The following is a 118,299-nucleotide window of genomic DNA, read 5'->3' as shown; positions in this document are numbered from 1 at the left end:
TTCAGATCGTACTACCACATTCAAAAACAGCAAGCGGTAATGAGCTCCTTGGTGTTCGCGAAAATTCGCATACGGGAAAATCAAGAAGCCCATAGCTATCAAGTCAAAGAGATTAGCATTAAGTCCACGGCGTTAGGTCACGTGCTATTAAACCCACACACATTGCAGCAAGGAAGGATGTGAAATGTCTTTTCCTGCTTCATGAGTAACTAGAAATGATATATCAGGGAAATTTGAGGTTAGGAAAACAATGCGTATCGCAATAAACCGGAAAAAACAGCCGTAAAAAAATCTCATACTGATAATCATTTCCCAGCGAGTATGCCAATTAATATTGCATCCAGAACTGTTATCTTTGCTCGGTTTTCCTCAAGGGCGTACCCAGGATCAAAACTAGGGAGGGAGAGGGGAGAAGCCATTTTTGTTCAAGTTGTAGGTAAAATTTAAGCGTGGAAAAGGTGAATGAAATCAACATTTTAAGGAAACTGTAACAGCTCTGAATTAGTTTTGAAAATTATTTGCTTGAAAAAATATGATTTTCCTTAAAGACATTTGCAATTTTTGCTTCTAGGGGGGGGGGGGGGTAGTATGGTCTGCTGCCCCCTCCTTTCCCCTCCTTATGTACGCCCATGGTTTCCCTACAAAACTTTCCCATCGATGAAGGCAGCCCGCATACCACACAAGCTGTCCCCTAAGAAAATTTCTGGCGCCAGTTTCCTTGGGGTGGGTTTTCACCTAAATTAGATGTATTACGTGTTCAGTGTGCAAATAAAGACTTGGGCAACACATCCACGGGAAGGCTTCCACTAATTATTCATCCCATCGTTCAACACGTTTATTTGCTGACAAAGCTCTTATCTATTGCGAAATTAGTGATCACTCTGACTTTATCATTCTACCATCGGATTAAAACAAAGTTTATACTTGGAGCCAAGTGTGGGGACTATAACTCAAAATGAGCGCTAGATTTCTTGTGGAGGTCCTCCTACTATCTCCATGTATGTGTCTTGTCTGCTGTTAACAGAAAGGCGTCAGATGAAGAGAAGCTTCTGAGAATAGGGTAGTTTCCTTCATCAAAGAAAACGAAAGGCATTGATTACGATTCGTTACCCACCATTAGCGTATTCGTAATATACAAATTATTTGGTTTTAGAAATACCGGTTTAGACGAATGGCAATGGTCAATTTTATCCTCATTTGAAAAAGGCCAGATTGGCGCCCATGCGATGCCACTCCGCGTGACGTCACAGGGACCTAGTTTCTATACGAGTAGATAGGAGTTTTACATCGTCTGAGATTTCCAATGCATGCATGAGGCACAGAGCTCAGGGAAACATGTCTTAATAATCACCTATTAAAACTGCCTAAGGTCGGAAAGTTTCCTTTGTTTGATAAGGTATTAATAATCCATAATTAAGCCAAGCGCTATCTGCTAGCAGGGTACTCTGCTACCTGCTAGCAGCCTGCATTGCCACGGCACAGACAAATTCGTCCCAAGGTCACCTCACAATGCGGCAACGGGAACCAGACTGACGTCACATGAGCTTTTCCTAGCATTCATATTTACCCGTCGTGTTTTCCCATGCTTGAAAATTCCCACTTGTCATTTCATCGCTAAAAATAGATATCGTCATATAAAAATCTAAAAGCATGAAATACGTACTCCAGGAGTAATAATCTTTCGATTTAGGCAATAAAAAAATAATAGGAAACCACCCTATTGTGATAACTTCTAACTATCGTGGGGAACACACATAAGGAATGTTGGTGGCTGAGCACTAAAGAAGTTAAGATTCGTCATGCGTGTTGTGGGAGGATTTTCAGATGAGAAAGTAAAAGAAAAGTGCTATTTCACAGTCTTCCGACCGCACCTTGATTATGCAGCGAGCGTATGGGATCCGGTGCAGAAAGACTTAATCCGTGAACTGAAAAAAATACAAAGGAAGGCGGCGCGGTTCGTCAAAAATGTTACGGGAGTACGGACAGCATTACCCAGATGTTAAGCGAATTATGCAGGGAACTGCTGGAGACTAGGAGGCTGCGCGCTAGGATTAGATTGCTTGAACAATTGAGAATGGATATCTTTAAGAGCGACACGGAGAACATAATATTAAACCCCTACTATATTTATAGGTCCGATAGAAACAATAAATTAAGAGAGATATTATGCCGAACGTATAGAAATAGGAATTCGTTTTTCCCTAGAACAGGGGTCTTCAGCCTTTTTCAATGCAAGGGCCCAGAATCGATTTCAAACCGTGCGGAGGGCCAAATAGAAATTCTATGCATCACGTCACTTTACCACCACATCAATCTTCTATATTATTTCTACTGTATAGATACTTTTTTCTCAACTTATACGCAACCAAACTCTACAAATGAGGTACCAAAATGCACAGAATTTATCAGAGAACATGCGACGGCATATCTTACTTCCTAAATATTGCTATTGTTTTCTAAAATTGGTTTTTAAATAATAAAAAAAACCGGTAAATATTCCTGACGTTAACGGCGCACAAACTGATTCATTTGTTCATTTACAACAATATCTTGCATTCTTTAAATAACAATTTTTAAAAATGCGGCTGATTCCACATTCAAGTCCCCTGTTGATACGTAAATATGAGTCATCATGTGCGTTTAACAGAGGATAGTGTAATTACTTCCAATGTTGTGTTTAAAGAGGTCATCTGACCTCAATTTGTACATGAACACTCCAATTAAATTTGTACATAAGACCCTGCCTTTTTTCTACATTTTAAGATTAGAAACGCGCCTATCCCTCTGTGGACCTGCATCGAAAAGAGCGGGGGAAGCCCGCTGGGAGCGGGCGCAGCACGCTCGTAAAATATAAAAAAAAAAACAGCGTGGCGCAACTAGGAATATGCTTTGGGGGGATTGAGGGGCACGGAAAGGGAAGTTGACGTTATTTGTTATTTACGTGTGTCGATACTCTCCCAAAATTAGTCTCCTAAGAACTACAGCGGAAGGTAATATTTGCGGAACAAAAGTACGCTGCTGAGTACAGTGGCGCAGCGAGGGGGGGTTTTGGGTGATAAAATCCCCCCCAGAGCTCAGAGAAATTTTTAAGTTTAATCCATTTTACTTATTTGGATCGGTATTACTTATAAAATAGTGTTAGGATCAGGGTTGGGCACGAATCACCTAATATTGATTCGAGTCACGAATCACGAATCATGGAAGAAATTAGATTCGAAGCACGAATCACGATTCACGTCTGGAAATTTGATTCAAATCTCGAATCATGAATCATGTGATTTTTTCCTTAAAATATGATTCGTGCGGTTCACGAATCACGAATGATATTTTAAGGAAAATCAGTATGCCATTTCAGAATGACAATAACACTAAGTAATGGTCACACTATGAATATTGCTCCCATAATTGGGAACCTATACCAATTTTTTCGCCTATTAATTAAAACTGGTGTATATGCAGTGTGAATCAACGGGATATCATAAATTACCAGAATTTCTGTACATCAACAAGGTGTGTGGTCGGGGGTGAATTCTCACCAAACATGCACTACATATCATGCATGAAAAAGAGTTGGCAATAATGTACTAGTCTAAACCGCACTATTAAATAAATAAATATAGCAAAGTAAGAATGCAAAAATATGCCGTTAGTTGGGTTACCTTCACGTCCTTAAACCAACACGGAGCTACCTATGATATACATTGATTCACTCGTATCCCAGTAAACACGTATGACTCATGCATGAGGTCATAAAGAAGTCTGACGAATTTGTAGGACTCCTACAAAAGAGTCCCAAATGGCCTCATAATGATGTCTCCGTGAGGTCATATGCACTCGTATAGGAATTCTTTTCGCGGTCTCACACGACTCTGAAGGAGCTCATACAAGAGGTCTTAGAGGACTCCTATAACAGTTCCAATATGATATAGGCGCAAATGTGGTGAAAGAATAGAAATTCAATTGATACAGCCACTGCCTCTCCACTCTCTCCAAGGCGACACTACTTGCTGATGTCGGGTTCCATTTCATAACAGAGGCTGAAAAAAAAACATTGAACTTAAGTTTGTTGAGAGTTATAATTGATAACATGATAACATCAAATAAACCAGATAAAGACTATTTATCTCATTAGCAGTCCCTAAATACTCCCAGGGCCGGTTTTAGCACCGAAGATGACCGTTTTAACTTGGTTAATTTTAGGAGTTACCGAATTAGTGAACTACTTTTGATTAACTCTTACACTTAATTACATTCCTATTGCATTAGAATGCACTTAGAAGTTAACTTAAATACATGGTGAACATTATTTCCATGCTTTATCGTTCCATAAGTTACATTACGAAGTGAAATCAAGCAAATTATAAATCGGTTAGCACTTTTGTTTGTTTACGCCATGATTTTGAGAACTGAGAAGTTTATAAACTTCAATGATCTTAGGGAAAACTGTTTTATGAACCCGAGATAATAATAACACTGCTTGAACACATACCAGATATGATCGAGATAGTGTCGTATATTAGCGGAAATAATTTAAAATGCGATAATAGCAAATTTATAAGGATACGATGAATGAATGAAATGAAACATGAACAACAACAAAGGTACGTTACAAAACGTGTTCCACCTAATATTTTACATGAATATTTACCGGTACTCAATGATAAGCATGAACTTAACCAGCTTGGAAAATAGTATAATTAATGGATTTTCTCATTAACAAGTGGATAAAGAATCGTACACATAAAATCATTGAAACCTACCTTCCAAGTCTCCGTGCACGTAACACATCATGATGTCCACAAGGTTCGTGCCGATCTCAGATCCGATGGAATCCTGATTTACGTTCGTAGACACAAGGAAAAACACGAGCAAGAACTAGGCCATGGAGTACACACGATATTAATCATAAACTAGACGTCTGAGCTCAAGGCAGTAGAATAACACGACAACACAATGGCGGAACTAGCGGAAAGTGGAAGTGTCAGCTTATTTAATAGAATCGGAGGGAGAAGTTTACGAACCCATCTCTTAATATAAAGAGTTAATTGAAGGAAGAAAAAATATTATACACGCAGAAATATATAATTACGATTGAAATTATAATTCATTAACATATACATGACTTGATTTTTCAGGCCTCGTGTGTGAGATCTTGAAGACCCCATGAAGTGTGAGGTCTTCAAGATTTCATGAAGTATGCGGTCTTTAAGACATCATTCATGTGACCTCAGGAAGTGTGAGGTCTTAAAGGCCCTTTCATGTCTCTTAATGTGGAATCTTAAAGGAGTCCAACGTATGAGTTCATATAAGACCTCATTACGAATACTGTGTTGACTGGGATTGGACATATTAACCTCTATTCATATCCCTAATTGTAAGAGGAAAAAAGGAATTTAGAATCATAGGTTGGCAATCAATTCATCTATTTTTTATTATGGTCAGTCTTCGATAGAAATTCGGGGGCTGTAAAATATTTTTAATATCATCACTGAAAATATGATCTTGGAATTTACTTCGGAGATGAAGTCTACAAATCAATTTGCAATCTGACAATGATTCCCACTTTCATTCATTTAATAGGCTGGTTACGCTAAAATAGTTATAGTACTGTCCCTTCAAAAACCTTGCCGATCTTCACTGCGCAAGTTCGAGTTCATTATTTATACGTATTTTCTAGGGATCCCATACACTGGCAGCATATTCCAAATGAGATCTAACCAGGGAAAAGTAGCTGATTTCTCGTACATGGTCGTCACATTTACCCAGTACTCTTTTTGATGAATCCCAGTTTACGATTAGCTTGACCCATTATTTCACATACGTGTTTACCCCAGGAAAGATCATGTGTCAGTCTTATTCCAAGATATTTAATGGATTCCATGTTTGCTTATTCATTATTACTTATTTGGTAAGTGCTAAGGGGAGAACAATTCTTTTCCGAAAAATTAATTACTGCACATTTTTAAACATTTAATTCTAACTACCATGTATAACACCATTTTTCAATTGCTTGTAGGCCACCATTTACATGTTCTGAATCATTTGGGCATAGAATTTCTCTGTAGTCTACTGCGTCATCGGAAATAGTTGAAGCTTACTTTTGACAACATTATTGATATCATTTACGTACAGATGGAACAGGAGTGAGCCTATCACACTACCTTGTAAGACACCTGATGTGACTTCAATTGCTGGGGAGGTAATACTGTCAAAAACAGCTCTTTGAATCCGATCATGCAGGAAATGATTTATCCATGATATACTATTAATGTCTAACTCATACGATTTTAATTTCAAAATTAGCTTGCTATGAGACACCTTATCAAAAGCTTTCTTGAAATCAAGGAATATAAAATCCACTGGAATATTATTTTTGCCACTAACTAAAGTATCGTGGGAAGAGAGAGTAAGTCAAGTTTCACATGATTCATTCATTTGAAAGCCATGCTGAACATTGGAATGTTATGTTCATTCACCTTTCTTGAAATGTCCTAATGTAGTATCAATGATTTTTTTCTACACCAGTAGTATTTTAGTAACAATGACAGATGATAAGGAAAATATTGAACACTTTAATTGTACTTTCAAGTTCTTTCAGATTAAATACAGCACTAGATTACATATGGTTAAAAAGTTGCTGTAAAAATGTATGTAAACAAAACAAAACTTGGATGAATATTTCTCGGGTTTCCAGCCGAGTGAAAAAATTCGTGGCTAAAGTTTCAATTTTTTACATTCAACAAAGATTATAATATTGCAATCCAAATGGCCAATGATATGTTTAGCAGGGCTAGTGAATGGTTCAAATACAATGAACTATACTTAAATGAGAGTAAAACCTTAAAATTCACCTTCGCACTAAAAGAAACACACAATGAAATAGATTCAGACAACGTCCTGGGATTCGACCTAGACCAGAGGCTGTCTTGGGATACCCATATTGATAAATTATGTAATAAAACCAGTAGAGTTCTGTATCTTCTCAGAAAACTAAAACTTATTGTATCAAAGGCAGTATTGATGAATGTGCATTATGCATTTTTTCAAAGTCATATCTGTTACAGTATTATACTGTGGGATAATGCTCCCAAGGCAATTAAGGAGCAGCCAGCGTTTCCAGCAGTGAAATTAATTCGTGATTCGTCAGTGAATCGTGAGCTGCATCACAAATATTCGGCTCACGAATCACCTCAACTAGTAAAAAAAGAGTCGACTCACGATTCACGAATCATGCAAAAAAAATGATCCGAATCACGAATCACAAATCACAGTTTGTGATTCGCGAATCATGATTCGTGATTCATGAAGACGAATCATGCCCATCCCTGGTTAGGATATATCAAATATCCCTCAGAAAGCCGTAAAACTCGCCATTGTGAAGCATTATTCTTTAATTTTTGCTGGAGGAGGGCCCCCGTAACTCCTGCTTTTGATGCAATGCACCCACACCCGTAAGTATTAGTTGCGCCTAAACCCCCCCCCCCAGCCTTAATTCCTAGCTGCGCCCCTGGCTGAGTATATAGCAATCTACCAAAACTTGAATGCATTCGGAGCAAAAAGAATTCCTAAAAATGCTACTCCACCCTGTCCTATCATTAGACCGATTAGATTTCGTCCTCACGCGGCAAATTGACTCTTTGTCACCTCCGTAGCGGCCTCATCTATCGCATGCAGGGTAAAAGACTGCCGAAAAGGCTTAAGCTATTTACCCATCGGGAAAATACAACCATAGCTATACCCCAGGCAACGGGGGTTTCAGGAAAATTTTTGAAAATTGACACGCCTGGAAATACATTTTACATAATTTTGGCACTTAAAATTTAACTTTTAGCATAATTATGTCAAAACTAGAGAAAAGTTTTAAAAATTTTCCTTATTTCTCTGAAGCTTTGGGGGGATCTATCTCCTCATCTCCCCCCACTCCCTTGCCCTAGAACAATAAATGACTACAACAAATGCTTGGCAGAACTTCGTATGGGCATTTCCTTTCTATTTTTTAGCGGCCGTTGCCCTAGCAACCCCCGCCACACCCCTATTGAGGCGGCCAGCGGAGTACTGTGTAGATGTATTTGAACACAAAAAACTGAAGTCTATAGAAACGTAAAATACTCGCTCAAAGATCCTCTCCGTCGCTTTCCCTAGATTCACCCGCACATTCCACGAATTCTGTGCATCTAGAGAGGAAGCGAGGTATCGGGAGGACTGAACCGATAGCCAGTGTCCGATCGTCTGACGCTCGAAGCCCAGATGGCGGAGGTGGATTCGCTTTTGCGGAAGAATCGAATGGGTCACGCGATCCACGTGAAATGGCATCCAGGCATGATGCACTGCCGCCACAGGTAAGTCGCTTCCCTAAAGCTTGATTATACCTCCATCGTGGGAGTAGCGGATACAGAAATAACTCGAGGAGGGAGCGGAAAAAATATCTTGAACTACCTTTACTTTTATCGTAATGAAAAATTAAGGTGAGTGTTTAAGGCTCTTAGTTAAAACGTTTAGTCACAAGTTTAAGAAAATTTTATTTAGACTGATTATACATATATGAAAGAGTATGCCATCTTATGTATAAAACAGTTACTAGTTGATAGTGGTTCTGCAATTTTTGGCTATGCGGGCGGCCCTACAAGTTGGGGGCCCCCCATGTATCTGCCACTGATCGTGGTCGTAAATGTTTAGAGGGCGGTGCGCAGTGTAGGATAGATTTATAAGCTACACTAGTAGCGATGGAGCACACGATTTTGATTAACCCTGGAACACTAAACATCCATAATTTTTATGGCGCACCAAATTAAAATTCCAAAGCTTTGGAAACTGCGTTCTGTGATAAAAAATTACGTATTTTATGGTATTTTAAACATTTTCTCCCTGAACCTTACATCAAAATTTTTGCTATAAATTATAGAAAAATATTATATTTCGTTGTTCAATGAAATACATGTGGCTTAAACTTTAAATATAAAGTAACAAAGATAAAACCTAAAAGATTGGTTTAAAGCACAAAATAATCTGATTGTAAGGTAAAAAAGTGCGTCGTAAAAATGACGAACGTTTAGTGATTTCGTGACTTTGAGCCAGGCTTGGTAATCTAGGGTTAAAATCGATTATCGAATTTAAATAATCAAAGATCGTGTAGATCGAACCATGATCATCGAGTTTCGATCCAAACTATACTTTTCAACTTCGATCTGGAACATTTCGTTTGATCTCAGCAGCATTACTACCGGCCTTTGATAACGTCATCTGTTCTATGTGGTATACTTTTCTCTAGGGCCGGTAAAATTGGAAAGGTACGCCATCCATCATCAAGAAAGCATCTCCATAAATTGATCTCTCTAAACACATTTGAGGTGCCGTGATCACAACACTCATATGTGCGTGTATATTGCAATTTTTACTGATAAAAATTCCAAGCATTCATTCCAAGCATTTTCTGGGCATTTTTTCTCGTGCTAAGATGTGCATTTTGAGTGTGTTTCGAATGCAGTGGCGTAACTATGGGGGGATAGATCCCAACCAAAGCCTCAAAAAATTAAAAATAATATTTTAAACTATTTTCTAGTTTTGACGTATAACAACTGCATCCGCTTAAAGTTAAATTTTAAGCGCCAAAATGATGTACCTACTTAAATTGTATTTCCAGGCCTGTCATTTTTCAAAAACTTTTTCGGACATCCGTTGCTTGGGGGGGAGGGGGTCGCTACCCCAGGCCATTCTCTCCCCCCACCAAAGCATATTCCTAGTTACGCCTCTGTACGAATGCATATCAAACGTATTTTCATAAATCCTGTATTTTTTCAAAAATATCCCTCGATATTTTCGATTAATCGATATTTTGGTTTAAATTTCGATTTTTGCAGATAAGTCTAGCTTTTAATTTCGATTAAAAATCGATCGATGCATAAATAGATTTTTACTGAAAAATTTCATCAATATATTCAAGCTAAAGCCCTTACTTCGGCACCCAAAATAAGTGTGCATAGAAATTGACGAAATACGCATTTCATCATTTGATAATGCCATTAGTGATTTTGCTCTGGAAAGGACAAGAAAGACAATCATTTCCTAAAAATGAGCTTTTTATATTCGTAATCGTATTGGATTTAGGATGGAAATCGTGCAAAATTTTGTCAAAATTCCAGCATGACATCCTTACCATTGTGTTACATATAATCTGGTTAGCTACTGATGGCTGTACACTTTTTCAAGCAAACTTCCTCAAAGAAAAATAATTAACGAAGGGAAAGTCTTCTCAAAGGGAAAGTTCTCAATGATTCAATTAAAAAATCATTCCCACAAAACGGCTGAGGACTACACGAAAATTTAAACGGAATATCACAACGACCGTCCACTTTTCAAAATTTTAATTCGACATTTAGCGTTGTTATCTTGGAATACACTTCTTCCGACATATATGCGCATCCTCTGTAGCATCAAGATATTTTCAGAATTACACGAGCAACTGCGCAAAAAATTACCAGCTAATTTCCTTGTGATAAGCGTCTATCACGCTCGTCCGCCCGATATATTTTTTTAATCGCCATCTCCGTCTCATGGGTTTTGCTTAGTTCCTTTAATTTATCAGTGTGAGTCCACTGCCTCGGTCTAAAGGGGATTCACTATCTCAGGAAGTGGCGCTGTAGCAATCCATCACTATAATTCACCAAAACAATTTTTAGCTCTGCGCCGGCGTTGGAGAAATTTTAATTTCAATGCGTCGTAAAACTAGTGGCGCCGACTCCATGGGGCATGAGCCCCCTAAAAAATTCGTTATGGGTGTGAGGAAAAAATGTGTTAGGCTTGTCGATTTTCCCCGGAGTGTCCAGATATCGAGATTCGAGTTATCGAGGTTCGAATGTTGATCATATAACTCTTGTAAAATGCTTTAAAAAAAAACTTAAAACTCCCTACTTATAAAATTTCCTGGGGCAAGATCCCTGGTTTTGGCCCCCCAATATATTTTGTATATCGAATTTAAGTCGTAATACAACCAGTGGAAGATTTAGAGGGGTTCACAGGGGTCATGACCCCCTCCAATTTTATCAATTAAAAAAAATTATTACTTTAATGGTTTTTGTATCTTCGTAATTGAGTTAAGGGAGTGCACTATGGGACTGCATCAAGGAGGCTCAATTCCATTCCATATACGGCCGATATCTGTTGCCACTTCGGTAGCATTTTAATCGCTCTTCAAAAATGTGCGCTGCGCGCAGATGAGTGCAACTCGATCTACTTTTTTCCAATATTTTGGAATATATTGTTTGATATTGCAAGGAATATCATTGAAAAGTTATGAATTTGATAGATAATATCATTACGTGCATAAATTTCTGTTATTACCCCTAATTATAACTTATTTCCCGCGAAACTAAAATCAATTTGTCCGTCAGCGACGCGAGTGGCGAGTTCTGTAAACCCATTTAAATTCGCGGTGGGTGACAACACATTTAGAGGCCGACTTGATGATACTCTTTTGTAATATTCGAGGGAGTGCACGTGCAAATGCTTAAAAACAAATTCTTGGCTCCACAATGTCTAAAAAATGTTTTTTATATTATTTTGACACGGGAGAACGCCCCTCTCTCCCAAGGGGACTTCCACGCTCTCTGGACCTAGGTCATGCTGCTCTCTAAATTTGATGCTGACTCCGCCCCTGATTGCAACCCGCTCTCTCACAGTTAAACTCTCAAAAAATAAAAATATCAAGTAAAAGCAGCAGGGGTGAATTTCGGGGGAGGACCTCAGCCCAAAATGAGGATAGTAAAGCAAAAATAGAAAAATACAATGGCTGAAATCTTGGGGAAAGGAAAGTATTGTATATTTACCCAGCCATTCGTCAATTTAACCTCTCGAGCGACGCAGCATATGTGTCCTCCCTATTCCGTTTCTGTACACTTCTTTAATCGTAGAATGCTTTAATTTAAAGGCACTGAAGATTTTTGCAGACCTTAAGTAAAGTAATTTTAGCATTGTAATCAGTGGCGTAGCCAAGGGCCAAGGGGGGGGGGGCACCCCAAAATATAAAAACACATCCATTTTTTTTATAAAAGAAAACAAAATATTTAGAAATCATGGATTAAAAAAAATATTTCTTCAACAAATGAAGTTTTTTCGATTATGAAGTGTTAAAATTAGTTCAAAACCCCCTACTTAGTAACCCGATTTTTTTTTTTTTTTTCCCCCTGGTTTTGGACCCCCCCCCCCCCAAACGAAATTCCCGGCTATGCCAATGAACGTAATGGCTCTCTTTTACTTTCAATTAACAATTGTTTGAACTTTATAATTATAAATACTTACCCACTTGCAATTTTTACAGCCGTTTACTTTTGCCTGCTCCTGGTATCAGGTGGTTAGTAGTTGACCGGTCTGTGGTGTTGCTCAAAACATGGTCCGAGTCAGATTGAGGGAATTTTTGAATCTGTATTTGGTCTCCTTTCTCTTTCCGGTTTTTGTGCTCACTACACGCTTCCAACCTTAAAAGATTCAGTTAGTGGGTTTTTTGCTGAACAAAATGCCATACCTACATTCAAGTACCTACATTCCATATCCTTTGTGCTGTTCTAAATTCTGTATGTGATACTTTGCTATGATTTTGTACTCAAATATTCACTGACAAAATTTTATACGGTTTAGAATCCCTTTGTACAACTTCCTCACTGGTGTTATCTACAAAACTGAGAAATATGGTGAGCAATGAAAACCTTTCCTCGCTCATCACATTGAGAAAATAATGGAATTTCTAAGACATGTTTTCTACTAAAATACATTCTAAGAATTGGTTTTTGAATTATACCCATAAACATATCTCTACTACTACTCCTTAGAACTACCCTCATTTCCCCCACAGTTGTGGGTACCAACTTTTGAAAATGTGATTATTTTTGCTGCGTAATTTTTTTCCTTCTCATGACCAAGAAACTGTGCCGCATAGCTGTTTGTCTCAGTCACTATAATTCGAATTATCTCATCATCAAAATATAACTCAAAATTTTCCAAGGGATTGAGTGCACATGGAACAGACGACATTTGTTTTTCAATAAGATCACATGCAAAATGTAGAGGAGGCTCAGCATTGCTGATCTCAGTTACTGCTTCAAAAATTCCACATTAATTTGATTGGAGTGTTTCCTTAACATACAAATTATTTTTTATTTATTTTCAACTGAATTTTCCTCATATTTTGCCACCCCTCGCAACAAAGTTTTCATGCAGGTTTTCACTTTCAATTAAATATTGAGTTACTGCTTTCAGAATTTGAAGTAATTTCAAATGGAATTTTTGCAATTTATTAAAATAGAGCAATGATTTTTTGGTGAATCCTGAAACCAGATTTTTTTCTACCTTCTAAAGAGGAGTTTTTCATTTTAAATAATATAAAGATAAAATTTGTTTTTTATAAACTTCAAGCAAAAAACAAAGTTAATGATACACAAAAGAATAACTTGGTAAAACCCTTGCTATCTCTATCCCTTGCATCCTAATTTGCCCAATTACAAACTTGACTTATATAGTGCAACTCTTAATTTTTTGAAAGTTTAATACGTACAATAGAAACACACCAGTGAAAAATAATGGCAGTCGTTGAGTTCACAAAAATTCATACTCCACCCCCATTAGCAACAGGGGTGGATTCAACATCAAATTTCGGGGGGAGGGGTTATTACTTGGGTCTGGGGAGCAGTGGCGCAGCAAGGATTTGGGGGAATAAACCCCCTCCCCCCCCCCCCCCCAGAGCTTAGAGAAATTTTTAAGTTTATAACCCGTTTTACTTAATAGGATTAGTATTACTTATAGAATAGTGTTAGAATTAATCAAAAATATCCCTCTGAAAGCCGTAAAACTTGCCATTTTGAACAATTTATCATAAAATTTCTCTGGAGTATACCCCCACACCCCCAAGTATTAGTTGTGCCGAAACCCCCCTAGGCACAATTCTTAGCTGCGCCCCTGCTGGGGAGAATGAATCACACCCCAGGAGAGGGACGGACATTGTCCCGTGTAATATTTTTTGAAATAGGTACTTACCCATCTTTTCAAAAAATTTTGAGCCTAAAATTTAATTTTTATTCTTAAAAACTGATGAAATTGAACAATTACATAAAATTTAGAATTTCAACAAAGAAGAATAAATAAACAGCGGACTGGAATTTTTAAAATAATGTAAAATGTTAATGATTCATTCAACAAAAAAATCTGAAAATAATTCATTGGAAAAGGTTTACAATGATTTACGTTGTGAATCTGAAATCTATTTGTTGTAAAATTTTTAATCTCTCTAACTCATCGTATATTTGCTCTAAAGCACGCCCTGGTTAAATTACCACCAGCTGCCACTGGACCTAGGCATAATGTTAGTATTCATGGTGACGCAAAAACCCAGTACTGTTTCACAAACTTTTATTTGCTGTCGACCAGTTTCGATGGCTATAGCGTCATTATCAATCAAAGCCATGTAAATCTGTTTGTGGACCAGAACTGGGTTTTTGCTTCACCATGAGTATCTCATCGTTCCACCAATTCACGCCAAAATCAGTTGATTTCATTATGTAACTACATCATCTTCAAGGTACAAAATAGTTGCAACTTTTTTGTACCATGAAGATTATGAAGTAATATCTTTAGTAGAAGTATTTTTTTTCAGTAATATAAGACTTTCTTAAAAATATAAGTGAGTTGTATAGACTAGACAATGACGTCTGAGAAAAAGAAACCTGAATTTTATATCTCAAGCTTGATAGAGAACAATATTCGAGCCCTATTTAAAAAAAAAAAAATTTCCATAAGTCTTGCTGTCCATGGCCTCTTTAATTTCATATTAACAGGGGTTATTGAACAATGTTCACTGAACACTCAATTCATCTCCATTTTGAAAATATAACATTTACTTGGTACTTTTTGACACTTTGCCAACAGATTTCAATGGCTTTGTGGTATCATCAGAAAAAAAGGCATGCACCGAATGTCCCAGACCATATGACACTTTGTTTTACTCACCAAGTTTAAAACGGTAAAATTAGAGTACAGAGCTTAAGAGTTGCACCATTTCTGTGGCAGTAATGCCATCCAAAAATTACAAATTAACCTTATAAGGCTCATTTGCCACGTAAATCTAGGCTGCCCAGTATGGCAGTACAATAGGAAAACCACCTGGAAAAAAGTGACATTTTAAAAACAAATCCTTTCATCCTTTTTTTGGCTGATTCTAGTACTTTTTATAACATTTAACCTGAAAAAACAGTGCGTCTAATGTGCACTCTTCACAGTCTAATCACAGTGATATGGCTCCAGATAGTCTTCACCGAGAAGGAAGACAATTTAAAATCTACTTGCCCATAAAGGACATATCAAAATTGACTGTAAAATAAATCCCTTGGGGATGACACCATGTATTTTTGAAACAAAAGCCTGCTCATAAAATTCAATATGATGGAAGCGATGTGATTGTGTAAAAGTAAAAGAAGTAAAAGTAAGGATAAAGTAAAGTAAGAATTTAAAAAAATCAAAATTATTGATTCACGGTTTTTAAATTGCTCATCTTTTTGGATTGATCTTTTGAACTGGAATCTGAAGCACTCAACTGAAGTGATCGCACTCCAGAAATTCATCCTGATTTAACTTATACGTGCATACACGAATATGCTCATTCTGTGGTACCAGTGCAATAGATGCCAGGTGAAGAATTCCAGACAAATATCAAGCAGGAAAAAACACTCATTTAATTGGGTAGTAGTGTAAATTGAAAAGCTCTTCACAAAAATACAGCGATGTCTTCTTTTGAAATAATTTCCTTGTTCAGTGGTATAAGTCTTGTTTTTATTATTTTCATCTGGTTTGCCTTATTGCGAACCTGATCAAATGGTTCACTGGCATCCTTACATTAAACAAAAGTGACCACTGAAACTTGCTGCTGTCAGGCCAATGACACTATGGCAATATAAAACATAAATTTAAAAATAAAGAAAAATGAATGTGTCAACTTAGGGATATTCAAAAAGCATTAATTTTGTTCAAGAAATAATTCCATGACTGTCAGCACAATGTCATACCTAAAAGTTTTAGAGCATAAGCTTCAAGCTCTTAAATAACTTGTCCAAAAATCTCATTCATCATTTATATAATTGCTGTCTGTAGTTTTTTCCCCTAAATGTGGCAAGGTTGAAAAAAAACATAGTCTTGGGGTAACCAGCATTTACTGGTTAATATATATACACATAACATCTATATCATTTCTCACAGAGAAAAAAACACTGGTATGTGCAGCATGAAATTCCGCTGCACTTACGACAATTTAATAAAACTCATACTTCTGAGTCGATTTGGAGTGGTGAGCACTGGTCAGCTATTCCGTTAGCCTCCTAACAAGGGGCAAGGAAAAATACATCAGCCAATCTGAAAAAGACAAATTTTGCATCATTGACATGAGGAGACATGGCGGAAAGTAGATGGGTTTCAGTTTTAAAAAATGTCATGATAAGGGTTTATGTTAAAGGACCAAAAGGTTTCTCAAGAAATAGAGTGATTACACAAACATGTATCTCTCCACTTTCCACAAGACATACATTTCAAAAAAGTTTCGCGATAAGTGCATATAAAAACCCCATAAGAAACCTTGTTATCCACATATAACATTGGCAAAAAATAATATAAACTTTTAACGTGGAGGTTGCGATTTGGAGGAAGCGTTGCCCAGGCAAATTAATTGCTTTTTCTTTAATACATAAGATTTGAAAAGTAAATATACTAATTTATACATTTATTTTAGGAAATAACCACAGACTAGACTCAGTCATGCCTTTACATAGTCATCGACTTGTGCATAAATAGGGTCAAAATTCCACAAATATAAAATCAACTGCCTTCCTCCTGGTATAAGGAATTGATCACTGGGAAATTTTCATGCATTAGACAGGAGAAGCTACCGAGCAAAATTCATGTGTGTAACTGTATTAATTTCCACTGTGGAAATGAGACTTATGAATAATATACAATAAGAGAACGAGCTAAAATTCAAACGAAAGCAATTTTGGAGCCATGCCATTAGTTGAGGAAGTTTATAGACACATTTTATATATAATGCAGGAGTATACTCACATTTAGTTTCAATGTAATCTCACGATAAAGCCTCAAAAGTCCCAGCCTATTCAAGTGGATGTGATCAACTCTCTTCTTGTCTCCATAACCCATATGACTGAAACAAAAAAGGTGCAAGGATCATAAGGATGACAACTTAACTTAATGCTTGTACATTGTTAAAAAGAAGGGTCAGGGAACCGAAAAATATTATGCAGGGTTATGTTAAACTTTTAAAGAATGTTACAAGAAAATTCTAGTTTTAATCTAAGATATTAAATACCTCCCATCAATATTCACAAAAAATCATGGTGTCAAAAGAATGTTTTGAGTACATAATGAGCCCAATCAAGAATAAGTATTGCAAATAATGTACATCTTTAGAAATAAAAGAAGGTCGCAATGAATACCTACAAAAAAGGTAAAAGGACGATAAAAATCTGGGGGATGCTTATACACAGTCTTAATCGTGACATTAAAGAGCCGACGCACAAATTTTAAACAATCGTGCAAAATAATACTATATGATTGGAAGAAAAAGAAAAGTAGCATGAAAAACCTTACCTTTCAAAGGCCCTCATGTCTGGCTTCCTGGGTTCAAGCAAGAATAAATGACTCACATCTATCACCTTCACTGTCTTCCCTAAGGACATGAAAGAACAGGAGATACATTTTTAGAACAGTATATATGTAACTGAACCCAAACAAATTTTGAAAAGAGCACTTATTCTTAAGGTTGACATCATATTTATTTAAAAATAGATACACTTTTAGAATGGTATATATGTAACTGAACCCAAAAAATTTTGAAAAGAGCACTATTTCTTAAGGTTGACATCATATGTATTTAAAAATAGAGACCCAGCACTTGGTAGTCCCCATTTTCTTTCCTGAAGTCAAATCCTCAAACGTTGGGGACAGGGGCTCAGCTAGGAATTAAGGCTGGGGGGGGGGGGGGGGGGGGGCAAGGTGCAACTAATACCGGGGTGTATGGGAGTATGGAATACCCACCAGGATAAGCAGTAGGTGCGAGATTAGTAAATTGCGGAATTTTCAGATAAATGGTTCAAAATGGTGAATTTTACAGCTTTCTGAGGGATATGTTATTAATCCTTACACTATTCTATTAGTAATATCTATCCAATCAAGTAAAATGGATTAAACTTAAAAATTTCTCTGAGCTCTGGGGGGGGGGGGGGGGGGGTTTATCCCCTAAAAGGGAAGGGGGGTCCAAAACCAGGGGGGAAAATTTTTTGAAAAACAGGGTACTGACGTAAGTAGAGGGTTTCAAACGAATTTTAACAATTTTCATAATCGAAAAAACTTCATTTTTCGAGGAAATCTTTTGTAACTTCATGATTATTCAATGTTTGGTTTTATTTTGTGATGCAAAGTAAGTTTGTTTTTATATTTCCGGGGGATGGGGGGGAGGTCCGGGGCGTTTGGACCCCCCCGCCCTCGCTACGCCACTGGAAATAACAGACCTACTACATGGCAAACCGTGAACAGTATAATAGTATTTAGAAATAAGGACCACTGTCTAATATCGACACCAATTCGTTAGGTCTCGAAAATAACGAAAATTACGACATCCTTTCCATCACTAGTTCCAGCGATAACTTTCTCGGGACCAAAAAAAGAGAATACTCGACCCATAACTTTTTGAAAAACACGGTCATTCCGCCGTTGCTTGTCCCATCATTTCCTCCGTCGCTCACCGTATTTCCAGCTGTCATTCCATGAAAAGCCAAACGTGCCGTAAAATTCGCTGTCAGCGGCCGAGCGTTTTGATGGCCTGAAACACGAATTTTACGAAAGAGAATCTTCAAGACTGCCTCCATAAGTGTTGTCACCCACCGCGCATTTAAATGGGTTTACAAAAGTCGCCACTCGCGTCGCTGACGGACAAATTGATCCCAGTTTCACGGGGAAAATAAGGTATACCGCGCTGCGGACATAAAAAAAAACAGATTAAAATGCTACCTTAGTGGCAACAGAAATCGGTCCAGTATGGGATGTAATTGCCTCAATGCAATCCCCTTGGCCTGAAAGACGATGTCAGAGAAGGTTTGAGCGACGGAAAAAGGTACGCGCGGAGTGAGTTTGGAAAAAGGGATGGGATTCCCATCTCTGTAACCATCCCGGGAAATGATCGCGTGAAACGGTAATTTTTTCCGCGATCATCGGAGCGATCGCTAGAAAGGGACGGAAAAAAATGATTGCGTGATTCAGGATTAAAGCATAAAAATTTTACGTACGAGAAAATACTCCGGCGAAATCAAACAAATGAAAATCACGAAATTGCTTACTAGGATCTCACCATCATCAAAAGTCAACAATCCTAAGATTGGTTTGACGCAGTTCTCCATTCCTCTCCTATCCGCTAACCTTTTCATATCGACATACTTCTTCTCTTTTATATAATTATAACCTGCCCTATGTAACTCATTCGGGGACATCCCTTGCCTTTCTTTCCTTCCACCTGTCCTTCTACGATTGTTTTCATCAGGCCATCATGTCCCATAATGTAGCCAAATTACAATTAGTCTCATTACTTCTCCTCAAGGTTTTTGGAAGACTTCTCTTTTCTCCCACTCTTCCTAGCAATTCCGCATTACATACTCGGCTGATCCATTTTATTTTTACCATTCTTCGGTGACCTTCATGACCTTCTTTATGTTTCCACTCTCAACTTTTCTACTGCTGTCAGCGTCCAAGCCTCTCTCCTCGGATCTACTCTATCCTATCAAAGTATGTCGAGAGGATTCCGTGATATGTAAGAAAGTTATACGTTACGGAAAAAGATCAGTGATTAGGTGGTGAAGCGTCTTCTTACGCGAGCAATAACTAAACTTACATTAATGCAACCGACCGGGGTTATTCCGACGTCGATTTCATCGACTGATTGAGACATGTTACCTCTAGACGAAGAGGGTAAAATCTCGAGAAAGCACCCGGGTATTCCCGAGAACGCAAAGAAAAATCCGCAACTGTTGTTAAGGGTGCCTTATCTTCACAAAGCCACGACTCGCCGGAGGGTATACGCACGCAATTCAGTAAACAAAAGAGAACGGATGGAGAAAGTCAGAAAGCCCTGCGCAGGTAGGAAAAGCCGACTCCGGTAATCCCCGAGGCCATTGCACCCGAAAAAAGCCTTTGGCAAAGGGTCATAAAGCATTCTTCCTCGATGTATGGGTACATGTATTCCGTTAGTAGACCCTACCTACAGATGGAGCAAATGCAAGGAAAAGTCATTGCCTCACGAATAGGGTCGGGAAAAGGGTTTTAGGGAATCTTCCATAGTTGTGAAGTCCTTGAGGGAGGAGCCAACAGCTTCCCACCCAGTGCGCATAAACACTTTCGTGATTTCGTCGTCACGATACGAACCGTGAATTTTATAATGTACACTCTAAGTACATTATAAAATTCACGGTTTTTTCCAGGTTTTCACGGTCATCAAATGTGTCATCAAATTCATGGTTTGTGGATAAGACATTTTAGGCAGAAATATTGATCACGTAACAATCATCGGGCGCACATTAACTACAAATGTAACAAACGCAAAAGATGCCTTGAATGCAAACGCAGCAATGAAAGTGCTATCCGTCATGACGTCACCTGTAGATAGCAAAATTAAGGTCCGGCTAGAGGGCGTGAGTGGAAAAATGGAGGGAGTAGGGTGGCAGGGAAGTGAAGAAGTGCCTGATTTTTTGCCAGGGTTAATGCCTTCCGATCGCAGGCTTAAGGTCAATGTGCTGTCATGGCACGCCGACTAATAATTGCGCTTCGAATACACGTGTGCAGAAAAATGCGTGGACAGTATCTGCACGTTACAAGGGATTGAAACATGATCGAAACATCAATTTTTCTTTTAACCCGTCCATCGTTGTTCTACAATCAAGTTTGAGAGATTAAGGTTTTATGGCGAAATTCACGGCTATTTCCAGGTTTTTTTCACGGTAGACGAAATTCACGGCTTATTCACGGTTTTAAGGTTTTCACGGTTGAGCGGGAACCCTACGATATTGCGTAGGCCAAGGGAGCACCTTCGAACGGTTAGTAACTACTCCCAATTTTCAATTTAAAGTAGATTTCGGTGAATTGGGGCATATCGGGACTTGTGCACTTTGCCCCAATTAGGCGGACTATCCTTTATATGGCCATAGACAAACGTTGAAATAATAGAGAGAAGACTAAAAAATGTTTATAATGCAACATAAGTTTATTAAACTATTAATTTGATTAATAAATCAGCGAGTTTAGTTACTTTATTATAATTTTAAAGAATTATAACAATTTAGTTAAAAATATTTTTCACAGCCTCGAGCATCGCTGAATGAATGTCTTTTACTAAGTCCTATCAAAAAAAGTGCTATCCTCTTGCAGATAGTATAACAACAAGAGCTTTCAAAATAGGGCAAGAATAGGAAAATTTGTGAAAAATAAGAGTCAATCAAAGGAGAAAAATATAGTAAAATAGTATTCTGAAAACACAAAATTTTAATTTCGTCGCGAGAAAAGAGTCTATGTCGCCGACTCATGGCCCAATAAAGCGGCATGCCGTCCCAATTAAGTGGAGAATACTCAGGGATATTCCTCTATTGGGTTCTGTTCTTCAAGATCCGTCCCAATTAAGCGGCTGCCCCAAGTAACCGGTGGACCCATTAAACGGAATCTACTGTATTTGATTATTCCCCGATTTCCAGTCCGAGCATTTTAAAGTTTACCAACTTTAGATCCATGGCAAAGAAGTAGCAGCTCGGTAGTCTCGGAAAAATTAGGCAATTGTGAAATTAAAACAATCAGAAATCGTATCGGTAGTTGATCCCATTCTGCCAGCCAGGAATGCAATGACATTTATTTATTTCCATTACCCCATAAACAGCACATTTACGGCATTTACTATGGGGAATTATCAATTAACAATGAAGGACATTCTCACACCCCCATGCCCTCGATAAGGGTAACTTACCCAGGTGGGACTCAAACCCACGACCTTCAGTTTGGCAGTCGAGGACTTTACACCGTTGCCACCAAGGACGGCAAAGACTTGTCACCTTTCCCCTCGTAGGCAACAATACACCCCAACTTCAACCAGATTTTCATCTCTTTGGCGCTCCAATGGAGTTTTTCCCTGACTATAAACTAGTGATGGGTCGGTCAGGAACGATCGAATCATGTGACCAGGGTCATCTCCGAGATTGATCGATGAGCGGGATCATTCACATGACCGAGAGGGTCATTTCCTCCCGTCGGTCATTCGTGACCGTGGACGTTCTCCATCAGTCGCGATCGTCGGTCATTCATGATTGTTCTAGACGCAGGTCATTCGTGATCGTGGTCATTCTCCGTCAATCGCCAGCCATTAGGTCATTCGTGATTGTTCAATGCATAGGTCATTCTCAAACACAGTCTAATTGCTATCATTCTTTGAAGATGTCGCGACTGATGAACGTTACTCGCGACCTGAATTGACCGTTTTTGACTGCTCTTTCGCTCGTGGTGATGAATGGCATGGCATTGCAATCACTTTTAGGGGCAATGTTCGTAATAATTGTAAAGTTTTCTATAATCGACATTTCATGGTACCTATGGCCTTCATATCTCAGGTGATATGGCGAAAATCTTGAGAGAGCCCAGTTTTCTCTCATGCCTTTCAATCAGTTCCATTATTTATATTGACTTTCCATAATAAAATATTGATCACTAACCCTATGCGTCACGAATGATTGGAAATTATCGTTGATTCTGTATCTTGAAAAACAATAAAAAGGAGTGTAAAAAACAACATTTAAGGTACATTCTGTATTTGTAAATGTTTTGGAAGTAATTTAGATAAAAATTAACTAGTTTCTGGTTTTATCAAATGAAAAAACTTTATAGATTAATAATAATAACCACTCATCTTTGGTTTAACAAGCTACATAGATATTGCCCTTCAGAAGAAAGCCATAAGCGGGTCATGATTGACCACAGGGTAGTGATTGCCCCCTCGGTCGTGATTGCCTACTTGGTCGTGATTGTCGTCCACTTTCCACAATCATGACCCATTCAATCATGACCTCTCGTTAATGACAGAGTCACTGAAATGAATGGTCACCGTGATTAGGATCACGAGAATGACCGACTAAGTCTATCACTACTATAAACTAATATCCCAGACATTCCTGATATGATTTCACCGACTGGTATGGACCCCACCATGGGCTCACACTATCTGGGACAACACTTATGCTTTTGAGCCCACTTAAAATCCACATCTACATATAAACCCTGCAAACCACCTACAGCGGTTTTTGAGAGGGGAATGGAACCATAACCAACATGGACCAGAGGATTAAAATTTACTTCCACGAACTTGCACAAAGCAAAATGTACGCTAAATATGAAAATAATCTAATAAAACAAAAAAAGTTAAAGGTGGGGAATGAAATGTCTATCCAAGGCATCTGAGGATATCTGGATCTTTTTTGTGTAAGGTGATTTAAATCAGATTTCAATTGTTTATTTTAAATAAAAATAAATTTTCACTTCACGACAATTCAAATAAATATCACTACCACTACAACCACCAATTTCTTTCTCTAGAGAAGTAACCCCACTATATTACCTATAAATGTATTGATAGCTGTTGATTGTGATAGCAGTAAGAATTAGTTTTTAGGGCCATTGAAAACAAGTCGTTCACCCAGGATATATATATTTAACATATTTTCTTCAAAACTTCTAAAACTTATTGTCAGACTACTGTTACAAGTAACATTTACTATAACAAAAGTACTAAACTCACCATTGTCCAAGTTTTTCAGCCACTTATTGTAACTTTCCCATTGGTGCCAAAAATCTGGATTATTTTCAAGACGTGGAATAGGTGGCACAGTTAAGATGACCACTTTTTCTGCTGTGTATTCCAAAAAATCCAGCAACCTCCTCATATCATTGGTCATATTCTGAACCCTCGCTCTCTGGAATAGAATTCAATAATTGTATACGTTTTTCATACATAACACCCAAAATGGAAGGTGGCAGAAACAAAAACAAGTTTACTTTAGCAAATTAAAAATTAAATTCAATAACTTTATGATGGGCATAACAGGAAAAAACTACTTGAAAATACAAGGATGAGTACATTGGGGTTATTTGGAAAAGCCACTTTTGTAGAGAACAATATCACTTTCAGACTGATTCGCTACGTGTCCACAGTGTAGTGCTGAATAATTGCTCACGCAACATGAACAGAGAGGGATCTTGCCTGGGTGCGAGGTAAGTAAGTGAGAACAATGAGTATAGGAGGTTTAATTAATTTTTCCAAGACAACTAGAATGCGCACAGACAGACACTGATAACACAAAGCACACAAATATTTATGTACCAACAGATTGGCTAAAGAGCTATGCAGGTATATTGAGAGAGCTCAGGGAATATATAAATGTTTTAAATACGTCTTGATGACCAGCTGGGAGAACACAGTGGTGGGGAGGCTGGAAAATGGAGAAGCTGGAGTATAGCAAATGCAAAGTGAAGCAATGCGACATGAGTGACAACTGAGTATAATAAAAACCCAGAGAAAGGAATAATGGCAAAAACCAACTACATAATTAACCGAGAAGTGAATGAGTCTTTTCCTTCTATGATTTGCATTGGACTATAATAGATGCTCGTGATGGAAAAAAATGAAAGGCATTCACAAGGTCATACCTCCTTTACCCTATTGAGTCATAGTAGAATCTCTGTCTTTCCAAGAATTAATAGGAATGAGCACTTCTGAGCTTAAGTACTGTGGTAAAGTGCTTTGGAGGTCAATAGTTCATTTACTTGTTTTTTTAAGGATAAGTGATGAGTGGTAGTTTCTAAATTTGTCAGATTGATTTGGAAGAGAGTTCTACATGCCTCTGAGGTCGATGGCATTCTTCTAAGAGGGGCTAACAGGTATTGGCATGAGTATATGAGTCGGAATAATATAAATGAAGTCTCCCCCTCTCTCATATAATGAATGAACATGTGGATTTCTGTAAATGCATGAATTGAATAATCCTGCACAAAACAGATTGAACCAATGAATCATTTGTATAAAAAAATGAGCTTGTCAACAAACAAGTACATATGTACTTTTATATTAAGGCTCAGACCATCAGTTAAGGCTCATAAAGGAATATTAACAAGTTTGTAAATTATTGATTAACAAAAGAAGCTTTTCTCATTTAACTAACTGGGCCAAAAAGTGTTTTTTCTACTTTTGAAAAATCTAATCAAAGCTAAACAATTCCTATTGCTTTATTTTGTAGATACATGGACCAAAATTAGTTGATTTCGGCAAATCAACAAATTTTTAGCTCTAAAAAACTATCACACTGACAACTGATGAAACTAAAAAGAAAATTATGAAGCAGGAAGCTTGTAATTACTCAGCGAAGTGATAAATGAGTTCACTATTTACTTTTGTGCCCTTCGTTGTTCTCTTTCACTAATTACATCTATATTTAAATTTGCTCGTTTACTAAACTACCATTTTTAAATACCACTTGAAAATCGGACCTTATTCACAGCTAAAGCAAGGAAAATAAGTTCTAATTTCACAGTATATCGAAAGAAAATAACAGAAAGCTGTTTACAGGGCTAACTTACCCTGAGGAAATCATTTGTGCCAATCATAACAATAACATCAGTGCTCCTGAAATCTTTGCTGACCCTCTGATCCAAGTCTGAGATTGTTTGACCGCTAACGCAGAATCCATTACAGAATTTTCCATGCTCTGCAAAATGGGTAATCAAATAAGTTAATATTTTTTGAAAGTCAAGTGACTTCCGCATAAATAACACAGGAACTCATAACACAATACATGGCTAACAAGTAACGATTAAAGGAAAATTAAAAAAGAAGCATTGCAGACAATAAATATAAGCATCATGATTTATCTAGTTCAGATGGTTTTTACAGGATAAGGAATATAAAATAATGAAGTTAATACTGCGATAAATAAGTGGCTAGGATGGTAGGGACTTCTCAACAAAGAGAAATCCAGCGATCCATTTCTCCTTGGTAATGCACTTCATAAAAAGCAAAGCAAGTTACCAGGGCTTAAAACATCAATTCCACGAAGAATCTGAGTGAATACTGAAGCAAAAATGTGCATTTCAGAGAATTAAAGTAAGGGTAAAGGGATATAATATAATAGGTGAGAACATGGGTTCTAAATTTTGGAAAATACCACTAAAATGAGAAAATCTTCCTCCCTAGAAAAGCTATAATTGCATCTATAAGGTTTCCTCATATCTAAAATCATTGATTTGGTATGTTAAGGAATAGAAATAATATAGAAAAGATTGGGAAAGGACTGTAGGACAATCTAGATAAACCAAGAAGTGCTTAACCTTAGAAAACGATGAAGTATCGGCAACATTACAAGAAAATCAACACAGCAGTAATTTATGCACTCAGAATTTACAAGAAAGGCAAGGAACACTTTTTAAATATGTTCCCCATTAGTTACCTCCTATAGCAGCTGGACTTTTCAATACTTGATCAGCAAAGCGAACAAACAGGCTGTCACCCAACAATTGATATGATCCAATAAATGGCCCACTAGATTTCTCCTGAAAGAGTAATGCCCACAGAAGAAAATTAATAGGAAAATATGCAAAGAGGCAATATTTATATAATTCCTTAATATATAATGGGATAATACAGAATTATAATTGTAGAACTTAGAATCTAGAACTTAGAATTGAAGAATATTCTTTCAGTAACTTTATTTCCAGATATCTTCTAAAGGCCAGTATACACGATACATTAACACGTACGAGTTAATGTCTGTTTGCGTGAATGATTTTTGTGGACTGGAACGGAACATGTACGAATGCATGAACCAAATTAGAACAGTTTTTTTTTCTGTGCATGCATTCGCACAAGTTGGGTGGTTACACAGTGCATTTTGGTGTTCATTATCGCGTTCATACATTTAGACATTAACCCGTACGTGTTAATGTACTGTGTAAACAGGCCTTAAAGCATGCTATACTTGACAGGTAAAAAATAGTGAACGATGTAGAAAGATGAAGGTGACACATAATTTAGCAATGGTTATAGAATACTAAAAAAGCAAATTTTAGAACTCATTCACTCCAAAACGATAAATAAACTCACCCTAGAAACCCATTTTCTTTCACTTTTGGGAGTATCAGACTGCTCAGCAATGGTATCTGTTACCCACTGAAAACAAAGAGTGAAAATTAATGCATGAAGAGTTGACAAATATAAATTTGCTTCAAATTCTTGGCACATAATGTTCAAAAACTTACCGCATTAGCATCAGCATAAACAGGAGAATCTATACCACTGCCTCCAGGCAGGGATAGTCTTCTGAAAACCTTTGGAGAAAATATAGTATTTAATTAAATATAAATATACAATGTTTTATGACTGAATAAGACGGATGGAGTAAGGTATATTTAAAACTTACCGATTTAGATTCACTTTTCCGGGAATCGGTGAGAGAACGGTCATCGGTGCGAGATCTTTCGCGATGTGGAGGTGTCTTCGTCTGCAAGGCAGAATTAGCATGTATTAGAGTATTGGAAATTGTTGTGTGAAGTGACGGAGAATAAATGGTACAACATAAAGACTGAATGGCTTCTGAAAAATAATGCATGCGTAGCAAGTATGGAAAACAACTATACATGCTTCATTAATAGAAAATTAACTAAAATATGATCATTTTTTTAGAAATCTACACTCGGAGAGTAAATATGAGTTAAAGGCACAACACTTATGAAACCACTTGTCTGTGTTTTCAAATATTGAATTGAAAACAAATCCCTCACTTCATCAACAATAGGGGTTAACCTTCTGACAACAACATTTATCCAGTTGTATGGCCCTTAGGTCACTACCCGAGGGTAATGCTCACATCAAGTAATAAACGATCCACATCAATTTTGTGGTCAATATTTTCGCTAAAAGAGAGCTTATTTCCTTAAAACACCTGATGCAACTCTAATACACTAAGTCAGTAATTGATGAACAATGACGATGATAAAAACATCAAAATACTAACGTAAGGAGATCTTCTGACGTCCGAGAGTCGCTGGGCTCTGCCTGGTGCATGAAGAAACTTCATCTTCCACAGTTTTGAGAAGGCATTATCCTCCTTGTCACTGGAATCCTTACTGGTATTTAAGTTGTTGTCCGAAACACTAAAAGCATTCCGAGGCACCGACTTCACTCTCACATCAGATGTTGTTGGTGGAGAATCATAACTTCTGCCTATACTTCTGCGAGACATTTTCGAAATCTTGTGATGTCAACGTAGGAACTGAAGCGAATATAATAACTAATTCACGCTAAACTCTGATGACCACTGTCGCTTGCTAAGTACACAAACATAACAACAACGGCGCCACTGGCGCTAGTGGTCAGCGGCTGCAGCGGCAACTGCAAACTTAATTGAGCATCGTAATTTCATGGCGGTCGATCTTTGGCGGGCGTATGAACCTTCGAACATTTGGACAATCATTTGTATCCTGAATTTTGCTTACGGGAAAATGAATTTTTTAATTCGTGAAAAAATAAAAAAGAATACAGAAGGAGTTAATCATGAATTCCAAGCTGCAAATTAATTAATCAATTAATGCCTGCGCCGAAAAGTTTCTATTTCGCACTATGAAGTCACTCGACTACAGTATGCTTTTTCATCACATAGCGAAAGTTTGAAGAACTTCAACTGTATTCCGCGCCACATTGATTTTAAGGACAGCTGTACTGTGTTGGACTACCAATTACTCTCACTCGCTCATTTTTCAATGGATGATTTTACTTGAGTGCACTGCGTTCATTACTGAATACTACGACTAAGAATGGAGTGGTAGATTACCTAATTGATTAAAAGTTTTGCCATGAATAACTCTCGTAGTCAGAAAAAAACATGCTTACACCAGGAACTGTTGATTGTGGTGAATATCTAATTTCATCATCTGATTTTCTAACTTTTTAAAAATCCTTTTCCTGGGTAACAATCTAATGGCAGTATTTTTCTCGGAACATTTTTCGGCGCAGGCATAAATTGATTAATTAAAGTTTAAGAGAGATTGACTTGGTTGGGCGGATACCAAAACCTGAGATCGGTATTGCAATTTCGGACGTTTTCTATCTTGGCAGAATGTACAGTAGGCGTTAATCATTTCCTCTTTATTTACCAGGAGGCAATACTATTTTGAGTGCCTATATTAAGTAGAATCCTCATACAGCCTTATGGCAGGAGTGGAGATAGAAGACTAATATAGTTATGGGGTTTGTTTGGTAAAAACAACAAATTTTACTTAGTGAAAACAATGAAGACTGATAAGAATAAGAATGATGAAGTTCTTCATATGGTCGTTGATGTAACCAAGGAATTATTTTGCATAGCTTTAGAGCTGTTCGTGGTTTCATACGGAATAATCTGGTAAGGCGCCAATGTGCCGCATTTCCTCATATTTATAGACCCCAACAATTACATTATGCAACATGTCTCGGTATCTCGGTATGGTATGCCATTTGAAGGAGGCGACCGTCAGTTTAGGTCATTTGCGCCCTAGTGAAGGGTGGAGAGAACCCTGGCGTCGACATTAGCCTGCTCTTGATGAAAGAGGACCACGACTCACAGTTCCATCCGACGGGCGGAGTGCTGTGCATGATGTCTACTCTCTGAAGAGCACTCAAGCAAGAAACGGGTAGTGTCAGGAAAATCACTGGCACGCTTGGGAAATTTAGGTAATAAATTGATTATACAGTTGGTTAATGTTTGATCCTTATACCATAATTTTCATATTTTTCTCTCAAATAGCCTAATGTTCTTCAATCCTTAGTTTATTTAAATGTCAGAACCTGCTCCTAAGCGAACTTTACTTTCAATTGGCATTTTTTTGGGCCTAAAAATTAAAAAAAGACATTGGCAATTAGTCTCACATATTAGTAAACAGCGTATCACAGATTGGCCGGGTGATATCTATTCAAAAATCATTTCAGTACGTTGGTGTTTGCTCGTTAAGGTTAAGTCGGGTATAATTGTCTTGAAGAAGTTAATAGAATTTTTATTAAGGGCACGTTAACGCATGTTACGTGGGTATTTTAGTGTCTGGTAAATAAACACATCTACTAAGTGACGACGAATTAAGGGAAATAAATGTAATTAAAAAGCGCTTTCCGCATTAAAACAGGAGGGAGTCACTCAAAATTATTATGTGCGCATATATCGGCTGTCTGACGCCATGGCCTGGGATGATGCTGGCTAAAATAAGGCTGCTTTCAGCAAAATTAGCGGACCCCTGCTACCAATTTTTCATGACAGCATGTTTAAAATATCCTTACAAAGGATATGAGGTTTCCGCGGCGTTTCTTCGCATTGGTAACGACTACCGGTCGTACCTCCGTGTAGTCATGTCCAAAGGCGACGACAGATTCTGCAGCCACCTTGCTTGGATCTTTAGTCGGAAGTGATTTCTCCTGACCTGAAGATGTCATCAGGAAGGCTGGAGAAACTATCGTCGCATTTAGAAAATACTACGCGGAGGAACGCCCGAAAGCCGGTTCCAATCCTTTTCAAGAGGTTTAGCGTCTGTTCTCTCCTAAAATTTGCTGAAAAACGTTCTCATATACGACATATTGCATCTTTCCCATCTCCAAATCGACCTTCAGAAAACAATGAAGAGGTGTCAACTGCGCATGTATACGTTTGTCATTGAAAATGCGTCCACAATGCATCTTTTGTCGAAGGAAAAAATCCTGTTCACTCATTTGCCTAGCCTTTGGCGGCTTTGAATTTTTTATAGAATTATTTTTTGAAGATTTTGTGACAGATTACGAACCCATCGACAATGACCCTAATCGTTCGATGAACACGGAAATGCGGAACTTGATCTCAGCAGTATTTCCGGTCCGGGCACGCAAGCTGCGCCATCTCGCGTGGAAACAGAATCCGGATATTATATTCTTTTGTTGCATTCCACGGATCGCACGGAGGTTCCTTTGCTGATACGAGCCTTTTTTGCTCAACGCGCGCATCTCAGAGTCCTTGTCTCCTTTCCAAGGACGTTTTCCCATCCGAGCATGTAAATACGAAACATCACTGTGAGGAAGTCTACCAGGGTACCCGTAATTTTGAATTTTGTATTGCAGGCGCCCTGTAAACTGTACAGCCTTTAGTGTTCGGTTTCCAAATTGACTATGCTTAGGTTTTAGCTAAACATATTTTAAGGTACAGGGTGTCCCATTTATCTTGACCACCCGAAATAACTTTTTGTCCAGATGCAAATTCAAAAATGTGCCTAGCAAATGTTCATTAGCCGTCAGGGGGACATTAATCAGCATGATTGCCTTCCTTGTAGCTTTGTTAATTCCAAAGATATGAACAGCGGTATGTCTTTTTTAAATGGCACCCTATATTTTTTATTCGGCAATTCATTTTCTCTCCTATAACTCCTCCTGTTCATATCTTTGTAAATAACAAAACTGCAAGGGAGGCAATCATGCTGATTAATGTCCCCCTGACGGCTAATGAACATTTGCTTGACACATTTTTGAATTTGCATCTGTGCAAAAAGTTATTTCGGATGGTCAAGGTAAATGGGACACCCTGTATAGGATTCTTTATTCAAGTCATAACTTGGAATGGAATGCAAAAAAAACCTCCTCGTTCTTACCTACCACCTTAAATAATCCCTTGTAGCCCTACTAACCTATAGATATAAATCGATTACTAAATTTAACACAAAAATGATGCGCTTTTTTCTCTGAGTAGACTATGGAAAGCTTAATTAGAGGGTACCCAGCAGCACGATTGATAAAATTTCCCAGGTTTTCAGGCAGAAAATGTTTTTGGTAGCTTACACTTCCCCCCAAAATTTGATGGTTTATTTCGCCGGGATCAATCATTATGTTTACGGTCGTATTTGGACGATAATTATTTTTTATCCGAGATTTCACACTCTCTAAGGATCCACTAAAACTCTTAGGATCTCGCTTTATTTTAATTATCAACGAAAGAGAGTGTTTATTGCTCGGAGCATTCGGTAGAGACTACCAAACTATCACTAAATCTGATTCCTTAAATAAGTAATTACTTTCCTGGCGTACCAAATGCCGCCCTGCACTCCTTTCCGAAAAAATGTAAATTTGATACCGAAATAGCTGACCAAAAACACTCAATTTAAAGCCTCTTTCTAATTAATATTCTGCATATTCTTAGCTTTCTTGAAAATTACACAGTATTGATAACAGCAGTAACGGATGAGCGTTATTGTCTTTTTATTTCATTTAAGGAAGGATTTTTGGCGGATAAGCTACAGGATATGAAATGTTAAATAGGGAAAATGGAAATTGATGTTTTAGAAATTAATAAATTGTTTGGTAAATAATTACTCTCACCATTCAACACCGTCATTAAAATAAAAAATATTATTTAAGTGGTCTCCGTTACGCATTCTATATGCTTATCATAATGGACAAGAACTCACTGCAGCTAGTGGAACTCGTAATAATGTGTAGTAACTTTTTACGAGATTGATTCAGTATCGATGTATGATACACATCATCTAATATTATCTGAAAGGAGCTCAATTATATTTGGTCAGAACATTTCCCGTCATTAGTTCTATGGAAAACCCTGACGGGAAAATTTCGGGGGGTGCGGAGGGATAGGACGACATGATTTTAGCCTTAAGTGGAAATCGTTGAGTACGGAATGAAAACCTGACGTATATTCCAGGTTAGGATATTTTTTTGTATGAGCAGGGTATGCCCAATGGGCGTTACCATCTAAGCATTATCAAACTGTATTTTCCCAAGTATACGTGTGGCGAGGGACGCGTGCGACAACGAGCAGCCGGTGATTTCATTGGGATTTTTGTAGAAGGGGCGTGGAAATACCCCTAACCAAGGTGCGTATAATTAGGGGCAAGGTGCCTATTATACGCACCTTGCCCCTAACTGACAAAGACATGGGTAATGCCGAGAGTCGGAGAACCACCATGGATTAGGAATTCCTTAACGCCTTCTTTCTATTACGTAAGCTCTGCATCATAAAAACACCCATGCAAATCACCTGCAGAGTGTAAAATTTTAGGTTTTCCCGGCATTTAGATTGATGAAAAATGTCTCGGGTTTCCCTCCGGGTGTAGGAAGAAAGAAGAACCCGAGAAGATGTGTTCGCCTGTTTTATCCATTGAAGTCGGCGGTAGCGGAGCATTGCTTGGACCTCGGTCATAGGATGGAATTCAAAAGTACGAAGGTTTTGTGCTGCACTAATGACTATTGGGATCGAATTGTAAAGGAGGCGATTGAAATTAGGCTGAAGGAAATTAGCATAAATAGAGATGAAGGCTTCCAACTAAGCAGTGCCTGCAATGCCATAATTGATCGCTACATCCGCACACAACAATAAGAGCAACCAAGGATATGAATAAATAAATAAATAAGTATCGTAAAAAGTACCATAAAGACTAAACCCCTGAAGACTATGGCAGACTTAGCAGTTGAAACGTTGGGAGAATTAACCCAATACCACACCCGGTGGGAAACCCGAGAAATTTTTAATCACCTACAGGGTGTTTGAAATGGGGTAACCGAGGAATATGATTGGAATTGGAAAAAGGACCTCGCTGCCATAAATGAATGGTGCAGTACTTGGAGGTTGAAATTAAATTTTGAAAAGCGTGTGGATAAGAACTTTTAGGAAAATGATATATCTTAATTTATTCTTAATTAGGCACTCCGCTAATGGGATCCAAATATCGAATGCAGGTTTCGTAAAGTACTTAGGAGTCACCATTACTCGGGATCTCTCGTGGGGTAAACACATTCGCGAAGGATGCGAGATAGTCAGCCGTAAACTGGGATTTGTGTGAGGATTTCTTGGTAAAAACGATGGAAAGGTGAAAGTAAGAAACAACCTCACCCGAGTATAGCCTCTCATGGAGTACAACATTAGCGCGTGGTACTTATGAAGTAGGAATGACAGTTGAAATCAATTAAAATCATGGGCGTACCCAGCGGGGGGCAGGGTTACCCCCCTAAGCGAAGCGAAAATAAATTTATTTCAAAACAAAAGTTATGAAAAAATTTTCCTCTGGAAGAAAAATGATATTAGCATAGGACATGCAACAAAAATAAAAATCATTATTTTTTCAAACAAATAATTATAAAAAACTAATTGATTTCTGTCATAATTTCCTTAAAATTTTGGTTTCATTAACATTTTCTGTGCAAAAAAGGTTTCAACTTCAGCGACTACAGAGCCTATTTTGCCCCCCCCCCTCCAGTTTTCGTCTGGGTTCGCCCATGATTAAACTACTTAATAAAATCAAAGGAGGCACTCGCTAGGACTACACATTGCATTTTCATATTTTTCCGTTGTTATAATCTGGCATGGATTTACTATTTACACTACTAACCGTTGGAAATGTTTTTCTTTGTAAGAATGTGCACGTGTGTTTGTTACTATCCGCAATATTTTCGTGGTCGCGTGGCGTGCAAGTGGGAATACTCCTGTGTGCCGTATGCTGGTGATTGGCTAACCCCTGCCAAACACCCTTAGTGGCTCGCAAAGTATTTTATAGATAACCCGGGTTTCGAGTCTGACCAAGTTTAGCGCAACCTGCCATTTCCATTCAAACGATATGGGACAAAATATCACGGTTGGTAATAGCCGGTGTAAGATGGACGGAAAAAAACAAAGTAATTGTGTTTCGTTATTTTCCCTCATTAATTATAAAACTTAAACGGTAAAAATCATAGAAAAGGTCATTTACTGCCGTTTTTACATATTCAGTGTCTTGCGAATAAAACAAGCCATGAATCATGACTCTACGACAATACGCTACCTTGGTTTGACAAGGTTCTAACTGACATTTTTTCAAAATTTGGTGTTTTCACTCAAGATAACTAAGTTTATGTTTCTCTATGTGTTGCACCGGTTTTTATTCCTCTATGTAAAATAATAACAGATTTAGAATAGTGACAAAGTTCCAACTGCAAGGAGAAAAAACTAATATTTGGTGTGACAAGGTTCTAACTGCATTTTACTTATTTTATTACTCATATAAACATGTAAAAAAAATAAATAATATATTTTCTTAAAGTAATAATTACTAGTGTATCTAGTGGATCACTAGTGTATGTGCCAAAAATCAAAAATAAATTCCTATTAATAATAGAAATAGAGCAGTTTAAAACTTTGACAAGGTTTTTCTCAAAACCAGCTGATGGTCAGTTAGAACCTTGTCAAACCAAGGTAGCGAATAGGGTAGTTTCCTTCATCAAGGAAAACGTAAGGTATTGATTGCGATTCGTTACCCACCATTAGTGTATTCATAATATAAAAATTATTTGGTCATAGAAATACCGGTTTAAACGAATGGCAAGGGTAAATTTAACCTCATTTGAAAAAGGCCAGATTGGCGCCCATGCGATTCCACTCCACGTGACGTCACAGGGACCTAGTTTCTATATGAGTAGATTGAAGTTTTACATCGTCTGAGGTTACCAATGCATGCATGACGCACAGAGCTCAGGGAAACATGTCTTAATAATCACCTATTAAAACTGGCTAAGGTCGGAAAGTTTTCTTCGTTTGATAAGGTATTAATAATCCTTATTTAAGCCAAGCGCTACCAGCTAGCTGGGTACTCTACTACCTGCTACCTGCTAGCAGCCTGCATCGTAGCGGCACTCATAGCCTTACACCAAGGTGGCCTCACACGGCGAGAGCCGGAACCAGAATGACGTCACACGGGTCTTTCCCAGCATTCATTCTTAGCCATCGCGTTTTCGCGCGCTTGAAAATTTTCATTTTTCATTTGATCGCGAAAAATAGATATCGTCATTTAAAAATCTAAATCGTGTAATACGTCATCCAGGAGTAATAATCTTTCGATTTAGGCAGTGAAAAAATTAGGAAACCACCCTATTTCCTGGGCCAGATTTTCTGCGCGTAATTTGGTCTTTTCCTCTGGTTCGTTGCAGTTTTTATTAGGCATCTACTTTAAAAAGGTTTTGCAGACGTTTCATGAAAAATGAGGCGTATATCTGTCCGTTACAATTTTCTTTTTAGCTTTGGACGACAACTTCTTCGTATCATTAATTTTTGTTGAAAATAATTTTTCAATTTCAATTAACATATTATCGTGGGCCTTTTTGGTCAATGAGATATTTTACAAGAGCACAAACATTCAGGAAAAAGCATTTGTCAGAGGTATAAAGAAAACAGACACGACAACAAGGCTCAGTAAATACAAAAAATGAAAAAGAAATTGGAAAAAAACAATATATTAACCTGTACAGTCATACACATAAAATTACAACCCTAGTGCGGATACCCAGGTATCTAGCGACACAACATTTTCAAACATTTTAAATGCATCGGAAACAATATCACTATTCAAAGGGAAACGATCATGTCTAACAGAAAAACGTAGCACCAATAGAAAATTACATCATGAATGCATAATATATTCTTCCCTCATCACATCAGTAATCAATTACGTCTGCATGGCTATTTACACTGGGAATTGCCGTGAGCTATCATGAAACAACTTATACACTTTAGTCTTAAATAGATGTATTGATTGGAAATTTCTTAGTTCTATCTTCATTTTTCGTATGATCCGCCATTCTATCTTCTACTACATCAACATAATACTCTGGGAGCCACCTCCAGGGTGTTTGGCAGGGGTGACCATTGCTCCACATTGGACCACTGGCCAATCACCAATATGGAGCATGCAAGACAATATCACCACGCACACCACACGGTCATAACAATATCACGCATAATAACAAAAATATACGTCCACATATGTGCATGGGCAAAACTTGACAACGGTTGGGGGAGAGTTGCCTGAATCGCACCACCATCCTAGAAACCAATGTATTAAATATATATGTAATCTAATGCATTTGGAGCTTCCTGCATCACCAAGCACACCACTTTTCAATTGTGGCCACAAGTGTAGTGACAAGTCAGATGCGTAGGTATTAAGAAAATAAGGGTCTCTTCTGCTATTTCTTTCGTCTTTTTACAAGAACATTGAAAAAAAAATTAGTAATATTTGCATAGTTTTAGTTACATATCATATTTTTGAAGTCTATTGTGTTTCATTTAGTGCTATCAACAGCGTGGTATGATCACGTGTTTAGGCAGTGGAAATGATTTCATATAAAATGACGGTCGCTCCCCAATCGCTCCACGTCTCTCTATACCTATGCAATGTAAGAAGTCTGAAAAAGCTGCCGTGAAAACACTATTCTAAAGCATAAACACTTCTACAAAAGATTTGTAAATTTTGCTTAAATTATTTCAGATTTTTTATCAAGCAAAAAAACTACATGTTATTAATGTCAAAGATATGACTTATTTAATTTTTTTCGTTCCTTATGTTAAGGGTATTTTAATGCAGGGGCGCAGCTAGGAATTAAGGCTGGGGGGGGGGGGGGTTTAGGTGTAACTAAAATATAATACCGGGGTGTGTGGGGGTATGGAGTACCCACCAGGATAAGCGGTAGGTGCGAGATAAATAAATTGCGGAATTTTAAGATAAATGGTTCAGAATGGTGAGTTTTACGGCTTTCTGAGGGATATTTTATTAATCCTTACACTATTCTATTAGTAATATCAATCAAATCAAGTAAAATGGATTAAACTTAAAAATTCTCTAAGCTCTGGGGGGGGGGGTTATCCCCCAAAACTCCCCCTCGCTGCGCCAATGTTTTAATGCACATGTTTGCCCTGTTGAGGGATCTAAAATATAACCTTAAACGACTTTCTGCCTCTCATTGTCGTTGAAGCATCATTTCCCAATTTTAGCCTCCAATTTAGGAAACTGGTTGTCTAAATCGCACCATTTGCAGAGGTTTAAAATTGAATTTTCATACATGGGTTCAACTTGGAATTTACTGTCCCCAAAAATTTTCGAGAGAAGTAGACATTCCTCCTCATATTCAGCAGCACTAAAAACTTATGTTGAGTCACTTATTTTTGAGTAAATTCGTTTTTCTTTCAAAAACTGGTGGGATTTAGGCAATATTCCCCTATTAATTCCTAACGTAAATCTAAAAAAAGTTTTTCTTAGTATAGGAAAAATATAGGCATTCACTGGGTAATACTAGCGATTGACGCCATTAACCCTTTATAACCCAATGTTGCTTCTAAGCAACATCAAAAATGGTTAAACTTTCAGCTCTATCCAGGAAATATCTTAACTACCTATTATTTTGTAGAGTAAATTTTAATGACGAAATATTTAGCTGCCAGGATAATTATCATTGACTGTAAAATTTTCAGGATTTCAAAATAAAAAATCTTGAAATTTGATTTTTCCCAGAATCAGCTCTGGGTTATAAAGGGCTAATTTTATCGTTCGAGACACCGTTGTTATCCTTAATGGTAAGAGGAAAGAATGACAATTCAAACATCTAATTTTTGAAGTCTATTTCCTTTATTTTTGACCCTTGGTCACGTCTACCATGAACGAAGAATACTTTTAACGTCGTCCGATTAAATACTCTTCTCCGAATCTACGTAGTAGACTTAGCCTTTACTTATTGTTAGTTCTACACTCTTTATAAATTGATTGCCGGTTTGCAACCGGGCAGTTAATAGGGCCGTTAGCCTTGGGCGTTCCCCTGAAGCATTGGTGGTCGTGGACATGCGAATTAATGCATATATTATCGATCTCGCGGGCGAATGAGAGCACAAGACGGGTGGTGATCTTAATCGCAGGAGAGAATTGCCATTATCTAGATGGCTAACAAGGCCAGTCGTTAACGCGCCATTACGATTATCGTCGCCTGAATCCAATAAATGACCGCGAACGGGTGAATTTTCGCGGGTGATACATCAAGCCATTTTGGCGCGTACGTCGATCCATATTTTGGAATTAGTGTCTGACCAAATGGCTTTATTCATGTTTGTATTACACTGGAACTTGGTTATAATGTCATCAAAGGGACCATAAGATTTTGAACGTTATATCTGAGTGACGTTATAAAAGAAGCAGCCTTAAACCTGTGTGACCTCACAACTTGACATTGCACAAACAAAACACAACTAACGACGTATAAAACAACTGTCAACATACGCGATGCTCACACGGAGGTAGGTAGTGATGTGACTGATGATCTACAGTAACTAACGAAACAAACAATACAATATAGTGTGCCTGTGTCAGTGACCTTGTAGAATGTAGGGGTGGGAAGGCATAAGACCCAGGTATGCGGGAAAGCCCCCGCTCCCTCCAGACACCAATTAAACAGAAGAGTTGCATCCCGTCACCTGCTCAACGTCCAGCTTGTGACCTGTTTTTGCTTTTGGTGTTTCTATATATGGTTTCTATGAGCTTTTGGACATAATACAATCACACTTCCACTTTTGCAACCTAAGAACTGCAAAATTTTTGACGCTATACCCGAGTGTCGCAATATTTGTTGACGATATAAACGGGTTTTCGTACAACATAAAATGTTCAATTTTGGCTGGTCTGTATAAAATGTGACGTTACACCCGAGTTGACGTTACAGCCGATGCCGCCATAACCAAGTTCCACTGTATATTTCATTCGATTACAGAAGGTGATCAAAAATCATTAATATCAGTCCCAACTTCGTGGAAAATACTTCTCAGGAATCGAAAGAAAACTGCTCATGCAGTATCTGTATAAATAGATATCTTACGTATACAACCCTGTATTACGCAGCATAATACAGGGTTATAATGAATGTCTGAACATGGTTTAAATGAAAATTTAATTTTTAATTTAAATAAAAGTTCATTTAAAAAGATTTAAATAAAGTTTTTTAATTTAAATGAAAATGAGTTTTTGAACATGGTTTAAATGAAAATAGTACTACCTAAAGTGAATTTTTTCTATTTTTCTAATTAATCGTCTCAAATATTTTTTACATGATTAATAAAATTTCAAATTTGCCTCCTTAGTCGCTCGGGAAAAGAGATACCCGGCATCGATATTAGCCTGCGTCTAACGAAAGGCGCCAAGGGGACCACGGCCTGAAGCAGGGACCAGGCAGCCTCTGAAAAATCTGTACCACCCTATCCCTACAATCTTACTATGAAGGGTAGTTTCCTTCATCAAAGAAAACGAAAAGAATTAATCGCGATTCGTTACCCACAGTTAGTTTACTCATAATATACAAATTATTTGGTTTTGGAAATCCCAGTTTAGACGAATGGCAATGATTAATTTTAACCGCATTTGAAAAAGGCCAGATTGGCACCCATGAGATTTAGATGAGATTCATGAGATACCACTCCTCGTGACGTCATAGGGAACTAGTTTCTATACGAGTAGATAGGTGTTTTACATAGTTTGAAATTACCAATGCATGCATGAGGCACAGAGCTCAGGGAAACGTCTCTTAATAATCACCTATTAAAACTGTCTATGGTCGGAAAGCTTCCTACGTTTTATAAGGTATTAATAATCCATATTTAAGCCAAGGTACCTGCTAGTAGGGTACTCTGCTACCTGATAGCATCCTGCGTCGTACCTGCGCTCTAAGCCTCGCCCGAAGGTCACCTCACTTGGCGGCAACGGGAACCAGAACGAAGTCACACGGGGCTTTCCCAGCATTCATACTTAGCCGTCGCGTTTTCGCGCGCTTGAAATTTTTCACTATTCATTTAATCGCGAAAAATAGATATCGTAATTTAAAAATCTAAGAGCGAGAAATACGTACTCCTTGAGTAATAATCTTTCGATTTAGGCAATAAAAAATAATAGGAAACCACCCTATTGACGCTATCGAGGGGTTAGGTGGAAGGGGTATTAGTCTCGACGTCGCCGGAATAAAGATATCTTATTATTATTATGTACTAGTGTTCTGTAATTAGATTCTCCTTCTTGTGCAACGCTTTCTTGGGCTGAGCTCTTCTACTGACGTTTTATCCTGCTGTATCCATCGATAATGACTATACTCCTATAGCAGACCTATTTGACTTCTACAAGTTTTATTTCCTTCAGTTCAAGGTTCATGTTGCCCTCTTCTCAAGCAACAAAAATATGTTTTCTTCACATTGATTTCAACATATATCTGCCCATAATATGTATACTGTTTTAAAGATACTTCTCTGTCATGGCTGCTAATGCATCGACAAATCGCGGTATGCTAATATTTCCCCTTGGGTATTATCTTTTGATGCCTGTGGGTGTGACTACCGCCTGTGATTTTCTTTCTGCATTCACTATTTTGAAAAATATTATTTGCAATCTGAAATAGTTCTATAAATTTTTCATAAATATTATTTTCATTTTTAGAACTTAATTTTCAATAACAGTACAGTTTAAATTGAACGGTTAGGAATCTCTACATAACACTCTATTGGAAATCTGTGGAACACTTACACAATGACTTTGGCATTCCGTAGAAATTTTTACCGAAAATGCTGAGAAATTCTGTACATTTTCTACAGCAACTATAAGGGATTTTCAGAAATTACTGACAACTGATATTGTTTGCAATATTTTAAGGAAAATATGTGCAAAAGTCCAGTGGATTATTAGGAAAAGGTTTAAGGAATTCCCCAGCAGGGTGCTCATAGATTTCACTTGGGAAGAAACTGTTCTAAGGGATGACAAGCTGACGGAAGGTGTGAGGAGAGGATGATGTAACGAGTGAATGCTATGGGCCGTGGCAAAGTGTAGAATGTCAGATGATAGCGCACGGTGGTAGGAATATGAACGTTTATAGATAAAAGTTCGACTGAATGGGGAGCGATTGAAAACACAAACAGATCAAGGGCGAAGTGGTTACCATAGGAACCCAGTGACGAGGCGGGCAAGGCTAATTCACCCTTTAGCGAAATGCGAAAGAAAAAATTGACGCAAACCTTTTAAATGATTGAAACTAAACAGTTCAATTTAAAAATTGATCTAATAGTGTTTTCAGTTCTGCTGACGTTTGAATTGCCGGCCTCGGTGGCGGGCGGATGAAGTCCTCGTCTACCAAGCCGAAAGTCGCGGGTTCGAGTTTCGCCTCGTTAGGTGGCTGAGGGGGTGTTTGCGTTATGCATAGTTAGTGTTGGTACACTGGGAGTAAAGGCCGTTATGTGCTGTTTGCGGGGAAACAGTTAGTAAAGAAATAATAACTATGTCCACGGCAGTGGCGCAACGAGGGGGGGGGGGGATTTTGGGGGATAAACCCCCCCCCCCCCCAGAGCTCAGAGAAATTTTTAAGTTTAATCCATTTTATTTAATGGATTAGTATTAATATTGTATATAATAGTGTTAGGAATAATCAAATATCTCTCATAAAGCGGTAAAACTAGTAATTTTGAACCATTAATCTTAAATATTTCCGAAGGAGGGACCCCTGCAACTCCCACTTACCCTGGCGGGTATGCAATACCCCCATACCCCAAAGTATTAGTTGCGCCTAAAACCCCCCCTAGCCTTAATTCTTAGCTGCGCCCCTGGTCCACGGTAGTATTACAGTCTAACTTAAATATTAACAGTCATTCTATGGGTAAAAATTTCTCAAAGCTTTCTCCTCACGAAGAGCTATGCACACTGGACGTCAGTACTTACAATTACAATTGACCAAATACCTTAACATTCGTTCACAAGATACACGGGTGCGCTGGACTGTCAGCTTAAATGCATTTTACAGGTACATGCTGTGGGCTGTCACAGGTCCGCAGTCCACAGCGGGGCATCCCAGTCCTCCCCGAAATTGGGGTTTAGGTGTGAGCGGTATTCAACACGAATTGCCTCGCACTGACTTCCCTTCACTCGTAAATTCTCTCTACTAAGAGTTACATTTTAACATTAATTCCAGTAGCGCCGGCTTCACGGGGCCTGAGGGGTCCTGAGTCCCCTCAAAAATTCGTTATGAGTGTGAGGAAAAAGGTATTCGGCTTGCCGATTTTCCTCGGAGTGTCCAGATATCGAGATACGAGTTATCAGTGTTCTAATGATGATCATATGACTATTCTAAAGTGCTTAAAAAAACTTAAAACTCAATATTTTTAAAATTTCCCGGGGTAAGATCCCTTGTTTGGGCCCCCCTAATATTTTTTGTAATTCGGCATCCCTGATTAATTCATAAGGGTCCCATACACAAGCGGCGTGTTCCAAATGAGGTCTCACGAGAGAATAATAACATCGTTTACTCACCATCGCTTTTTCCAAGAATTCTTTTATTCAATACCAAGTTACGATTTCCCTGTCGGCAAATTTCCTGGACTTCCTTTCTCCAGTGTAATGCCCGGGTAAGAGTTACTCCCAAATTCTTAACCGACTCTACATTGCTCGATTAATCGAATACGTCTCATCGTGAAAGCCTTTCTTTTCCAAAAATTCGATACGCACTTTTTTAAGTTTGACGTACCACGCCGTTGTATTAAATGACCACACAAACAAAATCTTAGAAATGGTTCCATATATCCTCAAATGCATGTGAAGTAAATAAGCAATGAAAACTTGTTTGCTAGGTAACTAGTGTGTAATTCCTTCCATCGAAGTTTTTTTGTGTTGAAGCGATCCTACGGCCAGAAAAAAGTTTCTGAGGGTAATTAGAAGTGTGAAAGAGGAAGCTTCGCATTTCAGTGTTGATTAAATCTCGTAGGAGGTGAATTTGGGGTGGGAGTTTCTTTCGGAGTGGTACACTTCAGACAGATTTTTTCCATCTTCACCTATATTGGACAAAGAGTTATTTTCCATACCAAACACGACTGTGAATATTGTATAAAAGAATGAAAAGTAGTTATGCCCACCAACTGTAATGCAGGTTAATGAAATGCACTCCAAGTAGTTTTTTAAAATAAAAGTGAAATTCTGTGTGAAACTGAAAAATAATTGAAAATGAAACGTTGCGAAATAATGAAAATCAAGCATCACCAGCATTTTTGCCTGAACTCGAACCCAAGACTCATCAACAGCAGGCCGAGTCATATGACCCCGCCACCACCGAGGTTAGTTATCTTAATTTCAGCGGGTGGAAATATATGAATATCAATATGTATTTTCGTCTCAAGGCTTAACGTGCATTCTATTTATGAATCTATGAATGAATGAAAATTGGGCAAGTATCATGGTTGAATCAGGGACGGGGTTGAAGGTAAAAGGGTTAGTGAGGAGACTCATTGTCACCAAGGAGAACGAGGACCACTCTATCGCTTTTCATATCGTGTGAAAAAAATAGCGATGATAGTGCGAGTTAAGAACAATTTTTTCCCGCGGGCGATATCGAAGGCGCGAGAGAGGAGATCCTCGCTGCCCACAACCGAGCCAGCCTTCCGTGACCTTTACACCCCCTCCTCTTCGCCCACCTGGGCGCTTAGCGTGCCCCACCCCCTCTATCTAACCCCCTCAAAGCTCCCCTCCTCCCTCCCCGCCTACCTGAATCCCAAGCGAGGTTTCCGGACAGGCGGAGTTCTATAAGAGACGCGGGCGAGACTCTCCCAGCGACAGAACAAAACACGCGCGGATCCCGCCTTTTCGCATTGTTGACTCGTTGCCGTGTGTTCCCGCCGTTCCCTACGCGGGAAGAGTTTCGACTCTCCTCTGCGCTGGTTTGTTTTGCTACGTTCCTTTCGGTGTTGGTTGTCGCCAGGTGGCCATTTATTGTTATTGTCATTATTGGAGGCGAAGAGAAAAGTGTGCGCGTTCGTGGGAGGTTTTGGCGCCAAGCGTGGGTCCAGGAGGAAGAGCCGCGGGTGCCTCCCGCGGTCAAGTGCCGCCGTGAACTTGATCCGGTCTTGTCCGAGCATGCGGAGGAAGAGGCGGGGTTGGACGGGTGCCATGTCCGCCGCCAGGATACACGGATGTCCCGGTGAGTTGAGCGAGCAACAGTACTTTCATCCCACGAGTTGCCGGAAAATCATGAATCACTATCTGCAGTGGTGTAGCCTGGGGTTTCGTTCGGGGGGGGGGGGGGGGGGGGAGGGGGGGCGGAGGTCCAAAACCAGGGGAAATTTTTTGCGGGGTTTCGGGGCAAAAAGTTTTGGTAAACAATGTACTGATTAGAGGTTTTTAAACTATTTTCACACTTTTTATACTCGAAAAACTTCATCTTTCAAGGTACTCTTTTTTAAATTCACGATTTTTCAATATTTTGTTTTACTTTATGATGAAGCAAAGTAATTGTGTTTTTATATTTCAAGTGGGGGGGGGGGTGGGTGGGTTCGGCCTCCTCCCCTCGCTACACTACTGACAATCTTTCAAAGAGGGACTACCATCTGGATTAAATAGAACGGTACCTATGCATATGGTATTTGATTAAAATTCGAGCTAACTGGATAAACTAGTTTTAAAAAAACATGCCCAGGGGTGTAATTTCAGTTTAGGACTTGAGCTTGCTCGGATATGTAATCAGAAATTGGTTTTTGGGTGCTTTGGTGGTAAGTACGTGGATTGCCTTATTGATAATTTGACGTCAATATCACTTGAGGAAAGCGATCCTACATTACATTAAATCATGTATAAATTTCGTTTGTGCGATGCTGAGGTTTATAGTCATGGTTGGTTTTTGTCGAAACGGACATAGTTATTATGACTTGGTCTCCATTAGCATTTGTTCCCAAATCCGCCATATTTTCAAAATAAATTTCAGCATTTGGGCTAGATTGATCGATATATTTCTCCAAAGTGATGGGAAGTTGTTTCGACCACTTTGAATTTTCGCGTGCTCAGCTGTCAGGGTATATCTGCGTGCTGAGGTGCATTGGAGACATGTATTCTCTAAATCTACGCAATATCTTTAGAGCCGCCCCTAGGATTTGTGGTAGGGTTTGACCTATCACCATAATGTAGAATGCAACGGGATCCCCATAGCTAGCATCCCACGGTCACAAAAAACTCCTTATAGCAAAGGTATACGTGCACATTTAGGCCGGTTGTGTGAATTGATGAGGAAAATAACTATTCGAAACGCAACGCAACCTGTTTCAAAAGAATTGTAAGCTTCCTTGTAGGTTAACTCAAATCAAACGTATGACGCTGTAATCGAAAAAAATCACAAAATGCTAATATTTTATTCAAGTCACTTATTTAAAAGCTCATGATTATCCTTCAATTATGACAAAGTGCTTTGTTTAAATTAGTGATGGGTCGATTCCAAAATTTTATCGATTCCGATCCCGATTCCGATTCTGACATTTCGATTCCGATTCTACCGACACCGATTCCATCGATTCTGATGCCATAGGTTCCAAGAAAAATATCACTTCCAGGAAACAAGAAAACTACTTTTTTAAATATTACTCTGTGAAAGAGTCAGTTCACAAAAGAATCTTTCATATCATTACTATGCAATTAAAATATAATAGCTAAATTTCAAAACAGAACATACCTGAAAAGTGGTGTTACATGATAGGTATTACTTTAGAATATTGGCACTCATAATATGTCGACCATATATATGTATCCAAACTACAAGGGAGAGCCCTGAGTACAGGAATTTTCATAGCTGTAATAAAGATTACATACTACGTATATGAATCATGTAATGTTTGGCCCTTTCAAATTCTCAAGCAGAAAATCCAATTATTCTACATCAGTGGCGGATACAGAAAAAACTCAAGGGGGGGGCGCAACATATCTTGAGTTGTCTTTACTTTTATCGTGATAAAAGATAATCAAGTCACAGGCAAAGTACCTATATGAAAATTTTATTTAAAGTGATTATAAACATGTAAAAGACAATGCCATCTTATGATATAAAAAAGTTACAATTGTGGTTTTGCAATGTTCGGCAATACAGGCGGACCCGCAAGGGAGGGGGGCGCGCGCCCCCTGCGCCCCCCATCTGTATCCGCCACTGTTCTACATGCTCAGCCAGCAGGTTTTGACGTCTCCATGTTACAGTATTACTGCCTGCAGAAAATTGCCTTTTGCTACACATGTTTGTTATTGGGCAAGTACTTTCCCACCAAAATTGCAAGATTTCGGAGACTTTGGAATTTTTATTAAAAATTATATCAACGATTTGTTGGATCTTGAATCTTAATGGAATTCAAGTGGACGAAGCGAACAACTATTGAACTAAACTTTAGTTTTGTAGAGCCAAAAAAAATGCTATACTTCTCACGTCATTCAATCAACCTTTAAATCTCTTGCTTTTTATAAAGTTCAAGAAAGAAACTAAACGCTACAAATGAATATTACATCGGACGGACGCAGTAATAGAAAAGGCTAAAAGAGCCTTGTGGTGTGAAAACTCCCCCTAACGCGCGACTCACCTCAGAGAGGGTGGAAAGGGAAAAAGGGTATCGCTTGTTGCCTTTCACGGAAACTGTTCATTTTTCTCTCTCTTAAGCATACTGACTAATCTCTTCACTTTACTTCAATACCCGAGGCATATTTCTTACGCGCGGGATGGTTCCGAAAAATATCCAATCCTTAGTATTTTCACTCGAGTAATGCGCGCTAAATGGTCTAGTCGATCTATACATAATCCTTTTTAACATCCTCTTTAGTGTTTTAAGTCAATGAAGACGATTATCCATGCTTTAAATGACGATTTTTCAGGACTTATGTTTTAAAAAACTTGAAAAATCGGCCTCAGTTACCGAGCCTCAGAGGTCCGCGGCGTGTAGGTCAGCCTTGACGCGCGATTGAAAAATCGCTCTTATTTCCTTCGTCGCAAACTTTCTTTTCAAGATTTCTACTTAGTACTCTTTAGAAATCTCTACTTTATATTGAGATTCAAATTTTCCGAGTTATATTTTTCGTAAACGAAAGATAATGTCTACTTAATGTCAAATTTCACGTGAAAAACGGGTCGGCCATTTTGCGTTGTAAAACCAGACAGATGAGAGCCAAAATCTTCAAAAGTCATTGAAAGTATAGGCAAAGCACCAGATCAAAGGAATATTGCGTTTTTTATTCCACAAAACTCATACCAACGCAAAACCACTTGGATAAATTCAAAGATTTTTTGAGGGAAAACGATATCTCGTGTGGCATTGAAAAATTGGTCATGTTTGGGCCTCTGTATCTCACAGAAGGTTCGTATTTATGTAAAATGGCATATAAAGCAATATTTGGTAATGATTCATGAGTATTTACGCTGATTTTCAAGTCTCTATCCCCAAAAAGGTCATTTTGGACTTTATTCCAGCTTTTTCCGATTTCGGACCAGTGTGCGCGGGGTAGGAAGACGATCGGCCGCCGAGGCTGGCGTAAAGGTATTCGGCGCCCACGTCGACAACAACAATAGTGTATTCGGCAAGCTGAAACTACCAGGCCAAGGAATTAGAATGACTGATCGGCTTTAAAACCTGCACTATTACATGAGTTTCATGATAGCGCTTCCTGTCGGCAGATTGCTGGACCTACTAGCCTCGAAAGCTCTGTAACCTTAACTACTCGACTCGACATCCGTAATGCTACTCGAAACGCTCGAGTCGAGTACCAACTACTCGATCGACTTGAATTTTCGAGTACTCGCACATCCCAAGAAGATATGTGTTTTGTTATTACAATTACGTGGCGCGAAAATTCAAATGACTATTGGAAATGCGGTCGTATATTTTGTTGTTTGAAGTACTGCTGGAATCGGAATCGATTTTTCGCCTTGGCAAGTACTCGTTTTCGATTCCGGTTCTTGGCCGAGAATCGAGGAATCGAACCGACCCATCACTAGTTTAAATGCCTAGTTTTAGATGCGCACAGTGGTAAATCGTTATAAATTACAGTCAATGCATCCTCACTGTGTACCGCCAGGAAACGGCGATGGAACTGGTGGGAGCGCCCTCTTATTCCACTAAGATTTAATGAACCTCTGATTGAATCTTTAGAATTTATATTGTTCATACATATGTGAGGGAAAAGATCCTACGAAATGCGAAAAAAACAGTGACTTTGCTTTTAATTCTTTGTTATTCACTACATTTAGTTTTACCGCAAATGCAGGTATTTCATTATGACATTGTATAAGATTCCAGATTCCTAAAAGGAAGAAACTGATTAGTCTCTTGGATTTTGTTCTCCCAGAAAAAGCCATTCAGGATCACCTTTATTTGGTGTCAAATCAAGCGAACTATTGTCAGTCAAGACCCTTTGGAGGTCGACCGTCTCTATAGCAGCAGTGACAGTGGAAGAAAATGAAAGGCGAGACAATGGAATATCTTGCCACGATTGATCCACCCTTATCCTTTGTTTCTTCGTCCAACCAATCAGAGGATGTGTCACATTCAATGTCGCTCGTCACCGAAAGGGATAATTGATTAAATTCCTTCCTATTGGGTGCGAATCTTTGTATCAATTGTATACTTCTTTGGAACGGAGAGCTTTTTTCATTGGTAGGTTAATCACATTTCACTCGAGAAATCAAGCGTTTGACGTTGTACTCAAAAGCAATCACAAATTACAAAAAATTTAGTCTAGCCACTTATTTCATAGCTGTTGACGCTCTTGATGTATAGAAAATTGATGCTAAAATATAGCTTTAGAATCAATTACGAAGTGATTTCTTTGTATAGTTTTAGACGTTCACCGTGGAAAATATTTACATCTTACTGTCAATGTTTGTCAAGTTGTCACAAATTTTAAATAATTAAATGAAAATTTTAATTTTTAGACAATGTGATCCTCAAAATACACTTAAATGCTTGATTCGTTCGAAATGAAAAGTCGTTCACTTAAATTCATTCAATGCTTTGCTTTCTAACAACAATTAGAGAATTGAAGAAAAGTTATATTTTTACATAATGTGATCCTCACAATTCACATAATGTTTTGTCGTTCACTTAAACTCATTCTGTTTTTATAAATTTCTTACAAATTTTAAAGAAAGTTTTCTATTTTTGGGAAATAAAACCCTCAAAATTCACTTAATAATGCTTACATTTTTCATGCATCGCCTCAAGTATTTTTCTTCAAATAAAGATACTGCATAAAATTTCTTATTGGTTGAAGTTCCTGGCAGTTTAGTTTTAGGTCGCCAATTATTTGAAGATGTAGTGAAAGATGTTTAATAGATGTTTTGATGATTTTTTTTAAATGTCAAACGATAAAATATTGGACTAAAGATCAAACCTAGGAATTTCAAGTGTCGCACTTACTGATCGTAGAATATTTTTCTTCCTTTCACTTCTAGCCCTATCATAATTTTTGCATTGGACGCGCAGCTGCTTTTGAGCTAACAAATGTTTGATAGGGCCCTAATGCGGTGCTTATAATGAGTCACAATTGTGGAGAAAAGGTGATTTTTAGTTGTTCTACTCAAGTTATCACTAAGCCGTAATTTTCGCCGTACTTGACTTACAATCTTTGGAAAATGAAAGATTCCAGGTTCTCAATTAATATTCAACCTACACTGCTAAGTTATAATGTCATATTTTCGGCCAAGTATGAAAAACACAACACTAATGAATTCACAGAGAAAGCCATAATTTGCCAAAAGTTAGAATATCGTTTTAGAAAAGCTTAGAACATTCATGCAATGTTGGGACAATGCAAAATAATTAACTCGTAAAAAAACTCAGGGCAACATAAGCACGTATTTTAGTACCGGAAATGAGATGACTATTGCTGTATATTCAGTTACGCACATGAATTCCCTCACAAAAGATTTCTCATTACCATTTTAAACAACTTTTCACTTCGATGATTATTCATGCAATATTTTCTTCTTTCGTACCATTTATCATGTTTTAAGTGCTCGCCATGTTTTTATAACCTTTAATGACCTCGAATGACAGTGAATCACTCCTGGGCGATTCACTTTCATTTGAGGCCTATAATTACACGCTTACGTCTTCAGTACGGCTTACAGCAATAAAATTCAAGGCCATCGTGACAATTATTTCACGGCGAATAATGTGTATTTTTTATTAGAAAGATAATGATTCAAAATGGAAAATTATAATATCCCTTGTTGGATAAATCGAGGAAAATAATTGCATTTATGTGGACGTGTTGAACATATTACGTCACAATATCCCAGATCGTAATGCAGCCATGGTAATTGTATTCAAGAAGGAAAGAAACGATGGGAATTTTCATTCACGAATTTTGCTCCGCTCTACATGGGTAATTAACATGTACCCGAAGCCTGAGAGTGTTTCACAAGGTTAATTGCTACGTGCTTGTATCGTTTGGGCCACCATTCTGAGACTTAAACCCCTCTTTCTTATTTTTTCCTTATATTTGCCAATTGTTGCTCATTGGGAACGTTTCCCCATTATTGCGTCAATATCGCTGAACGGCTTGTAAGCAATGAATGTAGGTACTTGACTGACTATAGAGAGAAGAAATTTGGATGTTCGCACTGAAAAAAGTTTAATTAGAAATATCAGTTTTTGATGAAATTCATCGATATTTTGGATTCAAATGGAGCAATGAATATTTCTGTAACATTTACCAAACCAGTTTGATGAATGCAGTTTTATTAAATACCTTCAAAATGGCAGCAGCAGTTTGATAAAAACTATTAAGATCAAAAGGATAATAAAACCGACGTAGCGTGCGCATATGAAAGATTTTCCACCCAGAAAAATATTGTTCTGATTGAAAATCATAAAATTAGTACGCCACCGGTTCCAGCCGCCATGAAAGTCCATTCAGTTTCTTATGAGTGGCAATAATATAATGCATCCTCAAAGATATGAAGCAAACGGTTAGTGTTCACCGAACATGACTTGAGAACCGCATGTATCGCTTACACCTGTTCTCACAGCCAGAACATCTGGTAATGTAATGTATGGTTTTTTTCCCGGCGAACGATAGCAGTAAATATTTCTCGGGTTTTGAACCGGGTAAGGTCCTTTGAACCGGGTAAGGTCCTCCATGTGTCCTTCCAACGTTTCGATAAGAAACTCGCCTATCGCTTTCAGAGATTAAGGAATCTCCTCCAGTGTTTTCAGGAGGTGATACCATATGTATAGCTTGTTGTAGCCACAGTCTCAGTTGATCGTGTTATCGTGATGTCGAATTTGAATGGATTCTTTCACAAAGCGGCCCCTGTATCCATGGGATCGACAGAGGAGCTTCGTTCGATCTGGTAATGCAATTTCCAAATCTGATAGCTGTCAACATTTAGGTGTTAATTTGACAAATTATTTAGACTGGGACTTAAATGTGATTTGCATTACCAAAAAGGCGTTCAAAACGCTGCTCTAGGTAATTAAGAAACCTCAAAGGGAGCCGCGAGGCTACAAAGAATATGGCCGATAATACTCTGGTTTGCCCTATCTTAGAGTATGCTTCTCTTGCTTGGGGTTCACACAAGAAAGGTCACGATATTAAATTGGAGAGAGTACAAAGAATAGCAGTCAAGAATGTTTTAGGAAGATTTAAGAAAACAGAAAGTGTTGAGAAAATGATCCACGAACTATTTTTTTCTTTCGGGGTACACTGTAGGAGTAGATAGTATTTAAACATTTTCACTAATTAGCGGCGAAAATGCCTTATTAATATACGCTAAAGCCATTTTATTGATCTATTTTTATGCCAATTTAAGCCACTTTATGATCATTTAATCAATGTTTGCAACTTATTGTGGAAGATGAATGCTGTAGAAGTAGCTGTTTTCCCTTGGTTGAGTTATTACAAAGTTCATGAAGTTGACAATTCGGATAATTTCTATTTATTTATTTCACCTACGTATCTACATATTTTACTTTGTCATAAAAAACGCATATCAGAATTTAGAATGAAATTTATTGAAATTAAGTGTAATTAATTATTTTAGCATGCACGCAGGCCCAGATATAAATTTGCTAAATGCAGTGGCGCACTATTTTGACGCCGTAAGTAGAACAGGATGGCTTAAAGCAAAGGAGGAAAAAAAGAAGGACATGTGGTATGTATTGAGTAGTTATTGAGGAAGAAGCACTTGGAAGATCTAGGGAACTATTAAAGCCAAACTTTTTTTGGAAAGAATGATCACCAATTTAAGATAATGTGCCGATCACAAAGGACTAACGTTAAGAAGTGTTCGTAACCCAATAAAACAGTACTTGACAGGAACGATCTACCAGCAAAGCTCCTAGAAGCCTTAGAAAAAAATATGAATACATTTTAGAATAAGTTGATGAAGGATGTTTTTATCATTTAATTGTAGGCTATTGTTAACCAGGGCAGATATGTATATTGTTCGTACCATGTTTATCTATATAACCACTGGGCCAATTTCTCTCTTGAAACATTGATATAGAGGCGCATTTTTAATTCAGTGCCGTTTTGAAATGTAAAAAAACTAGTAAACTTTATGTAAAAATTTCATGTTTACATAAAACCCCACACTGAGAACTACCTTTTTACATAACTTCCGTCGAAATTAGGACTCTTATCGTATCGAACAGCAAGCTTTTTTATAACTTTGTCATAGATAATTGCTACCTGAGATGCCAGGCAATGCAAAACTGTTGCTTTTACGCTTTCATCGTCATCATGGCGCTGACCTCCGAGGTGTTTCTTCAGGTAAAATAACGCGGTATTCACTTGCCACCAGGTCGGAACTATATGGAGGATGATCAAAATTCCACACCAAATGATGAAAAGATATCTCGAGTTCGATTGGTTGCATGTGGACGGGCATTGTCATGCAGCAAAACAATCCCTTTACTCAGTATTCTTTGTCTTTTGTTCTCAATAACACGGCACGATTTGCTTAAGGTCTCAAAATATTTCACAGCATTAATTGAGTCGACACGAAAACATCGACTAGCACAACCCCTTTCCTGTCTACGCCAATTTACATGCAGCCAATCGATATCAAGTGGCTGTCAACTCAGCCGGAAATTTTCTATTACGACGGTATATTATGACGATGAAATTATGCGAAAAGGTAGTATAAATTGTGGACTTATGCATATAAAAATTAAATGTTTACTAAAAGTATATTATTTTTCATATATTTCAAAACGGTACTAAAACTAAACGGTAAAACTTAAACAAAACGGTAAAAAACATGCCTATTATTAATAATATATTGACATAATAATAGCAACATGTTCTGATGCCTCCTGGACTGCCGGCTACATAGACATCGTCGCCCGGATATTTTAACGGATTTTCAAGGTTTTTGGCGTCCAACTCAACCTGGTTTTCATAAGAGTGAAGCAAAGGGGTCATCCGCAGGGGGTGAACCTAACGGTCACATTCGATTTATCGTCTCCTGACCACATCAATTTCGATATTATTCATCGGAGCCTTCTTTTTTCCGGTTTTCAGTGAGGGCGAAAAAGTAGCACTTTAGGCCAGTGTAATTTATGGAAATTGGCGACATCTTTGACTGCTATATAGGGTATAAACACATTTTGTCAAAAATCAGGAAATAAATTATTCCTAAATGTTGTGCCACTAGGATGTGAGATTTCAAGCGAGTACCTACTTTTTTTATTAATGGCTCCTAAACGTCAACTTCTGCTTGTGCACAAGTGAGAATTTACACCTCTCCAACATGCCGGTAGAGGGTTAGTATAGTAGTTTTGCAAAATATACTGTGGAAATGGCACACGCACTATGATTCACTCCTTGCTCCACCAAATCGATTTACATCATCATATTTCCATGCACCATAATGGTATTTGCTATTTCAGATCGTACGTTAAGGTGGGTCGTAAAAATGCGGACTTAATTCAATATTTATTCAATTCTTGTATAATATTCGCTTCATCGATTCGTCTTCAGGTTGCTCCAGCCGATATAAGAACATACTCCAACATCTACTTGTTTAAGGATGCGTTTAAGGTCACGTCATTGCGAAATTTTCAATTTAAGTTAATTTTATGGTAGTGACAATACATATTGTGAAGCCATAACCACGTGTAAAAAAGGCGCAATAAAGGCTAAAATCCTAAAAAATGTCCCCATATACGTTTTATTTAATGCTTCGTGGAATTATTTATTTCCAACAAATTTCAATGAACTCCCCCATCGCTTATTTCTGAAATCGTATTCTATCAAAGAATTGAAAAAAAGGGACGAGAGACTGCAGGAATTGACGCGCCCTAGATAGCCAAAGAGGCGGTGTCGCTAGACACCTGGCACGGAGTTATTATTACGTCGGCAATAAAATAAAAGTCGAAAAGGTGATTTACAATTCATGCACTGGTGATATCCTGCTGCTTGAGATCAAATTTGAATGTTGACAAGGCTATCCATCAGAAATGAGCCATCATTGGAATAGGAAAATATCCGTAAAAAAATTTTAAAACCGTTTCTGCGAACTTCTCTTTGGGAAAAGTAGCTGCAAAAAGTTTTATTAGGATTCTTATCAAAGATAAATATTCCATTTCTCGTTACCGTTGGTCTCGGTACCCTTTACTGTTGGACCTTTCACAGCAGCCAATCTTGGGTATAGATTGGAAACTTAATATTCGTATAATTCCTTGAGCTACTTTAATTCTTGAGTGATGAAGTATGAGGATAAATGGCGTCTGAAAGTAAATGATTTGATGCCCAGGTTATCATTTCTTTCTGGAAGAACCAATAGCGAAGGCGAACACAAGGGCATTCCAAGAGGCCCCTGGGGCTTCGCCGAAATGAGGGAAATGCAGAAAATAATAAGTACGGTAGTCTGAATCAGTTGATGATGATAGGTCATGATGGAAAATGAGGAAAAGATCGGGTCACCGTACATTAATATTACCGATAATTCAATTTAGGCCCGTTATGACCACCATTGACATTTTAATAGTAAAACGACCTAGTACATGTGCATAGTAGTGTGTTAACTGAACATAGATTAGCCTTAAGTAGCCGTTTTTGAGTCTTGAAAATCCCCGAAATCACTGTCTCCACGCAGACTTGCACCATCGTATATATTAGTATTAATCGCAAATTTTTAAGTGCTGAGTGTCATCCTGTCTCCTCTTTTAAAAGAGTTTAGCCTAATTACACTCTGAACTGGGTCCCATAACATAATCTACGTATGGCACAGGCCGGTAGTTTATTAAATGAATTCTTCAACCTTTAAGGTGTTTAATTTCACGAAAATTATAAAGAAGTGGTAAAGTTAAAGTTGACTATCAAAGAAATGTTATAATGGAATAACACACAGTTGAGAATGACTTTTATATTTAAAAAATATTATTTTTTTAATTTTTTAATATTATTTTGCATTTAACTCGCGACGTTCGCAACGAAATTCTATTCTTGATTTCTCACGGCTAGTTGAATTGTAGAAAAATAACAGGTAAATTAATTTGATATTTTATTATTTTATATTCTGCGAAACTCTTGCCTCATAATACTTAATCTAAAGGGCTGAATAAATGGCTAGGGGACTTTCATAAAACTCTTGAAAATAACGCAAAAAAATCGTCGGCACATCCTTGCAGCACCCTAGACTAATGGTCGTATAGACGAGAATATTCACAATAATTGCCATTATAAAAAATTCTCCTGGACCTGAAATTGAACAAAGGACCTTTGCATTTACCATGAGAAACAAAAAACCTGTATGGGGTGGTGGGGTGCGCTGTGATCCAGAAAATCAAAAGTCCGTGGTTCGATTCCTGGTCAAGAGGGATTTTTTTCCTCATAGAAATTAATGTGGAGTGGATTTTTAACAGCCTTCCTTGTATGCTTAGTGGATATTAGGTCTAAAAATGGATTTGTGCTAAAGAAAGTGTAAATTTTCCCCAAAAAAGCAGAAAAAATATGCGAACCATGCATTCCTTGGAAGAAATATAAGAATGAACTTGATCATGGAGACTCCATATGGGAGACATCTCCTCACACCGAAATCATCTTCGCTGCTTTCCTCAACATTCCTGGGTCTCCCTCCTTCCAATGACCCGGAAACCTTACCAACCTTGATTTTTTAATGTTCTAAAAAATCCGCAGAATCAAATTAGATGTCAAAAATGTAGGGAACGCAAGAAACTTTTTTTATTGACAGAACGACATCTTTGCATTACAAATAGTTTTTTTTTAATTTAGCCAGTCATTGACTTTTAAAATGGCCGAAAGGTAGATTTCAATATTCGAGGTGTAGTAAAGAAAATGAATTTCGCAGTTACGTTTGCTACATGTAAAAACATTGTAAACTTTTCACGCAAGTAAATACTTATATTGTTCCTCTTACTTAAAATAAACCAAAAAGACGGAAACCGTAGCCGCAATCTCTTGTTTTATTAAGCTCAAAGATTACTTGTTTCAGACATTTATAATCGCACAATTTTGTCCTACCTTAATTATTTAATATCCTCAAAAATTCTGAGCATTAAATATAATGTCGAAAAGGCTGAATACCCAATAAAATCAGTTTTCATGGTAACTGCCAAGTGCATTCTAAAAATATGTTTGTGTTTCCATAGCTCAGTAAATAAGGTGTTGCGACCCCATTTTCATGGACAAAAAATGCTTAAAATTGTCTCCTCTACCACCTGCTGAAGTATTACAGGTTCCTCCTGAAACATTCTTTATACCGCAGCCAAGAATGCGTTTTCGCCGGGCCAGGAGTTTCGGCGGCCGGGTCTACCCGTGAAACGCGAAGGTCGATTATGATCGAACGGCCTCATCCCACGCCCCTTCCCCCAAGCCTTACGAAAATCTCTCGCGGCGAGGGACGGGGGAGTCGACGGTTGAGCTGGGACGGAGCTCCCGCTGATGGAACCCCTTTCTCTGATTGTGAAAGGTCGTTCCACCCACCCCATCCCACTTCAATTCCCTCTCGCATATGTGATTTTCCCAAGTCCAAGCAAGAACTCTTTGTTCCTTCCCCACCCGTGACCTTCGGCGACTCTCTCTCCCTCTCTCTCTGCAACCCCCCAAAAAACCAGACCGATGATGTTATTCGCCGCGATTTGATAGGTATCCGACAGAAATCTGTTTTTCCTTCGGTACTTGCATAACTCTCATTTACTTTAAAATGTATATGGTGGTCTTCAACTTCCTTTATACCGGGTGTTTCAAAACGAATAGCGCTTTTTCAACGCATTATAATGTAATTTTTATTTTTTTAATTTATTTATTTTTAAAATATTTATTTATATTATTTAAACTTATAACACTTAATTTTCCAAATATAAATGATACATAAAATGAAATACCAACTTAAAATATTTTTTTGGTTGGCAAAGGATATGAATTATCACCCTAAGTTCCCGCCGCCATCCGCTGGAGAGCGCTAGTAGCATATACTCGAGAGTAAGGTCCGTCAAGTCCTTTACCGACCTTGCTCGAGAGAGACAAATTAACGTTTGGAAGAAGTTGCACTTCGCGATAACGTGCGCCGTGTCACGAATTGTGCTCACATTGAAGACTTGAAGGTCTATATGTAAAACTGTTCGAGTTTCTCTTTCATTAGATGTATAATACATAACTGTAAGTTTAATTTAATAAATATTAGAAAGCGTGAAAACCTCGCAATTTATTTTGAAACACCCGGTATTTATCCTACGAGTTTCACCACCTTGCGGATCCATGAGGGAATTACAAGAAACTGTTCGTTTACATTAACCGCAATCAGTGGCGGATCTATGGGAGGGGCTAAGGGGGCTATAGTCCCCCCCCCCCCCCCTTGGACATCCAATTTACACTACATAGAATGGCAATTTTTGTTCAGACCCCTTCTGGGTGTTGAGCCCATACTTAGCCCCTCCCTTATCCTGGATCCGCCACTGATTGCAATTAATTGTTTTTGACTATCATTTTAACTTAAAATGTAAAAAATTACGTATAATAATATACTTGATGAAATAAAAGACACGGAAAAAGAAACGATTTCAAAAAATAATAAAATCTCTATACTTTTTTGGATTGCCAACGGAGAATAGAATGAGGGTCATCTTGTTTCAATTTCAAGAGGAAGAGGAAGTTAAATGGAAGAAAGTTAAACATATCATCTGTTAATGTGACGAAACTGGAAATTTGTTGGAAACTACGAAAAATATTCTAAGCTGAATGTTATCTACTTCTACAAGGTTAAGTTCTGAAGTTGTTAGACGGTCTCACAGAACTCAACATAATGGAATGACGTTATTTCACTCCTCAGTGAAGCTCTCAGAGTGAAGTGCGATCTTATTAAAAATTTTATGTATTTTTTTATAAATTACAAAATTGTTATGCCTATTTTTAATTTTCAACCATTCCAAACAAATTATTATCCGATATTATGACATGTATCTTAACGCATACGTTATACGAATGTAATGACTTATGGCTTAAAAACATTTATTGGAACATTAAAAGTTAGCCAAGATATTTACATAAAACATTTTTTTATACCAGTCAATCTACGTGTAATATGAGCAGGCCCGCGCATACTCACAATTGGACAAACGCAAACACTTATTACAATCCGGCTCTGATTCGTCCAATGAATGATCTAAGCACACCTGCATTAAATGAATGTACCCACTTATTTTTTTAATCTTATATTAATACTTAAAGTTATTTCCAATTTTTGCTGTTCAGCGTCTTTCGCTCACCGTTTTACTTCAATTTTGAACAACCGTGAGATACATAAGGGAGGGGGGGGGGGGAGTTTTGGCCCCCTTAGCCCCTCCCATAGTTCCGCCACTGATTGCGGCTAATGTAAACGAACAGTTTCTTGTAATTCCCTGATGGATCCGCAAGGTGGTGAAACTCGTAGGATAAATACCGGGTGTTTCAAAATGAATTGCGGAGTTTTCACGCTTTCTAATATTTATTAAATTAAACTTACAGTTATATATTATACACTGAATGAAAGAGCAACTCGAACAGTTTTACATAAAGTCCTTCAAGTGTTCAATGTGAGCACCATTCGTGACACGGCGCACGTCATCACGAAGTGCAACTTCTTCCAAACGTTGATTTGTCTCTCTCGAGTATTTGCTACTAGCGCTCTCCAGCGGATGACGGCGGAAACTTAGGGTGAAAATTCATATCCTTGCCAAATAAAAAAATTGTTTAAGTTGGTATTTCATTTGCTGCAGCATTTTTAGTTGTAAAATTAAGTGTAATAAATTTAAGTAATATTTGAAAAATAAATAAATTTAAATAATAAAAATTATATTATAATTCTTTGAAAAAGCGCTATTCGTTTTGAAACACCCGGTATAAAAGTAGTTGAAGACCACCATATATATTTTTTAAAGTAAATGAGAGTTATGTAAGTACCGAAGGAAACACAGATTTCTGTCGAATACCTATCAAATCACGGCAAATAACATCATCGGTCTGGTTTTTGGGGGTATTTAAGGGGGCTCGACCGTTACATTTTATGATTTTGCAACAATTTTCTTTTTTCCATTACCTATAAAATCCTGCGATGTGACCATAAATCCCAAGTTCTAAGTATCCCACTTCTGGGTAGTGTCCTTCCCTAGAAACGCAGGATGTCATGATAGTAATTAATGAAATATAATTATAAGCATTTCATTAGGTTATTCCAGTATAACCGATTTCATTAAGTTAATCCATTTCGCGTGGTAATAATGAAATTAGGCTTTCAATGCTGTCCTCAGATTTTTGATACTGCGTAGCCTCCTGGAGTGTTAGCGTCAGCCTTGTTACATATTTATTCTGAGGTGGAATATCTATATCGACGGCTAAGTTCTAACAACACTTATCTCAAAAATAGCAACTTTTCAGGTGAGCAAAAAACCGTTTAATTTTCTTTAGTTATAAAGTTTAGTTTAGTTTAGTTAGAAATTAAAAGCCAAAAGTACATAAAACTAAAAAAAGAAGCATTCATTTGTAAACAAACAGTTGTTTTTTGCTTTCATTTTATTTTTTAACGTTATTAAACTTTGTAAAAGTTACCCGTCTACAACCGGCCGAATCATGAAATCTTGCGCGAACTGTTTGAACAATTGCACTTTGTGAAGGGACAATTTTGTGATCACAGCTTCGGAAGCCTGAGTTACACAGTGAAAATTAAATTCCGTTCCCTCTCGATTTAAGCATGTACATCTAAAATTTGGGAACCGAAAGTAAAACTTGGACCGGACTGTGAAGTATTTGACGCCAGCTTAAATCGCAAATAATTCGCGGATACTCATTTTCTCTTCATATATTTATGCACACATTCATTTTTGTTTATTCATCATGAAATAAATTAAGAATTATTATTAATACGTGTTGTTAGAACTTAGCCGTCGATATGTTAGTGTAATCCGCATGAGTCACTACCCTGCCCCAATGCACGGAGTATGACGACCCCGGTGGCAATTTGAATGCGTCTCTCCACTTGGTCACGTCTCGTTGCGTATTCTCACTTTCCCGTGACGAGGAAGCGTTGTTGTGGGAAGCGCGGGAGGAAGTAAACGTCTTGTATTCGTCCGGTGAGCTCAACAGATGCAATCGATATGCAGAGAAAGATGCGAAAGTGGAAGAGTTCCTCGTACCTCGCAAATATTTTCCGGGCTGTTCCACGGACTTGCGCTATCTTCCTTCATCTTCGTGTTTTATTTATTTTCTCACAAAACCGGTCCATGAATAATTAGCCAAAATATTCAGGCGTCTTGATCATAAAAATGACTCTCTGGAAATTTGGTGTGTTGATGAGCTTTTTGGGCCTTAATTTTAAGCGTTAAAATAAAAAATAAAAATAGTTTGTGATATTCAAATGGTACAACGGGTTTCTGCATATCATGCTATCATCAGGTCTTTTTATACAACAAAGTAATTTTATTTTAAACATGAAACAGTTCCACCAAGTAACGCCGGAGACCGTGTCTTGCAAAATTTTGAAAGCAAAAATGAATATGTGTATAAATATATTAAGAGAAAAATGAGTATCCGCAAATTATTTGCGATTTAAGCTGACGTCAAATATTTCGCAGTCCGGTCCAAGTTTTATTTTCGCTTTCTGGTTCCCAAATTTTAGATGTTCATGCTTAAATCGAGAGGGAACAGAATTTAATTTTCACTCTGCAACTCAAGCTACCGAAGCTGTGCTCACAAAGTTGTCCCTTCACAAAGTGCACTTTTTCTAACAGTTCCCGCAAGATTTCATAAAAATAAATGCGCAGAAAGTGACGCCCAAAAAGGGCGCAAATATTCGACGTAGGTTGGTTTATAATTAATGAATTTGAGAAATATTGCCCACATCTGAGGTTATTAGGTTGAGTTCACTTCCCTTGAATGATAAAAACATCGTATCTTATAAAAGAGTAATAAAAATAATTGAGCTTTTTTAGCAACGAAAATATCTAATGACTGTAATTTGCCTGGCCTTTGGTCTTGTTAAAATTTAATGATTAATATTGAATTGAAACTAAGTAAACAGCTTCTCGTGTTGACAAATTTAATGATCATGAAACTACTGCATGCTCGTACAACATTAACCAAAGCTGAATTATGATACTTTTTAAATGTGGGAAATACAAGCTCACTATTTCATGTTACGCCAGGAAAAAGCATCTTCTAAAATAAAAATCTTATTTGTTATTAATTGTCGATAAACCTCGATAGATTCACTTGTAGTCATCATATTCTGTTATGCCAATGGTTTTTGTATCAGCATTTTCATTTGTAAATATCTAGAGAGGTGAGTATGTTTTTTTGAAGACAAAACACAGCGATGATCTTTCAGTTGTTATTTTTTTCAAATGTTTGATCCAAGAGGGAAGAATAGAGTCGCATCAATAATTCCATTTTTGGCTACAATTTATGATTGCGTGTCTGAACGAGTGTGGGGTGGATAATAATACTTAACTATTAATGTAGGAATTCAATGAAATGTTAATGCTGAGTTGATGTTTGTACCTCTCACAAACGTTCTACTTGGCCAATGATTAGATAGACGTACAGATAAACACGACATAACCATCTAATGGGCTCTTTCTCCACTTTTATTACGGTAGTTATTTAAAAAATTAAGGTTCTGAGGTTTTGGTCAATGCTTGTTGCCCATTAAATGAAAATCTCTTTTTCTTTACGCCAAATTTTTGCGATTTATAATTGACATCCTCAGGACCATGGTTTACGAATATGTAATATTTAGTATTATTAGACATTAGTCTTTTCCAAACGATAGAGATATTAAAAAAATGTATGAGGTAAGTTAGAAAATAGGTGTGTTATCGCTGTTGCATTTTTAATGGATTCAAAATTAATAAATACACATTGTTTTGATAGATTGTCATATACTAACTGTCGAATTGACATATATTTGACCTAATGTTTTGTATCTGTTAAGCCGTGGTACAGTTCTTCGTATGTCAATTGTAAGTGGCGACACGTTAAAGTGGAGAAAAAATTATCTTCATTTAATGTTCAACATTAAGGTAACGTGAAATCTGAGATTGAATTTTAAAAAATTAAAGAGACCTGTTTTTTTTTATCGTGTCTGATTTAGCTTTTGACTGTCGTGCAAATACGCTATGAGGTGGAAGCAGTGGCAAAAAGTGACGTTCCTTAGAAAAATGAGAGATTTTTAAGTAAAGTAAAAGGCATTTTATACCATAAATTTCGCTCACTCGTATCGATCTCTGTTAACATGGGTATTTATGATTGGCGAAAACAAGATTGCTGTTTTCAAAAAATCCGTTTTATTCGGTTATTTTTACCATGCTTTAAAAAAATGTTCCATTCTTAAGTCCCCTTGTATTATTTGCGAGATTGATCGCTGAAAAAACGAAGATGTGAAGATCAATTTCTTTGGCCAATATTGGGAAGCCCCAGAGATTATTACAAGTAATATAGTCCCAGTGAGACATCTACTGCTCCGCTGCTGCTAAAAATCCGTGCTCTGCGACGTAAAGCAATCATAATTCTGCTATCAAATTATCTATTTCGGAAATAGTATTCGAACTAGCAATACTTTATCCCATGGTAATAGAAGTTTTAGCATTCTGAAATTCGATTGTAAATTTTCAATTGGTGCAGAACCCTTATTAACCCGGTAACGCCTGAATTAACAATTTCATCCCAACTTTTTCATAATATTCAATTGTAAAATCTGATTGATTAGATGCAAATTAATACTTTTAGCACTAATAGTCTTGAAGATACGGCGTGGCACAATGTGGTACCGCTAGGCCCTTAAGGGGTCAAAAATCGAAATTAAATAGGCGTTAGTAATTTCACATTTTAATGCAAGAAACGTTTAAAAAATTTCAATTTTGAACAATAAATTATCAAAATTACTCAAAAATGTCAAATCTTGCTTAAATAGGCAAACTTTTCAGAAAAACGTAATCATAAATATGCTTATTAGTTTAAAATTCTCAAAATCCCGAACAAATTACAATAAATAACAAAAAAAGTTCGTTTAGTTTTGCACTACCAGCTGGTACCATATGGTACCGCTAGGCGTTAACGGGTTAAATAAAACGCTTAGTGAAATAGACTCGATAAATATTATTTTGTTTCCATTTGATCGCCCAAAATATTTGATGATCGTTTAACAAACAAACAAGGGAGTGCAAGAGATCTAAAGATCTTTTTATCGTACAATTACAATCGGATCGATACTTTACGTGAATAATGCTTCAGATTTTATTGCCATAATTTCACGCTCGGTCAATTTTAAGATACTTTTCGTCACCATCCGATTCCAAATAATAATTTCCATGGTGATAGAATGCAAAAGCCGAATCATTTCCTCCTCGCGTCGCATAGCTATCGCGTGCCATCAATTCTCTCGTTAATTGATCCGGGGAATTCGGATTACAGACGGCTATCTTTAGAATTTTGGGGCGTGGGGTTTAATTTTTTCCCTTATTAATCACCCGCAAAATATCTAGATAACGTCACGAGACGCTTCAAACGGATTTGACCCACATTCGAAATTAAACGAAGCGCGTAGGTCCCCAAACGTGAGTCCTGGGAGGGTTTGCAAAAACAATTGATCACCGAATCAAAACAGAACGTATGATTTAATCTAGATCTACGTTTTACCCCACATGCCGTACAGAGGTCCAGAAGTACGCCAAAATTACCAATCGAAACCCAAGACGGTTATATATTTGCTTTCGAGGTCGGTAAATACGATTTTGACGTAGGAACTTCAAAAAAACAAAATTTTCCCAAATACTAAACATCGATGGCTAATTTCTAACAACGCGTATCTCAAAATTTGGCCGGTTTGAGACAGTTATCTTAAACAAATGACATTTAAAAAATAAAATTCAAGCAAAAACAATTCTTTATTTGCAAATGTATTCAAGTCTTTTTCAGTTTTATGAATTTTTGGTTTTTAATTTCAGTGCACAATTAAAAATATAAATCGTTTCTTTTGCTCGTCACCTGGCATTTCTGCCGAGTTAGGAAGGTATGAGTCATAAATTCTTGTTTTTCTGATAGATTTAGCTTGATGAATATCATGATATTGCAAGCACGTGAAAACACCTTGCTCATAGATAAGTTTAACTGATTGAGGCGTTATATGTCGGAAGTTCGACATTTTTGAATAAAAGATGGTAGCTCTTTTCCACTTTTCCACAATATTTTGATGCGTACGACGCGTTTCGGCTACTAAACCCTTGGTCTTGTATCAGATGGTCTTATCTTGGTCAGGTACAAGACCAAGGGTCTTGTGCCAGAGGATGGCTCTGTGAGCCGAAACGTGTCGTACGCATAAAAATATTGTGGAAAAGTGCTACCATCTTTTATTTATATGTGCTCATAGATAATTGAAATACCAAAACGCAAGTATGAGCGAGATTAGAATTTACGTTTATTTTTCGAACGTAACTTTCGCATCTGCTAATTCATGCGGGGTATAGAACATAAATTAAAATTGTCATTTATTTTATGCTTAAGTACGCTAGCTAGCTATACAAAAGTAAATAAAGTGGAAATTTTATATATTTTAACTAGACTTCTTTCCGTTGTTCGTGACGGCGATGGTTTCTTACAAGAAAAAACTGACTAATTGAAAACGTCTGGAAGTATTTTCTCATTGGCTAAGAAGTCTAAACAGGTATGCTGCCAGAAAATTGCTTAGAGCATTACCCTTGCTACGTTCCTACTTTGAGCGTAATCCTTGGTTCTTCGTTGTGGATCGCCAGTCTCCTTTTGGACTTCGCCTTTCCTCAGATGTTTTGTAATGGTAATTGGGACGTCATTCACTTATAAAGGCTATTTCACACGGTCGAACAATCGGTGGAGGCTGGTCGGAGGGAGAAGGAAAGAAAGTGTTCCCAAGACTTTCTCGCTTCGTGCAGACTTAAAGATGCTCCTCAGGAGTTGGAGGATTCCCTCGACTTCCTGATGAATTTTTAATTGGTTGCAAAAAGCATTTGAAATTGGGGATATAAATTATATGGTTCTCAACGTTTGTTTCGATGTTCGATATGAAAGATCGAGATGTACGAGTTCAATTGATTACATCAAAACTACATCCTTTATTCACTGAACTCGAAACGATGGAATGCTGATGCCCTCTCCTTAAGTCAGGCCGAGAAAATGCGCGTCTTGCCATCTTGGAAAAGACCGCCAGTGTTGCGCTTAATCCAGAATAATTTTTGTTTGCGATTGTGAAGATATTGAGATACGTTACTCCTATGGCCGGCTTTAGGATTCCAGTGAAATATTTTGGTGATGCATCGATTGTCTCTACAGAATGACACATAAATATTTTACTACACTGGGTGGTAACTTGGTCAGGATCTAATGTCGTTCAATTTCTACGGATGACTCTATTTTTTTGGGAAAAACATTCAGATTTGAAGAAATTGGGTTGGTTTGAAAACGTTGAAACTGAATAGTTTTTGCTTTGTGGTTTCCCATCCAGCCGGTTACTCCCTCTCGTTCGACATGCTTTGTCTTTTTTTCGCGGTATATTTCTCGTTTAAATCTTTAATTACCGACTAAAAATGTTCACGGTGGATAGGATCGACCACTATCAAAGTTTGCGAGGCGATTAAACTATAAAAATTTTATGTATGAGAAAATACTTGTGTAAAATTTTTAAATTTGATGTACAGGCACATGTTGCCAAGCGTTTTAATGCCCTGAAAATTTCATGTAGATGTTCATAAATTTTTAACGAGTATTATGTCACAAAATATACGGGTATAATGCGTCTTCTCAAATGCATAAATTGGATAATTTTTCTATTTCTGTGACTGCTTCGTCATTTTCCCGACGAAACATTGTTACATTGCCGACATCAACTATCGGTTACTACGTAGTCCAGTCTAGCTTCTTTGAAGTATTTACTTTGACATGAACTTCTGAGGTGCTCATGAGCAGAGGCATTTTCTGCATTTAAATTTTAATTGTCTGATAAGATTCCAGCTTTTCAAGATCCTAGGATGCTATCGCCACATTATAAAAGAATTCTAACAGCAACGATGACTGGCATTAGCTCTTTTTGACTTCTTTCTAGGTTTGACATTTTGAGTCAATGTTCCTGTGAAAAGATGTGCCTGGATAGAGGGACGATATAGATTTGGCTAAAGGAGATGTAATATCGATTGCGCCAATATTCACAACCGTAGACCATTACCACGAAAGGAATAAAAAAAAAATGAAGTCGGTACACGACAAAAATGAAAAATTTTATTTCATTATTGTGGAAACTTCGTACAATACCACTGCTGAATTGTTTTTTTTCTAAATATTCAGACCCACTTAACCTCCGGAAAGGATAAAAATATTATATTCGTGCATTTTATCTTTTGGCGAAATAAAAATAATATAACTTCTCTAGATTTTTCTAACACTTTTTTAAACTTCAGCCACATTTCTGGTCTATGAAAAGATAAGTATTTACTTCCCAAGCTTCACCCATATCTGGGAAGATAAATCGATATACATCCATATTTCAAGGCAGTGGCTTCTAAGAAAAGTCTTGACCCGATTTTCCCTTAAAAAAAAATTCGTCCCAGTCAAACCCCATATCCTATCATTACTCCCCTCAGAGTATATTTTTCCTTTTTTCCGCCAATATTGGAGAGCACCCTATCGGTAGTGTGCGGGTCAGTGTGAGGACATCTCAAAACTCCTTCACTTGCTTCCAGTTCTCCGTCGATGATAGTCCATCATATCGATGAATCTATTTTAGTGCATTACATCAGAAGGAACACTACAGGTTAGTAATCAAGCTGTGAAAAGGGGCGAAGATATTGTTCTTTGTGTTTCTGAAGGGCAATTCTGAGTGACCAATTAAAAATTGCCACATTCCAAGAGCTGTTGGATCTTTAAATGAGTCATGTAATGAGCCATTCTTTGCTCGAGGCAACAGCAATGATAACTAGAATATAGGTCACAATTTACAGGGTCACCCGGTTGAAAACCCGGGCGCAAATAATCGACCAGGGGAGTTATTATTTGTTCAGAAATGATTCTCTGGTTCTCAACCGAATAATTGGCTGCATGTTTGGGAGAGGGGCAGCCAATTGCCCGGTGTAGAACTGCGAGAATTCTTCCTGCACCTTATATGCCTGGAGTTATTCCCTATTTCCCAATGAAAATTACAACTTTCGAAGAAGAGCTGGATCTTCAAATGAATTGTTCAATAAGTCATTAATTGCTCGAGGCAACAACGATGACACGATAGAAATGAACCGTTCCCTCGGAAGTGAGCCCTTCAAGTGATCCGTTACACGCACGCCGTTGGCGGTCAGTTATTGAACTAAAAACGATGTCCGTATTCAGATATGTAACGTTATCCGAATATGAGCCCAAAGTCGGGAATGCAGAATAAACACGCAGGCCAAGTCGCACACGTCATCAGTGTTAAAGGAAACTGCCGAAATTCGTTAGTTATCCACGTGGATGGTCACAGAAGCTATGTACATGCAAGAGGAACCAATTTTGCAGAAAAAAATTTTCTTGTTATAATTCGAGAAGAAATTGCCATAGCTGTGATACTGTGTGTTTTCATGCTAAATTTATCAACAAAAACTATACCTGAACTATCGACGTTACGGATTTAAGTCCGGTGGAACGAATGACTTTGTTATTCAAAGTTCTTAAAAAAGGGAAGGCAGTAAGGAATTGGAGTCTACGAAAAAACTAGGCACCGGCGAGATTCGAACTCACGATCTCCTGTTTACTAGACAGGCGCTTTAACCAACTAAGCCACGGCGCCAGTTGATGTACAAAACATATCAGTATGAATGAGTTTACTCCCATGAAGCCTCATTTGAATTAGAAGTACGTCAGTCGGCTTCGCTCACAGGTAGGCGACACGGCGTACAATTCTAATACACCACTCACCAGCCTCACGGCTACTTCCTATGTTAAGTATACACAGGGCATATAGGTGAACAGCGTTATTTACGACACATTTTTAACAATTTATGGGGTGGTAAGGTAGGTGGGGTATAAGGATCCTGACGTAAACTCCGTTTTAATTCAATAATAAAGGAGAAAACGTCATCCCTGCTGAATATTGCATTGTTAAGATGGCGTAGTGGATTTTCACGAGAGGATGGACGGAGCTAATTCCGACTATTTATCATCATCATTAGTCAACAATCCTAAGATTGGTTTGACGCAGCTCTCCATTCCTCTCTCCTATCCGCTAACCTTTTCATATCTAGGTACATATTTCTTCTCTTTTACATCCTTTATAACCTGTCGTATGTGACTCATTCGGGGCCGTCCTTTGCCCTTCTTCCGTTCCACCTGTCCTTCTACGATTGTCTTCATCAGGCTATCATGCCTTAAAATGTGGCCAACTAAGTTGTTCCGTCTTCTGCTTAAGGTTTTTAGGAGGCTTCTCTTTTCTCCCACTCTCCTTAGCACTTCCTGGTTACTCACACGGTCCATCCATGTTATCTTCATCATTCTTCGGTAGCACCACATTTCGAATGCTTCCACTCTTGACTTCTCTGCTGCTGTCAACGTCCAAGCATCGCTTCCACAGAGAAATATACGCCATATGTAGCATCTGATGAATTGTTTCCTTACTTCCATGCTTGTATTCTCAGCCCCATATGTAATCTGGGAGCCTCCCTTTCCTTCCAGCACTGCCTTCTTCAATTCACTGTAAGGCCTACTCCCTTTCAATCTATCTAAAAACCCTATTCTTTTCCTTCCCCTCCCTCGTTTACCATAACATTCTACCCACTGATACTGTTTTCATCATCCCCTCCCCGCTAAGCACTCCCACCATCCATGCCTTCTGTCTCCTCCGTATCTCATCTAAAAGCTGCCTTTCCTCACTCACCATGTCCATTTTTCGTCGTTCCTCCTCCTTTCTGTCCATTTCACCTTCTCCATTCTTCTCCATACCCACATCTCGAATGCCTCCAATCATCTATCGCCCTCCTTCCTAAGTGTCCACGTTTCCGCACCGTAGAGCGCTACACTCCCGATCTAACTCTGCACTCACCTTTCCTTTAAACTCTTACATAACGATCCTCTCAGAAGCTCCTTCCTGTTCATGAACGCCTCTTTTGCTAATGCAATTCGCTTCCTGTTGCTCTTAAAAAATATTTATTTTATAATTAACACTTCTTGTTATTCCTCGATGAGATATTTAACACAAATATTACTCAGGTTAGGTAATACACAGTATAGAAGACAATGAAAGATAGAAAAAAACACACAATTTAATCGTTTGAGTGTTTGTTGTATCTTTCATTGTCTTCTACACCTTGTGTTACCCAACCTGGGCTATATATTTTTAAATAATTAATGTTTATATAAAATTGTCATACTTATTTATTTCTAAATAATGTCTCATTGTTAACTTATAAGTTCCTGATAACACAAACAAACATACTACTCACGAAACACAAACATGTGCTATCCAAAATTATGATATCGTTAATTGGCTGGTTGGGGAGAACATGGTTTTCCGGGGCAGCTTTTAACGCACCTGCAACCGCCTTATAATGTGATTCATTCTCCAGAAGCCGTAGAAATTTGCTCAAGTACATTCCCAAATACATTTCACTATGAAAAGGCTAATGGATTGGAGAGCTGTGTCAAACCAATCTTAGGTTAGTTGACTTATGATGATGATGATGACATTTTCAATTTGATGAAATAATCGTAAATCGCTTCGTTGGCTACAAGTAACAGCTAAAGGCCTGTTTACACGATACATTAACGCGCACGCGTTAATGTCTGTTTGCATGAATGATTTTTGTGGACCGGAACGGAACATTTTTGAATGCATGAACCAAATTAGAATAGGTTATATTTTCTGTGCATGCATTCGCACAAGTTGGGTGGTTACACGGTACATTTTGGCGTTCATTCTCCCGTACATACATTTCAAGCTGTAAGAATAATCACTCAAAAGCCTAATAGATCCCTCAGTAAGCCAATCTTCAAGGACCTGAATCTCCTTCTGATTCCATGCATACATCTATTTTTAACCGTAGTGTATGTAAAGAGCAATATTGACAATTATGAAGTGAATTGTTCACCATCATCAAACTAGAACAAAAAATGATATTCATCAGAATTATGTGCAAACAAGAGCTGCCAAAATGGGGCCCAAAAAAATGGGCATTAAGCTGTAATATAATTTGCCATTATGTTTAAAAGTAATAAAAAGCATTAATGCTTTTAAATCCGATATAAAAAGGTACTTAAAATGTAAGTTATTCTATTCAATCGATGAATATCTCATTGCCTCTTAATGTTAAAATATTCAATTGCATGTAATATGGAATATACGTATTTGATTATAACGTGCCTTATATCTATGCATACAAATGTATCGGATCTCCGGGAAAATAAAGATTTATTATTATTCAGACATTACCCCGTGCGTGTTAATGTACCGTGTAAACAGGCCTTTAGAAACGAACGTTACTTTTTATCAAGACGTAGGACTGTCTTCTCTCAGTGCTTGATCGTGTCATGATGCTTACGTGATCAAGATCTATATCCACTACAGCGGCGTACTTTGTACGTTCATGCCTCACTCCTCTATTCCACGACAATGGAAATTTTATAAAAATGTATGCAGTACTTCCGTTGTTTGCCAAGCATTGAAGGTAAGCCATTGGTAGAGTTGCGTTCGTCGATTTCCTGACGAGATTGAGGACAACAATGTCGAGTTTTGATGAGCAATACCGTCGTCCGGAAGCGTTGACAAAGTCGTCGACTATCCAACATTTGCTTCGCCAACATCATCGACGCGTGAATCCTCCTGAAGTACGTAACGTCGTAACGTGTACTTTGCATTTTTTAATTTTTCTTTCCCCGATCCCACGGTTCCTTAGAGTCGTTAATTAGAATCTTTCGTAATTTTGGTGAATCCCAGTAATGTAAGGTTTCGTAATTTAAGTGAATTCCGGTAATGTAAGGTCTCGCGAATGACCTCGAGTTGGCGCATTCCCAATTTCTTTTTTTTTAACTCTCGTGCTCTGCGGGCGCAATATTCTCTTCCGGTCCCAGAATGAGTATAATATGGTCAACTCGTTATTTTCTAGGTTCTGTGGATTTCTCTTTCGTTTCCGCTTGGTACAATGCGACCGTGCAAAAAGACGACCGTGGAGCGCATCTTGCCCAAGACGATTAATTCAGGGAGAGAGAGAGATCGCAAAAATTTGCTAAACAGCGGGTAGGTATCGTGTTAAATGCATGTCATACCATAAATTTAGTTTTTTATTCAAGAAAATAGTGAAGTTTCGAATGACCGGTCAACTTTGGTAAGCGGTTGGTTCGGGTATTGGCAGGTCAGCTCCTATGTAAGGCATAAGAATTTATTAATTATTTTATTATTACTCCGAAGAATTCTCAATATTATGGTCAATCACCTGAAGATGCAACTATATTACGAAACCTAGGTCATGCCCGTTAAGATATATACATTAGAGAACGACATGAAGAGCTACGTCAAACAATTCTTAACATTTCCTTACCTAAACGTTGAAATGAGTTGTACGGTATGCAATAAATTTAAGGAAAAGTATCATCTAATCATAGTTCACTCAATGGCAAGATTGGTTTGACTCAGCTATCTCTACCGCTCTCCTATATTTATTTTAATGGGCACAACTTAGGTTTCGTAAAATAGTAGCGTCTTCAAGTGAGTGAACTCAGTGCTAAGAATATTTTGGAGTAATAAAAAATTATTTAATTTAAATATTTACATCTTACGTAGGGTCTAATTTTCAAATACCCGGTCCAGTCAATTTTCAAAGTTGCCCAATCAATTGTGTAGTTGCCAAATTTATTGCCAAATCGCGTTCTCTCGGAATTGCACTACAGTGTACTTGAGAGGTCGAAACGGTTCGCAATAACTTGTGGAAAATAGCCATCTCCTATCTGTTGAGCCAGGATGGCATTCCACTATATCTCGCCAGCCTCAGTTAATTTTAATCTTACGATTGTTGACTTATGATGATGATGATGAACCATAATGAATGCCTTTTTTTCCTAAATATTTCTTCGTTATAGCCTTGAAATTTAACGAAAATCGTTCCATCGCGAGCGTATCGCTTTTACGATCCGATTTATCGTGCCATAATTCCTCCTAATACGATGGGAATGACAAGAAATCATGTGATTGCACCTCTGCCCAATGAAATAATGTTTTTCCTATGCTGAATTCGCCAGCGGTGACGATTGTGACTCCGCCTGATGAATTTATTCATACGTGCATCTCATATCGTTACGAATATCTTAAAATTGTACTTAGTCTACAATATCGAATCTGAAGAAAAATTTTAATTTAAGAAATTTTATAATTTCAATTGTAAGCATTTATTGTCCTATTAACATGGGGTCGCAACTCCTTAGTTACCAATACCCTTAACTCCTTAGTTATCAATCGCAACGCAAACATTTTGTTGGGTGCACTTAGCAGTTACCATGAGAATGCTGAATTACGTAATATCCAGTGATTAAAGAGATCTGAAGCTTGTGGTGATTGTGCTTTAGATACGTTTCGGCCATTTTATGCTATCCACAAAAAGAATAGTCGCTTCTTTTTACAATTGACTCCAGGTAGTCGTAGATATTTCAATTTACGAAGGCTTTTTGACGTTAAAAGCTTCATTTTTAGAGGTAAAAAACGAAATTCCAATCACTAATTTTTAGAAAAACTTTTACTTTATTTTATTTATTGAAGTAAACAATAATTTCTCTACTATTTTTGCTCGGTTTATGTGAAAATCAACATCGTTGATGAAACGTTACAATTGTAGCTAATCTGTAACATAGTAATCCAATAAAATCAATAGTTTGCGGCGTGACTGTGCGAAATTGCTTCATTTTGGAATGAAAACACTTTGTGAATTTCTCACGTATAATTTCAAACGATTGGTTTCCCCCACACACTTCGGGAATTTCGTAAATAATCATTATGTAGGGGTTTTCTGGTGTTGTCGTTTTCCCATCCCTTTCCCCTATACTTAAACTCCCATCACCTTTTGTCACTACCCTTCCACTCCCATTGAGCAAGTGTATTTAAGATTGTGTATACCTAATGTTACGGCCATATTTCTTTTACTTAACCAACCTTAACGTAATAAAAACGATACATCTTAACCTCAGGGGCCAAAATATGTTATGGATTACCGGATTCATGTTTGGCACTGACAAGTTGTACTTCATTCATAAAAAAATGTCTTGTCTGTTTGCAAGACAAAGCATGTAGGATATGTGTTATCCTTTAATGATGTAATGTCTATACATATATATTACTGTAAATTTAAATAACGTTTCTCATAATGTTAATTGGTGAGCACCATATATTTGTGTGATAGTAGTAATAACGCAAGTATATTCTCCATGGCTACCTAAATTACTTCACTTAGTTATGTAATCAAAGTTTCATTTTGTACATCATCCTTGAACATTATGAAATTCATCCTTGCTGTAAACTTGGTATTACAAGTCTTTGATTTTTTAATCCACCGTGAGTGAATAAAGTAATGTAAGCGAAATATTTCTCTTAAATACCTTCAAGCCTTTTTTTAAGATGCCTTTCACAGTGGAAAATAAAAATATCACTATATTTAAGGCTCACTCTCTATGTTTAATGGACGCAACTTTAGTTTTCGTAACAAAGTCACCTGAAAATGTAACTCTGCGGTAAAAACTCTGTTAGTGTCCATTGCACGCTTAGAGTAAGCCATAATAAGTATAATACTTTTTTATTTTCCATTGTGGAAAGGTATCACTGAGTTAAGTAATTAGTGAGAAAAATTTCGCTTATATTTCTTCATCCACATACAAAGGATTACAAAATGAAAGGTTTGTAATACCAAGCTTGCATCAATGATAAAATTTCCGGAGGATAAAACATTTGGATTATCCTGGATTCAAACGCATACATCCCGGAATCCAAGACTTGGTTTTGTAACTGTTAGCATGCCTGTTCGGTAATCGGAAGTTCCGGGATCGAGTCCTAGCTAAACCAAATGAATTTTTCATTGCGATTTTCATCCTTAATGTGCATCCTTGCGCATGAATGCGAGTGAAGTTATTTACTATATCATTCATTTTAGTGTCCACTCGTCTTGCAAAAAAAAAATCGTGTAATATCACCAAATGCTCTAATGGGCACTAATTTTCGTTGTCCGTTGCCCTCAAATTGTTGTCATTAAATTATGTGTATTTATTTGAAGACTTGAAAATGTTTTATGCTATAAGTGGCAATTTGGCGAGTGTGTCTAATATCTTTGAATATAATAATAAGAAATTAGTGAAACGTTGTTACAAACAGAACAAGATTAACTTAAGCTAAAGATTTACGGTCCGCTGAAATAAAGAATAAATAAAAGTGTTAAAACTTGCCAAAGACGGGCTTTTTTCTCAAGAAAAAATGAAAAATTTATTATGATGGTGTTTCATTTTAACAATACTTATGCTTACTGCGTTTATGTGTGTGCTCTCTGGGGTTTGTTGTCACTAGTTTGTGCAACATGAATTTTTGGGAGTAAATAAATAATTATTAATACCAATCTATATGACCTTTGTCAAGCTATCATTAGCGATGAATATCTCAATCTGGGAACATTATGAAGACTTTGGTGGTTAATCTACCTTCTCATGGCTGAGACAAAAATCTTCAAGGCCAGAGGGTATTCAAGATTAATCGCAATCCTTCTAAGAGATCTAGAACTCTCATTTATCGCCATGACGAGACGAATCCTTTTCTTTATCCAAACCATCTCGATCTCGCAGACTTAAATTTCAAACGTGGCTTAGGAATAAATTAACATAATTCTATTTTCGAAACAAATACCTATTTACATGGGGGAGGAAGATAAAATCAGTTCCATTATTCTCATGTAAATTGCATTTCTGTATCCACAATAATGCTAGAATCCACAGCATTGATTCTTTAACTAGCCTGACTGATAGGGGAAAGTTTAAAAGTACAAAGTGATGATTAACCTCTTGGCCTTGGCTAAATTGTATCCCGATACGCGTGAGGTAGCACACCTGTTTTGTAGGTTTTAGAAGCGGAAGTGGTCATTTTTAGCATTAGCCATAAACTTGATTTACGACACTGCATAATTAAGAGATAGCAAGCACATCAGTCACAATAGAGGCGCCGATTTTGTTCAAAATGTGGTATTTTTCTGGGGCTCTTGCAGGTTATAAGTAGAATATGGTATTTGTAATTCCGATTAGATGCCCAAGAGGAAATATCACTCGTTCTCGGCTAATCTTTCTTCTAGACGTACTTATTTAATGTTTAAATCGCATGCATTTCCCCATGCAAATTTCAGGGTGTGGATACTAGATCCTTGTAAACATGTGTGTCTCTCGAGTAGCTTTGGGATCACCCACCCATTGAAGAGATGGCAGAGCACAAAAGTTTTTTTTTACCATGTTAGGAGTTTCGCTCTTAGCGAGCCCTTATGGTCGGCCTTAAAATGTTCTGAATAGTAAAAATAGCTTTCAAATAAGGTTCTTAGTCTTGTTTATAAATAAAATCATTGTATAGTCCTGCAGTTGAGTTCGTAGCCGTTATACAGGATTCATCATAAACGATTGGTGTGATTTCAGTAATGCATAGGAATATAGGTACCAGATCTCGCACCTTGCGATTTTTTCTTGTGTGGGTACATCAAAAGCGTTGTTTATAGACAAAAAATTCGCGACCTGTACCACTTAATAAACAGCATTAATGAAACAATGGCGACCATAAATGAATGAATATTAACTAATGTTTGGACTGAAGTTGAGTATCGTTTTGACATTTTTCGAGAGACTAAGGGCACAAATATCGAAATTTATTAACCATGTGAAACAACTGTTTTGGATGCAAAATTCTGAAAGTAGAAAATGTAAACACTGGGTCCTTCTGTTTTCATTTCAACCATGTTCAAAAAAGCTCCATTATTTTATGATAAGAAATGTATAGTAAATACTGAAAGTATAATAATGCATATTGATTAATTAACAAATTCCTATGTTGAACTTTATTAATTACGCAAAACCACTGTTTGAAACGAAAAATTTGAAAAATAATAAAATAAAATGTTAATTATTCTGTTTTGATTTTAAAAGTGCAAAAAAAGCACCGTTCTTTTACGATAACTCTGTGTATAAATTCCAAACTTTTCCCGCTTTTTGGCAAATCCGTTAACCCGGCGGGCACGAGTTGTTTATTTCAATACACCGGATTCTGAACAAAAAAAATAAATAATGATAGTGGTAGGGATACCCTCACCCAACTTCCCCTTCTCCTCTGACCCCTAAAAACCTTCCCCTCCCCTATTTCCCCTACATTCCCCCACCATTTTGCGCGTTCCGCGTCGTTTCACGTCACCCAATCAAATGACAGCGCTAAAGGGTGCCACGCCCACCCCGGGGTGAAGATGGATAATTGATAAATAATTGCTCTTTTTTTATCGAGCGCTCAAGGTCCGCGCACCACCTCGCATTCACCATAGCACGAGCAACGGGTGTTGGGGACTGGTGCCCCATGGCACCAAGGGGGGTGTGGGGAATACGAGGGGTAGGTTCGTGTGCGTGCTGGTGTCATTCTTTGCTTCGTACCTGACCTTACGGACTGACTCCACGCTACTAACGTGCGGAGGAAGTCGGACATTGATACCAACGAAAGATATCGGATCACGTACCTATGCTAACAGCGAATTCAATGGCGGTTACAGTTGTTGAGCAAAGGTACAAACCGAGCTACACCTTCAATCTTTGACGTTACCAACGTACTTTAGGTTACTTTAAAGGAAAATATGAATACATTTTAATTAAGAACTTGACGTAAAATTAGTTTAACAGCGTTTGTGCTTTTTATAAATAAATCACGCGTAATGTAAATAGATTATCGTTCTCCATCAGAACTAACAACTAACTGCCGGATGAGAATAAAATAAAACGAGCATGATGCGCCCGCTCCCAGCGGGCTTCCCCCTCTCTTTTCAATGCAGGTTCACAGAGGGTTAGGCGCGTTTCTAATTTTAAAATGTAGAAAAAAAGGCAGGGTCTTATGTACATATTTAATTGGAATGTTCATGTACAAATTGAGGTCAGATGACCTCTTTAAACACCACATTGAAAGTAATTACACTTTCCTCTGTTAAACGCACATGACTTATACTTACGTATCAACAGGAGACTTGAATGTGGAATCAGCCGCATTTTGATAAAAGTTATTTAAAGAATGCGAGATATTGTTGCAAATGAACGAATGTATCAGTTTGTGCGCCATTTACGTCAGGAATATTTACGGTTTTTTTTTATTATTTAAAAATCAATTTTAGGAAACAATAGCAATGTTACCATTAGAAGGTTACCATTTTATTTTATTCTCATGGATATAAAACATTTCCACCAGATATCGCTGGACACTGTGAATTATGTTAACTGCCGCATGCGAGGAACTGAAAATGACTTTAATTATTTTTTTTTGGCTGAGAGTCTATTGTATAATTTACCAATATATTCCATGTTATATATTATGTTATTTTTCATTCATGCCGTATTCCATGGTATGAGTGATTGAATACGGCCGTTTAACAGTCGAAAGAAAATAAATTCCCCAAGGCCGTACTCTTTGCTGGGAAAAAAGGTGGCGGGGGACTTGTATAATCGATAATATGAAACATACTGGTTGAGTAGATACATGAAATATATTTCTCTGCTCTTCATACTTTTTATTGTCTAGAAGAAATGCGGATGAGGCTCGCGAGCAACGTTTGAGAACGGAAGCTTTTTTGCTAAGATTACGTGTCTCAAGATCACTCTCCACCTTTTTGCCCTGCAAAGAGTAAGCCTGAGCCTTGAGGAATGTATTTTCTTTCAACCATATTCCACGATTCACGGTTACAGCAAACAAAACACGGATGAAAGGCGAATTAAAAAAGTGATTTCAACATTGCGCGTTCCTCAGTTTCACGCTACCCACGTTACCTTTTCTCGTTTATTCAAAATTAACCAAACTTCACGCTGATTTTGGCGTTAATTTTACCATATTACACGCTAAATTTTCTATAAATGCCGCTGTTGAGGCATAGATTCTAGAATCTCACGCTGAGTAGTCCCTACAGGTAATTTGTTGCCATTTTTTTCTATAAACATGATTTTATAATGAACGTTCGCATGGGAAGCTTAGTGTGTAGGATTTTCATTACAATACTTCGGTAAGGTTAATTAATTACAGCCCATTTTAATTCAATGCAAAATTCAATAATTATGTAATAATCTTAATTAATTTAGTCAATTCTCTTGATGACATCTGATATGCTATCTTACTAATCTAATATCCATCCCAGAAGACGTTTTCCTACGTTATTATTGAATTAAATCGTCCTTTATGTGATGCTCCTTAAAACTAAACCATCAATTTTATTACTGCAGCATAGATTACTGCAGGTACAGATTATACTTCATCAATGAGTTATTAATAACGCTGTACACCTGTACGTCATTGACATTGGGAGCCGCCACAGTGTGGGGCTGTGAAGTGGTGCATTAGAATTATATGCCGTGTACCCCACCTGTGAGCGAAGCTGAACGACGCATTTTAAACACAAATGAGGCTTCATGGGGGTGAAGCTATTGATTTCTATGTTAATAGATGAATAGACCGACATTCAACCGGCGCCGTGGCTTAGCTGGTTAAAGCGCCTGTCTAGTAAACAGGAGATCGTGAGTTCGAATCTCGCCGGTGCCTATAATTTTGTAATGGCTCTAATTCCTCAATTATTTCTTTATTTTACGAACGTGGAACAACAAAACAGTTCAATTTGCCGATTATGAATCTATGGTGTCATTAATTCAAATATACTTCTCGGTGAAAACTTCGCATAATTTTTTTCCCTGATTATAACGGGAAGACAGTTTTCTGCACGAGTGGTGCCAGCTACTTACTGGCTACTTCAGCTACTATTTATGTGGATCATTAAGGTTTTTTCGGCAGGTTCTTTTACACTGACGATGCGTGTGACTTGCTCAGGATGGTTATTCTGTATTTCCGATTGTGGGCTCACATTCGGATAACGTCACATTTTATCCGAATATAAGGCTTCATGGAAATAAGGTTATGTACTTCTATCTTTAGTATGGTGTATTTATTGCGATGGCGACGTGGCTTAGTTGGTTAAAGAGCCTGTCTAGTAAACAGGAGATCGTGAGTTCGGATCTCGCCGGTGCCTACAATTTTGTATTGGCTTCAAATACGTCTTTAATTTTCTTAATTTACTAACTTGGACCGACAAAATAATTCATTTTACCGGTCATACATCCGTACCGTCGATAATCCAGGTGTATTTTTTCGTGACAATGTTCGCATAAAATAAGAAACTTCAATCACGTCAATCCTGAAACGATTTCATAATTTAAGGCGTTTTTTTCCTATTTTGTTAAAAACGTATGTTTTTTTGTTTCATTGCATATTATATCATTTAATGAAGTATTTTTTATTGTCACCACGGCATATTTTCTCATCGTTTTCCTTTTAGTTTTTAATAATTAATCTTGCTTTCAAAATCGAGCATTAAGGTTAATGGGAAAGGTTAAAGGGGGTTGACTTCTGTCTTTATCATTTAGCACTTTAAACAGAACGCATTTTAAACATCGATGCATCAACGCATTTTAAACACAAACGAGGCTTCATGGGGGTGAAGCTATTGATGTCTATTTGAATCATTAACATCATTCAACTGGCGCCGTGGCTTAGTTGGTTAAAGCGCCTGTCTAGTAAACAGGAGATCGTGAGTTCGAATCTCGCCGGTGCCTACAATTTTGTATTGGCTCACCTTACACTTACCAATTTCCTTTTTACAAACTTGGATCGATAAAAAAATTCATTTTACCGTTAATAAATCCGTAACGTCGTTAATCCACTATACATCACGTCAAGCCTGAAATGATTTCAAAAGTTAAGGAATTATTTTTTCCTCTTTGTTATAAACATATATCTTTTGAGATCATTCATTAATAATATTCTTTCCATTTTTTAGAGTTCAGCGACGTTAGGGGAAATATCGATAAATTTCGTCACTCGCATCGTGTGCGTCCTAATCGTCGCCGGGGTGACCTCAAATGGCACGGGTCGTCGTAACGTGTGACTGATCTTCCGCCTATGCAAAATGGTCGCCCTCCCTCCATCCCTTTGGCATTGACCCCGCTGCGTCATTGTTTCTCGCGGCCCACCCCACCCCTTGTTGCCCAAGCCGCCTGCCGATCACGGAGTCTTGCCATTGCTCCCAAAACACACTTGCCGGCCGTACGCCACTAAACCACTCATGCGAGGTGACATTATGCGCATGAGTTTTTAAAATGCATTCAATCATTTCATTTTTCTCCTGCGCGGCGTTTCGGTTCAGCCATTATAAACACGTATTTATTTACTCAACTCCCTCTTCTTCTTGCCTCCGGGTGGGTACACATGAAACTGTAAAGTTGTCAGTAAAAAATAAAAATAGGAAAATGGGTCTAAAAATGTCATCGTCACTTGGATTGGGAAGCTAATATTGTCGTCAGAAATCTTTTTGCTCAACTGCGATTTCTTTTTTCTTTCTCTTGACCTCTTTCACCTCAACTCTGCTTTAATGCTTATTAGCGTCTCTTTAGCGGCAAATCATTGCAAAAATATGCGTCAAAATTCTTTTCTGTTCTCTTTAATTCATGTTGTATTAAATTAGTTTTATTAAAAAATTATATCGTAGCATAAAACATTGTAATAATCTTTCATGCCTTCATGTATTAATTAAATGTGATCGTATTCGTTCATAGCCCTGAAGGAGATATGAAAAAATATATCGAAACTTTGGCCAAACATTTTCCATATCATTCTTAGACTTATACTCCGAGACACTGATAAACATCAAAACAACGACTATTTATTCTCTGTAGAGATTTTTGCCTGATGGCCTATAGAAATTCTTTATAAAATGAAATTTACTTCGAGTTACAAATTCACTGAATAAATTCTATATTAACCGTACTAATTTATTGAAATTAGTATCATGCATGCAGTATTATATAAGAATCTTGATGCATACTTTAAAATTCAGGGTAAGCGCCGGTGCCATCGGTCAATCGTCTCAAGGGACCGGGTTTGGGGTCCACGGTCTTCTGGAGCAATTGTCGTGGGACATTGTTGATTACTTCATGAATCCTTGTTTCCAGTTGTTCCATCGTGCGTGGTTTTGTCCGGTATCTTTTCTCCAGCCTCTTAAAAAAGTCACATGGTGTCAGGTCTGGACTTCTTGGAGGCTACTCATGAGGTCCGCGTCTCCTGAGCCAGCGTCCTGCAAAATTTTCTTCCAAACAAACACGTACGACATTTGCAACGTGAGGTGGTGCGCAATCTTGCATAAAAATAAAGGCATTGATATTACCCCATACAGATGCATTGGGCAATCTGATAATCAAAACCTTTTTTAATATCCTACATTTGCACACTTTTTTATTATGATTGTTTCAATATTAAAAATGCTGCAACTATTTTATAATATCTAGTTATATACCAGCCGCCCTGTAGATGACAATAAAGTTACTAATGTATAATCATTTTTATTGCTGTTGTTCACTGTCTTGATGATATATACGGATTTAAGAACGAAAAGTTAGACGAATAATTCTAATAGGTAAACCGCATTAATCCATCACCATCAGCATTTTCAATCGCAGTGTACATTTATGAAAGTAGGCGGTAAATAGTATTTTTTCTAAGCACTTCGCAAAATACCCTAGTGAGAAGTTTTACACAAGTCTCCCTGCATATTTAAATATTTCAAAATCACCCAGGATAGGTTGTTCATAAAGTTAGCCCTTGTTTTTAGTGACTTATTAACCCCCCATCCCCGCATAACATTCATTTGGCAACCGTAGCATGTTTCCCAATCCTTCAACATCTTCAAAGGTAAACTTGAAAAAGTACGGTATCAATCGGGCTGAATTGCAATGTTCTCGGAGATAATAATATAAAATGGAATTAGAGCTGGTAATTTATTTGAATACCTTCCTTCAAAGTAAAACTTGATGAATTTCTGCTTGTATATCAAAAATACATCCTAATTTATTCACGTATTTTTTTTTTGTAAAATGGAATTAACGTGAAAATTAATGGATATCGACAGAGTTAGTTATTTTTCACTTTTTTATTTTTGTGTTCTAAACTTTTTGCATAATTTTCGCTCTAATTCGACTAGTAATGCGTAATAGAAATTATGTGTGTCTAGTCATTCGAACTGATCCAGGTTTAACTCCAATTTTACATGCACGTTTAACGCAAGAATAGGAATGAATAGGTGTTTAAAGGCAATGGAAATATTCACCATTATTTCTTGGAATTGGGATATCTATAACCATAGGTGGATCAAGGGGGGGGCTCGAGCCCCCCCAGACCATTAAAAGATATGCAAGTTTTTTATTACGTTCCCATTATCATTGCGTTCATTTTGTATTACGGGGTATCATTGTGCCCCCACCCAGAAAGAAATACTATATCCGCCCCTATCAATAACCTTTTTTTTCATTATTATTTGTTTAACCAAAGCTCGAGGATATAAGCTAATGAAGCTGAATAAAGTGTCACGATCAATCAGTCTCTTCAAAATATGTCAAGGACGCAGTTGGCGTGCTAGGAAATAATAATTACGTCTAGGAGCGAACAAAAATTATTCCTAGAATGAAAAGGTTACGACTCCAGTTTGCGATGGAGACAATTCGAGGTTGCTTGTCCGTGTCAATGGGAGGCACTAATTGCGGATCAAGGAAGAAGTCCAAGATAGTTCCCATGAGGTATAAAGGCTAGGAAAGTGCGGAGGGGAAGTGGGAGACGAAGTGACTGCTGCCAAGCGTTTCTCTGAATCCTCCGCTTCCCACAAGAATTCTCTCGATCCATTAGCGAAGCTGCGAATGAATCAAAGTGACTGGCATTCTCATGGTAACGGGAGATACCTAAATCCCCTCTGGAGGAGTTCTGTTGTTTGAAAATAGCGTTTGGAAAATAATATTGAACGACCATCCAAGCGAATTGCACAACTTATTTTTCACCGCAACCGTCTAATCCCTGCGGAACACCCTCTTCGACCTCTTCTCCAATAGATAAATGCTCTCACTAATCCAATACTGGTTGGTTTACTTAAAGTTAAAATGCGAGAGGCGCTGAATACGAATTTTTGGAAACTTTCTCACAATAATATTTAAATGTCTGCTCTCCCAACTTTTATATATGTACTTTTTTATATGTATTCAATCGTCAAAAAAATATTTTTATGCTGCTCGTCTTAGGTCTGTGTTGATATCATAAGATTGTAAGCTGAGAATCAAAGGTGATGTTTATTCATTAAAAGGTCAAGTTTATTAGCGTGGTCTATTTTTCGTTTGTTACTTTAAGTGAGAGTTATATTTCTTATTGCCGTTGGACGGCCTTTATGTTACGGTAGTTGATCTTTAAAGACCAAACAAAGCATATTACTACGTCAAGCTTCATTTTTTTTCTAAAGATGGAGGTAAAAATGTTGATATGTTCAATTAGTCTGTAGGCTCTGTTTTTTGTAAACTCAATCATAGAGAATGAAATCAATGTAACTATAACTACCACATCATTTATTTGGAAACTTTTACTGGTTTGACCGTTTTCGTGCCTCTGTTAAATTAAATTAAACACAATTCTCTTTTGGTGGAATCGACTATTAAACCAGAGATGTAGCGAGCAAATGGAATCAGTTCTTACCAATCCGAAATCTTTGGGAAGTACAGTGTTAAATGCAACTCCTCCAAATGAATCATCCAAACGTTTACTTTGCATAAAAATAGATAAAATTGTTTTTCGTCTACATCCTTGTATCAAATCGGGGTCCGCCTGTATATAGTATTTGTAACCACAAAGTATTTTTCATTTCAATGTTATTCATAAGCAACAGATTCCACCCGGTATTTCCACCATGTATTTTAGATTTACACTCCATAAATTCATGAATAAATGATTTTTTATGACTTGCATACGACGACAATATTTAGTCTTAACAAAGATTTTGTTAAACACACTCTATACTATACAATAAGATTTTAGGGAAAGTATGAATTTAAATAACAGACTAGGTACAAGACAGCAATCGGCGATCGAGTCAACCACTCACTAACACCTTCATCCGTGACTATCCATCTGGTTGTTATATGCGAATAATTCTGTAGATTATAGTTATGCGGAGTTAAATAACAGCATAAAATGTAAAAAAACATGTTAGGAAGACGTGTCAATCCCGTTCCCTCGGTTGTATTCTGTCATTTTCATGACGTAAATACTGCTTATTTTAAATTTAAACTATCGACTTGTAATTCCCATGGAAAATAGAACTGACGACTTTGAACAATTGCCTTCATCCAAAACACAGAACTTAAGAACATGAAAAAAAATACTGAAATAAAATTATAAAACTGGAGATACAGTCAAATGTTATCAAAAGTCTGTAATTTATACTCTGAGAATTCAAGATAAAATCACAGTTTAAAGGAGTTAATCTTCTTCTTCCTCTTTCTCTAATCCCCTTTTGCTATTAGGCGTCGGGGTCCAAGGAGTTAATCGCTACGAAAAATACCGATCGATGGGGTGCGATGCATCCTCTTGGAATCAATTTTCCGCTATTAAATTTTCACAAAATATATAAGCTGAAAACATCTGAAAAATTCTTCACCCTCATAATCTATTTTCCAGATCATTCTTCTTACACTTTACCTCCCGAGGAAGGAATCGCGTGCGCGAAAGATAAGCTGTGACGGAATCTTGTTTATCATCGCCACATCCATATCCCACTATCATCCCACTATCCTGCGGCCATCGTTCCCACTCGCCGTCTTTATGACCCCCGTCTTTCTCAGCTGACCCCATCAGACGGCGCGACGCGGGAGTCACACTGCAGCACGCGACACGATTCCCGCCTCGTGTAAACAAATGAAGGATCGCGGGGCGCTGCGAGAGTGAATCCCGCGCCGGGAAAGATGCCACCTCTTTCCGCCACTCATTCTTCGTAATCTCGTGGGAATAATCCAGTGACCCAAAGCACGAAAGACTCTATTACTATCCATCTGTTTCTTCCCCTCCACCTCGTTCTTTTTTTTCCTTTTAGCTCTGGTGTATTACGAAACAGCACCTTATATGTCGTGTGTATTTCTGAAGCCCTCAAAGAGGCCGCATACCGGACCGCTTAATCGGATTTTTTTCACGCTTTTTCTTAGCTTGCTTCGTATGTTTGTCAGTTTCAACGATGTAATCTTTGTAATTGATTTTCAACCCACTTCCCACAGTCGGATCGGAATGAAATTTTCAGTATAGCTCATAGCTAGACGAAAATGCATTCTTACGCTATTCCTAGTCCTTCAGAGGCAGTATGAGCTACAATTTTTGACATTTAACATTTGAAGTGATCATTCAGCTTCAGAGAAAGTGTTAGTGTTTTCATTCTTCGTCGAGTGCGTGTCACCTGGCGCAACAATTAACGCGTGTTCCTAGCGAATGGAAGAATAAAGGTAGGGATCCAGTAATAGATGATAGTTTTCCTTAAATTTTAAATGCTGTTTACAAGTTGACTTTACGCGTTATGTGAAAATTTGGTATCCTGTGACTCCGTTTTTACCGTAACCACTTCCATCTTTACAGTCCGTTCAGCAGCCTCTCCCTTCGGTAGAAGACATTTCTGCGAAGTCCAGTAGGGTTCCTTCGCCTCAGGAAACGTGAACGCATTCTTAAGAGCATCCTCATCTATGAAATCATAATTAGAATCAAATATTCCTGAACCAATGAACTTTATCAGACCACCATTTGCACATATTATCGGAGCCATAGACACTTTCCCTTCCAAAATTTTTTCAACATTCTACTAACGTGATATTTAAAATCAAATTTGTCAAACAGTACAATTTTATGAAATTTTGGCATAAGACCTTGAAAAGCTAATTTCCCTACATCGGGGTATTATGAGTATTTAATGAATTAAGTACCGATTACGCTTTCATTGTAGGAACTAATCCTACATTAAATTTACCCCTAAGATACAACTGCTTTTCTTTGTGCTTTTTTTTCAAATACCGCAGTCGATGGAACAGTGGAAAGAAGAAAGAGAAGAGGATGAGAAACAGTGGCGTAGCCAGGAATTTCGTTCGGGGGGGGGGGGTGTCCAAAACTAAGGAGGGAAAATTTTGGAAAATCATGGTACTAAGTAGAGGGTTTTAGACTTTTCTGATTTCATTTGTCAAAGAAATCTATTGTAAATTCATGATTTTTCAATGTTTTGTTTTCTTTAATGAAGGAAAGTGACTACAATCTAATATTTTGGGGGGGGTCCAGGCCCCCTGGAATACCCCCCTTGCTACGCCACTGATGAGGAAGAGTGAAAATCACAGATGAAGTTGGGACAAACTGATGTAACACAGAAACCTAGGAGGAAGGAATTAAGATGTTTAGAGGTGGAAACAGCTTTGGTATTTGAGATCTAGACACCCTTCTTTTTTTTCTTAATACTTACGCACCTGACTTGTCACTACACTGGTAGCCACAATTGAAGTGTTGTGTGCTTGGTGATGCAGGAAGTTACAAATGCAGCAATTAGATTGCATAAGGTTGCCTAAATCGCACCAATTTTGGAAATAAAACGAATAAACTAAAAAATAATTGACGAAATGTAAGTATTTAATGCTGCTAGATATGATGAGGAATGTCTACTTCTCTCACAATTTTTGGGGACAGTAAATTCCAAGTTGAATACATGCATAAAAATTCAATTTCAAACCTCTGCAAACGCTGCGATTTAGGCAACCCGTTTCCCAAATCGCACCATTGGAGGCCAAAATGAGGAGATGATGTTTCAACGACTATGAGGGGTAGAGAGGGAAGTTATTTAGGATATTTTAGGTCTCTAAACAGAGCAAACATGTGCATTAAAATACCCCAAAACATAAGGAACGAAAAAAGTTAAATATCTTTGACATTAATAACAGATGTAGTTTTCTTGCTTGATAAAAAATCAGCAATAATTTAAACAAAATTTACAAGTCTTTTGTAGAAGTGTTTATGCTTTAGAACGGTCTTTGCAAGGCAGCTTTTTTAAGACTTGTTACATTTCACAGGTGTAGAGAGACGTGGTGCGATTTGGGAGCGACCGCCATTTTAAATGAAATCATTTCCAACCATCTTTTCATAAAACCTACGCATCTGACTTGTCACTACACTGGTGGTCACAATTGAAGTGTGGTGTGCTTGGTGATGCAGGAAGTTCCAAATGCAGCCATTAGATTGCATGTATATTTTATACATTGGTTTCTTGGATGGTGGTGCGATTTGGGAAGCGGTGCGATTTTGGCAACTCTCCCCTATCATTGGGCAGACAGTAAGTTGATGATAATGTAAGAAATAAGGTTTTTCACCATGTAGGAAATGATATTTTTGCCCTCGGTAAAAGAAAGGAATACGGTATTCGGAAAACTTGGGTATGACTCATGAAATCTTCTCGGATTTTCCACCGGATGAGTTGCTTGCAGGCCGATGTTTCGGCGGCTGCCTCTGCAGTCGTCCATCAGGGCATCAGGATGTCACCAGAATCGTACGCCGTGGAAGAACGAAATCATATACTCGGGTATCTCAATTTCCGAGGGTGATCTTTACACCCCATCCGTAGCCAAAACTAAACAATAACCAACCTTCACAATTTTTTTCTAAATGGGATGCTTATGATCATTATTTCGATCGGCCTTCTCGCTGATACCTTCACAGCTCTAGTGTCAAGTGATGATTTCCTGGTCCACGGAGAGAATGATTTTTTTCCAAATCAGAATACTAGATGGCGTCACAATCCCTGAGAAGTTCTTTGTCCACGGTATTCATACATAATTTCAGATTCGGTCGGAGGTCAAACCGATGGTTTATCTGCTCGCACACGTACACAATCGGAACGCGTGGAATTCATCGCCCACGCGCGTCAGCTATCGCGGAGCATAATCTCATTCACGAGGGCGTGACCCGGAAATGTTATTAAACTTAACGAGTAACATATATCCCAACGTATAAAGGGTCACGCGACTTCTCTTGTGTGCTTGGACCACCTGATGGATTTTCGTCGGATTTCGGGCGAATATAATTGCGCTCGCATGATTCGTAAGCCGGTCAGGGTCGCAGGAGATTCAAATTTAATCCTCGGGTCGCAAAAGAGAATACAAGATAATAATTTTTCACCGAAACATCATATTGAAGCCCAATTTTTCGTCTAAATTATTCATGTTTTTGTGCACAACGCTTTTGAAAAATAGCGAGAGGTACACGTTGAAATTCAACGAGTAGTGAAGACTAAAATATTTAAAAAACCCTTTAATTTCCAACCTTTTTACCTCCTCCGGTTTTTCCACTCTCCCCTCCCACCCCTCCCCCCCCACGCTTTCCACTTCTACCCATTCCAGCCACCTCCTTGAGGACTTTCCATCCCATTTCTCCTCTCTCCGTTGTACCTTGAATATGATGTAGTAACATCGAAACTCGAGTCGAAGTAAATTTTATTATTGTGGAAAATTGCAAGTCATTGTTTCATTACTAAAATATTTATTGAAAATAATAAATAATTAGTTTACCAGTGGGTTTAGGTAAAAGTCGAACTATCCCGCAACCTTTGCAATGTCTACATTGTATGCCTACATTATGTTATTAGACACATTATTTATCTAGGAAAGTATCTTTCTTCACTTTCTCCAACTTAACAATCGTCTAATTTCCTCCTATATCACGTAATTAGTATCGTTCCTGTAGTAGCCATATATTTTGGAAATAACTCGCATTTATGTTCTACTTCACCCAGCACTATAGCAGTTCCTTATCTCATTAAAAATATTCTGTCCTTGCAAGCCATTTTAAGTTCTTCGTCGTCTGTTTTTTCCATCCACCACACCTGCCTTATCCCACGGCTAACCCTAATCTTGGTTGCGTTTAGCTTATTCCTATCTCAATTTCTCCGGGTCCCCCGCATTCTACCCTGGAAAGCATGCCATTTTAGGACAGTATTCTTCCAATTTCCGGCGATTTTGGTTTAAGGAAAATTTGCAGGACGGGATTTGGCTAGGAATTGTGATCCAATATATGAACAACATTCATGCGAACTTATAAAGGGTCTCGCAATTTCAGTGATGCGTGTGGAACACCTGATGAGTTATCGTTGGTCTTATACAGGCGAGTATAACAATGGCGGTAGCATGATTCGCAAGCCGGTCAGGGTAACAGAAGATTCAAATTGAAGCATCAGGTCCCAAAATGCGATGCAAAACGATAGTTCTATTCCCTGATAGCCTGTCGCAGCTCTATTTTTCGTCTATGTTATACAGGGTGAACAAAAAGTCTTGTCCTGATTTTAAAAATTTGTTGCAGAATAACCTTTTGAGATAATAATTTAAATTTGATAGCATTACAGAGGTCTATATTATTAGTTTTTTTTTTAAAGACCACTTACGTTAGTAAACTTCAGCGTGTACCCCCTTGGTAGCTCGGAGAATGTCGAAGCAGTATTCCAGTTCCCGTCCGGTGTTTTGTAACATGCGGTGTGCCACAGTACCCGCTGCAGCTTGTATCCTAGTCTTCATTTCGTCGACGTCAGGAACTGGTGTGGTGAAGATTTTGCCCTTGATATAGATCCAGAAAAAAATGCTTCGGGCGGCACGTGAGTCCGTAAAGAGAAAATATAATTCCTCGAAATTGCATCGTTGGTCCTCCTTCGGTGGTGCATTAAAAAGCAATCGGTAATGGAATATAAAAAAAGAAAAAAAATACTTTAACTGACTTAAATGGAGCTGCAACAGTGATTCCTTAAATTATAAGAGAGAGAAAAAACAGCCTCGAAGGTGAAGTCGTTTCCCAGCAATACCATCATATTGTCTTAAAAAATTCTTCCGCGAAAAGAAACGTATCTTTCGCTCTCCACCCACCAAAGAAGGTTTGACGGGATAAGGAGGATTTTTTGAGACGTGAAGGAGACATTGGGATGGGCTGGAATATGTAAGAGTTTGATGTTTGCATGGGGCGTTGGAGGTCCCCTTGTCAAGCCGAGTGCAAAGGGATAGGAGAATGGGGGATATCATTTGCATTTTCATTCAGAAGAGGATGGGGTTTGGTGCTTGTATAACGGAGTGGTGGATGTAGGGGAGGGTGGAGTGGGGAGACACGTTTAAAAGCAAAGAGGGGAAAGAGGGGAAAGAGGGGAGTGTTATCCATCGGAGCCGATCGGTTTCTCTTTCGCTCCGCACTTCCGGTGATCAAGGTCGGTGGCGTCCTCGTCGCATGTGTTCAAGATTTTAATCTCCCGCGCGGCGATCGTCATTTATTTTTTATTTTTTTTTCCTCCCCGTCACGAATTCCGTCTCCGTTGGGTACCTACCCTGCGCTTTGTCACGCCCGTCGAAGCCTGTGCAAGGTGGGTTGTGAGCAAAGTGGATTTATGCGGGAATCGCTGTTATTTACCTATCCATTCTTTTCATCGCTTATGTTTTATGGCCTGATTACGCGAGAAATTAACGCGTACAAGTTAGTTTTTAATACGGGAACGATTTCGGTGGACCGGAATGGAATATACACAAATGTATCTATTGAATTTGAATCAGTAGTGGATACAGATAAAACTCAAGGGGGGGGGGGGCGCAAAAGATATCTTTAGCAATCTGTACTTTTATTGTAGTAAAAAATAATCAAGTGACATGCAACGTTTTATAAAGTTTTGTTTAAAATTATCATACACTTATACAAGACAATGCCATCTTATGATATAAAAAAGTTCTATTGTGGTTCTGGAATTTTCGGCAATGCGGGCGGCCCTGCATGCGGGGCGCGCGCCCCCTGTGCCCCCCATATGTATCCGCCACTTATTAGAACAGCTTATATTTTCTGGTCATACATTCGTACCATCTGCATGCTTATATGGTACATGCAGGTCACACCTGTAAGTCACATTTCTTGGGAGTAGTATCATATTTCACCAGCGCTTCCTTAGCAGTAACACAATCCTATAATTTTCTCAGTACCTCATCCATGCCAGCAGCCATCCTAGCGAAAATTAGATTTTCTCAAAGTAGAAACTAAAATATGATTGCCTCTCGAAGCCTTCCTAATATTCCATCGCTAAGGAAGAGATTATCGCCATTGGAAAACTTCACCCGTATAATACCGTGGAACAATTACCTATCTCATCCGCACGATTGGCTGTTCATGTTACGAATTTCCAGCGGCGTAACTTGGTATATGCTTTAGGGGGATAAGGGAGCCTGAGGGGGCGACCCCCCCCCCCAGGCAACGGGTTGTCCGGGAAAAGTTTTGGAAAATTACATGCCTGAAAATACATTTTACACCATTTTGGCTCTTGAAATTTAACTTTTAGCCAGTGCAGTTATTATATACCAATATTAGACTAGTTCTGGATATTTTTTTATTTCCCTGAGGCTTTGGGGGGGATCTATTCCCCTAATCCCCCCCATAGTTACGCCACTGCGAATTTCAATTCTACGGAATATAACTCGAGAGGGCATGATGGTCAAGTCAGAGTGGATCAGTTAACTTCGTCCTCCCGCATAATTCATTTCGTTCAACTGAACATCCTCATTCATTTCTCACGGACATCAACATACCGGTGATTTATCGTGTAATGTGTTGGGCCATTCCCTGTGCATAAGCGAACGTGAAGCTTTACATCTGCGCCATGTCATGGGAAGAATAGCCAATGACCCGCAGAATGTAATTATGGCAGTCAAGGGGCCTCGTTTCGCTCGGAAAAAGCACGCAGAAGAGGGATGGAACGAGTAAAATAGCAATTTAAGCCGTTAATTTAAAAAAAATACATGTCGATTGAGCTAATTTTTGCGCCGTTTGAAAATAGTTTCTTTCTATCTTAAAAAAAGCCCCATTCTCCTTAGTACATTAAACGAACCTACAATAGTTGTTTTTAAGTATTAATTTCTGTATTTATCGGTGCTGAATCCGAAATTATATTACTGTGTTTCTTTAAGAATTTTTGTAAAAATTGAAAAAATAAAAAAAATGTTTATTAAAAGATGTAAAGAATTTAAAATTATATTGAAATGAAAATTTGTGCAGCATTTTAATTCATACACGTCTTCTTATTACTGAAATGTAGAGAATCCTAAAGACAGTGGAAGGCTTCTGCCTCATATTCCACTGGGACGGGGGACTATTTAGTCAAATTTTGTGCATGGGCCTGTCATGGTTCATTGTAGTTTGCACTATTTTGAGCGATTCTTTCTTTGAATCAAAGATTCTTCCGGAAATATATTTTCTTCTCCGGTAACAATCCTATAATTCATTTTCATTCGCTTCATCCGGCCTTGGGCCAATATTTTCACAAACTTAAATATACCGGGACTAGCCATGGTGATAGCTTTACGGAGTTACCCGCAATGCACAATTTGTGCAAAAAATCATCAGAGAAGAAATCATTCTCCTTGACCGGGATTCGAACCCAGATACCTCGATATCTTTAGCAAGTTAAGTTAGCGAGGCGTCATTCTCACCTTTTTAAATTTTTTTGAAACAAATTTCCACTGGAAAAATCGGTAGCTTAGCTGACGAAAGCACTCGGTCGGGAATCGAAGGATCCGGCTTCGAATCCCGGTCAAGTTGGATGATTTTTTCTCTGGGTTTTTCACACAATAGTTTCACCTCTCCGTACGATTGGTATCCATGGTCCTTCACCAACTGTACCATGTATTCTAGTCTAGATGTGCTCTTATTTCCTCAACTGTACCTACCCTTGTGATTTTGACCAAACTTTCATGCCCTAGAATATGGCCAATTCGGGTCTTCCTTCTCTTATTTATCATTTAATGAGACAGTCTGTTTTCTATCCTTTTAAACACTTCCTCATTCGTAACTATAGCCTCTAGGGGTTTCCCACTGTCCCTATATTGGGATTTTTCTTCCTTATAGAAAAATCTCCCCGGGATGGTGGCAGAGAAATAGCATCGCTTGGTTTCGCTAGGTAGGGCTCCCTTTGCTTCCATAGCACTGGGGTGTTTTATCCCTATTTCCCTCCCTTCCAACCCTTTCCTTTCCCTGGAGGCGTCGGCGGGCTCCGATCGCGACGGCGTCTCCATCCTTTTTCCTTCCTTTCTTCCCCCTCCCCGGGTGCGCGGGCGTATAAGCTTCGTGCTTGGTTCCCGGCCCCGGTGCGTTGTAACCCTGGTGAGGGTTCGCCCAGAACCCTCAAAGTCTCTCAGCCTCTAGGGGTATTTTCAGTATTTTCCTGCAGCAGCTTACATAAAATTCCTCTATTATATTCTCATTTCTCCTACCAGTGTCCAGATCTTACTACAAGCTCCATACGGAAGTCCTCACTAGCAATGTCCTTATTCCTTTTTTCCTTCCTAAATTTTATTTATTTTTTTTCCTAAATTAATTTTGCTGACGGTGAATGGTTTGTTTTTCTTGTTTAAGTTTTAGTGAGGTTAAGAAAAAATTTAGCAATGTTGGAATAAGCAATTCTGCTTTCCCTTTTTTTTAGATGTGGTGTCGACTATGTGGATCGTGTTGGTGCTGCTGGGTGCCCTTGGTGGTGGAGGCGTGGAGTGCTATCCGCCTTGGGGTGCGGCACCAGTCCCTCCGGAGCCGGTGCAAGTGATGACCGACGTCACCAACCACCTCGGAGTCTCACTCCTGCAGGTACTTACATCAAAGCCCCACTAAATCATCTTATTCCTCACTATACTTTAACACCAGATAGACCACACCGCCATTTGGACGGATAACCTCTACTTACTCAATCATATTGCCTAGAATTTTAGTATTCATTTGTTTTACTTTTATTGGTTTTTTTATGATACTTATTCTGTTAAAATATAATTTATTTTTTACGTAGAAATTGAGTTATGCCGCTTGTGTACCCTGAAAGGACATACGTAAAATTGATTGGATAAGCGTTTTTCTATTTTATTCGTAACGGTTGCGCGTGTTTTATTCATGAAATCACTCCACTGTATGCGTCCGGCCATTTTGATGTTTTAGTTAGCACGCGTATATGCATTTAACATTCCTTAATACGTTTTGAATGGAATGAGCAAGATATCGTGCACGTGAATGCGCGCAACGTTACTTGTTTCATGCATTGCTTTGTAAGAAAATACATGAAATTTTTTTCCTAATAAAATAAATATTCGATATTGAATAAGAGAAAAAACAATTTCTTTCATTAAAAAATGAATTCAGATTTTTGCATGGAAGTAATTTATTGTACCTACACATAGTTTTAACCATGTTTCTTCCATTTTTGCAGGACTTCGCGTACCAGCCGGGTAACGTGGCCTTCTCTCCTTATGGTGCAGCTTCCGTGCTAGTGGTGGTGTGGGAGGGAGCGCGGGGCGAGTCGGGGGAGCAGCTGCGCCGCGCCCTCGGCCTCCCCTCCAGCCCGCACCCCACCCTCGACCACGGCGTGGTGCGACTCGGGATGAGGGACATCCACAGGCACCTCAGGGTGAGCACATTACGCATTCATCACTAGAGTTCAGAGGCGGATCTATGGGGGAGGGTGACGGGGCTATAGCCCCTCCTCCCTTGGTATCCAATTTACACTATACAGAATGGTAATTTTTTCCGACCCCCACAACTGCTGGAATATTTAACCCACTTAGTCCCCCCTAAGGGTGTTGCTTATTTTTTAGTTTTTCTCGGATTTTTGATTTCTATCTCTTAAAATAGAGTTTAAATAGAAGGCTTAAAATAGACAAAAAATTCGTCATGGGTGTGAGGAAAAAACGTGTCAGACTTTTCGATTTTTCACAGAGTGTCCAGATGCTATGGGGTGCAGAATGGGTATCCTAAAAATTTCAGCCCAATTGTTTAACATTTAGAGGTCGCTGAAAGAGCATAAGTGCAATAACATTAGATTTTCCCGAGTTTTTGAAGTAACATCATTCTCAGGGGTGATGCACAATTTTGTAGATCAATAGGGCCAAAATTCACTCCATTTTAACGTCCGCTCAACAGTTTTCCTGGAATACAATACTTTTCCGCCTTTGTCCCTATCCTGGATCCGCCGCTACTAGAGTTCACCTACAGTCTGTATCAGTGGCGCCGACTGCATGGGGCCTGAGGGGGCCCGAGACCCCTCAAAAATTCGCTATGGGTGTGAGGAAAAAATTTGTCAGACTTTTCGATTTTCCACAGAGTGTCCAGATATCGAGATTCGAGTTATCAGGGTTCTAATGTTGATCATATGACTCTTCTAAAATACTTAAAAAACTTAAAACTCACTACTAATAAAATTTCCCGGGGTAAGATCCCCGGTTTGGGCCCCCCGAATTATTTTTGTAAGCCGGCATCCCTTGTCTGTATACCGTAAGTTGCCGCGCGTGCCCCTGGAAGTACCTGAGCCGCGAGCAAAGGAGGGGAGGAAAGGACCGACAAAAAAACTGAATGTGACCGACCGATTCAGGTAGCTGGCGGGTCCATCCCTTTCCTCCCCCTGAAGAAGGCAACTGGCACCTGTAATAGAACTACAGTAGATTCCGGTTAATTGGGACATATTGGGACTAGTGCACTTTGCCCCAATTAAGCGGCTGCCCCAATTAGGCGAACTCTCTCGTATATGGACATAAAAAACTTTGAAATGGTAGAAAGAAGACTAAAGAATGTTTATAATGCAACATAAGTTTATTAAACTATTAATTTGATTAATAAATAAGCGAGTTTAGTTAATTTATGATAATTTTTAAAAATTATAACAATTTTGTTAAAAATATTTTTCACAGCCTCGGGCGACGCTGAATGGATGTCTTTTACTAAATCCTATCCTCTTGCGGATAGTATAACAACAAGATCTTTCAAAATTGGGCAAGAATAGGAAAATTTGTGAAAAATAAGAGTAAATAAAAGGAGGAAAATATAAAAAAAGTAGTATTCTGAAAACAAAACAATTTAGTTTCGTCGCTAGGGTAGAGTCTATGTCGTCGACTCATGGCCCAATAAAGCGGCATGCTGTCCCAATTAAGCGGAGAATACTCTGGGATATTCCTCTATTGGATTCTGTTCTTCAAGATCATCCCCAATAAGCGGCTGCCCCAAGTAAGCGGTGGACCCATTAAACGGAATCTACTGTATTAACTTTTTTTACTTTCTCATAATATCTCAATCTAAATAGAATATTTGTGAAGTACTAAAAAAAGCTAAGAAGAATGATATACAACACGAAGTGCTCCGATCATAAATAACGAAACGGTCGAAAGTTAAAACAAAACATTCAGCATGACGGCTAAAAAATAACTTTCGACCATTTCGTTATTTATGATCGGAGCACTTAGTGTTTTACATCATTCTTCTTAGCTTTTTTAGTACACACTATATGGGTGGGCGTTGCACTCACTGCTGATGCGCGGGGTTTAAATGCAGTTCACACTCATGCACCCACATACAAATAAACTAAACATACGCAAACGTTGCTTAAAACTAAACAAAAAAGGGGAGGGACGAAACTGGGATGAGTGCCCCTCACCAATCGGGAAAATCGAATATAAGCGCTGCCGTTACAATATACTTATAAAAGAGGATGTCTGTTTGTTTGTCCGCTATGCGTTTCCATATTGTTGCACGGATTGCGACCAAAGTTAGTACTTAGTTATCTCATGCTCCCAAACCCTGTGGTGCTACTTTCGGTTGCGTCCGACGCGTCTTTTGCGTCGTTTTCTCATTACTATTTGTTACATCACGTGGTACAACTTCTGTGGTGGGATATCCTGCCGGGTAGGCTCACCTCTTCACTCACTCAAAGGGAATGCATAACTCACACAATACTACTCTTATCCATTAATCTCTCTCTGTGCAAACCTGGGGTATGAGTTCACAAAACGTTTTTGGTCTACGCACGTAAGGACACGCATAGTGATCAGTGTTGTGGAGCGGGGTATTAGCTGATCCCGTGCACGTAATACGGAAATCGTTTTTTCCATCATTTGCTATTGAGTGTACCTAAAATCCTACTTCTTGACCATGAATTCCAAGTTTCAAATTTCCCACTTCTCCGGGAACCAGTGGCGCAGCGAGGGGAGGGTTTTGGGGGATAAACCCCCCCCCAGAGCTCAGAGGAACTTTTAAGTTTAATCTATTTTAATTCATTTGATTAATATACATGTATAAAAGTGTAAGGATTAATAAAATATCCCTCAGAAAGCCGTAAAACTCGCTATTTTGAACCATTTATCTAAAAAAATTTCTGGGGGAGGGCCCCCGCACCTCCCGCTCATCCTGGCGGGTATACCACACACCCCGGGTCTAGTTGCGCCTACAACCCCCCTAGCCTTAATTCCTAGCTGCGCCCCTGCTGGGGACTATCCTTCCTGAGCAACGCCCGGTGGCCTGCTAGTTTCAAATATCCTTGCGACGGACAAGGGGGCATCGCGAGAGAGATGCGCGGGATTTGAACGACGATTTTATTTTCTGAAACTCTACAGTAAATGTAGAAAAAGTGTGACGCCTTTCCTCCCCGGGTTCGAGAGATAATAATCGCATGTAAAGATTTCGCGCGGCATCACTCCGCTAGATGAAGCGCAGTGGCGTAGCGGGTAGCCATGCATAAAGCTTAATTTATCCTTATTTTCCTCATTTTGGAGAAAGAGCAAGCCTGGCAAGCGATGTCCTGGCCATTCTCCTTTTGAGTGCGACCCCGTGCATAAATTAAGAAATGAAAAATGCTCTTAAAAATGGCTTTTGTGTCAGTTTTGACGGTAATAGTTTCTCTCCGCGTACTACAAGTAATACATATGGCCTTTTGCAGTGACGCAGCGAGGGGGGGTTTTGGGGGATAAACACCCCCCCAGAGCTCAGAGAAATTTTAAAGTTTAATCCATTTTACTTATTTTGATCAGTATTACTTATAGAATAGTGTTGGGATTTATCAAATATCCCTTAGAAAGCCGTAAAACTCACCATTTTGAGTCATAATTCTTAAAATTTTTCTGGAGGAGGGCCCCCGCAACTCCTATGTGCTCTGGTGGGTATGCAATACCCCCACACCCGTAAGTATTAGTTACCCTTAAACCCCCCCCTAGCCTTAATTCCTAGCTGCGCCTCTGGCCATTTGGACTCAACCATCTCTTCGTCGACGATGACACTACCACTACCGCCCATTAGATTCGCGAAACCTATGTTTTATAAGCGCTTCCGCTAACCCTGCTCTTTCATTTTTTAGAGTTACTTCGCCCACGACGGCTACCTTAACGGCCTCACCTTCGGCAACACGACGGAGACGAGCATCAAGCCCAGCTTCCGCCAAATCCTCAGGTTCTACGGGTATGACCCCGACACGGCCATGTCCGGCGGAGGGACCTTTGGCGCAGGAGTTGAGATGGCAACGCCCCCTTGGATGAAGAAACCAGCGAACGCCACGACGCCCTCTCCCGGACCGACGACGACGCCGAACGCGACCGAAGCATCGGCGGAGACGAAAGGGGAAGGCGAAGGGAAGCCGAACGCGACCTCCTCCGCGCCGACGACCACGCCGAAGCCCAGTCCGACTACGCCGACGCCTCCGCCGCCGACTGCGCCGAAACCCACGGCGCCTGCACCGACAACCGCTAAGCCTTCCAAGACCACGAAGAGCATCAAGGCCACGACGACTCCGAAGCCTTCGACGGCTGCCACGACCAAGGGGACCACGGCTAAACCGACCACGACGAAGCCTGCGCCGAAACCCACGCGAAAACCCACGCCGCCGCCACAGAGCACGCTACAGGTACGGTTACTAGTCATTCACTTGACGCAAAGACGTCATGAACATAGTATTAAAATTCTAAGATTGGTATACTGCAACCCTCCATTTCTCCATATCCCACCCCCAGTGGGGTAGCCAGGAATTTCGTTCGGGGGGGTCCAATATTAGGCGGAAATATTTTGAAAAACAGGGTACTTAGTAGATGGTTTTAAATTACTATTAATACTTTTCAAAATAATAAAAAACTTCATTTTTAATAGAAATATTTTGTAAATTCATGATTTTCAATATTTTGCTTTCTTTTATGAAGCAAATTAATTGTGTTTTTATATTTCGGGGGGACTAGGGATTGGTCTGCACCCCCTGAACTCCCTTCTAACCACGCCACTGCCCACACCCATTACCTCTTGGAGGCTCTACTTCCCCATATCCTGCTTGATCTCAGTGGCGGATACAGAAAAAACTCAAGGGGGGGGCGCAACATATCTTGAGTTGTCTTTACTTTTATTGTAATAAGATATGATCAAGTCACAGGCAAAGTATGAGAAAATTTTATTTAAAGTGGTTATAAACATGTAAAAGACAATGCCATCTTATGATATAAAAAGTTACAATTGTGGTTTTGCAATGTTCGGCAATACAGCCGGACCCGTAAGGGGGGGGGCGCGCGCCCCCTGCGCCCCCCATCTGTATCCGCCACTGCTTGATCTGTCCTTAATACTTATCCCTTTTTCCTCATCTAGGGACTTTTGCATCTATTTTTCCTTCCATCATGCTTCCTAAGGAGATATTTTTCATGGCATGCTGTCTCTCATGACGTGAACAATCCACGGCATTCTTTTTTGGTGTAGAGATATCCATAATTTCATACTTGTCTATTTTTTCATATTTTATTCTTGCAACGCTTTTTAAGCCAACTCAAGGCAGTAGTCGTAAACAAATTCCAGGGAGGGATAGGAGTTAATTCGGAGGCTGAGTGCATTTTGAGGGTGTTTACTTGGAGAGGATTCACTGACCAACAGCTCTGAGTCATTGAATGCCCCACTGGATTCAGTTATCTGGTCTATTCACAGGACTTCAATGCACCACCAATAGCTGCCTTCTCGGATGACTCTGGTAGCTCTACAAGAGTCACAAGAAAAATGATGACTGGAGAACCAGATGATGCAGCATCTCCCACCCTATCTGTGTCCATACCGACTGAGAGCAGTGGAGAGCAGGTAATTGAAATAGCTAAGGATACCAGACATGCCACGTAAATCAAACTTTTATCCAATTACTGTGAAGATTGATGATGAGTTCTAAAATGCCTCATTACAAAATAAAAGTATTTTATAACATTTTTATGATATTTAATATTGAAACCTAAAATGGCATCAATGTCTAAATGTCACAAGAGGATGATATATTTATTAAAATTCAGTTAATATTAAATACTGATTCACAGTTAAGGCTCTACAGAATGAATTTTTTGGTTAAGAGAGGTCTTCAAGTATGCTCATTTTCAGACACTCCTTCTTCAGAGCTCAAATTAGTGATGACAGTTTTGCAAACAGGTCAAATTAAGGTGAAGAAGCAATCTGGAATGTTTGCCAAACTACCAGTGCTAATTCAACTAATGCAGAGTATGAAAATGTATGGATAGCCTCTTAAGCCTTTGTTGTAGCGATGTATCCAGTTATGCCTTGCATAATTTCTTGTTTTATATTTTCTTTTTTATCAATTTGAAAATTCAAATAGTTTGATTTCTCTTATAATTTAGTTTCATCAGTTACTCTACCATCACTAATACATTGCTATCTATTTTATTCCTTGTTTTCTCTTTCTTTCTTATAAATGTAATAATTTTAATTAATTTTTCTTTCTCTAAGCTATGTGAACTCTCATGTAACTCTACCAGCACTGTTACATAGTTATCTAAATATATACCTGCACAATTAAAGCATTTTACATGTAGAAACAAGTCGGTAACCCAGAAACGTAGTTTCTCCATAGGGGAACCATATTCCAGAATGATGGATGCGTGGAATTATACTAATTATTATTGCATGTAAAAATAATAATAAATTTTAATCCTTGTTATAATGTTAATTTGTATATTCAAATAAACGCAGGCATCCGGGATGAGGACTTCTCTCATGCCCACACTGTTCAGCCCTCTGGATTACGAGGATGAGGTGGAGCCATCTTCCACCCTCTCCTCACTGAACAGGGAGAAGACCACAACGACCTCTGGGATCACCACAACCTTTGTGCTCATGATGACTACAAAGAAGGTGCAACAATTTATCACGGATGCCACCACGGTATCCACTTTCCCCATGATGGGAGGCGCTCCGCAGATACCACCTTCGACATCCCCAATCACCCCAGGCAGCACCACCTCTCCGATACCGCCGCCACCCGAAAAAATAACCCTGAGCGAAGGCATCAGCCAAGTTAACTTGACTGCGTCATCGACCGAAATGCCATCCTCTACCACATCCACCACCATGGCTCCACCATCGTCTTCATCGATGGGCCCTTCGGAGGAGATGGAAGCAACGACAGAGATGACCCTTCAGGATGGTGAGACAAAAGAGCCAACGGAGGAGGATACCGTCAGTGATGATAACGTTGACATGCAGACGACTACGCCGGAGTACGATGTCTCCACCACCCCAATGACGGAGGAAATTGGTGAAATGTCCTCCACGATGAGCAGTGATAGTGACTTTACATTACCAACACCAGAGACAGGGATGGAGGATGAGCAAACTACGACAGAATCGACGAGTGATAGTGGCATGATGACGACAACTGAGGCCATGATGGCCATGGAGGAGACCACGACTATGGCTCCAGAAAATGATGAAGCATCCGAAGCTGTGGAGACGCCCAAATCAAGGAGGAGACGGTCTCCTGAGAATGGTTAGTCCTTGCTAAATGTTATCGGCATTATGTATTGCAGTGACTATTAACCTCTAAGTCCTGAAACAATTCTTTTAAAGTCCTATTTCTATGACACAATTTCTCTGAATTTATGAATTAAATAAGTCTATAAACCAATGTAGCCTGTTTAGGCATAATTATTAGAGATATATTCATTAAATAGTTATGCTGAAAAAAAGCATTGTAATGGTGTTATGAATGAGGCCAGGATTTCAAATTACACAATTGGGTAGAAATTGTTAAAGTGATTTCTTTTTCCCATTTGGAAATATTCTACAAAATATCTGAAACCACTGGCTAGGCTGGCTAGGGCAGTCACATTAATTGAATTAAATTGCAATCTCCTTAAGAAAACCTTAACTTTTATCGGTCTAAGGCCTTATTAGAAACCTACAAAGGCATTCAAACCTATGGGCCATGTATTCAAATGGTGAACCTTTGTGTGACACAAATGTGTGATGTGGGGCGTAAAAATTGAATTGGTTAATATGTAATATTCCAAAGGCTTCTCCTCTTCTTATAAGCACTCTTGCAGTAAAAAATAATAAAACAATGAATAGCTAATAACTGCACTGACTATGTATGGCCCCCAGACCTATGCAGTATGTATTCTTTAAAACCCAAAGCTTCCTGTACCAAATCTCTAATTGCTAGTCTGAAATAATAATTCCTAGTCCAAATCCTTGTCTAAATAATAATTCCATACCCATGATGGTAAATGTACAAATTCCATTCTGAATTACTCACATTATTTTTCACTGAGCATACCCATAGTGGTGTATCAGATACCTTAATATTGACTGATTTTGGGAAACCCTTGTCTAATTTTGCAAATCTTTTTTGTATTCCATGGAAGCTGAGGATCATTTTCCTGAATTACAACTTCATTTGCATGGCAATGCTATGCTTAACAAGGATGAACAGGATTTGGATAAGCTTTGGCAGAATTACCAGGTAAAGAAGATGTTTTTCCATCTCATTCTCGGAGTGTTACGTATTATATGACTTATAATTACATATATGAATTATATTATTAATAGGTATTATATGACTACAAGTTTTCCTGGCTAATGGAATGAAGTAAGAGTGCTACTTGGTTGCACACCAGGTCAGGCACACCATATCTTCCTATTTTATTATGAATGACTTTTTTATAATCTAATCAAAGACTCAAGAAGTCTTATCCTTGAGTTCATTCCATTATATTCTTGGATATCTGATGATGATGGATGAGTTGCTCCACAAAATGGCAAAACATATACTACCTATGTAGAAAACTTGATACAGTCTGCAACTGAGGCACTCTTCTTTTGATCTCAATAATGCCACCATCAAGAATTTCCTGGCGAGTTTGTAAAACTTTTGAGTTGGAAATTTCTGTATTTTCCAGCCTTTAAGTCACAGTGTGAATTTTCTGGTATGATTTTATGAAAATTATTTGAATTGGACAGAAAAGAACTTATTTTCAAAATATCACTTGTTACAAAGAAAACGAAGGCCCCGCCACAGCCACAGAGCAGATGGAGTTCTGTAAACCACTGTGCTGGACACCATGGATTTACCATGTGAACAAGCCTTTCTTTTATTTATTTTAAATTTTTTGAAAGGACTATTTTCACAGGGAAAGTAGAGCCCATTTGCTTTGTATGTAGGTACTTGCTCAAAACAGAGTTATTATCAATAATTGTAATGAAGACAAACACATTCTCAGTGAAGCAGCTGGCATTGGTAGAGCGTGTCTTTCCCTCAGCCCATGAGAAAATTGCTTATTTTATGGCACATTTGGGGGTAAAACAATGTGTGTTTAATGAGCCAGGATATGCTGTATCACGTGATGATATTTTGCATCCGTATACATTTTTGTAGTACTTGTGCTGATCTTGATTTATCTTTTTTTCAGGGGCAGTTTGGCCTTCCATTGGCCCCTTTCCACGTCCATCAAGGCCAAGGCTTTGAATCGGGAGTGAAATGGGTGCCAATGATCAGACTTGTCAGGCTTCTTCCTTTTGCATACAGTTCCCGACTGCAAGCACAAGCTTTGATGCTACCCCTAGACGTAAGTACTTTGAGGGAATGGAAAATTGATCCAAAATTTTCCATGAAAACCATAGTTCTTTACTTTGTATTTACTGGGGGAATTTCCTCTCTTCTGCTAGTAAGCCTATTCAACCTTCCGTCGGGCACAATGGATCTGACAGGCACAGAGCAAGTTTTTTTTCATCCTTTTGTGCCTCTAGGTGGCATAGAGCCTTGACGCTTATATGTAGTAGCTTTTTGTTTTGACATGTTTTATGCAACCTTTCACTTTTCGAATTTATGCCAACTGATCGGTGGCAGGTTATTCAGCATAATTAAGCAAAATAATGGCATGGTAAAGCGATATGATAGCATTATTAGATAAATATGATAAGAAAATGAAAAAATATCTCATAGAATTCAAATTTACTAAATTTGCTAAAATACATTACCTATAATAATACTTAAAAGCCTGAAGAGTACATTAAATCACACCTTACTGGATCGGTTCGTGGCCGTATGACGGCATGTAAACGGGTACATATATGCATAGCATGAAAGACATCATGTAAGTGTTCGAGTACTCTTAATATAATGGTGCTTTAAAGTTTAAAGGTCTAAAACTGAGCCATGCTAAGAGTAAATAGTGTTTATTCACATTTGTGCTTGTCCGGTACATTGTGACTCAACTCAGCAATTCCAATATTGTGCCCGACTAAAGGTTAAGTCAAAATATTACCATCCCAACTTAACCATAGGGTCTTTAACTTAACCATAGGGTCTTTCTGTCTCAGTAATGAGGTTTCCTTTGTGAGACGGGGGTCGATTGTGCGTCAACATGTTTTTCTCCTAATTTCCCATTTTGCTTTCAAATTTCCATCTAGGATGAGAGGTACAAGCTTTTGCTTGTCCTTCCCGTGGGTGACCTGAACAATGAAAATGGGGGCTGGAGAGCGTTGAGGCGAAAGAGGAGTTATCCTTTCCAGCACCAGAATGATCATCAAGATGGCCTCCTTCTCAGGCTGATAGATGATTTACGCTCAGTTCCTTTGAGGGAGATCGTGAGCAGCGTTCAACCCTGTATGGTGGCAGCCACTATCCCCCCATTCTTGATAAGAGGACTTCTGGACCTGACTCCATCTCTACAGAGGGTATGCAGTCTCTTGAATAACTATCCTCCTGATGAAGGCAAGGGGTCAGTAAGCTTTTACAACATGAAAGCTGCATTCTCCAATTGGCTTGTACCAATAGGCTACATCTTCAAATTATTTAGGCTGCTGCATTGTTGCAAAAACAATATTTTTCTGTGATATTTTTGCTATAATGGTTACTGTTATTAGTATGTGGAACACTGACTGCAATGTTAGCAAAACTGTTGTTACCAAAAGCCAAAGGACTTGGTGAAAACCTGAAGAGAATGCAGAGATCATATGATCAATGTTGCGAAAATCTTCGAACCCAGATACCCAATATTGTGGTAACAAGCCCTTAATTTCACCTAAGCCTTGACTCACTATTTTATCAACCTAGTGTCTTTAGAATCTGTCCTCCTAAAAGTCACAATCAAAAACATGGAGGTGTTCATCATACTTTTGGAAATAACATACCATAACGTACCAAGGTATTATAAACAATATTAAAATGCCATAATTTCTGTAATAACATGCCATAATATTTCTGTAATGATGTACCGTCAAAATTTTTGTATAAATTAGTTTAACGAGCATCAAATGATAATTTAACTTAAATCCTTGTTTGTACAGAATAAATATTTTATTTTCAAAGTGCATCATCTATTATGAAAATTTTATGACATTTCCAACTCTTTGTCATATCTTACTTTAATATCACCAATGAAATTTTGTAAAACTTTGGGTCTACTTGCTTATTTTTCATTGTATTGGAGACTCAATAACTTACCCAGTGACTTCATTAAAAAAATCCTTGCTTTACAGATTGGAGTGAAAGATGTATTCGATGTCAAATCAGCCGACCTCTCAGGAATGTCCAATGATACAAACATGTGGGTCAGGGGTGTTGAGCAGACAGTGAGCGTGGCCATTGATGTCAATGGCTTGTTTGGTGGACAAGGAGCAGGATCCAGAAGTCGCCCTGAGGAACAGGTGCCTCCAAGGGATCAGCAAAGTTGGTCACAGCCACAAGAGAATCCCAACAATCAAGGGAACCTCAACAAAAGTGAGTGGAACAATATATGCCAGTCTAAGATATCAGATTAACCTGGCCAATGTCTGAGATATAGATAGTGTTCTGTGATGTGAAGAAGGGAGAGGAATAATTGCGTTTATTGTTTAGTCAAAATGCATCGTTTTATCTAACACATTCATCGCCGCTTCAGTCATAATGACCGAAACACCATGCCATCTTCACGCCATTTCGGTCATTGTAACCGAAGAATGAGTCGCTTTTTTTGACCTCTCATTGCTCGCCATTGGTCGTAGCTGCTTCAGAGTCACGTATATGACGGTGCATGCAGCCGAATGCGCATAAAAACTCAAATGGAAAGGAACCAAGTATTAAAACAAAAGAAAAAAGAAAAACATGTCAGAGCAATGGGTGGATTCTTCTAAAAATAACCGGCAGGGAATGTGTTTAAACAATAACTATGTGCTCGATTTATGGTTCATTTAGTATTGTCAAAAGTAACACACTCTAGTGAGGGTAGTACCACAAATTAATTTCTCTGTAGGAGTAAAATTGAATTGAATAATGCCACAAAAAGATTGTGTTTGCTAGCAGAGGATTTGAGAGTGTCAAGTTGCATGATGGATTGGTAGGTGATCTCATCTGTTGCATCAGGCTGACAGGCTGAGGGTTGCCAATCCTTTGGAAAAAGGTGCACTCAGGGTATCATTTATCCTTCAGAGAAAAGGGTTTTTCACACTAGCTCTCCCTGATCTTCGAGTTTTCTTCTTACTGGATAATCTTCCATTCATTTACGTAGAGAAAATTCAGTTGCACTAGTGGTAGTCTGTGTCACCCTAATCTTGACTTTGGGATTCTCCATCCTTTCCCCTCTGCTCATATCCCTAACCCTGCAGGTATAAGCTGGATCTTTTCACGATGGTGTATCTCTTTCCTTTTCCCCTCAATTCATCCTCCCTACCATGGTGTCTTTGGGAATAAAAGTCTAAGACTTATGAGCCTGCCATTGTATTGCCTAGGGCCCATTCAGCTTTTAGCTTTCCCCAAGACAACTCTTCCTTTTGGGAGGAACAAGCTCTAAACAAATGCAGGGCACCACCCTTGGAGAACTTGCCACCTCACTTGACATAGCCAAGGTACATGAGATAGAGAGAGTAGCAGTTGAAGGGAGAGGAAGGGCAATGAATAGGGAGTGACAAATACTTCTTCCAAAGCAGGGAACAGCCAACGCCAATGAAGAGAAGCTTGAGGGCATCCAGGATCGTTGGAAGTTATGTGACCCACACCTATACAACATGAATGTCCATTGGGCACCATTTTGGTTCTGACGTACATGTATACAGCACCATGCTCTGGCGCCTTATTGAATGCCCCCAGGGCACTCTGTTCATGAGGACTTGGTTTACTCCTCGGTTCAGGGTAAACTGTGACTCACCTGACCTTGTGGTGGTTTGGTGACCTGGTGTTATCTGGTTACAACTTGCATTATTTTGCATGAACCCTTTTGTTCTTATGGCAATTTCCATTTTCACTCCCAGAAAGCTCAACGTTGATATTCTTAATTATGTGTTACATAGTTTAGAAAATATTTTTTGGAAAGTTATTTCTTGGCATGGATGCTGAAATTTTTACTTTGTCTTCAGAGAATATTGCTAAGTAATTGAAAATGGATTTCATTTCATAGCAAGTCCATATTTTTTTACATTGAAAACAAAATGTTTTCCAAGGGATTGCACCAAAAGCCAATATATTGATACCTTGTACAAACTAAGGGCTTATATTCACAGTGCACTGCTCTAAGCTCGATAAATTTTTTTCTCTTAATTTTTTTATTGCTTAAAAAATGAAATTTGCAGTAAATAATTAGATTAATTCATCAATTGCATATTTTTCAGGGAATGCTCCAAGGTATTGGGGAGGTCCGCCTGAAGAACCAAGAGTTCAAGGACACTTCTTGGCAACGAGGCCCTTCCTCTTTTTTGTGGTCGACACGAGCACTCGTGTCGCTCTGATGGCTGGAAAAGTGACGGACCCGCTTAGCACCAAAAATGCGTGATGCAAAGATGGCATTCAAAACTTATTTGAGTGCCTCTAACACCATGCAGTGATACCTACACTAGAACATTGGGAAGGCCATGGTGAGTGAGTGGGGGAATAGGTTTAATGACCCCTGAAAATTTTGGGAGATAATGGTCTTAAGTCTACCTTCTCCTTATTATTCGCGCCGCAAAATGTTGCCATTATTCATTTTAAAATGTCAATTTTTGTCTGGGTATGGCCTTGAATATAAAAAAGGGTGACCAGAATGAAACTCTTTAATGGTACATGATGAAAATAGAGGTGGAAATGTTTGCATGTGAAAGACATGTGCAAATCAAGCTGCGGAGCATATTAAAAGTAATGCTTAATTTAAATATACAGCTCTTTTGAATGGTTGAAATGATTGGAACTGATTTATATATAGTAAATAAAATGTTGAAGTGCATGAATTATACTGCAAAAAAGGTCACAACAGGTGTAGGAGCATCAGAAAAATCATGCATTCTCTAATGCATTGAGTGAATTTTAATTTAAAAAACTACTTGCTGATGAAGTAAAATGTCCTGACTACATATATGTAGTGACATATATCTATAACATCATATTAGGATGTTCTATGATTAAAAGCCTTTCAGAAGAGGAAAATATGTTATGTTATTCATTCGCAAAAAAATGTCACCTTTGATATGAATTTATTGATTCATTTTAAAGAATTCCTTGCTATCTCTTATTATTCAAAGAACAAACAAAAATATTTTTTACATTTAAAAAAAAACATAAAAATTTGTATATAGGAGACATTATTACTCCAGCCTTTGGGCAGTTTTCAACTAAAATGAAATAGAAAAAGATCATCGAACAAAGGATCAGGGTTTAGGTTTCTGAGACATTGATCAATAATGGAAGAGACTTTAGGACCTTCCTTTTTATTTTGGTGACTCAAAGCAACAATAGCCTTGCTAGGTCACCCTAAGGTTGTCTCCTTATGTGAAGATGTTAACAATAAGGCTATGTGTGGTGGGATGCCTATAATTCTCTCCTATTGTCAATGCCCTGGAAAGTGGGGAAGTTAATAGGTCCAACCAGGGCTGTCATGGTGCCGGAATGCCATTCTGGTATTGGTTGACAAATGACATAATAGTGAAATAACACTTTTAACAATTTTGTTGCCTCAAAATTTCAATATATACATTTGAAAACAAAGAAAAACATTTAGTAAGAAAATGCAAATCATAATTTGTCATATAAACATAAGTACAGAATAATATTTCACTTCTAAAAAAAATGAAGGAAAGTGCGTTCCAGCACTGCTAATTTTGCCATGACGTGACTGGGTCCAACCCTCTTGTAATGGAATACATTGGAGTTACAGTCTGCATCCATACCCTTATCTTCAAATGAATACTCTTCAAATAAATATGGAGGAATGGATTTTACTTTAGCTTATCCATATTTTGAAACATTGTTCTAAAATCCTTATTCTTAAATACATATATCTTAAAAAATTCACATAATATCACAAGAAAAGATGTACCTATATTTATTGAATCGTGGAATACAGAGAATTTTTCTCTCAGGTGTGAAAGAGGATTGCCTTAAACTGATCGTGAGAATTCATTAAATAGGAATAAAAGGATTCAGCATCACCTTCATAAAAACTTAGTGAGAGATTTTGTGGTGTCTAACTCTTTCATATTTATTTTATAAACTATATGACCTGTGAAGTTTGAGCTTAAATTATTTTCCACTTTCAGAGATTTAGCTGTAGTGTTTACTGTGATTATAGATGGTATCTAACAAAATGGTATCGAACTCAGTGTTTTTATGTGAGTTCATTTTGAATGAACATGTGTGTCCCCAAATACTGTATTTTGAATTTACCAAAAGAAATACCCACTTTTGGGAAAATTATGTAATAATTTTTTAATAAAGAATTTTTTGTAAATATTGCGTTCTGATAATCGTTTCACATCTACCCTTGCCTGGTGAATGCTTATAAAATATTTTCCTTTTAGACTACATGTTAGGAGAAATACAATGGCATGCTGGTATTTCTCTCAAAATTAAACTTTTCTGGATTGTTGACCTCTCCATCTTCACGCTGATAGCCTGCTGATGGTTGCCTTTGTTCTTGATCTACGGAAAAATCTGTGGAATATTTTTATTTATGAAATATTCTTCCATTTCTGTAGAAAAATGTAATCATGGTTTTTTTTGTGGTAGCCTGCGTTGCCCTGATGATGGCGTGGGTTTCTTCCATTGCAATCCTTCTGTCACCATCCCCAGTGGCGTAGCAAGGGGGGGGGTTTTGGGGGATAAAACCTTTTCAAGTTAATCTATTTTCAAGTTAAATCTATTTTACTTAATTGGATTAATTTTGCTTATAGAGTAGAGTGAGGATTAACAAAATATCCCTTAGAAGGCCGTAAAACTCAACATTTTGAACCATTTATCTTAATTTTTTTTAGCGGAGGGCCCCTGCACCCACCGCTTACCCTGGCGGGTATACCACGCCCCCAGGCACCCCGGCATTAATTGCACCTGAAACCCCCCTGTAACTGTAATTCCTAGCTGCATCCCCGCCTATCCCAACCCAGAGGCATCGTCATGCTCCTTATCGAGGTGGTGCTTCCTTCATTTTTCCTTCCCTTCTACCCCCATCCTGAGGAGTGCGGGCGTAAAATTCTATGACACAAGTGCATGGCTCTAAGGAATGTAATCCTGCAATCCCTCCCTTGATCAGGTACTCAATCCATTGCCTTCATACTCCTTGTCAAAGTTAATATTGGAGCTTTTGTTGACACAGGGTTTCAATGACGTCGATTCCATGGGGCCTGAGAGGGCCCGAGCCCCCTCAAAAATTTGTTATGGGTGTGAGGAAAAATGTGTCAGGCTTGTCGATTTTCCCCAGAGTGTCCAGATATCGAGATTCGAGTGATCAGGGTTCTAATGTTGATCATATGACTCTTCTAAAATTCTTAAAAAACTTAAAACTCCATAATTATGGAATTTCCTGAGGAAAGATCCCCGGTTTGGGCCCCCCCCAATATTTTTTGTAACTCAGCATCCCTGCAGGGTTTGGTAGGTATTCTTTCATGCCCACCACTGTTTTTCCTCAGATATTGTAGATACACATAGAATATGAACATTACTCTGCTCATGGCGAGTAAAATTCATATTCAAGAGGGTATGGCGAGAGTGACACTGTGTTGCCAGAGGTCCGCTGCCCATGCTCTCTAAATAGTCAAGTTGTGGCTCAATGGTTGCAGGGTCGACGGAATTGATGAAGTTTTGGTCTTAGGATCTGTAACTCGGCAAAAACCCTTTGAGAATAACTACAAAGTTGTATATTTTTAAATTTCCAACCCCCTCCATTCATCATATAAGGGTATTCGTAGGGACGAACACTCTTCAAGGTTAAAATTTTGTGAAACTTCTTGAGATATTTTGAGGTAGACACGCAGCTAGATTTACATTTGTAGCTAGGGCCACTGTGGTATTACCTATTGTTATAAATTTCACCATTTTATCTATAGAATTTTAAATATATTTAAAGAAGTAGGTATATGATTTTGTGATGCATGAATGTGATCAACAAATTTTGAGTGCTATCAAACTGTATGTCACCATAAATATCTGCATGCGTGTAGTTATAACTTCACAAATTGCCAAATGGGAGTCAAATATTCAGTAAATAGCGTACATTTTTAAATATTATCTCTTTATTAAAATATCAGTGATCTTTAGATTGGAAATAATTCCCATAATGAAGCCTAAAAAATTGTAAATTTTAAAATGAGTAAAAAGATTCATGAATAGGAAGAGGTTTATGGATGTGATGAGAGAATATAGGCCTTATTGAATGTTTTCTTTAGGGAAGGAGATTGGGTGGTATGCAGGTTGCCTATACATACTGATACTTTTTTTTACGAATTTGGATATGTATACATTTCATTGAACCGGCTAAATGCATCGTTTGCATAATCATGAAAGTTAAATTCATCATTCAGTATTGACAGACGGAGTAAAATGTAGTTATATCGAAAAATGGGGTGTCAGAAGATATTTGCTTCTGGGCCATAGGTCTCAACAGCAGATAATGTATCGTGGGTTGTCGCCAAATAAGGGAAAATACTTAGGGGGGGTGAGGTGTGCTAAAGCCCTCCCTCCCCCTTTTTCCTGGCTAGTTATAACTTAAGAATAAATATACAGAGCGCAAGAGTTGAGAGTTGATCAAGAGATCTCAAATATTTTGGTCTTAATTTCATTTAGTTCCACAACTTATTTTTAATCGTTAATCGGACAAATTTCCCCAAAAAATCTAATTTTCTGATCCTTCTGTGCAAAATCCTAGCGGGAATTAACAACGTTGCGCATTAAACGATTTTGAGATTGGATCAAGGGTGTGTTAAGGGGGGGGATTCAAGGGGAGGCAACCCCCTCACAATTTCTAGAAAAATGGTGAGGATGGTGACTATAAATGTGGCTCATCGATGCAAGTTTTTTTTATTATACCAAGTCAACAATGATAAATCGATGATATGTATACGCCACTTGTTAAAGCAAAGAAATCACCGCTGAGATGTGTTGCTTACCATCAATTCAACGCGGAAAATATAGTCAACAAAACAATCCCACACCTCAAAACTTGCCCCTGCACGGAGAAGGTCTATTCTCCCAAAACCTGATATTGTGGGTAGAGGATTAGGTCAAGTATGCTACAGCTGGTCAGTGGCGTAGCCAGGGGGGAGGTCTGAGGGGTCCGGAACCGCTGAAAAATTAAAACATAATTACTTTTCTTCAGAAAATATATCAAAATGTTGAAAAATCATGAATTTACGAAAGATTTCATTGTCAAATGAAGTGTTTTCGATTACTATGAAAAGTGTTATTTATGGTAAATAAGTTATTACCTAACTTAGTTACCATCAATTTCCATTAATTATATAAGTTATAACTTGTTTTACATTGATCTAAACTCCAAGAAATGTTATAAAATGTATTAAACAAGGTCAAGAATAGAAGAGAGAAAAAAATTTATCACATAGAAATAAATTTTACTTAGATTCTCAGAATAGTTAAAAACCCTTTAATAATTAAGTACCCTGTTTTTAAAAACATTTCCCCCTGGTTTGAGACCCCGCCCGAACGAAATTCCTGGCTACCCCACTGTAGCGGGCTTTTCCTAATGGTAGTTTTCGTTGCCAACATTGAATTTTGTAAGCGTACTATTTCGATGAATTTGAATGCTCCCACCTATATACCAAAGTGCGTTTCGGACGGTGTGCTCCACGGAGCGGGCGGAAGGATGTCGGTGAAGCGTCCACTAAATGCCTCACGATCCACCACAAGTTGAATTGCGGCTCACAATTCTACCGCTACACTCAGGCACTGTGTTAGTCATCTTGCTTGTCTCTGGCTCACTTTTTTCCTACGTTCCCTTCAATACATTTCGCCTCCCAGATTTTGCTCATCAACTATTGGAGGACAAATGTTTTCGCGAGAACTTTACGTCGATTTGTGGAGGAAGTTGTTTTAAACGTTTATTTCTTCTGATGTGATCGCAAGAACATAATTGGAAACGACGTTCAACAAGTGGTTCAACCTCGTTACGCGGAGCTGCGTTCCGACCGTCAGGTCTTGGCTTAATGTGTAACGTGGACTCGCGCGGTCGACTCGACTTCGTTCATGTAAGTGACCAACTAAACACATAGTGTGCTCCTTTGAACACTTCACCTTTTAGGCAGTGTAACCGGCCCACTAGCGTCTCACCCTGTATATTTTCTCCTGAAGAGCCCATTCACGACGTTGGGTGCTTTACATTCATCGACACACGTCGACTTGTTCGCGGTTTTCGTGTGTCCATTATATCGCCGACTGTTGTGACACTAGTCGACAAACGATTACGCGCAGGAATTTTAGAGTTATAACCACTTTACGCGAGTTGACACTAGTCGACGCGTGACTCGCATGAATGGACAGCACCTATTGTTCTGGGCTAGCTGTTTCTGGTTGCTCATGCGCAGTGCGAATCATTAGTCTTGTGACACTTGTGGTTCAGGGCAAGCTCATAATGGCTTCTAATGATAAACTTTTGACTGGGTGCTATCCATTCATGCGACTCACGCGTCGACTAGTGTTGACTCACGGAAACTGGTTACAACTCTCAAATTCTTGAGCGTTAATGTTTGTTGACTTGTGTCACAACCGTTGGCGACACACACAGAGTGGAACACGGGAACCGCGACACAATTCGACTCGTGTCGACGTATGTCGATGAATTGAAAGCACCCATTGTGGGACAATTTTTTTCCTAGCAACGCTTCTACTGTTTACATTGTCAAGGTATCGCTGCCCAATGGATCGATGATCATCCTTTCTCAATGTCCAAGTTCTGTTGCTCGTGCTTAAGTTCTTCAGAAGTGGATATCAGCTGACGGCTCAAGTTGCTGCGCCAGAACCGCAACAGGACCTTCCATGAAATGATTCACGACTCGACTGGAGACCGAAAGGGATCGTAGGCCTCCCGATACCTTTGATTGAATCAGGTATGTTCCTAGTAGATCTGTTCCTTCAACTCCCACAGGCAGTGGCACAGCGAGGGGGGAGGTTTTGGGGGATAAACCCCCCCCCCAGAGCTCAGAGAATTTTAAAAGTTTAATACATTTTACTTAATTGGACTAATATTAATTATAGAATAATGTAAGGATTGTAAAAATATCCCTCAGAAGGCCGTAAAACTTACCATTTGGAACCATTTATCTTAAATTTTTCCGGGGGAGGGCCCCCGCACCTCCCGCTTCCCCTGGTGGTTATTCCATACCCCCTAACTCCCCAGTATTAGCTGTGCCTAAAACCCCCCCTAGCCTCAATTCCTAGCTGCACCCCTGCCCACAGGTGCAACCGACTCCATAATACCGCTGATTGACCACCAGAGTCAGGGGCGACCAGGGGTGATTGGGCCTGAGGCTCATGATGGACCCCTCCTAACTGGGGGATTCGGGAAAATTTTTGGCTATTCCATGCTCGGAAATGGATTTTGACGTTATCCTGTCTATTAAAAAAAAATTAAATAAAAAATAGCGATTTCGTAAGAAAGAATACTTGGATTAGTGAGAATTTCACAGCTTGTAAAATTAAATGATGTGTTATGGCTCTATTATCTATTTAGTGAATTTGTTCTTTGAAACTGCCATGAAATCTATAAAAACTCAAAAATAACCTTTTCGAAAGACCATTTCAAAAAGCATGAGGTTCTATTTTGTCTTCTTCCACCTTTATTTTATTAATTTTTGTAAAATCTTTTTACAAGAAGTATATTCTAAATTAATCAACTCATGAAAACGCAAAACAAACTTTGGTTCAACTAATCCTAGTATTTTTTGTTACGCCTTTCATGTTTGCTTCACGATATTCACGAGTGTTGTGGGGGGCCCCCTAAGCTCGGGGCCCTTGGCGATCGTCGACCAGCCGACCTGGCCAGACCGCCCCTGACCGGAGTACTCTTTTGGGGTACTTGTGTAATTTAAACAGGGTGCCCTAGGGGGCAGTGCTGTAGCCAAAAGCTGGGAACACCATTAGAAAACTTCCATATTACCATTGTATTACCATTCCATATAACCGTTGTAATGAGAAGAAGTCAGAGAATTGAAGGATTATAAAAATATAACTAATGCTTCTTTAGAGCTAATTGAATGGAAATAAAATTTTCAATCGAAATAAACAAATGCTATCTTATCCTTGAGAGATAATATGTTCTGGTACTAGAGCATACCATATCAAATGATCGCTGAAGTAATACTAATAGTAATACTCTCTATTGATGGTATGAGTGGTATTTTGCCATTTCTTACTTGGTTACATGCACAGAAGCCGGAAATCTCTCCAGTTTTTCGTAAAAGCATTTAATCTGAAGTTTGAATTAAGTGGTTGCTTAAGTGCCCTTTCAAGTCTGGGCCGCGGCAGTGCGAGCGACAAGAAAGAGGACAGTCGTAGATGGAGAGGCACATGCGGCAAACTGCAGAATTATTATTTGCTGACAGAAGTCTAAATTTGAAGATTCAACGGCACCAAGTAGTTTCAATTATCCATCTATTACTTTGTCTATTCACTTTGCCTTGATTGGCATCATCTCAGTGATTGTTAAGAGAATCAAAGGGAGTATTTTAACAGTCATAGATGGTATCATAAAGTCTGATATTTAATTGTTGATTTTGATGTTGTCAGGAAGTTGTTGATGTGAGGAGAGGGACTATTTATGAGAAGAGAGGAAAAAGGGAAAATTGCTGGAAGGAGTGAGACAAAAAGAAACCGTATCTCTAAAGAAAATAAAGAGGACTTGGAACAAAACAAACGTCAGACGTTACAGTATTAACTCTTGTTTTTTTCTTCGCTTTCGTCTGGCAAAGACTTTACTCGGAGTTTGCGCGCTAGGCTTATTGTGAGATTGCTTGAGCAATTGAATATCTTTAAAACCCCACTACATTTCCAGGTCCGACAGAAACGATGAATTAGGATAGATATTTTTGTGTACGTTTATGTGTTGGAATTCGTTTTTTCCACGAACAGTAAAGGACTTTAATATAACCTAGCAGTAACTTCCTTTGAGAATTTCCTTTTTATTTGTTAACGGCTGGTGTCCTAACACCCCCCGTCACACACCAATTGAGGTGGTTTGCGGGGTGGTATATAGATGTAGATGTAATAATTGCCTGACTTACTACAAGGGCGTGCCCAGGATCAAAACTAGAGTGGAGCACGCCGTGGTCGTTCAAGTTGTGACACAGAAAAGTTATGAAACCAAAATATCAAGAAAATTGCTGCAGCTATTTATTAGTTTTTTAAATAAATTATTTGCTCGGAAAAATATTTTCATTTTAGCTACATTTTTAATACGACCATAACTTTTTCTAGGATTTAAAGAAATTTTTTTCAAAAATTTCGTTTTGAATTAAATTTACTCTTGCTTCTAGGGGGAGGGAGAAAGGTGCCCCCTACTGCCCCCCGCTGGCTACGCCCGACTTCCTATACATTTAGGGAACACAACTATCTGTGTTAGCTCTTAGCTCACAGAAAGACATTTTTGGGTAACCACAGTGGCGTAACTATGGAGGGGGGGGGGGACGAGGGCGATAGATACCCCCCAAAGCCTCAGAGAAATAAAAAAATATTCAAAACTATTGTCTAGTTT

At 38.3% G+C, this 118,299-nt stretch overlaps 2 protein-coding genes and 3 non-coding genes across 5 annotated transcripts; 3 read left to right on the top strand and 2 right to left on the bottom strand.

The window, feature by feature from the left end:
• Nucleotides 1-16,141: 16,141 nt before the first annotated feature.
• LOC124157406 lies at nucleotides 16,142-28,460 on the bottom strand. The gene is made up of 10 exons (XM_046532093.1): nucleotides 28,122-28,460; nucleotides 27,528-27,608; nucleotides 27,367-27,435; nucleotides 27,212-27,277; nucleotides 26,559-26,661; nucleotides 25,693-25,820; nucleotides 23,858-24,032; nucleotides 17,632-17,710; nucleotides 17,089-17,185; nucleotides 16,142-16,386 (listed from the first exon to the last, which is right to left on the bottom strand). Exons 1-10 carry the CDS (start codon nucleotides 28,347-28,349, stop codon nucleotides 16,378-16,380), a joined length of 1,035 nt encoding a protein of 344 aa, XP_046388049.1. The 5' UTR covers nucleotides 28,350-28,460; the 3' UTR covers nucleotides 16,142-16,377.
• Nucleotides 28,461-44,505: 16,045 nt separating this feature from the next.
• On the top strand, nucleotides 44,506-110,377 carry LOC124157405. Its single transcript, XM_046532092.1, has 11 exons — nucleotides 44,506-44,881; nucleotides 94,764-94,921; nucleotides 95,532-95,729; nucleotides 99,438-99,980; nucleotides 101,033-101,179; nucleotides 102,074-102,869; nucleotides 103,747-103,844; nucleotides 104,791-104,946; nucleotides 105,791-106,057; nucleotides 106,862-107,102; nucleotides 108,965-110,377. Exons 1-11 carry the CDS (start codon nucleotides 44,818-44,820, stop codon nucleotides 109,123-109,125), a joined length of 2,829 nt encoding a protein of 942 aa, XP_046388048.1. The 5' UTR covers nucleotides 44,506-44,817; the 3' UTR covers nucleotides 109,126-110,377.
• Nucleotides 68,904-68,977, bottom strand: Trnat-agu. Its single transcript has one exon. It is a non-coding gene; the product is annotated as a tRNA-Thr (tRNA).
• On the top strand, nucleotides 79,878-79,951 carry Trnat-agu. The gene has a single exon. It is a non-coding gene; the product is annotated as a tRNA-Thr (tRNA).
• On the top strand, nucleotides 80,942-81,015 carry Trnat-agu. The gene has a single exon. It is a non-coding gene; the product is annotated as a tRNA-Thr (tRNA).
• Nucleotides 110,378-118,299: the final 7,922 nt, after the last annotated feature.

The sequence above is a fragment of the Ischnura elegans genome, chromosome 4, assembly GCF_921293095.1.
Source record: "Ischnura elegans chromosome 4, ioIscEleg1.1, whole genome shotgun sequence".
Lineage (NCBI taxonomy): Eukaryota > Metazoa > Arthropoda > Insecta > Odonata > Coenagrionidae > Ischnura > Ischnura elegans.
Note: the sequence above shows the minus strand (reverse complement) of the source record. Positions and strands in the feature narration are given on the sequence as shown.

Bases quoted from the DNA above. Each gene is read 5' to 3' on its own strand.
- LOC124157406 (XM_046532093.1), bottom strand. From the start codon at position 28,349: ATGTCTCGCAGAAGTATAGGCAGAAGTTATGATTCTCCACCAACAACA. The intron at 27,278-27,366 runs GTAAGTTTTTGA...CTTTGTTTTCAG, and splicing joins TTTATGCTGATGCTAATGCG to TGGGTAACAGATACCATTGC. The intron at 26,662-27,211 runs GTGAGTTTATTT...TTACTCTTTCAG, and splicing joins AAAGAAAATGGGTTTCTAGG to GAGAAATCTAGTGGGCCATT.
- LOC124157405 (XM_046532092.1), top strand. From the start codon at position 44,818: ATGCGGAGGAAGAGGCGGGGTTGGACGGGTGCCATGTCCGCCGCCAGG. The intron at 99,981-101,032 runs GTACGGTTACTA...GTCTATTCACAG, and splicing joins CGCCACAGAGCACGCTACAG to GACTTCAATGCACCACCAAT. The intron at 106,058-106,861 runs GTATGCAGTCTC...CTTGCTTTACAG, and splicing joins TGACTCCATCTCTACAGAGG to ATTGGAGTGAAAGATGTATT.